The sequence below is a fragment of the Tursiops truncatus genome, chromosome 7 (genome assembly GCF_011762595.2).
Source record: "Tursiops truncatus isolate mTurTru1 chromosome 7, mTurTru1.mat.Y, whole genome shotgun sequence".
Classification (NCBI taxonomy): domain Eukaryota; kingdom Metazoa; phylum Chordata; class Mammalia; order Artiodactyla; family Delphinidae; genus Tursiops; species Tursiops truncatus.
Genome location: NC_047040.1, coordinates 90769187 through 90913365, shown reverse-complemented (window position 1 = coordinate 90913365; position 144179 = coordinate 90769187). Strand labels below are relative to the sequence as shown.

Genomic DNA, 144179 nt, shown 5'->3' with positions numbered 1-144179 from the left:
TTTCCAAGTTATCAATACCTGATGTTACAGAATGACGCATAGTGAAAAGATCCATTCAAAGTACGAGATGATGAGAAAGGAAAATGGAGCTGTAGGAATCAGGCTCCCTGACTTGACTATACTACAAAGCTACAGTCATCAAAGTGCAAGATGAGTTAATGGATTGTAACAGAAGAGAATAAGAAAAGTCCATTGATATGGATTCAGCTTCCACACACAGCTAGCCTTTAAGAAACTACTACTTGTTGAGTTTTGGTGTACCATCAAAAAAAAAGAGTACGTTTTACAATAATCTAGAAAGGCAGAATTCTCCTTACTTTTCCAACTACATGTCTGTCTGAGCACAGAATTTCTTCATATATTTCTGCAAAAACAACATAAAACAGATTGAATGCAGAAGCAGATATGGAAATCCAGCCATCCTCTATGAAGCCAAACATCAACAAGATTTATACTCACAGAGATAGGTCTTCAGATAGTATTGAGTTGATTGGCTTATTAAAATAAACCTGCAAGACCTTTTGTCCAAATTATCTTCTTATGGACAATTATAGAAATTAAAGTGACTTCACCTGCTCATGGGAGTCTCATATTTTCTAAGAACAATTGATCCTACACCCACAGAAATCATGTAGCTGTGGTAAATCAAATATTCCCAGGTATCAGCAACCTAGTCCTAGGGAGGACAAATGAACTTTAAGGCACTACCAGGTTCATTTAGCCTCTCTTGCCTACTTCAGAACCTCAGCATACCTTCTTCTGGTCCTGCACTTCTCCCACCCTACCAGTGTTTCTGAAACCATCAAAGCGTTTTTCACAAATGTATGTGAATCAGTTAGTCCACTGGGAGCCTCTTGCCCTGCTCTGTGTAGCTCAAGCCAGAGCCAATATTCTGTATGCTTTCCCTCAGGCTACTTAAAATGAGAGGGGTTTAATATGTTGATGTCATCAAGTTGCATTTGTCAGCACTGCTGTGAGAAAGCTGAGAGGATGTCCTTTTTCTAGAAGATGGGAATGTAGTGAGCATCCCAACAGGGACCATGAGCTATGAAATAGGAAGAGAACTGCTGCCTATAAAGGCCATGGGGAAAAAAAGAGATGGCGTAAAAGTAGCTTCCAAGGAAAACTGGACGCTGGCGGAGACCAGGGGTGGGGTCTAGCTTAGCACTTGGTGGCAAATGAAGGATGTTAGGGGGGTGATGAGTTAAGGAGCTGAGCTGCCACAAAGGCCATAGCTACGTTAGAAGTCTAGTTTGTGAAAATGTTCTGGTAGCATAAAACTGGTCAAAGAAAAAGGTGACTCCCATGACTTCAAGACGTCCCCAAAGTGTCTATAAAGCCACTCCAGCTACAGGGGAGGATGTGACCCAAAGGCCTAATGCTTCTGTCTTATTCAAGATCTCCAAGGCATGAGCATTCCCTCCCATCCTGCTTTACAACAAAAGATAATAAAACAATAACTGTTTCATGAGTGACTTCTCTCAGCAAGAAGAAGAGACTTGTCTTAACTCAGTGGGGTACACTTAAAGTTGGAAATTTAAGAGGCACATTTGAGGTGGGCAAGAATTTCAGAATTCCTCACAGCTGAGAACAGCCACTAACCCCACTCACTCTGAGGCAACTGCCTGATCTGAAGGTTGAACCATTTTCCTCAATTTGGGAAGGGTAAGCTGGTACAAAGTGAGAGAGTGGCATGGACATATATACACTATCAAATGTAAGATAGTTAGCTAGTGGAAAGCAGCTGCATAGCACAGGGAGATCAGTTCAGTGCTCTGTGACCACCTAGAGGGGTGGGATAGGGAGGGTGGGAGGGAGATGCAAGAGGGAAGAGATATGGGAACATACGTATATGTATAGCTGATTCACTTTGTTATAAAGCAGAAGCTAACACACCATTGTAAAGCAATTATACTCCAATAAAGATGTTAAAAATAAAATAAAAATCACGTTTGGAAGAAAGAAGCCTCTGAAGAATGAGAATCTCAGAAAACACCTCTCAAGCTCCAGAAACACAACACTCATTATGAAGATAAGTATGACTGAAAGGTTTTATAATTAAAATAATTTTTAATCATAAATCATAAATGTTGAAATTTATCTACATGACTGTAGACAAGTATGATTCGATGGCCCTCAGAAATGAGTTTTCAGAGACTGTTACCAAACTTCAGTGATATTGTTTGAATTGAAGGAGGTAGAATGCACCAGAAAGCTTCATAAAAAGTATGCCGAAGTCAGTATTACAGCTACATTTGATATGAAAGCAGGCGTGGGAGCTTTGTCTAAAAATGATGAAGCTCAAGCGTCATCTCTGTAGTGCCTTAGCAATTTATTTGTGGGAAAATTACTTATAGGTATCATTATAATGGTCATCATTAGCCCAGTGATTTCCCAGATAACCTACAAATGAGAAAGGGGCATCATAGCAGCTGAACAGAACGCCAGTGGAGGCATCTGGAGACTCTGTTGCAGACCTCAATGAACAGAATGGAACATCTCGAGATACACTGTACATCTGAGGGTAGACAGAGATGAAGAGAAAACCTGTACCATCTCCCTCATCATCATCTTCAACTCCATTCCAGCCACATCCTCCACAAAGCAGCCCCCTGGGATCTTGCCTGGATAGTAAGGAGGCAGGAGGTAACAGGGTAGAATAGAAAGCAAAGTTAAGTGGATACGATGGTGAGAGAAATGTATTTGTAGATGCTCATCGTGGGGCAATCATGGTGAGGGGTGTGACGGTACCTGGAGTACGAGCAGGAAGCTCAGGTTGAGGGGGCAGGTGCTTGCTAACTTAAATCAAAAGCCCAGATCACATTTCCTCCCACCGGACTTCACAGGCAGGTGTTTCAGGTCACTCCAGATCACCGATAGCAAGTAGATTCTCCTGGTATGCTGTCACCAGGAGACGGTTAATGTAGCCGACATTCTGAGTTGAAATAGATTTCGAGGCTAAATTTGGGTTGTGGGGGGAGAAGGTCTTCATTCGTTTACACTGTCGGTCATGGGCATGACAAGGGAGACTGCAACACGTGTGTGACACGCTGACCACCCCTGCTCCACATGCTTCCAAGTAGCCTGCTAAATGTGTGACTAGCTCTTCCTTCCACATTCTCAGGATCTAAGGTCACCTTGATGCTTGGTGGCATTGCCTGCTGTAAGAGAGAGTGGCATGTGTATGACAATACCTGGCAGAGTGTTTCTATCTTTTCCTGTCTTTCCATTTCTAGAAGACATGAGGAATTCGAGTCTCCATGTTCATTATTCTCACAATCCTCTTCACAGGTCCTGTTCCCAGAATAATTTCTCTAAGACTGACAGAAATGCCTTGTATCTCAGTATTCTCCCAAATGAGTGACATAGACAAAAACTAAACTGTCTGTAAGACAGAGAGGTCTCGGTGGGACTATTTCCCCAGGCCACTTAGATCCCTGTAATAGTTCAAATGAAATGACAGCCAAATAACCTCTGTTTGTTCCCTCCCCTTGACTAGCCACCAGAATGTGAACAGTTTTTTAATAAACCCAAGTTAAAAATTGCCTATTCCCTCTATTTATATTGCGTTTTAATGTCATTGGTTGCTTTCCCCCATTCGTTTCAGGGTGGTGATACAGCTCTGGGGGCCTGGCGATGATGACGTGGACAAAGAAGAAGAGAGAAAGAGAGCACAACACATGAAAAACGCCACCAGCAATACTTTCTCTTACTTATAGTGACAACATCAAGCAAAATATAAAAATATGTTTAGGGAGATGACAGCTTTGTGGCTTCTTGATCACAAACCAGCACTCAGAAGTTCACGTCTGTGAGCAGATAAAAAGGGCTGCATCTTGGTAAACCACAGTGAGGAAAAAGGAGAGAGGGAAATCAGGTGATGGGCAATCTGTCTCAGACAAAACCAGTACAAGGACCAATGGAGCAGTAAGCTAAATAGGAGGGAGATTCTCAGGTTAATGTTCATGGGTACCTTGGACTGGAGGTGGATGAAGACCTCTTCCCATCCACAAATTAGAATGTCAGCAAGGCAAGAAGTCTTTAGACTTGCCTTCCAGTACTACAATTTATATTTGATAAATAAAACACTCAGTCTTCAATTTACCTCACATCAAAATAAGAGAGAAGGGAAAAGGGTGCATGAAAATGTTTGAGGCATTACTTATTCCTGTATTAAGTAGATGCAGTTTGCAACTTACAATGGGCCCATGTTTGAACAATTCAACATTAGTGTGCTCTGTGCTAAGCCCCAGGGATGCAATGATGAAGACACAGACCCTGCTCTCAAGAAACTTGCTGCAGTGGAAACCAGTTTATTTGGAAGTTGGTTTGAAATTTATAATGCCTTCTCCATAGAGATTATGTTCAATATAGCAGTTGGTTTTCAGTTCCCAATTGCTTTGTTCTTGGCATATTATTCCAACAGGGTTATTTCAACTCTTCTTTCACTAGCAGTTTTTTTTTTTTTTCCTATGGTGGGAAACATATTTTGAGCATCAGTCTAGGATGTAAGAAATACTTTTCTGAAAGAATCCATTCAAATACCTGACTTTCCTGGTGCTAAGTCATCTGAAAAGGGAGAAGAGCCCGGGAGAGTTAGAGGGCAGAAGGCTCCCTTCCTGCAGAGATGTTAAAAGTGACCCCTCACTGCTTGCATGAGCACCTGACAATGCCAGCTCGGACTCTGATGACATCTCACCGCCACTGCTATGGACAGTTTCTTTGTTCTGTCCACGCCCTACTGGTTCACCCACCCTGACCAGTTTTGAGAGCACATGGAATTTTACATAGATGTCATTTTCCATGTGGGACCACGCCCCACTCCCTCCAGCCCAGCCTGGTTTCTACACTTGACTCACCTCCCCTTGCTGTCTCAGCTCTTCCTCTCTGGCTGACTCTTACTCAGAACACCCAGTTGCTATGAACCTGCTTTTACTCACCTTAGTTTACCCTGGCTGAGGCATTTTCTTTGATATGTCCTGCCTGACAGTAATTATCCACCAACTACCCTCCTTGACGCCCATATGCACTCCTTGGTAACAAAAGTGAAGAGAAAATACTCCAATGCATAATATGAAGATGAGAAAAGGGAGCTATTTATCAACTCCAGTTAACTTTTATTAGCTCTACAATTAAGAAAGTTACCCGAGTCAGACCACCCACCCTCCCCTACCAACTCAGCCAGCTGATTTGAAATGGGATACTTTGGCTGATACTGGGATCACTGAATCCCCAGCTACCTTTCTGAATGAAGCATTTATCATCAGAGAATTAATTAGTGGGTTCGCAAACCTTGCTCCATTAGAATCATCTTGGAGCTTTCAAAAATCCCAAAGTCCAGGTTGCCTGTCACACCAATTAAATCCAAATTTCAAGGAGTAAGACTCAAGCATCAGTATTTTTAAAGCTTCCCAGATGATTTCAAGATGCAACCAAGTTTGAGGACCAGTGGCTGAGTTAAAGAAGCAGCAGAAACAAAGCAGGTTATGCAAAGGGAATTAGGTGGCCTGTCAGAGGGACTGCATTCAGGATCTCTGTACCTCACTAGCTTTGTCACTACATCTCTCACAACACTCGTTTTTATTAATTATAAATTGGAGTTAATTATAACTTCCCAGACAAGCCCTCAGGATTCTGAGGAAAATTTAGGAGACCATGGATGGGTGGTTTGGGGTGCATTTTGTAGACTATAACATACAATTTGTATGTGAAGTGTTTTTTTTGTTTTTGTTTTGCGGTATGCGGTCCTCTCACTGTTGTGGCCTCTCCCCTTGCAGAGCACAGGCTCCGGACGCACAGGCTCAGCAGCCATGGCTCACGGGCCCAGCCGCTCCACGGCATGTGGGATCTTCCTGGACTGGGGCATGAACCCGTGTCCCCTGCATCGGCAGGCGGACTCTCAACCACTGCGCCACCAGGGAAGCCCGTGAAGTGTTATTAATAGAACATCATATGATGACAGGGCAGATTTTCAGAATCTCTAATCTCTCATCTCATTCAACCACCACTGGCAAACTTGTAAGCTGCACGAATACGGTGACTAGCACATTCTCCTCAACTACATTTTTGGCCACTCTCTCCTCTCTCAGTATTTATGAATTAATTTTTACTGTCTTCATGATGTTCACCAACTGTCCAGGACTGCAGCCATGGCAGCCATCTTGCTCTGCTTTCAGCATTTTCAGTTGGTGAAAGGAAAAAGGTGACTTGGGCATCCAAGGGCTAAGCTTTGAGCCAGGATTTGCTGAATAGAAAAGTATACCATGATTAACTAGGATTTCAAGGAACCAAATACGGTTATTTGGGGGAGATAAGATGTTTCCTTTCACGAGGAAACACCAAAATCACAACGAACTGCTGAAAAACTATCAACTACAAAACACAAGAACCTACCAAAAAAGATACCCTACATCCAAAGACAAAGAAGAAGCCATAACAAGATGGTAGGAGGGGCACAACTGCAATAAAATCAAATCCCATACCCACTAGGTGGGCAACCCACAAACTGAAAAATAGTTATATTGCAGAGGTTCTCCCACAAGAGTGAAAGTTCTGAGTCCCATGTCTGGCTCCCCATCCTGGGATTCTGGCAATGGGAGGAGGAGCCCCCAGAGCATCTGGCTTTGAAGGCCAGCAGGGTTTGATCACAGGACTTCCACAGGACTGGGGGAAACAGAAAATCCACACTTGGAGGCCGCACACAGGGTCTTGTGCATACCAGGACCCAAGGGAAAAAGCAGTGACCTCATGAGAGCCAGGTCCAGACCTACCGGCTGGCATTGGAGGGTCTCCAGTGGTGGGAGAGGGCAACTGTAGCTCATAGCAGGGACAAAAACACTGGTGGTGGTAGTTCTGGGTTCACTGGCATGAGCCCTCCTCAAGGCCACCATTTTCTCACCAAGACCTGGCTTCACCCAACAGCTTGTAGTCTCCAGTGTTGGGATACCTCAGGCCAAACAACCAAAAGGGTGGAAACACAGCCCCACCCATCTGCAGACAGGTTGTCTGAAGTCTTCGTAAGCTCACAGCTGCCTGCTAAACACACCCCTTGACACGGCCCTGCCCACCTGAGAGACAAGACCCAGCGCCACCCACCAGTGGGCAGAAACCAGTCCCTCCCACCAGGAAGCCTGCACAAGCCTCTTAGACCAGCCTCATCCACCAGGAGGCAGACAGCAAAAGAAAGAAGAACTACAATCCTGCAGCCTGCAAAATGGAAACCACAACCACAGAAAGTTAGATAAAGAGGGATGGCAGAGGACTATGTCCCAGACAAAGAAACAAGATAAAACCCCAGAAGAAGAACTAAGTGAGGTGGAGATAGGCAATCTACCTGAAAAAGAATTCATAGTATGATAGTAAGGATGATCCAAGATCTCAGGAAAAAAATGGAGGCACAGGTCAAGAAGATACAGGAAATGTTTAACCAAGAGCCAGAGGATCTAAAGAACAAACAAACAGAGATGAACAATACAATAACTGAAATGAAAAATACACTAGAAGCAATCAACAGCAGAATAACTGAGGCAGAAGAACACATAAGTTAGCTAGAAGACAGAATGGTGGAAATCACTTCTGCGGAACAGAATAAAGAAAAAAGAATGAAAAGAAATGAAGAGTCTAAGAGGCCACTGGGACAACATTAAACACACCAACATTCACATTATAGGCGTCCCAGAAGGAGAAGAGAGAGAGAAAGGACCTGAGAAAATATTTGAAGAGATTATAGCTGAAAACTTCCCTCACATGGGAAAGGAAACAGTCATCCAAGTCCAGGAAGTGCAGAGAGTCCCAGGCAGGATAAACTCAAGGAGGAACATGCCGAGACACATAGTAATCAAAATGACAAAATTAAAGACAGAAAAAATATTAAAAGCAACAAGAAAAAAAGCAACCAATAACATACAAGGGAATTCCCATAAGGTTATCAGCTAATTCTTTAGCAGAAACTCTGCAGGCCAGAAGGGAGTGGCACGATATAGTTAAAGTGATGAAAGGGAAGAAGCTACAACCAAGAATACTCTACCCAGCAATGCCCTCATTCAGATTTGACAGAGAAATCAAAGGCTTTACAGATTAGCAAAAACTAAGAGAATTCAGCAACACCAAACCAGCTTTGAAACAAATGCTAAAGGAAATTCTCTAGGTGGAAAAGAAAAGGCCAAAACTAGATTCAAGAAAACTACAAAAGGAAAAGCTCACCAGTAAAGGCAAACATACAGTGAAGGTAGGAGATCATCCACACACAAATATAATATCAAAACCAGCAATCATGTGAACAGGAGAGTACAAATGCAGGATATTGGGAATGCATTTGAAATTAAAAGCCCAGAAACTTAAAACAATCTTGTTCATATATAGTTTGCTATATCAAAACCTCATGGTAACTACAAACCAAAAATCTACAATAGATACACAGGCAAAAAAGAAAAAGCAATCCAAACACAACACTAAAGTTAGTCATCAAGTCACAAGAGAAGAGAACAAAAGAGGAAGGGAAGAAAAAAAGACTTACAAAAACAAAGCCAAAACAATTAACAAGATGGAAATAAGAACATACATATCCATAATTACCTTAAATGTAAACGAATTAAATGCTCCAACCAAAAGACACAAACTAGCTGAATAGATACAAAGAAAAGACCCAAATATATGCTGTCTACAAGAGACCCACTTCAGACCTAGGGATACATACAAACTGAAAGTGAGGGGGTGGAAAAAGGTATTCCATGCAAATGGAAATCAAAACAAAGCTGGGGTAGCAATACTCATATCAGACAAAATAGACATTAAAATTAAGACTGTTACAAGAGACAAAGAAAGACACTACATAATATCAAGGGTCAATCCAAGAAGATATAACAATTGTAAATATATATGCACCCAACATAGGAGCACCTCAATATACAAGGCAAATATTAACCATAAAAGGAGAAATAGACAGTAACGCAATAGTGGGGGACTTGAACACCCCACTTTCGTCAATGGACAGATGATCCAGACCAAAAATCAAAAGGGAAACACAGGCCTTAAATGACACATTGGGCCACAGGCACATAACTGACATTTATAGAGCATTCCATCCAAAAGTAGCAGAATACACATTCTTCTCAAGTGCACGTGGAACATTCTCCAGGACTGATCACATGCTGGGCCACAAAGCAAGCCTCAGTTAAATTTAAGAAAATTTAAATCATATCAAGCATCTTTTCTGACCACAACGCTATGAGATTAGAAATCAACTATAAGGAAACAAAATGATAAAAAACACAAAAATGTGGAGGTTAAACAGCATGTTACTAAACAACCAATGGATCACTGAAGAAATCAAAAGATACCTAGAAATAAATGAAAACAAAAGCATGACAATCCAAAATCTATGGGATGCAGCAAAAGCAGTTCTAAGAGGGAAGATTATAGCAATACACTCCTACCTCAAGAAACAAGAAAAATCCCAAATAAACAACCTAACCTTACACCTAAAGCAACTAGAGAAAGAATGAACAAAACACAAAGTTAGTAGAAGGAAAGAAATCATAAAGATCAGCTCAGAAATAAATGAAATAGAGACAAAGAAAACAATAGAAAACATCAATGAAACTAAAATCTGGTTCTCTGAAAAGATAAACAAGATTGATAAACCTTTAGCCAGACTCATCAAGAAAAAAGGGAGAGGGCTCAAATCAGTGAAATTAAAAATAAAAAAGGAGAAGTTACAAAGGACACCACAGAAAAACAAAGGATCATGAAAGACTACTACAAGCAACTATCTGCCAATGAAATGGACAACCAGGTAGAAATGGACAAATTCTTAGAAAGGTAAAATCTCCCAGGACTAAACCAGGAAGAAATAGAAAATATGAACAGACCAATCACAAGTAATGAAATTGAAACTGTGATTAAAAAACTCCCAACAAACAAAAGTCCAGGACCAGATGGGTTCACAGGAGAATTCTATCAAACATTTAGAGAAGAGTTAACACCTATCCTTCTGAAACTCTTCCAAAAAATTGCAGAGGAAGGAACACTCCCAAACTCATTCTATGAGGCCACCATCACCCTGATACCAAAACCAGAGAAAGGAAAGAAAGGAAGAAAGAAAAGAAAGAAAGAAAAGAAAAAAGAAAGAAGGAAGGAAGGAAAGAAAGAAAGAGAAAGAGAAATAAAGGAAGGAAGGAAGGAAGGAAGGAAGGAAGGAAGGAAGGAAGGAAGGAAGGAAGGAAGGAAGGAAGGAAGGAAGGAAGGAAAAAGAAAGAAAGAAAAGAAAGAAAGAAAAGCAAGAAAGAAAGAAAAAAGAAAGAAAGGAAAAGAAAAAAGAAAGAAGGAAGGAAGGAAAGAAAGAAAGAGAAAGAGAAATAAAGGAAGGAAGGAAGGAAGGAAGGAAAGTACAGGTCAATATCACTGATGAATATACATGCAAAAATCCTCAACAAAGTACCAGCAAACCAAATGCAGGAATTATACACCATGATTAAGTGGGAGTTACCCCACAGATGCAAGGATTTTTCAATATTTGCAAATCAGTGTGATATACCACATTAACAAATTGAAGAATAAAAACCATATGATCATCTCAACAGATGTAGAAAAAGCTCTTGACAAAATTTAAAACCCATTTATGATTAAAAAAACTCCAGAAAGTGGGAAAAAAGGGAACATACCTCAAAATAATAAAGGCCATATATGACAAACCTACAGCTAACATCATACTCAATGGTGAAAAGCTGAAACCATTTCTTCTAAGATCAGGAACAAGACAAGGATGTCCACTCTCACCACTTTTATTCAACACAGTTTTGTAAGTCCTAGCCATGCAATCAGAGAAAAAAAAGAAATAAAAAGAATACAAATTGGAAAAGAAGAAGTAAAACTGTCACTGTCTGCAGATGACATGATACTATACATAGAAAGTCCTAAAGGTGCTACCAGAAAACTACTAGAGTTCATCAACGAATTTGGTAAAGTTGCAGAATACAAAATTAATACACAGAAATTTGTTGCCTAGTATACGCTAACAATGAAAGAGCAGAAAGAGAAATTAAAGAAACAATCCCATTTACGGCTACATCAAAAAGAATAAAATACCTAGGAATAAACCTACCTAAGGAGACAAAAGACCTGTACTCCAAAAACTATAAGAAGCTCATGAAAGAAATAGAAGATGACACAAACAGATGGAAAGATAAACCATGTTCTTGGATTGGAAGAATCAATATTGTCAAAATGACTACACCATCCAAGGCAATCTACAGATTGAATGCAACCCCTATCAAATTACAAATGGTATTTTTCACAGAACTAGAACAAAAAATTTTTAAATTTGTATGGAGACACAAAAGACCCCGAATAGCCAAAGCAATCTTGAGAAAGAAGAACGGAGCAGGAGGAACCAGGCTCCCTGACTTCAGACTATACTACAAAGCACAATAATCAAAATAGTATGGTACTGGCACAAAAACAGAAATATACATCAATGGAACAGGATAGAAAGCCCAGAGATAAACCCACACACCTCTGGTTACCTATTCTATGACAAAGGAGGCAAGAATACAAATGGAGAAAAGACAGTCTCTTTAATAATTGGTGCTGGGAAAACGGGACAGCTACACGTAAATGAATGAAATTAGAACACTCCCTAACGCCATACACAAAAATAAACTCAAAATAGATTAAAGACCTAAGTGTTAGACTGGATACTTTAAAACTCTCAGAGGAAAACACAGGCAGAACACTCTCTGACATAAATTGCAGCACTATCTTTTTCAATCCATCTCCCAGAGTAATGGAAGTAAAAAAAAAAAATAAACAAATGGGACCTAATGAAACTCAAAACCTTTTGCACAGCAAAGGAAACCATAAACAAAAACAAAAGACAACTCACAGAATGGGAGAAAATACTTGCAAATGATTCAAGTGACAAGGGGTTAATCTCCAAAATTTACAAATAGGTCATGCAGCTCAATATATATATATATATATATATATATATATATATATATATATATATACAATCAAAAAATGGGCAGAAAACCTAAATAGACATTTCTCCAAAGAAGACATGGCCAAGAGGCAAATGAACAGTTGCTCAACGTTGCTAATTATTAGAGAAACACAAATCAAAACTCACACCAGTCAGAATCGCCATCATCAAAAAGTCTACAAACAATAAATGCTGGAGAGGGTGTGGAGAAAAGGGAACCCTCTTGCACTGTTGATGGAAATGTAAATTGGTACAGCTGCTATGGAGAACAGTATGGAGATTCTTTAAAAAACTAAAAATAGAGCTACCATATAATTCAGCAATCCCACTCCTGGGCCTATATCTGGAGAAAAACATGGTTTGAAAGGATAGGTGCAGCCCAATGTTCACTGCAGCACTGTTTACAGTAGCCAAGACATGGAAGCAACCTAAATGTCCATCAACAGATGAATGCATAGAGAAGATGTGGTACATATATACAATGGAATATTACTCAGCCATTAAAAAGAATGAAATAATGCCATTTGCAGCAACATGGATGGACCTAGAGATTATCATACTAAGTAAGTCAGACAGAGAAAGACAAACATCATATGATATCACTTATATGAAGAATCTAAAGGAAGGGTACAAATCAACTTATTTACAAGACAGAAACAGACTTGCAGACTTAGAAAACAAACTTATGGTTACTAAAGGGGAAAGGTGAGGGGAGGGAGGGATAAATTGGGAGATTGAGATTGACATATACACACTACTATACTTAAAATAGATAACCAACAAGGACCTACTGCATAGCACAGGGAACTCTGCTCAGTATTCTGTAATAACCTAAATGGAAAAAGAATTTGAAAAAGAATAGAAAAATGTACAACTGAATCACTTTGCTGTATACCTGAAACTAACACAACACTGTAAATCAACTGTACTCCAGTATAAAATAAAAAATTTTTTTAAAACAAATACTATTATTTTTCTGGGACTACTCTGTTATTTCTAGTATAGTACTTTCTTATTTTCTGACTGAAGCCTAACCTTTATGCTACCTTATCACCCCCTTTCTCTGTCTTAGATTCTTTGAAATTGCCTTAATACCTTGAATCAAGTCTTCCATGCTTGAATTCCTCTGTTTAGCCCTTTCACCCAGAACCTAATGACTACATTTCTACCTCTGGGGCCCTAGCTTCTATTTCTGACAACTATTTTGCTGGCATGTTGGTTTTGGACACACACTACTTGTAAAGCATGATCAGCACAGGGATTATATTCATTAGCACCAGCTTGATCCTCTTCCTCTACCATATCTACATTATTTCTGCTCTGATATTGCTCAACCATTATCAACTCTTATTTTTGCTCCTTCACCTAATAAAATATTTAATGGTCTGGTACTGGAGGATAATAATGGTGTGCATTTTTTACAATAAACTCCTGCATATATACTTTAAATCAAAGGAATGACTGTCTAAAAGTGAAAAATCAGGCACGATGGGAACCAAGTCAAAACTACAAACTACACGAGGAAATGGCTCCTCACCTGAATCCTCTGTCCTCTCTTTCCAATTCTTATTTCCTGGACTTGTTTCCCCTCAGCTCTTCTCTCAATGTATGAGACAAACTGAGGACACACATGAGCAACATTTACTTCCTTGGAAATATTATAATAACACTAAAGCTACCTAAATAAGAACTGAAATCAAATATACAATATTTAGTTATAATCTTAATGAAAACCTTAAGAGACCTATAAGAAAACTAGAAATCTTCACTGTAGAGCCCGAAACAATTCTTGAAATAAATGGAAAAGAACAGAGTCTTAATGCTGGGACATAACCCTGAAATTGTAAAAATATAAAATAAAATTCTACTAAATTAATTTGTAGGCTTGGTATAATTCCAACAAAATATGTAAGTTTGAGTTTTCATAACTTAAAGAGTCTAAATTTTACACAGAATGGTGTCAGTGCAAAATTCAACCAATAGATCAGAACAGAACAAAGTGAACACTGACTGACATATATTATAGGGACTGATAACATCAATGAACAATGCTTGGTTACACACGGGCATGGGGAACAAGTAAAATCCCCATTTAGGTACCCCCAAATTCCAGGTGGATTAGGAGTTAAAGTAAATAATGAAATTCTATCAGAACCAGGAAAAAAAAAGAATATCAATAATTATCTGACCTAAAATTAATGAAAAACTTTCTAAGCATATAAGTGATGAAAGAGCTTCCCAGGTGGTGCAGTGGTTAAGAATCCACCTGCCACTGCAGGGGACATGGTTTGATCCCTGGTGTCGGAAGATCCCACAGGCCGGGGAGCAACTAAGCCCGTGCACCACGACTACTGAGCCTGTGCTCTAGAGCCTGCAAGCCACAACTACTGAGCCCATGTACCACAACTACTGAAGCCTAGAGCCCGTGCTCTGCAACAAGAGAAGCCACAGCAATGTGAAGTCCGCACACTGCAAAACGAAGAATAGCCCCCGTTTGCCGCAACTAGAGAAAGCCCACGCACAGCAACGAAGACCCAACGCAGCCAAAATTAAATAAATACATTTATTTTTTTTTAAAAAGTGCTGAAAGAAATCATAGCCAGAAGAACTGTCAATAAATCTGACTACCTGAAAATGAAAAGTTCTGTGTCATATATAAATTTAAGACAAAGGACACATTGGGAAAAATATTTTAAACATTCATGATAAATGACAGGAGCCATCAATCTATAATATGCTGATACAAATTGATTAAATGAAAAAAATCCTTAAATTCAATAGAAAAATGGTCAAAATAACAGCAAGCAATTCTGAGAAAAAGAAATACAAATGTCCAGTATATATACAAAAATGCTCAGCTTCACCAATAACGCAATAAATATGCATTAAACAGTAGAAAACCCATGAGTGCTGGAAGTAAAAAAAAATTCTCATTCAATACTTGGAAGATGTTAAGTGTGAAAACTGGTACAATCTCTAATGGAAAACAAACTGCCATTATGCTCACAGTGCCACAAAAATTCCTTTCTTTGGCTCTATTAATCCTATGTCTGAAGTCCCATCCTGAAACTATAATCAGATATAGATTTACTATGGCATATCACAGTGTAAGTTTAATATAAATAAAAAACTCTCAAAGTCCAGCAATCAGGAGATTTACAGTTATTATACATCCGCACGAAGCATCATATAGTGTCACTAAATCATGTTTGCAAAGAATATTTGATAACATGCAAAAGTGCTCATAAAGTGTCAAAGGGAAATCAAACACGATACAAAGTGGGATAACAAGGTATCGTAATAGTTATACAATAGTTTAATGTTAAACTATTATATTATGAAACTACTAAAATATATAGCTATTATATAATAGCATAAACCATAGTTTGTGTACTCAGGGCACTTCCATGTACATCACCCATTTGGTTCTTATTTGGTTGGAAGGAAGGGGAAGCATTACTTGCTTTCTTGGGTTGATGAAGATATAGATTCAAAGCTGAGGTTTTATCATCGTAGCCTGTGTTCTTACAATACTTAAAGTAATTATAGGATATTTCAATTTTCTGAAACTGTGCTTGAGTTCCTCATACCATTAAATAAGAGGTAGTATATTTTTTGAGTAGCTAATATGAGCCAGGCTTTTCCCTGGGCACAGAGATACACTGGTGAACAATAATGAGAGGTTTGCTTCTCTTGTAATGTAAAACCAAGTAAAGGAATAGGAAGACCAAAAACCACATACACATATAAGTATCATTCCAGACCTCAAAGTCATAAGAAGAAAATAAACAGAGTGTCTTGATGGAAAATCAGGGTTTGTGGAGTGATGGGAGCAGGGGTTTTATTCGAGTGTTCAGGGAAGACTTCCAGGAGGAGGTAACAACTTAAGCAGAGACCTGAATGACGAAAATTAGCCATGGAAAGATCGGCGGAAAGGAAGTTCCTGGCAAAGGGAACAGCACATAGGAGGGCCCTGAGGCAGGAAAGAGCTTAATGAGAAACCCAGTGTATTGATATGGGTTCTCCAGAGAAACAAACCAATAGGATGGATACACACACACACACACATATATCTGGATATATATTATACTTTATAAGGAACTGGCTCATGTACTTATGGGAGCTGAGAAGTCCCAAGATGTGCAGTTGGCAAGCTGGAAACCCAGGAGAGTCAGATATTAATCTCATCCAGGAACACCCTCACAGATACACCCAGAATAATGTTTGACCAAATGCCTGGGCACCCTGTGGCCCAGTCAAGTTGATGATGCATGAAATTAACCATCAGACCCAGTGAGGCTGCAGTATGATGAGCAAGGGGGAGATGGTGTGAGATAAGTTTGAAAAAGAATGCTTGGGTCAGATGATTCTGGGCTGTATAGGAACAGCATAGAATAGACCATAAATAACATGGAAACCGTGTCCCTCCACTGGAAGGCATTCAGAGGAAGCAGAACTAAAACTGACTGACTGCTTAGAATATGTAGGATTTATTAGCAAGGTGGGGAAGGGCATAGTATCAACTAGAACAATAAGATCATGGTGTAAAGCAGATTTACATTATGATTGTCTGATATGAAAGGCCTGTCATTCCTTCAGTTATTCCATTCATTGGAGAGGAAGTGGGGCTGAACTAACTTTTGCCAATAGTGCTTGTATTTTAATTAACATTTTAAGAAAGTTTAGATATAATCAATGTTAAGCTCATTTTTAGAATCCTTGTTTTTCCTTTATTATACTACCTTATGTTTTCTGGTATGAAGAACTCAGGAACAGTTCCAGATAATGGACACACCATCTAAATGAAAAGTATCAAAAATTGTTCACACTTTGTGTAGGTTATTAAAATTAACAATCAAAAGTTTAACAATAAAAGGCAAATGGGCAATACTGTCCAATCGTATCAGTCATGTGAGGCTGTGATGAATGCAACTGATCATAAGTGTAAGAAAAATAAAATATTTATTGTGAAAGAGTAAACGCACATCTTAAACCTCAGCACTGCAACATAAATGAACAAAAAAATCTGTTAGATTTCAATACTTGGTCAATTTAATTTTATTGCAGCTCAACTCATCTCTTCCCCGTGAGCAGATTGGAACATAAACAGATATTTGTGACATTTTATAACTATTCATAGTTCAGTGTAAAGAAAACATCTGAAAATGCTTTTTATTTATTTATTTTGAGATAGGTAAAGCTGAATAACCTGCAGAAGAAAAAAGACAGGCTCTCTGTTGTGCCTTTCTTGGGTTTTGCTTTTTTGCTTTCTCTTAATGTCTCTTTATATAAGGCTGGAGGGAGAAAAAACTTTGGGAAGTCTGGAATCAGTTATTTCCTATTCAACTCACATATGTCCCACATTCAACCATCACAGCTCTTTCTACCTCTTTTCCCCTTAACATCTGGATTGACCACCTTGCAGAAATCCAGTGCTGGACCAGCTCAGTAGTTGCTTTCTCTGCATCTCTCCCAGTCTGCTATTTAAAGATGCCCCAAGTAACACAAATTCAGCATCTTCAACCTCTGATACGCTTCCAGTGCTGTACATAAACCTGAATTTCCCTCATCGGCCTCTTGCCTTTCCCATGCCTTCACTATTCCCCTCAAGACACCTGCTCAACATTCTGCCTCACACTTAGTAAACACCTTTCAACGCTACTCTGCCTTTGTCACAGAAAACAGGTGTCTTCCTAACGGTTTCCTTAATATTCTAAAAATTTCCCCTTACCTAGTCTGGTCTTGTCACTAAATTATCCCCACAGCCTCCCATTCCTGCCACACCCCAAACCCCAGTGTAGAAGGGGTTCTGGTCTCATGTGAACTGCTCTCCCCACCTTGGCCCTTGCACCTGTTACCTGCCTGCCTAGCTAGGTCTAAGCAGATGTGCTTTCCTGGTTATCTCCTTTTTCTCTTTTTCTTCAACCACTTCCCTGAACATATTTAAATCTCCTTTACTTAAGAAAAACTAGACACCACCAACAAAAACCCAAATATATACCTTCCCTCAACATTATCCAACTAAATCTCTCTTCTTCACAGCCACACTTCTTAGAAGAGAAACCCATGTTGATTATCTCCATTGCCTCTCTTTGCAGACTTCAGGCTTGTTCTACGTACTGTTGTCTGGAATTTTCCTCAAAATTTCATGAAAATTGCTCCTGCCAGGGTCATCAATGCTATCTCATTGAACAGGTCCCAATTCATTTTTAAATAAAATAAAAAAAAAACCATTTTGCAGCCATGGATCCTATTGCTCGTGTTCTCTTTGCTGACACATTTTCCCCCTTGAGTTTTACATAATACTGTTCCATGGCTTGCCTCCTACCCCAGGAGATCCTTCTCTACACCTTTATAGGCTCATATTCCTCCTTAACTCTTTAAATGTCCATATATCTCAGATGTCTGCCTTTAGCCCCCTTCTCTTTACATTTTACAATCTCTCTGGGTGACTCTCTGCTTTCATGTAGCACTTGGCCTGTTCCTTCCAATTACTATTCACAGTCCTGCTGCCCTCTTCAGTTCTAGACCCTTACAACTAGGGTGATCATGGGATTTCATGCCCTGATCTGGGCTATTTTGAGAGTGAAAAGGAGCACTAACTAAAACTTCACCATGATAGCAGGCAGAGACTGGGATTCACCTTGGCAGACCAAAGTACATGGTCATGCTACTAAAAATCAACTGACATTCTTAAAAAATGACACAGAGATATATCATAGGACCCAACAATGCCACTCCCAGGTATACACCCAAGAGAATTAAAAACATACCTTCACATAAAAATTTACAGCAGCATTTTTCATAATAGTCCAAGAGTGGAAACAACCCACTTTGATGTGCATCAACTGATGAGTGAATAAACAAAATGTGGTATCCTGCAACTTTATCATAAAGTTGTAGGATACAAAATTAATACACAAAAATCTCTTGCATTTCTGTACACTAACAACCAAAGATCAGAAGAGAAATTAAGGAAACAATCCCATTTACCATTGCATCAAAAAGAGTAAAATACCTAGGAATAAACCTACCTACAGAGACAAAAGACCTATACCCTGAAAACTGTAAGACACTGATGAAAAAAATCAAAGATGACACAAACAAGTGGAAAGATATACCATGCTCTTGGATTGGAGGAATCAATATCATCAAAATAACTATACTACCCAACGTAATCTACAGATTCAACATAATCCCTATCAAATTACCAGTGGCATTTTTCACAGAACTAGAACAAAAAATTTTTAAATTTGTATGGAGACACAAAAGACCCCAAGTAGCCAAAGCAATCCTGAGAAAGAAAAACAGAGCTGGAGGAATCAGGCTCCCCGACTTCAGACTGTACTACAAAGCTACAGTCATCAAAACAGTATGGTATTGGCAAAAAAACAGAAATATAGACCAATGGAATAGGACAGAAAGCCCAGAAATAAATCCACACACCTATGGTCAATTAGTCTATGACAAAGAAGGCAAGAATATACAATGGAGAAAAGACAGCCTCTTCAATAAGTGGTGCTGGGAAAACTGGACACCTACATGTAAAAGAATGAAATTAGAACACCCCCTAACACCATACACAAAAATAAACTCAAAATGGATTAAAGACCTATATGTAAGACCAGATACTATAAACCTCTTAGAGGAAAACATAGGCAGAATGCTCTTTGACATAAATTGCAGCAATATCTTTTTTAATCTGTCTCCTAAGTAATGGAAATAAAAACAAAACCCAACAAACGGGACCTAATTAAACTCAAAAACTTTTGCATAGTAAAGGAAACCATAAACAAAATGAAAACACAACTCACAGAAATGGGAGAAAATATTTGCAAACAATGCTACCAACAAGGGAGTAATCTCCAAAATATACAAACAGTTCATGCAGCTAAATATCAAAAACAAAAAAACCCAGTCAAAAAATGCGCAGAAGACCTAAACAGACATTTCTCCAAAGAAGACATACAGATGACCAATAGGCACATGAAAAGATGCTCAACATTGCTAATTATTAAAGAAATGCAAATCAAAACTACAATGAGATATCACCTCACACCAGTCAGAATGGCCATCATCAGAAAGTCCACAAACAATAAATGCTGCAGAGGGTGTGGAGAAAAGGGAACCCTCCTAAACTCTTGGTAGGAATGTAAATTGGTACAGCCACTATGGAGAACAGTATGGAGGTTCCTTAAAAAACTAAAAATAGAACTACCATATGATCTAGCAATCCCACTCCTGAACATATACCTGAAGAAAACCATAGTTCAAAAAGTTACTTGCACACCAATGTTCATCGTAGCATGGAAGCAACCTACATATCCATCAACAGAGGAATGGATAAAGACGATGTGGTACATATATTCAATGGAATATTACTCAGACATAAAAAAGAATGAAATAATGCCATTTGCAGCAACATGGATAGACCTAGAGATTATCATACTAAGCAAAGTAAGTCAGAAAGAGAAAGACAAATACCATATGATATCAGTTATATGAGGAATCTAAGAAAATGAGACAAATGAACTTATTTACAAAACAGAGACAGACTCATAGACTTTGTGGGGGAAGGGATAAATTAGGAGTTTGGGATTAACATATACACACTACTATATATAAAACAGATAATCAACAAGAACCCACTGTATAGCACAGGGAACTCTATTCAATATTTTGTAATAACCTACATGGGAAAAAAATTTGAATAAGAATGGATACGTGTATATGTTTAACTGAATCACTTTGCTGTATACCTGAAACTAACCCAACATTGTAAATCAACTATACTCCAATATAAAATAAAAATTAAAAAAAATAAAAAGCAATGTCTGAAAAAAATGTCGTATATTCAGACAATGGGATATTATTCAGCCATAAAAAGTAATGAAGTACTGATATATGCTGCAATATGGATGAACCTTGAAAACATTATACCAAGTGAAAGAAGCCATACACAAAGGCTATGTAATATATGATTCTATTTATTTTAAATATCCACAGTAACCGAATTCATAGAGACTGGGAGTCTATTAGTTGTTTTCCAGGGGCTCCAGGTAGGGAGGAATGGGGAGTGACTGCTAATATGTCTGAGATTTCTCTGTGGAACAACGAAAATCTTCTGGAATTGGGTGGTAGCAGTGGTTACACAGCTTTGTGAATATACTAAAAACTACTGAATTGTACACTTTAAAAGGATCAAGTTTATTAAATGGGCATTATATCTTAATAAATTTAAAAGAAAAAACCTTGACAAACAGAACTTTCTACCGTGGTGTCCCACATCCAGGTACCAAACTGAATTCCCATTTCTTATCTCACTGAATGGTACCACTCTCCACAGAGACACCTGAGCCTAAAATCTGGGAATCATCTTTTACTCGTTTCTTCTACCCCTGAATTCAAAGAGCTCTCTTTTACCTTCTTAATCTCTTGTATCTCTTCTCTTTGCTCCATAGACATTGTCTCACTTGGGTGCACATTTTTCAGTTCTTTCTTAACACATTGCTATTCATTCACTCAGCAAGTATTCATCAAATGCCTATGATAGGACAGACTCTGTTCTAGGTACATGTGATGCATAACGGAACAAAACGTACAAAGATCTGGTCTGGAGAAGCCTACATTCTGGCAAGCAGAGTATGACACAAACATAAAAGATAATAAGTAACATATTATTAGATGGTAAATTAAAAGGTAGTGATTGCTACAGAATAAAACAGGGTAAGGAAGATCAAGAATGCTGGAGGGGTAGGGGCGTGCTATTTAAAATAGGGTGCTCAGGACTTCCCTGGTGGCCCAGTTGGTTAAGACTTCGCCTTCCAATGCAGGGGGTATGGGTTCGATCCCTGGTCGGGGAGCTAAGATCCCACATACCTCGCGGCCAAAAAACCAAAGCATAAAACGGAAGCAATATTGTGACAAATTCAATAAAGACTTTAAAAATGGTCCACATCAAAAAAATCTTTTAAAAATTAAATAAAATAGGGTGCGCACGGTGGGCCTTGTAAAAGGGTTCCATTTGGACAAAGATTTAAACGAGGTGAGGGTGTATCTAGAGCAAACCATGGGAATATCTAGAGGAAAAACATTCTCAGAAAGAGAAACAGAATTCTTTAAGAGGAAGAACGTCTGGAGAATTTAAGGACTGATCAGGAAAGAGGTCAAAATGACTGGAAGAGAGTGAGCAAAGGAGAGAAAGCATGTGAGGTTAGAGAGGTGATGGGGAGGACAAGTTATGTAGCACATTTTAGGGATTTTAGGTTCCCTGGCTGTTACTCAGGGTTTTGAGCAAAGAGTGATAAGTTTAAAGAGAACTGTTCTAGTGCTGAATGCAGACTTCTTAAAGGGCAAGAGTAAAAGCAGAGAGACCCATTAGGAGGCTTCTGAAACAGGAGATGATGACTCTGATCAAGTGGTAGCAGTGAAGCTGGCCAGAAGCGATAAGATTCTAGCCACATCATGACCGTAGAGCTATAGGATCTACTTATGTATTGGATGCAGGGTGTGAAAGACACAGAAGCCAGGTGGTCCTCAAGATTTTTGGCCTGAACAACTAGAAACATGGAGATGCTTCCCCCTGAAAAGGAGCAGGCTTTGTAGGGGAGAATCAGTAGTTCCATTTTGGACATGCTGAGTCTGAGTGTCTATCAGTTGTCCTAGTGGAGGTCTTGAGAAGGCAGATGCATATGTGAGCCTAAAGTGTGGAGGAATGAGCTGAGGTTTATACATATTAGTGAGAGGTCAGCATATAGGTGGTAAGAGTATAAAGTAAATAGAAAAGAGGATCGGGACTTCCCTGGTGGCGCAGTGGTTAAGAATCCGTCTGCCAATGCGGGGGACACAGGTTTGAGCCCCGGTCCGAGAAGATCCCACATGCCGTGGAGCAAGTAAGCCCGTGTGCCACAACTACGGAGCCTGCGCTCAAGAGCCTGCAAGCCACAACAACTGAGCCCACGTGTCACAACTACTGGAGCCCTTGCGCCTAGAGCCCGTGCTCCGCAACAAGAGAAGCCACCGCAATGAGAAGCCTGCGCACTGCGACTAAGAGTAGCCCCCGCTCACCGCAATTAGAGAAAGCCCAACAAGAGAAGCCACCGCAATGAGAAGCCTGCGCACCGCGACGAAGAGTACCCCCGCTCACCGCAACTAGAGAAAGCCCGCGCACAGCAACAAAGACCCAACGCTGCCAAAAATAAAATAAATAAATTTATTAAAAAAGAAAAGAGGATCAGGAGTGGTGTTCCAGGGCACCCTAACATAAACAGCTGGGGAGAAGAGGTGGAATCAGCAAAAGATACCAAAAAGTAGTGCCGGTGAAAGAGAAACCAAGAAAATGTGTGCCCTGGAGGAAAGGTTAACAGAGGAGATCTAAGAAGAGGATTTATGCCCCTGTATCAGTACCAGTGCCACTTGGGATGAGGACTGAGAACTGGATTTAGCAAAATAATTTCTGTGGAGTGGTGGGGCTTAAAGCCCAATCATAGTAGGTTTACAGAAAGAAACTGGAAGGAGAGGAATTGGGTCAGTGAGTAGAGACGACTCTTCTGAGTTGTGCTATGAACAGAAGCAGAGAAACATGGCAGTAGTTGGTGGGGAAAGTGGGCAAAAGAATTTTAAGATGGGAAGAATAACAGCATATTGTATGCTGATGGAATGATCCATGGGTGGGGGGAAAAAATGTCTTGGAGAGCAAAAGAATTGCTTCGGGTAGGCCAGAGGGAATGGGATCTGGGAATGGGAGGGACTGGTTTTAGATGGGAGTCCAGGGACTCTGTGTGGTGCCAGGCAGGAGGTGTCAGGATGCACAGACGCCAAAGGCGGGTAGATGTGGTGTTGAGCGTCTACTGGATGGTCTCTTCTGGCGGCTTGCATCTTCTCACTGAGTGGGAAGCAAGGTCCACAATGAAGTATGAGTTTCTGGGAGGAAGTAGCAGTTTGAGGGAAGAGAAGTGATGAAATAGTGTCTAGGGAAGTGGAGGAGTGAATGGACTTAAAGCATGATTGCTGGGCAGCACAAAGGACCCAGAGGAGGTTGCTGGTCATGAATATAAAATGAGATCTATGGGTGAAACTTGGTGTCTCTCTCACTAGCCTATTGCTCCACGTTTGCCTTGTTCACAATTGGAGCCCCGGTGACTAGGACAGCGCCTGGCACGCAGCAGGGATCCCACCCCACTCTGCCAGCCCTCTAGCCTCTCCTCCCTCCCATTCATTCTCCATTTAGCTGTCGGAGAGATTACTCTAAAAACAATGTCATTCCTCTGCTTACATTTTCACACCGTGGCATCCCACAGAACTCAGAGTAAGGTCTTAGCTTTTTACCACAGTGCAGAAGCTCTTCATAGTCTGGTCTCCGCTTAGATTTCAACCTCATCTGTTGTGTTTACTCTCATGGGCCACATGCTAGGGCCAGCCACAACAGATACCTGGCTGTTCCCATAATGGTCCCCTGCTAGCACTTTTGGATTATAGCCTTAAGCTGATTACCTCCTACTAAGGTTTTAGGGACTCAGTTCAGAAATCACCTCCTTCAAGGAGCATTTGCTGAAATCCTAACAGTGCCTCCTCCCAGGCTGTGTTCTATGCCCCTGTGTCCCTCAATCACAGCACTTCCCACACTGTATTGTAATTGTTTCTTCTCTTTGTTCTCAAAGTATTGTATGTAAATCTAGGACAGAGCATGATATTTATCCGTATCCTGAGCTACTACCACAGTGTCTGCCATACAACAGGTGCTCAAAAAGTGTCTGTGGAATGAAAGAAGGAAAAATTAGAGTCAATAATGGTTGCCTATCGTCTATACAGGCAGGGGCCAGTGAATGTTAACATATAATATAGATCAGGAAGCTTCAAGGCAGCCATTGTTATCCTTTTTGGATTATTTGCTTAATTCTTTGACTCTTCGCTACTCCTAAATGTACTTTATGGTATTTGCAAGAAAAATTTTACAAGTAAAACAGCTGTAATTTATTTCAGATTTGATTTGCAGACAGGCCATCAACAGAACACACTCTCTGAACAGCTTTTCAGATCCTAGAGTTAGGCGGCTCTGGGTCACGCTCTCTCTTACCTACCATTACCATGGTGGAAAGGAGGGGAGAGGCACTCACTCTGGAGGCCGTTAGATCAGGCTGGATATGCACTCCCTCTCTTTACCTCTTTGAGTCTCCATTTCCTCACTTGCAATAAGCTTACCTGGAGCAATCCTGTAAGGATGGCATTTTGTAACTGAACAATAAATACCAGGTAGCTATTATCATTGGGACCTGGGACTCTCATTGTTGAGGCAGCTGCCCTGAATCAGGCGTGGTTAGAGCTGAACCAAACCAACCGTTCCACGTGACAAACGACCTCTTCCCCTACGCTCTGAAATCTGCTGCTTCTCCCCCTGAGGGTCTTAGTCTAAACGTCCTCACCTTCTCCGCTTACTCCATCTAGATGAGTTCTCGCTACACCTGCCCCACTCTCCCTCTCCAGCTCCTCTGTCATCATAATTCTCCAGTTCCTTCATGGTACTGACCACCATTTGTAACCCTGGAGTACAAGTCTTATAATTGGCTTGTTCAGAGGCATACCTCCAGTGCCTTGCCCAGAGTGTAGAGCATAACTGATAAGTAATCAATAAATATCTGATGAATGGATAAATCACACTATATTCTGATCATACTGGCCAACCAATGTGTATAGGATCTTTGGGGAGTTAACGTCAGTGAGATGCCTAGAAACTGTGTCTCTGCCTACCTAATGTGAGGAGATCATGCTTGTCATCAAATGGGGTCGGCTCCAGGTGCTAGGGGTCATGGTTTCTGAGACATCATCCCCTCTGTCTCCCCACTGGCAAAGGCTTCACCACTGAAGAATGCTGGCAGTTATGTCAAAGGTGGTTCTGTGCTTGCAGAACAATTTGTAAGCCTTCAAACGTTCTTAGCAATGGATAGACACAGAGAATATCCAGAAAAATAGGTTGTTTCTCAAATGAAGCCTCTGTCAAAGAAAGAAATGTAATGAATATAAAATCTACTGGCCATGCCTTAAGATAAGAATCGCAACTCAGGGGCTTCCCTGGTGGCGCAGTGGTTGAGAATCTGCCCGCTAATGCAGGGGACACGGGTTCGAGCCCTGGTCTGGGAAGATCCCACATGCCGTGGAGCAACTAGGCCCGTGAGCCACAACTACTGAGCCTGCACATCTGGAGCCTGTGCTCCGCAATAAGAGAGGCTGCGACAGTGAGAGGCTCGCTCGCCACAACTAGAGAAAGCCCTCACACAGAAACGAAGACCCAACACAGCCAAAAATAAATAAATAAACAAAAGCGGGTTTAAAAAAAAAAAAAAAGAATCGCAACCCAGCTCCCCACATTTGCTCAGAGCTGAGGGAGCGTGCCAGAATGTGTTAAAACACTGATCATGCCCTGCAGTCACTTACAAGCTGGCTGGAGAAGTCGAGACTGACATCCTTGAAATCTAGTGAGAATACAAGTTGATATAAATCATGGACTAAACTGTGCTTTACAGAGGAGTACTACTAAAGTTATCGTAACTTTATTACAGAATGCCCGAGGAGAGGGAAGATCTGTGAAGGCTGAAAGCTTCCCAAAGGGGACGTGGCTTGAGGAAAGATTTGAAGTGTCGGGAACAAGGGAGCTGTGGCCAAGAGAAGGGGGTCTTATCGAAGAGTAGCACCCCCTGCTGGTGGAAGGCTTGCCCTTCGCATAAAGGGAGTACGGCAATGATGGGAAGGAGGCACTGCAAGTGGGCAGTTACTGCAGTCCCGGGACCCTGAGCCAGCCAGCCACAGTCTGGCTAACTGCACTGTATATTGAACGGCCTACCTGCAAATGTTGTGGCTTTCTAGCTACTTCTCTGCTGCTTCCTGCCTTCCCTGGAACGATGCAAAACTAAACCAACACCACCACAATAACTGCAACAAACGAAACAAAAAACTCTCTACCCCCAGGGCTGGCAGCAGGTGGAAACTGCAGGCTCCTGCCAAAGGAACCATAAGGACAAGCATTTATGAAAATGCATCTGACTAAACGGTTGTTATTTCCCATAAAGGATGAAAGATTGAAAACAAATGACAGCAGGACACACAGCATGCCTCTGTGTGTGTGTGTGTGTGTGTGTGCACCGTGTGGAGTGTTCTTGCATGATGTGTGTGGTGGATGTGACTGAGTGTGCATGTGTACGGCATATGTCCATATTGTGTGTACTACGTGTGTACGTGAGTACAGGGTGTGGTGTGTGTGCTGGTGCGTGCGTGTGTGTGTGTGTGTGTGTGTGTGTGTAGGGCACACGTTTCCTTCCCTCCCTTGGCACCTGCTCAGTCCTCAGTTCCTGGCTCCCTAAAAGCCAGAAGGAGGTTTGGGGTGCAGTCCCCTGCTCCTTTTTCTACTTCCAGGCACACCTGGCATCGCCCTTGCGCCCACTGGCCATCTGCGGGACCCTCCCACCGGCTTCCTCCTCAGTGGCAGGAGGGGGCTCGCTCCCCTGGGAAGGCAGAGGAAGTGACTTTGATGGATCGTATTGCTCGGGGAGGCCCCAGGCTTGCAGATTAGAGTGGGAGACGGCTCCCGCACGCGCCTCCACCCGGGGATTGTTCTGATGAGATAATTTTTCTCATTAACCTTGATAACTCTCTGCTGATAAACGGATCTCTCTGCACTAACATAGAACTTTTCTTTTTCCTTCAAATCCTTCCAGTCTTCTACACTTTCCAGGGAGGAGCACTTGGAGCCTGGTGGTGGCCGGCTGCAACCTAGCTGTTTAGCAGTTTTGCCAGCTTCTGGGTGCCCGGACAGACCTGGAGGGAGCAGCTCACCAGTCCCTGTCTTCCGAATCCTGAATTTTTTAGGCAAAAAGCTCTCAACAGACCTAGACCAAATGATTTAGAGATTTAAAGAACGCCTGAGGGCAGGAGATGGGGCCCACCTGCCCACACTCCCCTTAAACTGCCTTTAGCCCACAGCAAAACCCAGAGAGTTGCTTTAGCTCTTTATAATCACACTCTTATTTCAGACACTCTAGCCTCTGCCCCAGTCGTTCCTGTGCTGGGAAGTAGTATAGCACATTCATAACCATTACTGGGGGTGTCTTCCCCAGAACACTTTCTCTTCTCCCCAGTTAAAAGGAATTTTTGTATCATGTACGTACTTCCCTCACAGTGTTTTGTATGATGAATTGTACCCATGATTCAAGATTTTTCCCTCAGTAGGCTGCAAGCATTTTGAGAACACTGGCTGTTCTTTTCATCTTTGCGTCCTCAGTATTAATACAGTATCTGGCACACAGTAAGCACTTGATAAATGTTTGTTGACTTTTGATATAAATTAGGTAAGATATGAAATTAGGGAGTACTTTGAATGCTTCACGGAGTTCAATGTTAAGGGGAAGTTATTAGCATAGGTTGCATTGTATCCATTTGGGGCCTCATGTTAGACCCTCCTAACACCTCATCTAGACACTGAGTATCTTCCCAGAGCTTCTCATAAGGGAGAGAGAGGTCAGGGCAAGTTGATATATTGAGGCTCTTAGGCCATTATCCTGAATAATTGCAAGACTAGGGCACAAGAATTTAATATAGTGACAAATTACTTTTATGAAAACCCAATGCAACACAATTATGTTGTCTATAAGGTTAAGTACAGCATTTGTTTATAAAATAATTCACAATACACTACAGAAAGTCTTGATATAATCCAGATATGGACCACAAGTGAAATAATGACTATTTTTCAAGTGCGCCGCTGTGAGGTTACACGTAATTCAATTTAGAAATTACAACAAGAGTCTAAGTTCAAGCCCTTTCATGGGTATGATGCGCAGGCAGAAGCTCTTCTTGACTGCCAGTCCCTGATCTGATCCTCAACCACACACATACACATACAACTATCACTTTCCTTTCCTCCCTCAGCCAGGAAGAAGCCATTTTATAGCCTTTGCTCATAAACTGAAACTCAGTTTTGGAAGGATGCCATGTGTTTCTAAGGAAAGTGAAATTATCCTCGTAACTCATTAATGAAGCCAACAAAGATGTTATGTTGGGTCATCAGGGCAGGGGGAGTGGAATTTGAAGAACCCTAGCTGGTTTGCAACCTCAGGGGTTGCCCAGGTGAAATCTGAAAGTGGCCTCCCTGCCCCCCATACAGGGGTAAGAAGAGACAGAAGAAAGGGGCAGACCACTCCAGATAGGTAGGTGGCAGGATTAATATGCCAGGGAACTTACATATGAGGCATGTCTTGGGCAGCTGTGAGACCAGGAGATCTCCATACCTGCCTGCCAGAAATTTAAAAGCTGATATAGAGGCCTTAAGTGGGTTCCGCCATGTATGCCATCCATGGTCTCAACATCCATTGCTCTCTCAAGGCTCCTTCCAAATGTGGGGATGGTGGGCAGAACGTGCCTTCTAAGGACAGGAGAGGGGATGAGGAACCTCTGATTGCCCGGGTCCAGCTCGCAGGTCAACTGGAGGTCACGTCCCCTCCATAACCTCCTCCAGCCACTCTCCAGGCTGTCTCCCCTCTGCAGAACGCAGGGAGGTGTCAGCGGGCAGGTGCTGTGGAGTCGGAGCCAGCGTTGGATGTTTGAGGAAAGACTCAGACTAGATGGAGAGGGGTGCTGGTCCCCCTTTCAGCAGGGGTGGTTCTGAGACTCAGTGGACCAGTTGTTGCTGATGTTTCTGGTCTGAAGAGCCACTGCACTATAGGAACCTGATCCCAGAAAAATGCCAGGTTACCCCAAAATTATTAGAACTGGGACAGGAACCAGGGGGTGTTATTTGAATCATAGAGAAGTTAACGATGTGAAGGATCTTATAGAGCATCTAGTCCATACCTTCATTTTATAAACAAAGAAACAACAGGGATCCAGTGAGGTGGAGTGACATCATTTTAAAAATAGATGGCTCGATGTTATACCCAGAGAGATACATAATTGGTCATAAGGCCAACTGAGACCACCTAAGTGGTTGTCTCAGCTATTAAAGATGACACAAAGATCAAAGTAACATGCACGATGGTGTTAAGAGGTAAACACTTGTTCTTTATCTAAAGATTCTGGTTCCTGAATTCAATGGAAGGAAAACTATGTTCAAGTTGTGCTCCATAAAATGATCTGACTCCAGTGTTCGAGGCCCTCTGCCAGGTCCTCAGAATGGAGCTCCCAGTCCAGTGGCAGACACATATTTTTGACAATATGGTTACAGTTGGCCAAAGACAAGCTCTCAGAAAAGCCTGGCCTCCAACTTGTTATGAGGACATCAGACCTGCAGGTTATGGACGAGTAGCATAAGTGACATGGTTGCAAAGAAGTGAGCTCCAGCCTTTTGCAAATGTAGAGGTGGACCCCAGTCAATGAACCCTGTCAGCTATTGACTCATGCTTCGAGGAAGCAAATTCCAGTCACAGCTAGTGGTTCTCGTTTTCTGCTTTCATCACATGGCTTCAACCTCACTCAACCTCAGTTTCTTGTCTAGCTAATGAGGTGAAGATTTAATAAAACGAGATGATGAGGGACTTCCCGAGTGGTGCAGAGGTTAAGAATCCACTTGCCAATGCAGGGGACACAGGTTCGAGCCCTGGTCTGGGAAGATCCCACATGCTGCAGAGCAACTAAGCCCGTGTGCCACAACTACTGAGCCTGTGCTCTAGAGCCCGTGCTCTGCAACAAGAGAAGCCACTGCAATGAGAAGCCCGCGCACGGCGACGAAGAGTAGCCCCTGCTCACCGCAACTAAAGAAAGCCCACGCGCAGCAACAGACCCAACACAGCCAAAATTAAATAATTAATTTAAAAAAAAAGAGATGATGGAGTACTGTACATCACACAGGGCCTGACATGTGGAAGACAATCAAGTTGTAGCTTATGCCAAAGTGAGAGAAAGAATATTTAGGCTAATTCCAGATACGCTTTAATTTTTTTATGCTTTACCTCCATTCTATAAAATGGGTAACACTATTATCCCCATTTTGCTAATAAAAAACTAAGGTTCAGATATTTGGAGAAGCTTGATTAAGGTCATGCAGTTAGCATGTATAGATTATGAATTCAAACCCAAGACTGTCTAAAACTAAATTTTTCTTAACAATGCATTCTTAATGATACTTTAGCCTGTGGCAAGGAAAAAGTCTTAAAAGGGCTGTTTGTTACCTGATCCAAGGAAGGAGCTGACCTATAGGAGCTGACCTTTTCTTTTGATGCTGTGGTACATTATCACTGCAGTTTTCTTAACATTGTTTCATTATGAAACAGAATTAAACATTGGATCTGTGGCAAATCGCTACAGTCCTCACCCCCTTTTCTCTTACATTATTCTGCTTCTTTCATTTATATTACCTATTTCCTCCCTTTGGCATTTAAACTTTGGCCCTTGAATATATCTTTAATATCTCTCCTTGCAGAAGAGCTCTGATATATCCACACAAAGTCTGTACAGGTGAGTTTATAGCAGCTTTACTTGAGTAGCAAAACAAAACAGAAAAAACAGAAACAACCCATATGTCCCTTAACAAGTGAACGTGTAAAAACATTGTGGTAGATTCATAAGATGGAAATTAGTAGCACTAAAATGAACTACCAATACATGCAAGAATGTGGATGAATCTTTAAAACAATATGATGAGTGAAAGAAGCCTGACACAAAAGAACACAGTGTGTGTGGTTCAATTTGTATAATAGTCTAGAACTGTAGTTTTATAGCCAAACTAATCTATAGAGACAGAGAGCAGATCAACGGCTGCCTGAGGGCAGGATGTGGAGTGGTTGGGAAACTGACCTTAAGAGACACAGGGAGATTTTGGGGGTGATGAAAATGTTCTACATCTTGATTGTAGTGGTGAATGTTATACAAATGTATATGTTTGTCAAAATGCTTTAGACCATATACTTGATTTTTTAAATTGGCTTTGCTTTGGCCAACAAAAGGATGAATAACAGCATGAAGGCTTTGAGAAAGCAAAGTACTGGATAAAGGGATAAGGTCAAATTAGGTCCACTTTGAAAAATGCGCTGAGGGCTTGACGGTTGCAAGATTCCTCGTTTTCCCTGAACATATCAGCTATGGGATAGTTGACAAGACCCAAACCTGAAGAATTCCAATCACAGCATTCTGGATTTGTTTCTCTAAGACAGTACAAGAAAGCAACATAAGAAACGTAAAAATCTCACATCATGGTGGAAAACATTGAAAGTGACTCTCCAAAAAGACTTTAGCATGCCATAATTCTAAGGATTTTATCATGAACTTAGGTCAGTCGTGGCAAAGGACTGGATGCAGAAGTGATAGAAAAACATGAAAGAACGGACTGATTCTGAAAAGTAGCTGGTATAAATGGACAGAAAATCATATTACTCTTCACTTGAAATAAAGAAAGAAAATTCCCAATATTTTTGAATGAAGAGTTGAGATTGGGTTAAGGAATCTAGTCCACTAAACAAGCCAGAACACCACAAAAAACACCCAAACACCACAAAAGAACCCCACTAAAACCAAAATGTAAAATGGGATACTCCACCTGGGAACTTTCATTCGCGATATTTGATCTGGAACTTGACATCTCATCAACATGCAAATAATGGAGGAAACTTGAAGATTAGCTAATGTAGGCAGCTTGTGTATAAATCTGGAATTCACCAAAAATGCTTTATTTTCTTGATAATGCACACAGATCTCTCAGTGTGTTACCTGGCACAGAGTGAGAGCTAAGTAAATCTTTGCTAGAAAGAAGAGGGGGAAAGAGAGGGAAGGGAGGACCGTATTTTAAGTTTTAGCAGGATGTATTTATCTAAAGACAAAAAGAAACGTATTTGATAAAAAGTTCAATAAGTAAAAGACATTGACATTTTTCATTTACTTTACACTCTCTAACTCCCCCCAAGTAACCTACTGATTAGTGAGTTAAAATGTTTATTAAGAGTAACTTCAGAAGTCCATAATTACAAATGGCATAAATTGGGATGGCTGCTTGGAATGGATTTCTATGTCTCTATTCTTCTCTCAGCAAACTCTGGGCGAGGAAGGAGGAAACATACATAGATTCCTCAGTGCACGGCATGCTGTCACATCTAAGCATTTGACTTCAGGAGTAGGAAATGGGCCATGGTTATTGAGTAGCCATGGCAGTTCAGCTGAAGGATGATCAATGAACTTCAGCGCAGACACATAGTTTGAGTGACAGAAGATAATTCTCATTCAAGCTAATGGCGAACTTGAATTAGATTCATGGTGTTAGAAAATGAGAAAAGAGTAAGGCTTCCTAAATGAGAAAAAGAGAATCTCTTTGGTGAGCCCATCCTTTTAGCCGGAGTTCCTTTGATAGTCCATGATATTGAAGTTTGCATTTTCAAAAGATCTTTTTCAGTTTAGATTCTTATCACTGTTCTTTGTTGGTATTATTTAGTATATTTTCTCAGAAAGAGACTAGAAATTGCCTTCTTTCCTCCGGGAGAGAGTAACTGAGCATTGTAAAGGTTTTCTGCCAAGAGCATGGAGCCTCCGATAAGTAATCGCATCCTTCACCCATGATAAATAAGCTATTAAAAATCAAGAAAGAAAAAAGGTAACAGCTGTCATGTCTGAAATGCACAGTGTTGTGGAAACCTCATTTATAAGAGTCTTCCCCATTGTTTAGCCACAATGCTAGGGTCTTCTCTATTTATATTTTTGTTTGGGGATTTTTTTTCTTCCCCAGGCTGAAGTGCTTTGTGCATGAGACTGAAAAGCTGCTAGGACTGGTCCATCTGGCTGACCAAATGGATTGCGCTCACTGAAGCATTGCCAGATGTATATCAGTAGAAAGTTTAATTTCTGGACCGTCTAAGGCCCCAGTTCTTTTCTTAGTTTAATGGAAGCCACGTTTCTATTTTCCAGAAACTCCTTCAATTGGCCTGAGTGTCATCACCTGGTGTTGCCTCCTATAATCCTGGTCCCAGTCTCTAGAGATCACCCGGCTCAAGACTGCAACCTCTCCTCTCCAGCCCAAAGCAATGAAATGAGTTTGACGAAAACGTCTGTGCCAAGCGGAAAATCATTGTGTTACATTTGATGACATGTGTCTGACCTTGAACAACCTTAGGAGCCAGCGTAGTCACTGCAGTTAAGTAATTTAGTCTAACCTGCTTAATTAAGAAATAAAATTTCATGGAATTCCCTAGATTAATTTGCACTTATACTGAAGAGCATCAACATTTATAATCAATTTAAAGAGGAAATAGGCCTAGCGTATTTCATAGTTTGCAGTGAAACCTAATTGGATTCATTTGAGCTGAAATAGGAGCTAGAGAGAGATCTGATATATTTTTAATTCCCCACAACTTAAGGGCAATAAGGGGCATTTAATCTTTGTGAGACACCGAGTTTTAGACTTAAAATTACACAAACTGTGGGTTTTGAAGATAAACTGCTTGATACCCCCATGTTCTTACCTTACAGGGAAGGCATTTGGCAGGGCTAGATTGTAACAGGCACTCAGACAGGGCTGGCCTACATACAAGTCATGAGTAGGAGACGGGCAACAGAGGAGGGGGCCTGGGACCAGCAAGGGCCTTGCCAGCCTCTGTATGTGCTTTACGTGCTTTCTACCCAAACCTTTCACTTTGTTTTTGGCCACGCCATGCGGTTTGCAGGGATCCTAGTTCTCTGACCAGGGATTAAAGCCACGCCCTCGGCAGTGAAAGTGTGGAGTCCTAACCACTGGGCTGACACGGAACTCCCTCACTCCTCATTTTTTAAATGAGAGTGTCAGGATTAGAGTGTTTAGGAAGAGTCCGTCTGAGATCTAGGGAAGGGATTTGAGGAGGAACAGACTCAGAGTTAGAACATTTTTGAGCTCCTGTCTCTATGCTAGTCAGAGATCCTGAGATATCTGGAATTAAGACAGCAGTATTAGAAATAGAAGAGATATATTCTGGGTAATATCAAAAGAACTTGGTCATCTACTCGGAGAAGATAAGGGGGAAGGGAGGGACGAGGGAGTGAGAGAAGACAAGAATGACATATGTTTCTGCCTGGGGTGACAGCTAGGCATCAATACATCCATGCATCCATACACCCAAGTTTGCCTGGGGATGTGCTGGTTAATGCCTGTAGTACCATCCTTTATTCTCCATTGTGTCCTAGTTTGGCAGATAGATTTATATGATCACTCTAGCAGAAGAATGAATGGCAACCACACTGAGAATTCTAGGGAAGAGACTTGTTCAGTGGAGTTTTGGACGTATTATATTTGAGATGCCTTTCGTAAACTGTATTTATTCACTTACCTTCTTCAAACCTGTTTAAATCGCTCTTTTTCAATGAGGTTCACCTGACCACCTAATTTAATTCTTCAACCCGCTCCTTGACCCACCCCTGATCCCTCCTACCCTGGTCTACTTTTTCTTTAATCTAACTACTTAACATCATCCGTCATACTGTATAATTTATTTAGCATTTATTTGTCATTGCCAGTAATCTGCTATGATGGAATCTCCTTGCAGACAAAGACCTTGGTCTCTTCTGTTCGCTGATGTATTCCAACCACCTACAACAGTGTCTGCTATTTAGTAGGTGATCAACAAATATTGCTGAATGAATGAGTGTTCTGAATGAGCTCAACAAATATGTATTGAGTGCCTATTGCTTTTTGAGCTCATGCATCTATCTTAGTCAGAGATGTTCAATAAATTCCAGGATGTTCAATAGAAAGTGAACACACATGATTCCAAACCTCAAGAGAGGGTCTGGACTAGAGTTGTAAAAGGATGCGTCAGTAGTAAGCATATCATGTTTGAGCTATGGCATGATTAATACCCCTTAGTGAAATCATTTTAAGTGAGGTAAGAAGAGGGTTCAGGACAAAGCCTAGAGATTAAGAACAATTAGGGGAAGATGTGGGAAGAAGAATTTGGATGGAAACCAACGTAGGAGTGGCCAATAAAATAAATGCAATAGGCAGAAACAAGAAAGAGTAGTGTCATGGAAAATAAGGGAGATTAAGCAAAAATCTTTTTAAGGAGGGAACTGTCAAAAGCATGAAGTAAACCACATTATTCAAGTAAAGCCAGAATTGCCATCAAGTTTACTAGAAAGATAGTTGTTACGAAATGCTGTGGCCCTAAGATTCATGCATCAAAGGCCTAACCCCTGATGTGGCTGTATTTGGAGAAAGGACCTTTACAGAGGTAACCTAGGTTAAATAAGCTCGTGGCGGTGGGGGGAGCTAATTCAATAGGACTGGTGTCCCCGTAAAAAGAGAGAGAGACACCAAGGTTGCAACCTTACAGAGGAAAAGCCACGGGAGGACACAGAGAGAAGGCAGCCATCCTCAAGCCAAGGAGAGAGGCCTCAGGAGAAGCCAACCCTGCTGACACTTTGATCTTGGACTTCCAGCCTCCAGAACTGTGAGAAATAAATTTCTGTTGTTTGAGCCACACAGCCTGTGGCATTTTGCTATGACAGCCGTACCAGATGAATGCAGTGGTCATTACTGGCACTGGAATAACAACATTTTCAGAAGTAGTAAAGGCTGATACCACAGAGCAGGAGGGTTGAGAGTGAAATGGGGTATGGAGGGTGAGTACAGTCCCATTTGTATAGAATTGTAGCTATGTGGGAGGAGAGAAATAGCCCAGGAGCCAGAGGGGCTCTCTCGAAACCCCAGGACAGCACTACTAAAATGTGGTTACCACAACTTTCCAAGAGACAAGCTGATCATCTTCATACTATAATACAGTACAGAATATAATATGTAAAATTATGCATATTGATGAGAGCATATTTTTTTGTTTTGTAACTGAAGGAAGTCTTGGGAGAGTTTTTAATTTGAAGCAGGCAGGAGAACCTTACAAGAACATTACCAATGAAGTCTGCACTCTTTTGGTGTGATTTTAGGTTCTCTAAATCAGCTGGACCTCCTAACCTAAATTATATTGTGCTGGTGCTATGCCTCTCAAGCTGTAGAAAGCTTAAGCCATCGCTCAGCTTTTTTAATGCACTTCTATGGGGTTTTTTTCCCCCTTAGCGTTTATCATTGACAATTTAAAGTCAGAACTGAGTTTTTCTTTCTAGAGGACACAGTTTACTAATAGAACTTCCCTGAATTAGTACTTTACGCTTTTCAGAGTGAGTCTGCGTTCACTGTGTCCTAATTCCTCTCTCCCTCTTGAGGAATTTGCTCCTGCAGTCACTCCACATCTTCCCTGCTTCACCAATTTCCCATCATAATACCAATGCATTGTTAGTCTCCAAGATTAAAAAATAATAAAACACACCGTTTACTCACATTACTCAAGGGTTCAGTCCTTTGACTTCTTAAGTTCTCTACGAAACCCACTTCTTAGAAGGTCTCGTGGTGATTTCGCGGAGATACACATCATCTCTAAGGTGATGACTCCTAAATCTTTCCCCTGGGCTTCAGTCTGGTAAACCTAGGCATTGACAATTAACATGTCAAAAAAAAGGAAACCTCTCGATTCTCAGCACCGTCTCTAACCCAGCTGTTACCACTAATATTCTACTTAGCAATAAACAGCTTAATTCACTCAGGTGAGCAGGCCAAAACTTAGCACTCAGCCTTGAAACTTCTCTTTCCCAATCCATAACCGAAATTATGTTTGCTTAAGCTTAAAATGAGATACAATTAAAACAAAACAAAACCAACACGGTGAGAGAGTCAACTCTGAAGGCGAATTCTCTCCCATTTTCGCCTTAAACTCCCTCCCTCTCCAAAGGGCTCAAGTTCGTCCCCACAGTTGATGTCGGCTCACCGCTTGGCCGTCTGGAGGCTTCCCGGATGGCCCCAGAGAAGTGCACCAAAGGGGTGAAAAGTCTTCTGTTACAAATTAAAAGGGAGCCAGGCCTCTCAGCTACCCAGGGACGGCTCCCGAGAGGCCGGGGGCTCGGGCCAGGCAGAGCACCCCCGGACGGCTTTTCACGCACCACGGGGTCCGCCCTTGTCCTGCCAAGACCGCCGCAGTACCCCACGCGGCCCACTGTCCTTCCGTGGACATCACTCTGGCTGCGGCCACCGAGGTGCGTCCCCACGCTTCGCAGGAGGGGCTCTGTGGCCAAAGTCTTCCCCGCGTCCAGAGCCGGCCTCAGCGCCGGGCCGGGAGCGGCCCCCCAGCGCGAGCCCTCTGGAAAGGAGTGTGGCCTGGATGGGGGGCGGGGATAGGGCGTGCTCGGGGCGGGGCCGGGTCGGCTCGGACGTTTTGGAGGCTGCCGCCCTTGCTGCCGCCGTCCCCGTTCCCACTGGCCCGCGAATAGGCGCGCCCGTGCGTCATGAACGCCGCTGGCCACGGAGAAGGACTCGGCGAGGCTTTTGATGGCGGCGGGCCGCGGGAGCTGGTCAAGGTGGTGCGCAGGGATGCGGGAGGCGGTGGCCTGGCGGCAGAAGTACTGCGGGCTGAACACTCGGTGGGGCCTCCAGCGCTTCTCCACGTGGTGCGTGAGCGCGATGCGGGACAGCTGGTGAAGGACTCTGCGCTGAGCTCGCAGCGCCCTCTGACCTCGAAGGTATGCCTTTTGGTGGGTGCGTGGCTCCTACGGCTTGTTGTGGCCAGTAGGGTGTAAGCAAAAATTACAGCTGCATCGAGTTGGAGCACGTAATTGCTGTTACAAGACCCTCCTGAGTATACTCTTCCCACTGCCACAGGGACTAGTATGATCCAGACAGTGGTGAATCCATCAGCCTGGGTCCTTCTGTGAGGATAAGCATGGTCAACAGAAAGAGCAGGTAGAATACTACTTCTGAGAACTTTCCAGACTAATTTTGCCCTCCTCAGTAAAGTGAAATGGGGCCTCTCTCCTAAGTACTCTAAGATGAAATACTTGCTCTGTCTTGCAGGTACTCCATCCAGGCAGGGCCTCGTCCTGAGAAGGGGCCTGATCTTCCCATCTGTGTAAAAATGTTGGTTAAAATTGTTTAAGCCACAAGAGAACGTTACTTCAGCAAGTACTTATATGGTTTGCAAAACTTCAGAAAATCTCCAGGGCTTCCCTGGTGGCACAGTGGTTGAGAATTCACCTGCCAATGCACGGGACGCGGGTTTGAGCCCTGGTCGGGGAAGATCCCACCTGCCACGGAGCAACTAAGCCCGTGCGCCACAACTACTGAGCCCATGTGCCACAACTACTGAAGCCCACGTGCCTAGAGCCCGTGCTCTGCAACAAGAGAAGCCACTGCAATGAGAAGCCCGTGCACTGCAACGAAGAGTAGCCCCCGCTCACCGCAACTAGAGAAAGCCTACGCGCAGCAATTAAGACCCAACACAGCCAAAAATAAATAAATAAAATAAATAAATTTATAAAAAAAAAAAAGAAAGAAAATCTCCAGAATCTGGGCCCCAGAATACTACCCCTCCAGTCACTGAATAGAAAATAAAATCTTCATCTAAGAGACACCTCTTCTTTACGAAATCTAATTGTACAAAGTGATATTTAGAGATGATCATATTAAAAGCGTGTACTCTATATTCTAAGTATTTGGACCCTCATACTCCACTTTCTCCATGGACTTTCAAGCAAGCTTTGTTCACAGAGGCTTACTTATGCTTTTTCTTTCCTCAGCAAGTGCTACCATATGAGACCACCCCGATGTACACCCTACCATCCGAATCAGAGTTACTAAATTGCACTTTGTTATCAAAGGTCTCTGTAAGCACTGTCATACGATTCTTCTGCATCTGATGTGACATAGGGGCTGAGAATTTTTACTTTTAGACCATATATGTCCCCATTTCAATGCAGGAAATCTCTTCCCAAGTTTGATAGGAAGAAAAACTTTGTCTCCTTGAGGAACAAAATATATTAAGATCTCACCATATTTTCCTCTGCAGATTGGCACCTGAGAAAGTTTGTGGGTTTTATGTTTAATTCCAGAAGCTGCGCTGATCCTTATTGTTGGAGTATTGCTTTCATCCTCTTAACTCAAACCTCTCTATGCCACCATACATTCAGACCGGGTCAACTGCATCCTCATCCCCAATGTTTATCGGTGGCCACGTGAAAGAGAACAGAGGAGAGAGAGAGTGTGTGCTGGGGCAGGGCAAACAGATGGAAGGAGGCACACCAGGAGCCAATGAAACCACATGGCATCAGACAGATTGTGGCTCAAATCCCATGTCTGCCATCTGATTGTCACAACTTACATTTACATTACATTTACAATTTACATCCTCTGTAAGCTTAGGTTTCCTCATCTGTAAATTGGTAAATGAAAATACCCACTTCAAAGAGTTATTGGGAGGATCAGTAAAAACACTGAAACAATTAGTATGATGTCTGGTTCTCAGTAAAAGCTTAATAAATGGTAGCTCTCATTGTTCTTATTATTGTTATTGAAGAAGAAAGATGAGGGGGAAATTCCAGCAAATAAGTCAACAGACTCAAAATGGAACTATTAGTGAGTTGTCTTTAATGCACTTTCTCTATGATGTGTGCAAAGCCTCAGACCTCCAAGAAAACTATGACATGGTAATGTTTTTCCTCTAAGAATTCTATTTTTTTTTCTCTTTTTGTTTCTTTTCCTTCTTCCAGGATTCATGACTAATTATGGCCACTGCTTTGCTCAAGTGTGTTTATTCGTTCATTGTTTTATTCATCCACCGTTCATTCATTCAAAAAGATATGTACCGTGAATCTGCTTTGTGCCAGATACTGAGCTAGGTGCTAGGAAATAATAGAGGCACAGCCCTGCGTTTATGGAGAGTACAGCCTAGAGAAGGAAGCAGACTAAAGGCTACTACAAAAGGTAATTATGTGCCTCCTTTTGTCACAAGCAACAGTGACCCCATGAGCTATTTCACACAAAGGTCTTAATGAATCCTCCTAGGATTATTCATCCGTAATGAAAAACTCCTAAAAAGGTGAAAGCTCAATCCACGTAAGTGAATCTCTAATGGCAGAAGTTCTCTTGTGGCACCGAGAGTAAAACAGATATTTAACTCAAAAGCCATGCGAAGAACCCCTCAAATCCCAGCACACGGTTAACTCCTATTCTGCCAGAAACCGAGACTTTGATATTCTTTGCACGTGGTAACTGTGAAACAGGGATGTTCTCAACCCCATGCTCCAAAGTGGCACTCTTCCTCCTTTCTTATAAGCTCAAGACAACTAGAGTCTGTTTTATATTTTAAAGATAAGGACTTCTTGACTAGATGAGCAAAGAAAGAACCACAACTGGAGGAGCAATAGACTTTTTTCATTCAAAGCTGAGACATTTAAACATACATAGATGGGAAATGTAATTAAATTATGAAATGGAATGTGATGATTCAAGTTGAGTGGAACTAAGTATAAGCCTGCTGCACATTAGAATCACCTGGGGACCTCTTCAAACATTCCAATGACCATGCTCCAACCTGGACCAAGGAAATAAGCGTGCTTGGGATCTGGACATGGGCATTTGTTTTTCCATTTAAATCTCCCAGGAGATTCTGTTACACAGCCAGGGGTGAGAACTACTGGAGCAGAGGAAGAGAGTCCCAGGGACTGAAGATGAACCCTGAAGCCTTGCCCCGATTTCCATACATGGGAGGAGTAAAAATGGCAACCTGGCTTGAGACTGGTGTGAGAACAAACAGCTGAACTTGAGAATGGCCCCAGATTGGGCTGTGAGGAGAGGGCCTGACCTAAGCTAGTGCCTCCTTGTTGGGAAGGTAGAGGTAGAGGCTGGGGCTGGTTTGGGAGTATAGGAATTCCTCCACCACAAACACCCTTCCTTTAAGTTCTGCTTTAGTTCATGAAGGTTTCTTTGGATAGCTTTTGGGGAACAATGAATATTTTAATTTCAGTGAGTTTTGAAGTAATTCTTTTGGTGATATCTAGAAATAAGGGAAACAGGGGATTCGGAAATTGAAAATAAAAGACAAAGTTTTGGCCAAGAGGTGTTTTTTATGTTTGTTTGTTTTCCTCACGGGTCTCTCCTAAAGGAGAGAAAGCACTAACGTAATTAAATGAGGTACGAAACCTAGGGTTACCATTCAATGCATACAGAGGCCAGGTAGGTAGCACAAGTGGTGGTAAAACTACTTATTGGGCATGGGAAGGCCCAGAGGCTCCCCTTATGTAGGGCCCTTACCTCAGAAGCTCTGTTGGCCAAAGTGCTGACTTCCAAAAAGTACCCTATGAGAAAGTGATAGTAAGTGAAAGATTGTATGTTTCTTTTTCTGTACTTTTTTTTTTTTACCTAATTTAAGTAGCTTGATCATAATATACCATAATGGGTATTCTCTTTGTTGTTTCATCTGTATTGTTTTGTTTCAAAGAATATGAAAATATTTATAAGTCCTTCTATAGTTTCACTTGCATAATGTTAATGTCCCACCCTAATTTCCATAAAGGCTGGTAAATTCCCCAACCCTGAATTCTACCAAAATGAGGTCTCCAGAATCCTAAATCAAGGAATTAGAAAGAGACACGTGTATTGTTAGAAGCCGTTCCAGGTAGTATTTGCAAAAAACCTAATAGTAGTCAAGGCTACTACCCATCCTGGTTCTTTGCATTGCCAAGTTTAAAGACTCTGCTATGTAAGCATAAAAGCAGAGCTCAGTTAAGAGTACGGTCTTTTACTTGGGAGCTGATCTGTTAGACTCTGATATAATATCATTGGGAATGACAGGAAATTGAAGAGAGTTACAGGAAATTGAATTTACCAAAATTCATCTTAAGATGACGATTACTTGTAGTTAAAGAAATATTGTCATGTCTATTTGGGGATGAGAAGGCATGGAGAGCATAACTGAGTGACAACAGACGGTCAGGAGACCACCTTGTAAAGAAGATGCTGGCAGCTCAATGCAAGAATTGATGTTAATGAGTGAGTTTCCAAACTAGACTGTTGTCTTCGACATTCTTTTATCTCTTTCCCCTCCTCACAGCTCTTTATTTCTTCTCTCTATAAACACGGAGTAAATGTTTTTAAAACACGAGCTTAGAAATGTGTCAAATGTTAGTCTTCCTGGGCTGGCGACACTTTCATTTCCATCTCTGCCTTGAATCTTACCTTCTTGAAGCATGTGGGTTGCCCCTGAATGCTCCTTTAGCCCATTCCCAAGATTTTGCCTTCTTTACCTGCTGTGTTGGACAGATTCTAAGGTGGGTTCATCCTGCCATGCTTCCTGTCTCCTGGTTTTTATGCTCTTGTATAATCCCTTCTCTTGTGTGTGGGTGGGACCTGTGACTTACTTCTAACCAATACAATATGGCAAAAGTAAAGGATGTCACCCCCATGATTACATTGTTAATGCAATAACATTCACATGTAATAAGACTATGACTTGGTAGCAGACCTACTCTAGAGACTTGCCTTGCTAAACTGAGCAGCCATGTTGGGAAGTCCACATGGCGAGGAACTGCAGGAAGTGTGTAGGAGCTGAGGGCAGCCTCCAGCCTCTAACCAGTAAGAAGTTGGGGCTCTCAGCCCTACAACCACAAAGAAGTGAATTCTGCCAACCATCAGAGTGAGTTTGGAAGTGAAAGGTTTCCCAATAAAGCCTTCAGCTGAGAACTCAGCCTAGGTAACATTTTGATTGAAGCCTTGTGAGACCCTAAGCAAAGGACCCAGTAAAGAGGTGCCCAAACTAAAACTATGAGATAGTAAACGTGTGTTGTTTTAAGCTCCTAGATTTGTGATCATTTGTTACACAGCAAGAGAAAACTATTACATCTATCCAGAAACACAAATCAGAATGACGATAAAGATGAGTCAAGTTGGGACTAGGTGTAAGTTGTAACACTCCATCTTATCTGTAGCATTTGCTCTGTGGTCGGGGCTTATGGCTTTCAGCAAGTCATTTATAAAAGGTTTGGTCTGTGGGAGTTATCACTAACTTATAAGAGCCCCTCCAAGCTGAAAAACAAGTGGGATTCAGGCAATATGACGGCACCTCTAAAGAGTAAACATACTTTACTTCATTCAAGAAAAATGGGTCAGTGGAATTCATCACCTGTTCACCAGCATGAGAGAGGGTAGCTTCACCCTGTGGATGTTGGTTTGTTACTGTAGTTACTATAGTCAATATGAGACAGCATGAAAATTCAAGTGTTGGAGCCGGACTAGTTCATGTCTTTTGAAGGCAATTTTAAAATAGATTGATCGCCTGAAAAAAACAAGTGAAAAATGCCAGTTAGTCAACTCAAAATAATATCTATCATCTATGCACACTGATTAATCCCATCTAAATTTTGTTACCTACCTTTTAAATAAAGGATCAAGAGAGTCCTTGTATGTGCACACATCTTTGAAATGATGACACTGAGTCTAGCTGCGTGAGTTCCCTTTGTAGGGAATAAGTGGCAGTCCTGGATGACAGATGACATTGCTTAATAGAAATCAAATACGGGGTGTAGAAAAGAGAACTCTTAGAAAACTCACCAAATGCAAGAAGGTGTGATACTTTTACCTAGTATTCTCTATGTAGAGAACTTTAGGAACATTAACTTTTCTTCAGATAGTACTTTCTAGGACAGTCCAGAGTTGAACATAATTCATAGCCAAGGAAAGCTGGAGACATTGTGATTTAGAGTTAAATATCTGCAGTGATGATTACATAGCTAGCAATAATAACTGATGCTTATATATAGTTTTATAAGTGTGTTTGTGTTAATGACCTTTGAAATGTAAGGCTAAGATATTACATTATTTTCATTTGGAGAGAGGGAGAGAAAGAGAAATAGAGAGAGAGAGAGAAGCAGGGGAGGAGAGAGAGAGAAAGAGAGAGAAAGCCAAGATGACAAGATGAAAGTGGAGGCTTTACACTTTCTTCCCTAAGGATTTATCATCATCTTGCCCCATTTTATTAACACCTGTACATATGTGGAGACCGAACTTTTGCCCATCCACCACCCACCCAGGAACACCAAGGAGAAGGAGATTCATCAGCTTTTGTTGAGAAAATCCTGATTCTTTACATCTGTCCTCCTTCCCTAAGTAAAGTATAAGCACTAAGTTTTGAATCTTGGAGCACTAGAATTGATTCTTTGAGGAAGAAACCAGGGCCCCAAAAGGTAACGCATCTTGTCCAATAAGAATGAGTTGGCCAGTGGTAGAAGCTACCTACCATTCCTGAGGTTTCACTCTCTTCTAGCCACATCACACATATCATCTTTAATGCTTCTGAGAAGCTTTATGCATTTAAGGAAACCAAAGCTCAGAGAGTTTAAGGTATTTGCTCATAGCTGCACCATTAATAAATGGAATATGAGGGATTTAAAGCCAGGTCTGTTTAACTCTAAAGCCCATAGTCCTTCCATTAAACTAGGCCACTTCTTGAGAATCCAGGATTATTTTTAAATTCCCAGTTATAGCAACTTTCTTATCAAGGAGTCTGAGCCTAGATTTCTAAGTCAAAGGGAAAGTCAAAATTGGTCTTTATCTTATGAGGATTTATCTAGAGATTGTTTCTCTTACACACATAGCTAGAGCTTGGGCTTGTGAGAAGATAAGACAGCTGCTCTCTTGTGGAGGAGTCTGTGTGTGTGTGTGTGTGCACACGCATGTGCGCCTATACTCACATGTGAACACATGGTCCTACTATAATAGGTGCAGCAAAAGTTGTATGCTCTCTCTGATGTTTCTGCATAGTGATGTATTTTTATTTTTTGGCATTTATATGAAGTTCAGCTTTTCGTTGTCTCTACATGCAGGCTTTCACAAGCAGCGTTAAAGATGCCTGTTGGAAAGTTACAGTGACCACACAATGGCAAGCGTGAGACGTTTCAGTCCTGGCTGGGCTGCTTCATTAGGGCATCAGTCTGTCATGGAGCCTCAGCTTCCTTGCTGTTTCCCCTCAGGAAAGGCAGTGGAAGTTCACAGGCACTGAAGAACCCCATCAAAGACACCAGACTTTGGGTGGAGCCAGAGTATAACGGGGCATGGTTCAATGTGACAAATGGAAGCTTTCCTTGGGATTTCAAGAACAGAAGGTGCAGATAGACGCAATAGTCTCTCGGCCATGCTTTACTGAGCCAGGGCCCTCGGCTGGATGGATGCTCAGTAGCAGGACGTCTGTGCAGTGAGAATACCAGCAAAGGATGCTCGGGCTTTGCTTGGGCAGGTGTCTCCAAAGGGAGGGGAACATGACTCATGACACTTGAGCTAAGTTGACACTGCTGCCATCACCCTTGGAAAGCAATTTGTGGGCAAAGATCTAGGCTGTTTATAAAAAATTACATGAGCAGCAGCTTTAACCTCAGGAGGCTTCATAGGGATAGATAAAAAGGAGGATTACAGAAGCTAAAGCTTTTGTTTAAAGAGAGATTACAAAGCATTTAGTTCGGATCAAGCCGGCCTAAAGCTTAACTGCTAAAATGTGCCCCTTTTCTCTGCTCTGTCATGAGTTTTGCTCTTAAATTTAGTGCTCAAATGTGAAGATGAAGCTCAGACTTTATTTGGAATGACTGCAGATTAGGTTGTTGGTCTCTCTCCTTTCGGTTAATATGAATTCAGGAAACATGAGGATTAGAAGAGATTCTAATCACTTGCCCAACATTAGTTTCTCTAGTAACAAGGGCAAGAGATTTCTAAGTACTTGAATGTGAAAAGGAAATCACGCAGCAGATTTTCATAAAGTTATGGTTTCTGTGTTCGAAATTGTCCCAAGTATCGACTGCCCGAGTTAGGAAAGTAAAAACTATAGGTTTAAAAACAATCTATTTCCTCCTTCTGAGACTGAATTGGATTGACTGCACGGCTGATCCAGTGATTGCAAAAGCCTACACGTTCAGGAGGTGACTTTAAAAAATGAGTTGACTAAAACTCAGACAATTTGTCAACTATTTGTAGAACTGGCCTTTGTTCAGCTAGAGATCATTCCCGATCTTCTCTATGTCAGGGAGCTTTTCTGCTTCAGTGAATCTTTCCCTTCCTTTGGGAATTAAAATCTAAAGAAAAGTGATAGAATTCCAATGGAGTCATATACAAAATTAGCACCTGGTGAGTCTTCAGGAGGTTCAGCTGAAAAATTGAAAGCAGATGGCCCTACAGGAGGGGATTCTGTTGCTTCTGCTTTCAAAGCACCTTGAATGGAAGCCTAAACAGTCAACACACCTGTGTGTCATGCTGATTTCATTACCATACCTTAGTGGCTGAGAAAAAAAAAAAAAGAAAGCTTTCCTAGAAAGTGACTCCAGATGCTCTAGATTCCACAGTAGCAGAAATCCCTAAGTCAATGTTATTTTTTGAGTTTCTTTGGAAAGCATTATCCTTAACAGGCTGGATGAAATGTCCAACATTCCATAAGTGTTTTCACTATGAATGAGATGGGGCTTGGTGATCACTTTTTATTCAAACCATATTTGTTCATGCCATCTACATACTAGGCACTGGTGGTGCATGGAGAATATAAAAGCACAATACCTCTTCCCATGAAGCTCATGAAATGATAAAGGAGTAGTTCTCAAAGGATGGGGGAGGGGGTAGTTCCTGGCCCAATATCTAAGAGCATCTCATAGGCATTTGTTAGAAATGCCATTTCTCGGTCCTGACCCCAGACCTACTGAACCAGGAACTATAGTAGATGGGCACACCAGTATGGCCTTAAAAGGCTCCAGGTCATCGGATGCAGGTGCCACTGAAACGGAGAAACCAGGTATTGAATTAAAATTACAATGTTGGGAATGTAACAAGCAAGAAGAAAAACCTACTGTGGGAACTTAGAAAAAGTAGAGTTAACTTACAGACAGCATATTATGCATGCTAATTTTAAAGGCATGAGGTCACTGGTAGTTGGAAGTAGAACCGATATCTTCCATAGCAGCAAAACTTCCCCATCATGTGCATTTTCTACTCTGTAAGTATAATCCGTGAATCTTATGGTCCTTCAATGCTATATGGCATTTCCTTCCACTCCAGGTTCAAGTCAAAGCTCCAGAATCACTGATAGGGGTGATCCTTCTTACTGGGAAGCGATGAGGTGTTGATCCTGTCCCAGGGCCTGGTGAAAAGCTATCCTGAGAGCTCTATTCCAGATTAGGGAAGTGGAACACGGGTGGAGCCCTCCTCGAGGCCCTTGTGAGAAGCAGAAGCCCTGCTGCACTTACTGTCGCGTTCTGAAGCCCAAGTCCTGGGCTCTCTATGTTACACAGTCTGGGCTTTGCTAATAAATGATTTTAGAAAGATCACATGATATGAGGTGATGGAAGTACTTGCCTTTACGTCTAAAACACTGGTTCTCAGCCATGGCTCTACAAATAAAGATCACTCAGGGAGCTTTAAAAACGTACCTAAGCCAGGGATTGAATTCCAGAGATTCAGCTAATCTGAGGAAGAGCCCAGGCATCATTATTTTTAAGGAGATCTTCAGGCAAATCTCACATGCAGCTGGGTTTGAAAAGCACTCAGCCTTGCAACTCAAATTGTGGCTCATGGACCAGATGCATCACGTCATCAGGAAGTTTGTTAGAACTACAGAATCTCAGGCCCCAACCCAAGCTTGCTGAACCACAATCAGCATTTTAACAAGACCCGCAGCTGATTGCTAAGTGCATTAAAGCGTGAAGTGCTGGTCTGAAGGGTTTGTGATTGATTCCTCTCTTGTGAGGTGTCTGTTCTCCTAATGTGAAATCATAGCACATACATTATCCAGCACAGCCTGAGTGTGATTTGGTATGCCTCAGGTATCTGTAGTTTGTCCTGAAACATGTACTTTTATGTGGATTAATGCCCGAGAAGAGTTCTTTGAGCATACGGAAACATTCACATCAGAAGATGCTTGTTTGGTTTAGGGGGCATATACTGATATGGTCTCATGGCCATTCTGGGGGTGATTTTAAGAGCAAATTGGAAGTTTTCTTTACAGACCTCACACGCAACTTGTAATTCGAGGAACACTATACCTGGTAGTATGCTCTGTTGTATAAGCAACAAGGTACTGTCTAAGGTTAAGTTATTGATTTTAATGACTCTTACAGTCATGTTTATCTTTACAATAACTATGTAAGTAAAGTATTATTATGACCATTTTTGCAGAAGGCAACTGAAGTCCAGAAGGGTTAAATCGCCTAAAGTCACTCAACTAATAAACGGCTAAGTGATAATTCAAACCAAGCCACGGAGACAGCGAAAATGAAGATCTTTTCATTATTCCAATTTGATTTCTTTAATCCTGAAAGCTTTAGTAAAGCATCATTCTTCTCCTTTATACAGCGTCTCGAATGTACAAATCATTCACTTCTCTTAGTATGAATATCTTTTCAAAACTGTCCATCACCTGCCGAAATGCCAAATCATCTGTATTTAGTCCCAACATGGCCTTCATCTAATCAAAGTGCTTATTTTGGGAGCAGGCACTTTTGAATGTTAATAAACTATAGGCAAATTTGATGGGATTTGGCATATTTTGGAATTAGATAAAAAGCACCTGTATGCCATTTCTGGTTCTTTCCTTAGTGCTACCAAATTAATTCAGTGATAGCCTTTGTCAGGCAGCAGAACACTGAACTGTGGGTGCATGCATCTTTTTATAAATTAAAGGTACGATTTTAGAGTCTGCTCACTACTCTGGACTCGATGTATACATGAAGAAAGCAGCAAAATTAAAGTAATAAAGCCTGTCTTAAAAAGGCATTTAGTCACCGTAGTTCTCTTTGGTGGAAATGACCTTGGCTGCATCTTTCATGCACCCTTGCATTCGGTTTAGGATGCATAATTCATACAGCAATCAATTAGCTGACTGTAGAGCCTGCAACAAGAGGGAATATTTCATATAAATCACTGCTTGCTAAATTGCTGGGACAATTAACGAAGTAGGAAATCTGTGGACATCAGTTTGGAGGCAACACAGGTTCATCAAAAGCAAATCAGTTTCCTCCACCTCTTGGAAAGGAATTGCACACAAAGAAAACACCAGATATCATTCAATCACTATTTCTTAGGAAGGGCTTGATGAAGATAATATTATTTGCTGTTTTTATGAATGTGAACAAGTGCCTAACATAAGTGGCTCATTTATTTGGCTCAGGGTACTCAATCAACAATGCCATTCTATGAATTAAAATACAGCAATCAAGTAAGTACTCCTGCAAGTGAAGCATCTATAATCTAGCACAGGGGGCCTCGAAATGAGACTTCTGGTAGGTCGTGTGGGTCCATAAGGTGGCCTGTAGACTCTTTTAAAATGCAGATCATCTCAGCATGCATTAGAGCTTCAAATGCTATTTTCATTCATTATTTCCATGTGTGTCACGTGTACTCTAGAGCACTTCAATTTGCCTGTGTCTCTTACAAGTAAAGCAAGCCTGCTTTTGGCATGTGTGCTAGATAAGGCTATCCTTTTTTGTTTTTTAAATATATATTGTTCAAAATAATTTGAAACGATGCCAAGAGTACAGAAACACCTTTTTTATATCTATTACAGATTTTTGGTTTGCAGTTACCTTGAGGTTTTTGTATAGCAGTCTATATGCATACGTGATTGTTTTAAGTTGCTGATCTCTTAATTTCAAACGCATTTTAAATACCCTGCATCTGTACTCTCCTCCCCTCGTGGTTACTGTTTTTGATATCATATTTTACATCTAATTGTTTGTTTCGTGTATCCCCTAACTGCTTATTGTGGATATAGATGATTTTTACTACTTTTGTCTTTTAACCTACTAGCTTTGTTTGTGGATGATTACCTACTTTTGCTATATGTTTGCCTTTTCTGCTTTTTCATTCTGCAATTTTCTTAATTCTAGTTGTGGTCTTTTCTTTGTTGCCTAGAGAAGTTCCTTTAACATTTCTTGCAAAGAAGGTTTGGTGGTGCTGAATTCTTTTAGCTTTTGCTTGTCTGTAAAGCTTTTGATTTCTCCATTAAATCTGAATGAGAGTCTCGCTGGGTAGAGTATTTTTGGTTGTAGCTTTTTCCCTTTCATCACTTTAGATATGTTGTGCCACTCCCTTCTGGCCTGCAGAGTTTCTGCTGAGAAATCAACTGATAGTCTCATGGGAGTTCCCTTGTACGTTATTTGTTGTTTTCACTTGCTGCTTTTAGTATTTCTTCTTTAATTTTTGTCATTTTGATTACAACGTGTCTTGGTGTGTTCCTCTTTGGGTTGAGCCTGTATGGGACTCTCCCTGCTTCCCAGACTCGGGTGATTATTTCCTTTCTCAGGTTAGGGAGGTTTACAGCTATTGTCTCTTCAAATATTTTTCTCGGGCCCTTTCTCTCTCTTTTTCTGGGACCCTTATAATGCAAGTATTAGTGCACTTGATGTTGTCCCAGAGGTCTCATGCTGTCCTCATTTCTTTTCATTCTTTTTTCTGTTCTGCAGCAGTGATTTCCACTACTCTGTCTTCCTGCTCACTGATCCATTCTTCTGAATCATTTAGTCTACTATTTATTCCTTCCAGAGTATTTTTTATTTCAGTTATTGTATTCTTCATTTCTGTTAGGCTGTTCTTTATATCTTCTCTTTATTCAAAACTTCTAACTTCTCGCTCTGTATCCATTCTCCTCCCACTTTCCTTGATCATCTTTATGACCAGCACTCTGAACTCTTTCTCTGGTAGACTGCTTCTCTCCACTTCACTGAGTTCTTCTGAGGTTTTATCTTGTTCCTTTGGCTGAAACATATTCCTCTGAGGCCTCATTCTGTCTAGATTTCTATCTGTATTTTTAGGTATGTGGTAGGTCAGTTACGTTTCTCCACCTTGGAGGAGTGGCCCTCTGGAGGAGGCATCCTCTGCATCCCAGCAGTGCACTCCCCTTTCGTTCCCCAAGTTACATGCTCTGGGGGTTCCCCCTAAGAGAGCTACGTGGGTCCTTCTGTTGTAGCGGGCTAACTGGTCAGGCTGGTAAGCCCCTGGCCTGGTTGGCTGCCAGGCCCTGACTTGTACGGATGCTTCTGGCTGATGTTTAGTGGGGCCTGGTCACGAGGTGGCTGGTTGCAGAATCCTAGGGGACCCAGGGGCCAGTGCCGGCTCACTGGTGAGCAGAGTCAGGGCCCCGAAGAGTCTGGGGCTGTCGCCCACTCACTAGCTGGTGAAGGCAGATCCTGGGGTTAGTGCAGACTGCTGGTTCCTAGAGTCTGGCTGCAGGGCCCAGGGATCCAGAGCTCACTTCAGCTTGTTGCAGGGGGGATGGGGGCAGGGGCCGGTTCCTGATATAGCTGGGTCTGGGGTCTGGGGTGTCCCACAGGCTGCCTTGGCCTGTTAGTGGGCTGGGCCAGGGCCCAACTGGTCCTAGGCTAGGGTCTGGCCTGCATTGTGGGATTGTAGTTTTCTTGCTTCTGGTGTCTGCTCCCTGGTGGATGAGGCTGGTCTACAGTCTGGCTTCCTGGTGGGAGGGGCCGGTGCCTGTCTACTGGTGAGTGGAGCTGGGTCTTGGCCCTCTGGTGGGCTGGGCTGTGTCTGGGGTAGAGCCCAGAGGTGGTTACGGGGTCTTTAGTCTTTAGGCAGCCTGTCTGCTGATGGGTGGGGCTGTGTCCCTGCCCAGGTAGTTGTTGGGCCTGAGGCGTCCCAGCACTATCATTTGCAGGCTGTTGGGTAGGGCCAGGTCTTGGAGCTAACGATCCAAGATGTCAGAGCAGTGTTCACGTGGCTGAATACTCCCCCATATGTCCAACACCAGTGTCTTCATCCCCAGAGTGAGCTGCAGCCTCCCTCACCCCCTCACCTTCCCAGGAGACCCTCCAAGACCAGCAGGTAGGCCCAGCCCAGGCTCCCATCAAATTACTCCTTTTGCCCTGGGTCCCAGTGCACGTGAGATTTTGTGTGCACCCTTTAAGAGTGAAGTCTCTGTTCTTCCCAGGCCTGTGGGGCTCCTGCAGTTAAGCCCTGCTGGCCTTCAAAGCCACGTGCTCTGGGGGCTCCTCTTCCTGGTGCTGTGCCCCCAGGCTGGAGAGCCTGACGTGGGGCTCAGAACTTGCGCTCCTGTGGGAGAAATTCTGCAATAGAATTTTTCTCCCATTTGTGGGTCAGCCACCTGGAGGGATATGGGATTTGAGGATATCACGAGTCTACCCCTCCTACCTGTCTCATTTTGGTTCCTTCTTTATGTCTTTAGCTGTAGAAGATCTCTTCTGCTATGTTCCAGTCTTTTTCATCAATGGCTGTTCTGCAGATAGTTGTGCTTTTGGTGTGCTCATGAGAGGAGGTGCGCTCTCTTGGCTGCAGTCTCCAGAAACACCTATTTTAATGACTGTGCAGACAAGAGTCACATACATGTTACTTTTATTAAATGATAAATGACATCAAACGTGGTAGCCTTAATACATAGGTCCACGGGTATAATTTGGCTTCACCTCATAATCACCTGAAGAATTTTTTTAAAAATATTTTATGCCTACGGCCCATCTCCTGAAGGTACTGATCCAATTAATCTAGTCTAAGGCCTTGCAACAGCATTTTTTAAAACTCCTGAATTGAGTGGAATGTTCAGGCAAGTTTGGGAACACATTTATTGATAGTATTGTATGTGGCAGTGTGCCTCAAACTTGAAGGTGCATACAAATCACCTGGTGCATCTTATTCACTCTCAGATTTTGATTCCATAGGTCTGGGGTTGGGACTCAGATGTTATACATCTAACAGGCTCATAGGTGATGCCGATTTTACTGGTCCTTGGACCACCATTTGAGTTGCAAGAGGTGGGCAGCGGTTCTCACACCTGGCTGCCCATTGGGATCAACTGGAGATTTTTTAAAATCCTACTGCCTAGGACCCACCCCAAAAATTCTAAACTAATTTTTGTGGTGTGCAGTGTGTGCATCTGTTTTGTTATTGCTGTTGTTGTTTCGTTGCTTTTTTAAAAGCTTTTCAGATGATTCTAATGTATGCAAAGTTTGAGAGTTACTGGTACAGAGGAGTGATTCTCAAGCTTGTTCAAACATTAGACATTGCAAGGGAGTTTTAAAAATATACTAATACTCCAGACCCAGACTAGGCTAATCAAATCAGAACTTCAAGGGAGTGGGACTAGGTATAAAGGTATTTTAAAAGCATGCCTTATGATTTTTATGAAGAGTCAAGTTTGAGAAACCCCAGTATAGACGAGGCTGGGAAGTATGTTAGAGCCCAGGCTTTGAAGAAAAGTCAAAGCAAGGTTCTGTCTCCTTCTATGCCATATTCTGGCATGTTCACAATAGCAATGAAAGTATAAAATAAACAAAAAGAAATAGAGGGTCTTATACAGCCAAACAAGACATGAAAGGAGATTACAATAAATAGAGAAAACTCACAATACTTCTGGATTATTAATTTCCTTGTTTGACCAAATAATCTTTGATTTCAAAGACAGTATAGCATGACTTTTTAAATAATGGAAATACATAACTATGCAACTAATGGAAATAAGCAAGACCAAATAAATTTTTTGAAAAAGGAAAATGTGGGGAATAATCTTTCAGATGTCAAAATATGTCATAAGACCATAATAATTCAAAATATTCCAGGCAATTCCCTGGTGGTTAGGACTGGTGGTTAGTGGTTAGGACTCCGCATTTACACTGCAAGGGCCCGGGTTTGATCCCTGGTTGGGAAACAAACATCCTGCAAGATGTGGCAAGGCCAAAAAAAAAAAAAAAAAAAAAATCCAATTTGGGCAGAAGAAGAGAAAGTGAAAGAGAAAAAGCAAAAACTGGATCTGTAAACTGTATAAAAATTTTCTAAAGGTAAAGATGTCATTATATATCAGTTGGGAAATTATTAGCTGCTTGAAAAACAGAATTGAGACATTTTGAAAATAATAAAATTGGATTCTACCTCATTTCATAGACGAAAATAAGCTCCAGAAGGAGTAAAAGCTTAAGAAAAGAGTTGTTTTAACCTCGATATAAGGAAGCCCTTCTCAAAAAAAATTCAGAAACATATTGAAAAAAATGGACAGATTCGGATGCACACACACACTTTTGTTCCCTGAAAGACAACAAAAACAAGGATTTTAAAAACAAGCAAGGTTCCAAATAGTCAGGAGATTGAATACATACATATATAAATGCACTATCTCCTGAAACCTCAACAGAGTACCATAAAGATATATTTTAACATGTTTAATTTCATAAGGATGAGGAGGGTGACAGAGAAGGGGAACTGGCAATACACGTCTTCAGTCTAGAAATCAGAAGAATGAGTGTGAGAACTGAAGCAGAAAACAAACATGCCAAAACAAAAAACTGGTTGCTAAATTTGAAAGCTAAAAATTAAGGCAATGTTTTAAATGACACGACCTCCAAAGTCTCAGGAATTAGTGGCATCAGGTACTTCCAATTGTGGAAGTGAATGAGCGGGAACTAAAATAAGGAGAACTGTTCCAAAATTCCATAAGAAGCAGAAGCTGATCCCCTCTTCCACTTGGCCTCATCCCTACCCCGGCAGAGGGCTGGAAGTTTGCTTTTGCCTTGAACAGAGGGTCTCTGTGTCACCATGCATTCTAAGGCAGAGTACTGGAAACGGATATTAAAGGGATGAATTTTTACTGAAGGCTGACATCCCCTTAGCTCTCTTCTTTTTTCATCAGCTCCTGGAACGTTGGCAGCCATGACTTTATCCTGTAGGCAGGAGACTGGATGGATCTTCCCTGGGGAATGTGACCAGCACAAGAAAAAAGTCCTAAAGAGATGAATATAAGGGGCTCCTCAATACAGTAGCCAAACCATGGGGAATTCCCTGGCGGTCCAGTGGTTAGGACTTCACACTTCCACTGCAGAGGGCATGGGTTTGATCCCTGGTCGGGAAACTAACATCCTGCCTGCCTGACGGCAGGGCCAAAAAAAAAAAAAAAAGAAAGCAGCCAAACCACATTCTCTTGTAGCGAGTCCCACTCACCCATTTACAACTTCCTACAGCTTTCCCCTAGTCTTACATATAGCAGACAATCAAGGGTTACAAAACAGTGGAGGAAGACTTTGAGAGGAAAAAGAAAGACTGAAATGAAAGAACTGAACAAAAACAAGTTGGAAGCAGTAGACCATGCAAAGAACTGAAAATGTAAACAAACACATACTACTATCAATATTCTCAGAGATGGATACAACATCAAAAGCACAGGCAACGAACGCAAAACTATGTAAGTGGGGCTATATCAAACTTTGCTGTGTGGCAAAGGCAACAATCGAACAGAGAGAAAAGACAGCCTATGGAATGGGAGAAAAATTTTGCAAACCATACATCTGATAAGGGGTTGTTATCCTTATTTATAAGGAACTCCTACAACTCAATAGTAAAAAAAAAAAAAAAAAACAAATAACCCATTTAAAAAATGGGCAAAGGATCTGAATAGACATTTCTCCAAAAAAGGCAAACCAATACGTGGCCTATACGTATTTGAAAGGATGCTCAACATCACTAATCATACGGGAAATGCAAATCAAAACTACAGTGAGATGCAGTGTTCTACAATAAGAATCAGAATGAATGAAAGGTCCACCTTCTTTTGTTTGTTTGTAAAGCAAAAGAGTGACTGTGAAAGTGAGAATGGAGGGGAGAAGCAGCTGGACGCCTCACCTGCAGATGTTCTTGAGGCAGATGGTTCATAGGAGAAAAATACATGTGGATGTTGTGGACCTGGAAACCGACTCTTTTAAAACTACCAGTGTGGGGTCTTCCCTGGGGGCGCAGTGGTTAAGAATCCGCCTGCCAGTGCAGGGGACACGGGTTCGAGCCCTGGTCCGGGAAGATCCCACATGCAATGGAGTAACTAAGCCCGTGTGCCACAACTACTGAGCCTGCGCTCTAGAGCCCACGAGCCACAACTACTGAGCCTGCGTGCCACAACTACTGAAGCCCACGTGCCTAGAGCCCGTGCTCCGCAACAAGAGAAGCCACTGCGGTGAGAAGCCCGCGCACCACAGCGAAGAGTAGCCCCCGCTCGCCACAACTAGAGAAAGCCCGCGTGCAGCAACAAAGACCCAATGCAGCCAAAATTAAAAATAAATAAAATAAATACATTTATTTAAAAAATAAAAATAAAATAAAACTACCATTGTGCATGGTACACCTTCATGCACATCCAAGGTTGCATGAATTTCAATCTGAAGTACTGCTGGCAGGGGGGAAGTTCCTAATTTTGAAAAATAATAATAAAGGCTTTCAGATCCTAGAAATGTAGAAGAGGACTGGAGACTGCAGAGAGCCAGGGGAGATGCAGCTGAGAGTCGGCTGTTTCAAAGCCAACTCAGTGCTTGTGGGCCCTACTGAGAATGTTGGTCTCCGTTCTAAGATCAGTGGGAATTCCTTGAAGTAAATATAGGTAGAACAAGGTCAGATTTACATTTTGAAACATTATGGAAAATGAATTTGCTTTAGAAATGTAGATGCAGGGAGAATAAGATATGTTTCCATCGTTCCAGGCAGAGTAGTACAAGTGGTAACAGAGAAAAGCAGACAGATTTAATGGATACTAGAAGATAAAAATTGATAGAAGTTAGTGATTTGGGGATGGGGGGAAAATGGAGGTAAAGGTATCCAAGAATGACTTCTAGGTTTCTAGTTTGCAGATCTAGAATTTTTTTTCATTATTTTCTCAATAAAAAGGTTTTTCTGAAAAAAAAAAGATATAATGGGAAATTTTAAAATAAACCTTTTAAAAGAGGGAACATAAATCTTCAAAAGTAGACAGTTTAGGGTTTTGTTTTTTTTAGGGGATCTGGAATTTAAAATCATGTTTACAATGTGAACATAGGTAAGATAGCAAAAGGATTTTTTTAAAAGAAGACGACTAATATTTAATAACCTGTAAAATGTGTTTTTAAAAAATGAGATGTTGCACCCCCAGTATCTTGCCTCTGAAATATAACATTGGCCATTTCTCCAAAGTCACCAAAGCCAATACATTTCCATTGCAATCCTCAAAGCAAAACCATTTCTCCTGTGGACAATAGGGCTCCTATCTTAAAAAGTCAGCTCTGAACACCACAGAGAAAGTAATTGAATTCAACACCAGTGTTATTTTTTGCCCTGTGCATTTCCTACCATATGAAAACTGAAAGTAATACTGTATCATCAAATTCTCCACTTTCTCACATAGTTCATCTGGTCAAAGAGAATCAAATACCACATCGCTGAAGCACCATCAATTCTCCTGTGGTTATTTTACAAATAAATTTCTTTTTCTCTACTTTTATATAGCACATAAAATTTTCATATAGTTGAAATGAACTGTGCAGAGAAAAAGGTAAATGCCAGCAGGCATCTAAATATTGTAGCATCTGTTATATTTTACACTCTGTAATCACAAATCTTATAAAGCTTCATTGCATTTGAGGCTAGATTTTTCACAAATTATTGAAGATTGATAGCTATAGTAATTGTTATTACACTTTTATTTTTATTATATTGAATTATACAAACTCTCTTCTATCTTTTTTCTTTGTTGTAATGTCTTTTTCTGAAATACAATTTCCAATGTCTGCTTTATATTTTGTTGTAAAAGTCTAAAGTTTATATGATAGAAATTAACATTTTAAAATTCAGTATCCAAAATCTATAGGGGGTGTGTGTGCACTTATTTGTGTGTGTGCATGCATACACATGTGTGTAGCATTGCTAATAAAGTCTTTGCTAAAGCACTTAGAAAAAATGGGTTGGAACAGAAATAGTGAAATGAATTACTTTGAAAGAATTTTAAAACTGAGATGGAAAGCACCACCAACTCTCTGATTTAGTTTTGCTGTTTGTCATGATACATAAGCAGGGCTACTTTTAAATATTTGAAGGTTTCAAACTTCTGATAATATGCATATATCCATTCTGTGTCACCTGCCCTCTTAAGGCCTGCATTCAGTACAAGGAGCAAACCTCAGGTGCCACATAAAGGCTTAGGCCGCCTTTCCAGACTGATTTCATTTTTCCTTTCTTTTAAGTTGTAGACCCTAAGTGAATATCATCTTTTCCCCTCTTTTAATCAACTTGTCAGATTTCATCTCATTTACCTACTTTCAGGGCTAAGTTATTAAGCACTTACCATGTGCTTGGTACTATGTTAAGTGCTGTTATGGAAATAAACCCTTGTAAAACCCCATCTTCACAAAAGAACCACATCTGGTAGGTAAAATCATCTGCAGTTTATAGACAAGGAAACGAAGGTGCAAAGAGAGTCAAGAATTTTGCCCAACACTATTTAATCAAGTCTCCAACATTATTCTACCACAAGGCCACTGTGTATGGTGAGCCATGGTGTATACTGCACAACTCCAGGAATGCCATTCACAGAGCCTATTATATGAATGGTACCCCTTGGAGCTATCCAGTGCCACAGCCCTGTATCTAGCTCAAAAGTCTAATCTCTCTTTACTGCGCTGTATTTCCATCTCACTAACTCATTCATATTAAAATAACAAGATTAAACAGGAGTTGGGGAAAGAAAAAACAGTGAGAGTTGAGTTTTGCACTACACTTCTTGAAAACACCACTAATATTTCTACAGAATTATTTTAAGTAATTTGATCCTTAAAGCAACAACTCTTTCATATTTCCATTCTTACAGAAAAAGTAATTTATGATCATTTGTAAATAACCTAAGTACAAGCTAAACTATCATTATGGGCTGCCTTTGTAAACATTATACTGTGTAATTTTTTATTATCACTGCATGAACTAACTAGGGAGCCTGAAATGATCTTTTGACACTCAGAATTAATCATATGTTGATGTGCAGGTTGACACTCATTTGAAGGGGAAGTATGTCTCTTTAGCATTTTAATCTACTTATAAACTTCTCCATTTATTCAGAATTGTACATCTCTAATTGATTACACAAATAGTGCACTTTCCAAATAAAAGACATATTAAAATAGTGAACATCTGCAGAGACATGGTTAAATGAACAAAGACAATTCAAAGGCATTTCCTGTCCTAATTTCTTGCAAGTTGACAGACAATGCCTCAAAACTCTCTATCAGATCCAGAATGAACTAATAAACTAATCAGAGCATAACAAGTCTTTGCCAATTGTCTTCATAAGAGAACTATAAGTACGTTTAAGCAGCACTCAGGGGTATTTCTTGTTAAACACGTGAACTTGCTTTGAGAAATATTGTTAAATATTGATAAATTCATGGAATATACTATTTTCACCAGTGATTAGGGCTCCGGGAACAGTGAAATGAAGAGATATATTCATTTCCCCTTGGAACTGCAAACTCTCAGACAATAAAGCCCTCACTGAGTCTGCTCAGAACTTCTTACCCTTAAGTTGTACCACTGAGATTCCCATTTACCTAGTTATTGACAGAAACTCTTTGGGGTCTTTGATCACGTACCGTGTGCTCATGCTTCTGTTAGGCTGTTGTAAGTTCTCTTCTCAGGAAAATCCTTTCCTTCAGTTCATGACTTTGTAGAATGCCAAGTTGCTAAGGTAAATCCAGAAAACTGTAAGAATAGTAAAATTTGTTAACCAAAGTCATTACCTCATGCCTAAGGGAGCACATAAACCATAAAGCTGTAAGGATTAACGACGATTGGTAAACAGAGAATTACGCTCATAAATAAATATCGATAATTAAGAAATATAAGCAGCGTTTTTCAAACTGTTCCACTTGTGACTGTGTAAGCGTTCGTTAAGTTACTTCCACCCCATTTAATATGAGGGTACTTTTTTCTTTTATGGTAATTATTAGCTATACCAACATAATGTCTAAATATGGAAAAGAAAGCCTTCTAGATCATATTAACAATAATTGATACGGTGTACGCAAAATCAGGATAAATTGTGCCTGTTTCTCTAAACAAACAAACAAAAAGTCTTCAAAAGAATTTTTAAAATCTATCAAAATATTCCCCTTTCCCTTTTCTCCTCTTCCTCTTCTGTTTCTTCTTTTTTCATTTTAAATTCAAGTTATAAACCAAAAGAAATAAAAATATTTCTACTTCTCTGTAATCATATAGAACTTGATTTCGTGGCTCTATTCTATTTTTTATTATTCAATACCCAAAATGGTATAAGGTATGAAGACATTTTGCTATTAGTAAATTATTAAATATTACAGTTTTCAAATTTTTCCTTGATGTTTATGCTTCCTTACTTGAGGGAAGAAGAAAAGAAGTAGATTGTATCACGTGAGCATATAAAAAACCCAAGACCTCTTCCTCAACATAAAAATTTTCTTTAACAGCTAGAAAAATCTCTCAGAAGTATATTCAAGCAGTCACATTCAGAGCTGTGTCCACTTCCATCCACAGGTACTTTGTTCAATGTGTCTCTTTAAATTCTCTGAAGTGATTATAATTTTATTATTTCTCAATGTTCTGTCTTTGAATCGTCACAGAGTATTTTCATCTAAACTTTTCTGAGTCCAAGTATTTAGAGAGTACATTCATTTTAAACCTATGGATATCAGTTTTCATGCTGCAAATCATCCAAAGTATGTCCAAGTTAATTCATTTTCCTGTTCCCAACGCAAGGTAGGGCAAAGGCACGCTGCCCATCTCTGTGAAGAAACCTGGCTAAGAGCCAATTTACAGAGTATAGGCTGCAAACAGCTAATACTGCCTTTGTGCTTTGTCTCTTTCCAAAGGATAGAAGAATCTAAAAAAATAACCCACCCTGGAGGCAAGACACACTTTACAGAAGAAAGATATATCTCAGTAATGATAAAAAAAATCACATCAAAAACCTGCAACTTTGTTCTATCTGGTAAAACAACCTCATATTCTTTTCCACAAGCCAGAGGTCGCATTGCTACAAACTCAGGAAGGGTATTTTTAACGGATGTGATAAACCTTCTCCTCACTATTTACACTTCTCTCCCTTATCCCAAGAGACACCTAGGGAAGGTTTGCTTAACCTACACATATACATAAATAAATACGTCCATGTATTTTGCAGGGAGAACAAGGCAATTTGTATGTACATGAAATGTAGACATCAAATCCAGCATGCCCCAAACTAACGTACATTAAAATAACTCATCACATCCCCATCACTGCATCAGCCTCCCATCCTGAACCTTCTCTGGCAAAAGTATCACTGTGTTATCAACCAGTGAGTTAAATGGGGAGCAGGTAACATATTTATTCACCATTCTAATCCCAGCCCTTAGCACAGTGCCCATTGCTCAACATGTAGATGATCTTCAACAAAATACTGAATGGCAGACCCATTTTCTCAATACCTGGAAACATGTGTGACTCATGGTTTGGTGGCAAGACTATTGGCCTTAGTGCCTAAAGGTTTGGTCTCTATTCAAAGTTTGTCACTATGTAGATGTGTGACCTTGGGCAAATCGCTTATTCTCAACGGGCCTACAAATTGGGAGGTGGGAGGGTGGGAGAGGAATGGGCAACTAGATAGTTTATTGGGAGAAACAATTCTTTAAAATGTGAACTCTGGGCTTCCCTGGTGGCACAGTGGTTAAGAATCCACCTGCCAATGCAGGGGACAGGGGTTTGAGCCGTGGTCTGGGAAGATCCCACATGCCGCGGAGCAATTAAGACTGTGTGCCACAACTACTGAGCCCGCGTGCCACAACTACTGAAGCCCACGTGCCTAGAGCCTGTGCTCCAAAACGAGAGACGCCACTGCAATGAGAAGCCCACGCACCACAACAAAGAGTAGTCCCCGCTTGCCACAACTAGAGAAAACCCGTGCACAGCAACAAAGATGCAACGCAGCCAAAAATAAAATTAATTTAGAAAATGTGAAATCTAAGATTTATTCTCTTCCTAAACTCCCTATATCTAGACAATAAAGTTTATATAATTTACCTTCAAGATGTTCTTCGGGTCCATACTTTCTTCCCTGTTCCCACTGCCACTCCCCTTAGAGCTGGCTTTCACCATCTAAGTTTTGCGGGCCTCTCACTGTTTTGGCCTCCCCCGTTGCGGAGCACAGGCTCCGGACGCGCAGGCTCAGCGGCCATGGCTCACGGGCCCAGCCGCTCCGCAGCATGTGGGATCTTCCCGGACCGGGGCACGAACCCGTGTCCCCTGCATCGGCAGGCGGACTCTCAACCACTGCGCCACCAGGGAAGCCCATCACCATCTAAGTTTTGAATTAATAAACTGCAGTAGGAAGAGGGGTAAATTGGGAGTCTGGGATTAACATATACACACTACTATGTATAAAATAGATAACCAACAAGGACCTAATGTATAGCACAGCGACTATATTCAATATCTGGTAATAGCCTATAAGGGAAAAGAATCAGAAAAAGAACAGATATATATATATATAACTAAATCACATTGCTGTACACCTGAAACACAGCTTTGTAATCAACTATACTTCAATTTTTTTAAAATGTGAAAAAAAAATTTAAAAATAAAACCACAGTACCTGTTCTTAACTTCACTTTCTTGACCCTCTTTTCCTTTCTCCACAGTGCAGCAGGACAGTCTTCCTTAGCCCTTATGCACAATGGTTTTCCAACACTAGTGTGCACAAGAACTCGGCAGCTTGTTACAGAAAAACTCCCAAGACACACCTTCACACACTGCTGCGGCATGCCCTAGGACCTCCATTCGGCACCAGGTGGTCTGTAGGCCACATACTGACACACTGCCTCACTGCAGTGATTTCCAAACTCTTTTAATTTTACAACCGGAGAGGTAAAATATGCTTAAGGAGACACCTTCAAAAATATGAATATTTATAATTGAAACATGTCTATATACATATAGATATATTTCACTTTATTATTTTATTATTGAATCATAACTGATTGATCTTTCGTCCTCTTTGGTGCAAGGCCATCACAGGATTCAGGACCCACAACCCATAATCTAGAAGTTCACTTAAAAACTTCAAGGCACAACAGGGAGGCTGTCCTTAAACTGCCTGTGTGTGGAGTGTTCACCACTTCGACTCCTCTGTGCTCCGGGGGAATATTGTTCACACCTTTATCCAGGTGTGGTAAGGTAGTGTTTGTAAATAGTAACCCTTCTTAAAAACAACTTTGTAGTTCTATATTCTTCCTGTTCCTTTCCTCTCTATTCAAGCAGATGTTGGTCTCTGTGCCCACAGCCTCAGCAGAGGAGTGTAATGGGGGGAAAACAGTGTAGCGGCGGGGGGGCAGGGAGCAGTCTTATGGAATTTTCTTTTCAAAGCCCCTGGGGTGGGAGAATCTGGTGCACAACAAATTGTCAGCCAGTGGGAAAGAATAGGGTTTAGTTCTGCCCATAACACTCAGGGAGCCCAGGACAGAGTAGAAATGGAAGCCTCCATACCATACGTAGAAATATACAAACATTATAACTAAAGCTATCAAACTGTTCAACAAACATTTTATTGTCCTGCTTTGAAAATGTACCTTTACAATGACAACTGTGTGTAAAGTCATCTTTTTTTTTTTTTTTTTTGGCCACACTGCACAGTATGAGAGTTCCCCGACCAGGGATCGAACCTGTATCCCCTGCATTGGAAGCTCGCAGTCTTAACCACTGGACCACCAGGGAACTCCCTAAAGTTATCATTTTTAAGTGACTGAATATTTGCAAAATATCAAAGACAATTGCATAGTTTTTGTGCACATCTGGTTGTTCTATTCATGTACCACTGATATTTGGATTAATAATAAAATACGGGTTCATATAACTTATAAACTATTACATATTTTTTCATAAAATTTATTTTACTTGCCTTTAGTTTAGTAAAATCATTAATTATTTTAATCAAGACTTTTCACAAACACTCTGTTCTGTTGACAGTAATTTAAAAGTGAAATGTAATTGTATTCAGTCTATAAAATTTAAATATATTTTCATAAAAATGTAAATTTAAGTAACTGTGGAAAATGAAAAAATAAATTATTTTTATTAAAAAAATGGCCAAAAGACCTGAATAGTCACCTCATCAAAGAAGATATACAGATGGCAAGAAAGCATATGAACAGTTGTTCATCAGCACATGTCATTAGGGAATTGAAAATTGGAGGGGGTGAAATTTTTTTATTGAAGTGTAGTTGATTTACACTGTCATGTTAGTTTCTGTTGTACAGCAAAGTGATTCAGTTATATATATATATTCTTTTTCATATTCTTTTCCATTATGGTTTATCACAGGATACTGAATATAGTTCCCTGTGCTATACAGTAGGACCTTGTTGTGTATCCATTCTATATATAATAGTTTGCATCTGCTAATCCCAAACTCTCAATCCAACCCTTCCCCACCCCCTCCCACTGGGCACCACAAGTCTGTTCTCTGTGTCTGTGAGTCTGTTTGTTTCATAGATATGTTCATTTATGTCACATTTTAGATTCCACATATAAGTGATATCATATGGTATTTGTCTTTCTCTTTCTGACTTACTTCACTTAGTATGATAATCTCTAGGTCCATACATGTAACTGCAAATGGCATTATTTCATTCTTTTTAGGCTGAGTAATATTCCATTGCTTATATATACTACATCTTCTTTATCCATTCATCTGTTGAGGGACATTTAGGTTATTTCCATGTCTTGACTATTGTAAACAGTGCTACTATGAACATATGAGTGAATGTATCTTTTCAAATTATAGTTCTGTCCAGATATATGCCCAGGAGTGGAATTGCTGGATCATATGACAACTCTATTTTTAGTTTTTTGAGGAACCTCCATACTGTTGTCCATTGTGGCTGCACCAATTTACATTCTTACCAAAAGTGTAGGAGGGTTCCCTTTTCTCCACACCCTTTCCAGCATTTGTTATTTATAGAATTTTTATTTTTTTAAATATTTATTTATTTATTTTGGCTGCACCGGGTCTTAGTTGCAGCATGCGGGATCTTTAGTTGAGGCATGCAGCCTTCTTAGTTGTGGCATACAGTCTTCTTAGTTGTTGCATGCAGACTTCTTAGTTGTGGCATGCATATGGGACCTAGTTCCCTGACCAGGGATCAAGCCTGGGCCCCCTGCATTGGGAGCATGGAGTCTTACCCACTGGACTACCAGGGAAGTCCCTATAGATTTTTTAATGATGGGCATTCTGACTGGTGTGAGGTGATCCCTCCTTGTAGTTTTGATTTGCATTTCTCTAATAATTAGCAATGTTGAGCATTTTTCATGTGCCTATTGGCCATCTGTATGTCTTCTTTGGAGAAATGTCTATTTAGGTCTTCTTCCATTTTTTGATTGGGTTGTTTGTTTTTTGAGAGTGAGTTGTATGAGTTATTTGTATATTTTGGAAATTAATCCCTTATTTGTCACATTGTTTTCAAATATTTTCTCCCATTCTGTAGGTTGTCTTTTCACTTTGTTTATGGTTTTCTTTGCTGTGCAAAAGCTTTTGAGTTTAATTAGGTCCCATTTGCTTATCTTTTTATATTCATTACTCTAGCAGGTGGATCCAAAAAGACATTCCTGTGATTTATGTCAAAGAGTGTTCTGCCTATGTTTTCCCCTAAGAGTTTTATAGTATTCTGTCTTACATTTAGGTCTTTAATCCATTTTGAGTTTATTTTTGTATATGGTGTTAGAGAATGTTCTAGTTTCTTTTACATGTAGCTGTCCAGTTTCCCCAGCACCACTTATTGAAGAGACTATCTTTTCTCCATTGTATATTCTTGCCTCCTTTGCTGTCGATTAGTTGACCACAGGTGTGTGGTTTTATTTCTGAGCTTTCTATCATGTTCCATTGATCTATATATTTGTTTTTGTGCCAGTACTATACTGTCTTGATTACTGCAGCTTTGTAGTATAGTCTAAAGTCAGGGAGCCTGATTCCTCCAGCTCTGTTTTTCTCTCTCAATTGCTTTGGCTATTCAGGGTCTTTTGTGTTTCCATACAAATTTAAAATTTTTGTTCTAGTTCTGTGAAAAATGCCATTGATAATTTGATAGGGATTGCATTGAATCTGTAGATTGCCTTGGGTAGTATAGTCATTCTAACAGTATTGATTCTTCCAGTCCAAGAACACAGTATATCTTTCCATCTGTTTGTGTCATCTTCAATTTCTTTCATCAGCGTCTTATAGTTTTTGTAGTACAGGTCTTTTGCCTCCTTAGGTAGGTTTATTCCTAGGTATTTTATTCTTTTTGATATGATGGTAAATGGAATTGTGGGAATTGCAAATTAAAACAACAATGAGATACCACTACACATCTATTAGGATGGTCAAAATCAGAAACACGGAAAGCTGGTGAGGATTAGAGGAATAGGAACTCTCATTCATCGCTCCCTTTGGAAGACAGTTTGGTAGTTTCTTACAAAATCAAGCATACTCTTACCATATAATTCAGCAGTTGTGCTCTTTGGTATTTATCCAATTGAATGGAAAACTTATGTCTACACAAAAACCTGCACAATAGTAATTATAGGTGGTTTATTCATAGTTGCCAAAACCTGAAAGCAACCAAGATGTCCTCCAATAAGTGAATAGATAAATTAACTTTGGCACATTCAGACAAGGGAATATTATTTACCTCTAAGAAAAAATGAGCTATCAAGCCATTACAACACATGGAGGAATCTTAAATGCATATTACAAAGTGAAAGAAGCCATTCTAAAAAGTCTATATATTGTGTGATTCCAAGTATATGACATTCTGGAAAAGACAAAACTATGGAGAGAGTAAGAAGGTCAGTTGTTGCTAGTGGTTAGGAAGGAGAAAGGGATGAATATTTCTTGTTGAGGGAGCAATTTTTCTTTCTTGTTTTTCATGTCTCACTTTTTCTTAAAGATTTTTTTTGATGTGGACCATTTTTAAAGTGTTTATTGCTACAATATTGCTTCTGTTTTATGGGGTGTTTTTTGGTTTTTTTGGCCATTAGGCATGTGGGATCTTAGCTCCCTGACCAGGGATTGAACCCGCACCCCCAGCATTGGAAGGCAAAGTCTTAACCACTGGACCACCAGGGAAGCCCCTTCATGTCTCTTTAAGGACTGAATTAAAGGCAAAGGCAAAGTAATGTTGGCGGTGGTGATGTTAGTTTTAATCACACTTGCTTTACTTCTAAACAGCAGAAACCAACACACATTTCGAGTTCATTTTCCAATGGGGCTTCGGTCAGCCATTCCCGGACAGAAGGAAGGCTCAATATCCTGCATAGAGCATCTCTCTAGCTTCTGGCCTGTTGCAGACCCTGACAACACAAGCAGCGCTGGGCAAGGACCATTTCAAGGAGGAGATGAGGTCCCTAGGTACATTCTGTTAAATAGCTCTTTAAACAAGAGCCTCAACTTCATGTCCTTTTCTCATATGAACTCTGCACAAGCTAAATCCAGGAGCCTCCACCATGAAGAACAACTTCCTCCTCAACTGAGAATTTTCTCATGTGCCTGCTGTCAATAGCGGTTCTCTCCTCTGTGATTCATCTGTCAATATGGTTCTACACACCTTCTGTCTTCCAAAAGTTTATCAAAATCTTTGGTATACTTTGTCACTACCTCCCTTTAGTTTCAGCATTTTTATGAGTGAGTTTCTCATTCTCTCTCTGCCATTTTGAACAGAAATTGTACCGAGAGCTTTCACTATTTTATTTAGCTCAGGAGACACTGTAGTACATCCTAAAGATAAATTCTGTTTTCAGCTTTGTTTTACTACCCACTAAAGTGCCCAACTATATCATCATCCTCTCCAAAAGCCTCACCTTACTTTCAAACTTACTTCAGAAATCTGAGTAAAAATTACAGATTGAGGTATCAATAATGGGGCAAGTCTCAAGGCATGGTATGACTTTATAATTGGATAAGCTGGGGATTAGGGTAAGTCTGTCTGCTTATTTTTAAAATATTTTTAAACTAATGATTTCTTTGGGAGAGGACACTAAATACGTGAGACTATCAACTTTTTCATAGTGTTAAAATGGGTACATCAAAAAGTTGAGCTGCCGTAAATTCAATAAAGACTTTAAAAATGGTCCACATCAAAAAAAAATCTTAAAAATAAAGTTGACCCACAGAGTGTAAACTTTCCACATTAACATTATTATTTAATTCCCACAAAAACTATATCAACAAAATGTCATTTTCTTTACATTAGAAGTGATAACGCTGAGCTGGAGAAGCTAAATGACTTGCCCAAGGTCACACAGCTAATAACTGGCTCAGGCAGGATTTGACTCTGTGCAAGCCCGGCTGCCTAACTTTTCTGCTTCATTACATGGCACCAACTACTCGAATGACCACTGCTGGAACAGAGAGAGGAAGCACAGAAGTAAAACATGCAGGACATAGTAGAAAAATGAAAGTCAGAGTGTGTGGGGGGGTGACGGATAAGAGGTCTGTGAGAGAAACAGTCCACAATTTTTTTTCTCATGTTCCAAAAATAATTGAAACTCTTATTATGAGAAAATTTACTAGAGCCTAAATGTATCACTACACAACAAAGCTGCAGAAGTGCTACAAAACACCTAGCACAGGAAATATCCTCTCGCCAGCAAAATGCAAAATAAACTGGCAACAACATATAAGGGGGTGAGAATATTTATTTTATAAGGATGATAGCAGATACAGCAGTTTCAACACATCTGGGGCAATCGCTTAAGGATGGATCCAAGGAAGCCATATTCTGCAGAATTCCAACTTTTTGGTTCTATTAATCAAAAGAGTGAAATATTACTGAGTGCCTAATATTTGCAACATTATGGGTCAAGCGTCATGGAGAAAGTTGAACCAGAGAATCTACCTTGCGGGAGTTTATTAGCTGAAGAAGGTGTTAGAAAAAATCACTGCATACTTTAATGGTAAGCAATATACAAAAATACACAGCACTGTGTCGTGATCTACAACAGCACTGGATTGATTTGGGTCGCTCTTGGTCATAGTTCACGCTCTCTCTTTCCCACATGAACCCTAAGGTACTGATTTATTGTGGTTTCTTCAATTAATTTTTAAAATATATATAAGATTAATCATATTTTTCAATTCATCATACTTTTATCATCATGTTAAAGATCATTTTTGGTTCTATTTCATATCATTCTTATTTTATTTTCCCTTTTATCACTCCTTCCCCTTTTCCATCCTTCCAACCTTCCATCCAAGTGGTTATTTAGATACATTGTATCCTTGGAAATTGAAGAATGTTTTTCACATGTGCTATTTTCTTTTTTTTAATTGGAGTAAAATTGCTTTACAGTGTTGTGTTAGTTTCTGCTGTACAATGAAGTGAGTCAGCTATATGTATACCTATATCCCCTCCCTCTTGGACCTCCCTCCCCCGCCATATCCCACCCATCTAGGTCATCACAGAGCACCAAGCTGAGCTCCCTGTGCTATACAGCAGGTTCCCACTAGCTAGCTATTTTACACATGGTAGTGTATTTATGTCAAACCTAATCTCCCAATTCGTCCCACCCTCCCCTTCCCCCCCCATGTCCACATGTCCATTCTCTACATCTACGTCTTTATTCCTACCCTGCAAATAGGTCATCTGTACAATTTTTCTGGATTCCACATGTATGTGAAATGTTTTTCTCTTTCTGGCTTACTTCACTCTGTATGACAGACTCTAGGTCCATCCACATCTCTACAAATGACCCAATTTCATTCCTTTTTATGGCTAAGTAATATTCCATTGTATATATGTACCACCTCTTCTTTATCCATTCGTCTATCATTGGACATTTAGGTTGTTTCCATGTCCTGGCTATTGTAAATAGTGCTGCAATGAACATTGGGATACATGTGTCCTTTTGAATTACGGTTTTAGTGGGATCGCTGGGTCATATGGTAGTTCTATTTTTAGTTTTTTAAGGAACCTCCATACTGTTCTCCATAGTGGCTGTATCAATTTATATTCCTACCAACAGTGCAAGAGGGTTCCCTTTTCTCCACATGCTCTCCAGCATTTGTTGTTTGTAGATTTTTTGATGATGGGCCATTCTGACCGGTATGAGGCGATACCTCATTGTAGTTTTGATTTGCATTTCTCTAATAACACGTGCTTTTAATTTGCATAAATACTGTTGTTACATATCACATTTCTTGCCATTTTCTTCTCACTATTTGTGAGATCATTCCATGTAGTCCAGTGTAAATCTAGCTCATGGTTGCTGACTGTTTTCCCACATATGCATAAGCCTCATTTTACTTGGCTATTTTCTCAGGTTGCCTATCATTCCCTGTTAATACAGCAGTGATGCTATGAAACTACTCCACCATGCCTTGTGATTTTCATAAGCTGGGCCATAGGGTCCAGTAACACTTATTTCACTAGGTACTATCAGCTTCTCTCCAGTACTGGAACATTTCACCTTCCCATTAGCTGTCCATGCAGAAAGATGTCTCTACCACCTATCCTCACCTCTACCTGCCTTCTAACTTGGGCTAATTTGGTGATTATAAAGTAGTATTTTATTGTTGTTTTAATTTTCATTTCTGTAATTAGTAGTGGGTTTGAGAATCAATTCACATGTTTATTATACACTTATGTGAACTGTTCTTTCAAATACTATATTCGTCTTCATAGTTGTCACTTATTTTGCTGAATAGCTTGTATTTTTTTAAATGTTTTAAATATTAAAGTTCTCACTGTTGTAAATTCCATATGCTAAAATTTCCTATAATATGTCTAACTGAGCATAAAACTTTTATTTTGATTGTAGCTAAAAATTCTAGTTTTTGTTATTTTGTTTCTCTGTTGCTGTTGTTCTTATTATTTTTATGCCTGTCCTTTTATGGATTTTTAAAAATAGATATCTTTCCCTAAATCAAGATAGAACATGACATTCTCCTACATTCCTTCATCTTCATCTTTCTCCTTTTTTTTTTAATATCCAAACTTGTTAAGTATCTGTTTTACCAAACAAGGACAATTAAAAATTCAACTTCATCACTGACTGTCACCATTGCATAAATAAATAGGTATTTTAACACCAAATTACAAGGAGGTAATTTCACAATAATGAATAGTCACTTACAATTGAATAAACTTAGCACTTTGAAAAACTTCCCACCTGTCTGATTTTTTTTTTTTTTCTCATTTCATAGCACACTAGTTCATGGACCAAGAGTTGGGACCCACTGAATTAGAACATTACCCATTTTATAGCAGAGACGTGGGTGAAGGGAGAAACTGCCCCAAAATTAATGGAAACCTAACAGCTTTGGTCAAGCTCATCTCTGGTGTCCCATTGTACCATCAGGGGTTGGCTCAGAGTAAGCCCCAGACAACCAATGATGTGCTCTCTGACACTGCAAATTAGGTTTGTCTCTTCTAGAGTTTCATATAAATGGAAACACACTCTGTATACTCTGTAGCGTTTGGCTTCTTCTGCACAGGATATTTTAGAGACATCCGTGTTGCTGTGTGTATCAGTAGTTTGTTTTTTATCACTGAGTAGTGTATCACTGAATGAATACACCGTAGCGATCATCAACTCACCCACTGACAAGCATTCAGATTTCTTCCCCTCTGGGGGCTTTAACAGATAAAGCTGCCATGAGCATTTGTGTACGAGTTTTGGTTTTCGTTTTCCTTGGGTAAATACCTCAAAGTAGACTTTCTGGATTACATGGTTAAAGGTATATTTTACCTTTTAAGAATCTGCCAGTTTTGGGTTTCCCTGGTGGCGCAGTGGTTAAGAATCCACCTGCCAATGCAGGGGACACGGGTTCAAGCCCTGGTCCGGAAAGATCCCACATGCCATGGAGCAACTAAGCCCGTGCGCCACAACTACTGAGCCTGTGCTCTAGAGCCCGCGAGCCAGAACTACTGAGCCCACGTGCCACAACTACTGAAGCCCATGTGCCTAGAGCCCGTGCTCTGCAACAAGACAAGCCACCACAATGAGAAGACCACACACCGCAACGAAGAGTAGCCCTCGCTCACCACAACTAGAGAAAGCACGTGTGCAGCAAGAAAGACCCAATGCAGCCAAAAATAAATAAATTAAAAAAAAAAAAAAGAATCTGCCAGTTTTACAAAGTGCTCTTACCATTTTATGTTCTAACCAGTGATGCATCCATGGTCCAGCTGCTGGGCGTTCTTGCCAGCACTTGAGATTTCAAATATTTTTAACTTTAGTTAAAAATAACTAGTTACTTCACTATGGTTTTACCTTGCACTTTCCTAAGGACCAATCATGTGACACGTTTTCACATGCGTATTGGCTATTTGTGTGTCTTTTGGAAAGTTTTTGTTCGGATCTTTTGACCATGTTTTTAACTGAGTTGCTTGTCTTTTTACTGAGTTTTAAGAGTTCTTTATAACCTGGTTACAAATCTTTCTGAGACAGATGCATGGAGAGTATTTTCTTTTCCAATCAGTGGTTTGACTTTTCAAATTCTTAATTGTGTCTTTGGAAGAACAGGCTTTTTATATTTTGATGAAGTCCGATTTATCATTTTTTTCTTTTAGAGCCGAAGTTTTTAAAAATTATAATTGACATCCATATTATATTAGTTTCAGGTGTAAACTGTAGATTCAATATTTTTATACAGCAGAAGTGATTACCACAATAAGTCTACTTACCATCTGTCTCCATACAAACATATTACAGTATTATTGACTATCTTCCTAGGCTGTACAGGACGGTTGCTGCCACAGCAGCCATTTAGAGTATGATATAGAACTCCCTTATATGGCCACTCCTAGCTGCAAGAGAGGTTGGTAGGGTGAATATTTTGCTTTGCCGAATTCTGTAATATATATAGTTTGCTACTGACAAGAGGGAGGAAAGGGATAAATTTAGCCAATCAAAACACGTGCCAAGAGTACTTCCTCCAAATATCTCACTATGATGTGTCTAGATTTGTTTTTTCTTGGTGTCTCAATAAGCCCCTTCAGTAAGCTCTTACATCTCTTGATGATTTAAGGAAAATTCAGGCGTTCTTTCCTTTTAACTACTTTTTCTTCATTCTGGGGCTTTTTTAGAAAGATAGTGACATATTTCACTCCTTGGTATCTCCTCCCTCTCATTTTTTCCAAATCTTTATTTCTTCCCTGTACCTTCCAGGAGAGATACCGAACTTGATATTCCAATTTGCTATATCATCTTTCAGCTGTATTTGATCTAGGATTCAATCCATGCACTGACTTCTTTATTTTAATAATTATAGGTTTTATACCCATTTTCTCCTAATGGTTCCTCTTCACAAAATCTTCATACTCTTTCTCTTTACAATAATCATCAGTTTTTTCTCCCTGAGAAGAGTCTTGTTTGCTCTGGCTTACTAGTTCTGTGCTCTCCTGCATAGATTAATATCTTGTTTTCTTCTTCTCATAGTTTGTACCCTCTTCATTATTGTCCTCAAGAGTTTATAGACAAAGGGGTTACAAGCTAGTTTTGCTTTACATGATGAAGAAGGGCAAAGTCTAGGCCCCAGTTAATGCTCTTCTAGGTGAATTTATGGCGTCAGGCGTGGTGTTGTGCCTGTCAGAGAGCCTCTTTTTTTTTTTGGCCATGCCCCGCAGCATGTAGGATCTTAGTTCCCTGACCGGGGATCGAACCTGTGTCCCCTGCTTTGGAAGTGGGGAGTCTTAACCACTGGACCACAAGGGAAGTCCCAAAGAGAGCCTCTTATGTTACAGTCTTGGGTGAGTCTTCATTTGCCCACTACTTCAGATGACCTTGACCCTTAAGGCACCTCCCAATACCTCTGCCCTGGAACCGCTCATTTTGAAGAGTTCCTACCTGTGTCATATTCACTGGCTCAAAGAATTGATGGGGGGGAGAAGAGGCAGCCCCGAGGCCCATCCAACCCACCACCATCTGCTGTGATGGGCTCCGCATTTAACCTAGGTTCCAGGATTGCTCTGCTGTTCTACGACACCTCTGAGTGCTGTAGGCACTGCCCTTTTCATGCCCTTCCAGAGTGGTAGGGCTGACGATGTTGTACTTGGGATAGTACGGAGAAAGTAGGGGGCCATAACTAGAAAGCTCTCCCACCCCCAACCTACCTCCTATCTGTGGTGTCTGCCTTTCTCCCATTCTAAATTAAGCATTTATTCTTCATCAGGACTGTAATAAGCTGAATTGTGTCCTCTAAAAGATAATGTCCACCCAGGGCATTAGAATATGAACTTATTGGGAAACAGATTCTTTGCAGAGGGCCTTAATTTAATTAGTAAGTTAATATGAAATCATATGGAATAGGATGGGTGACTGGTGTCCACCAAGTGGACACCAATCCTTTGTCCTTTTATAAGGACACCAATCCAATGACTGGTATCCTTATAAAAGAGGAAAGAACAGAGCAACACAGAGTCACAGGAGACACAGGGAAGAAGGCCATGTGAAGACCCAGGCAGAGATTAGAGTGACGCAGCTACAAGCCAAACACATGCCAAGGACAGCTGGGTGCTATCAAGCTAGAAAGAGGTAAGAAAGAATTCTTTCCTAGAGCCTTTCAGTGGGAGCACGGTCCTTCCCATACCAGTTTCCAGAACACTGAGAGAATGAATATCTGTTGTTTTAAGCCACCAAGTTTGTGGAAATTTTTTATGGCAGCCCTAACACAGGTACCCAACCCCTTTTCTTTTGTTAAAGTCTAAAATTCTTCAACTCCTTTAGTATCTCCAGAGTTATATTTGGAGGAGATAACCAGAAACTTGTATTGACTGAATATACTATCTTCCACTCTGGCATAACAGTTAGCGGCAAGCTACTGAATCCTTACTTAGTTTTCTCACGTAACATGAAGCATTGCGGGCTTCTCTGGTGGCGCAGTGGTTGAGAGTCCGCCGGCCGATGCAGGGGACACGGGTTCGTGCCCCGGTCTGGGAAGATCCCACATGCCGCGGAGCGGCTGGGCCCGTGAGCCATGGCCGCTGAGCCTGCGCGTCCGGAGCCTGTGCTCTGCAACGGGAGAGGCCACAACAGTGAGAGGCCCGCGTACCACAAAAACAAAACAAAAACAAAAACAAAAACATGAAGCATTGCAGTTGGTAGTTCAAGGCTGGGACAGAGGTTTCACAACGCTGCTAACGATCTAAATCTCTATCACTCTGTACTGTAATTCTCGGCATGTGGCTTTTGTCACCATGCGTACAGTATGTCTGCTCTACCTCTAGGTAATATCTGAATTTCAAGTAGTAAGAGGTATAAAGTACAAACCACAAAAAGAATATTCGAGGTGAATTCATCCCTGTGGAAAATAATTGCTTTCCCAGACATTCCAACTAGTATACATCCACTTAGAGCACACTGGGGAAAATGTGCCAGGCGGCCACCCCTAGCTACAAGTGAGCCTAGGGAATCATATATTATTAACTTGGCATATTTACTTCCTCTAGTAAAACAGAAAGAGAGAACAGATATTGAAGAAGCAACTAACACTGTCCGCCACAGATGGAAATTTCCACAAAACTTCATTTTGGTGAGAAACCTTCCCTAGCTAAGAGTTAATTTGCAAAAGCAATGCAAATACAAAACCAAATTTCTAGGATCTGCTTATATAACAAACCCTCACCTGGTCTCCTTAATGGGGTGCACAGGAAAGAGCAAAGGATTTAGTGTGTGACTGTCCTGGCTCCAATCCTTATTTCTCTAACTCAACTGGAGATACTGGTTTCTTCTCTTGTCTACAAAAATGGTGCTTAAGCTACCTCTTGACATCGTGATATTTGTATAAGCACCTGCTACACAGAAGGAAACCTACTAGTTTCTTGTTCTTCCACCCAACCAAAACCCTACCCAAATCAAATATTATCTCTTCACGGAAGACTTCCCCTATCGTTCCAATCTTCACTGTCTCCTCCTACCTGAGAAATCTTGGATATTTCAGAACGTATTTTTATGAAATCAAAAAATATTACAACTTGAAAATATCTTAGAAATCTGTTAGGCGTCACATATTTTAGTAACATCCACGGTCACTGAATAAGTCAAGACAGAGTAGGAATGGAACCCAAGTATTAGCTCAGTCCACCACACTATGCATAATTCAGTACTAAATTGCATTCTCTCTTCTCTAAAGACTGCTGCTGTTTTTCATTTGTGTTGTCTCCACAACGAGGGTATGATTCATCCATTTGTTCACTCACTAACTTATCCATCAATTAGTTACTGATCATGTACATAAATCAGGCACTATTCTGGATTCTGGGTATACAAAAACCAAGAACAAATGGAGTAGCTAGCTATCACGTTTTACACATACCCAATTATAGCACTAATTACATACTGAGCACGTAATTATGCAATAAATACTTGTTTGACTGATTGACCTTTAGAACAATTTTATCTAGCACTAATTAAATAAGCAATGATTTATAATTTGGGTTTCAAAGTGGAAAAACAGCCAGTCCTTTCCCCCAGTGTCTAGTACTTTTGTCCCTGAATCATGCTACTTTCTTTTTTTTTCAGGATAAATTTTCTCCCAGGAAACATCTTCAAGATTTAAGCAAATAATATGATTTGTACTTCTCAACCTATTTGCAAGACATGTGCAGACATCTAAATCCCAGAAATGTGTATAAGTTGGGCTAAAGCTTGGGATCCTTGATAAGAAAAACAGAAAAGTGGGCTTCCCTGGTGGCGCAGCGGTTGGGAGTCCGCCTGCCGATGCAGGGGACACGGGTTCGTGTCCCGGTCCGGGAGGATCCCACGTGCCGCGGAGCGGCTGGGCCCGTGGGCCATGGCCGCTGGGCCTGCGCGTCCGGAGCCTGTGCTCCGCGGCGGGAGGGGCCACGGCAGTGAGAGGCCCGCGTACCGCAAAAAAAAAAAAAAAGAAAGAAAAACAGCGAAGTACTTTAAAAAGGGAAGAATATGTAAAAGGGGTTCCATACCTCATATCATATGAGAAATATACTGAAAGTGATTAATATTATTCAGTAAAAATTATTATAACCAAAAATGCTCTTAGGCACACTGACTTTTTATTGTATTTGTTTTAGACAAATTAGCTTGGGTTATATGAATCTCTAGAGAATTGACCTGGTAGAGGCAGTAAGAAGCTTCTCATTGAAAGGATCCCCACTGAACTCCTAATATTTGGGAAACTGAAGTAGCAGGAAAATCCAGTGTTTGTGTCCTGCATAAGTGAAAAGTTTCTGGTAAGAAACCTGCATGCCCTCTAAGATCAAAGTAATCTGATCCTCATTGCCCCATTCCCCTGCTCTCATGCACTTGACAGCAGAACAATCTACCAAATTCTGAGGACCATAAAACCAACTACTTTTTTAACCTGCAGGGAAGAAAAGAGAGACAGAGTGCTATGGCAGAAAGATCCAAGGACTGGAAGCATACAGGCACACGTGTACATCCATTGTGTGGTATCTCCAGAGGCCGTCTAATTCCTGGTTTTCCCATCTGATATTTAATGTCTTCGCCTGTAAAATGTGGTGTGTGGCTCAACATAGAGGCTCAGTAACTGACAGCTACTACTGCTATCACCACCATCATCACAACATCACCATCACCCACCACCAGTGAAGATGAGCTTACAGTGTGGAGCTACTGAGAATCGTGGCTACGTGATTAACAATCATCTTGCACAGCTGAAGAGGTATGCGTCGCTGCAAGAATACGTCCCACTTACTTCAAAATAATTTGGTGTAGCCATCTGGCTAATGTTTAGCTGGTTAACACCCTCCCTCCAAATTCTGCCCTTTGACTTATTTAAGGTAGGTGTCAGCTACCCAAGGACCTGATACAACTTCAATGGCGTTGATATTTCTCTTTTTGTTTCTGTCCTTTCCTCCCCATAGCTCTCCCCTCACTTCCTCCTTCTACCTTGCTTTGCCTCTCTCTAGGTTTGTTTCTTTTTTCCTACAGCATTTAACTGAGGCTGGAAATGTCCACTGAAACACAGCTGAGACAGTAAAACTAGATCCCCTTCTCTGGGGTGATCATCATGATAATGATGACGGTTGTGATAATAAAAGGAATTCACATTTTGAGCACTTAAGATATGCTGGTCACTTTTTTTGAAAGTTTCTTTTTCCTAGTCACGTTTAAGCACATTTCAAACATGATAGAATTTATTCCTCACAACAACCCTATGAGATGGCTACTGATAGTTTCCCTTTTTTACAGATGGGAAAACAAGGCTCAGAGAGGTTAAGGTACTTACTCAAGATAAAAAGTTATCAATTATCAAAACCAAAATTCTCTAGGTCCAGAGTTCACACTCTGGAAGGAAATTTGTGCCTCTTTTTCTGGAGCACATAGTATAGGAGTTCTGGAATGTGTTGGTACGGGTTCCTGACATTACAGCATCCTACAGTGAAATACTGCAGCCCAAGCATCTTACTACTTTCTGAGCAGAAGCTTACTTGAATACAGCAGCAGCTAAACTTACAGTTGTTCACAGGGAAGATTGGAACACAGATAGCTGGCAATGTTTATTTTGTGTTCATATCACTTACCAAGAGGAACCATGCTCAGTTGTCCCAAAAGAAGATGGTGACAACAAGTTCTTACACTCAGCATTTAATGTATAAATCCATAGTCTATGTGAATCCCATTGTCTCAGAAGTGAAGGAAATAAAACCACCAAGGGCCTCATTGACTTCAGAATTATGGGAAGTTCCTGACTATATTACAGGCTATTTATCCAAATAAATTCCCAGTCATTCCACAGTGTGTCAATTCTAAGTGCCTACACACACGCTTCAGTTGCTCCTTGGGGGCCATTTTTCTCTACAGAAATGTTCCTGGAAAATACGATATGTGACAAGGGAGCCCTGCCAAGCTGAGCACGATGGGGTTTGCAGGTGAGCAGTTATTCTTTAGGCATTCAGGAAATTCTGAGCATAGACTCTGAGCTACTTAAAAATGACAGTCAATAATACAAGCCTGGCTGTCGGTGGGGGCCTGGTACGGGTAGAATTCCACAGCAGCCCTGAGGAAACAAGGAATGAGATGTGAGCATCTTCATTTAAACATTAGAGGCACCTCAGACCAAGTGGGTTAAATGGTGATTATTGCTTTGCTAGGAAATGATTTTAACTGAGCAACTGTGTTCTTATTTATTTTTTAAAAATTAATTTATTTATTTTTGGCTGCATTGGGTCTTCGTTGCTGCGCATGGGCTTTCTCTAATTGCGGCAAGTGGGAGCTACTCTTCGTTGTGGTGCGCGGGCTTCTTATTGCGGTGGCTTCTCTTGTTGCGGAGCACGGGCTCTAGGTGTGCAGGCTTCAGTAGTTGTGGCATGCGGGCTCAGTAGTTGTGGCTCACGGGCTCTAGAGCACAGGCTCAGTAGTTGTGGTGCACAGGCTTAGTTGCTCCATTTCATGTGGATCTTCCCGGACCAGGGCTCGAACCCATGTCCCTTGCATTGGCAGGTGGATTCTTAACCACTGCACCACCAGGGAAGTCCCTGGTTTGATTACTAAAAGAAAAAAAAAATCTTGGGCTTCCCTGGTGGCGCAGTGGTTGAGAGTCCGCCTGCCGATGCAGGGGACATGGATTCGTGCCCCGGTCCGGGAAGATCCCACATGCCACGGAGCGGCTAGGCCCGTGAGCCATGGCCGCTGAGCCTGCGCGTCCAGAGCCTGTGCTCCGCAACAGGAGAGGCCACAACAGTGAGAGGCCCGCGTACGGCAAAAAAAAAAAAAAATCTTATTACAAAGCTTACGTGCGTTTATTTTATAAAAGAAATATAAAAAACAAACAAAGAAAAACATGATCTGTCACACCACCAATCAATCAGTGTTACCATTTTGCCGTATGTACTTCCAGATTTGTTTCAATGTATTCATTCAATGTTATTTAAATATTGCCTATAAGCTAAGTATAGATCTAAGCTGGGAATACACATTGTATTTGTAGTTTGTTTGACCTGAGGTCAAAGTATGCTTCTTTTTGCCTTTTAGCTATTTTCCAATTTACTCCATTAAAAATACCCTGATGAATATCTGTGTGATACTATTTGTTCACATTACACTGGGTAAATAATCAAATATAAGTTTTAGGTATCAACAGAATGGGTCAAAAACACGTCAGGCAGGGTTTTAAGGTTTCAGACAGGTTCCTAATTTCCATACAAAAATATTTTCCAAGCTGCATAATTCCTAGGATAAATACGAAAGTGCCTGTTTCACCTCAGTCTTGACAATCTTGGATAACAATAAAAAATTCTTTTGACAAATTTTATGAAAAGATACTATCTGGTTTGGTTATATTTTACCTTTCTTTGCTTATTAATTGAATTAAATAGTTTCCTAAGTATATTCATTATTTGTATTTTTTTTTCTATTTGCTAATGATTTTCTCTATTTTCTCATGTAAATTGTTAGTGGCCACTTCTTAGGAAACTTTTAGTTGTTTCCATCAGAATGCTTCAGATAGGGACTTCCCTGGTGGTCCAATGGTTAAGACTCCATGCTTCCAATGCAGGGGGTGCGGGTTCGATCCCTGGTGGGGGAACTAAGTAAGATTCCCACATGCTGCACGGCGTGGCCAAAAAAAAAAAAAAAAAATGCTTCAGATAAAGAATTGAAAATTATTTCCTTTGAGAAACTAGTACCTGATCGGGGAATTAAAAAATCACTGTAGAGTTTAAGAAACAAACATGCAAACAAAGCAAAGATTACTCATACCCAAGTTAATACTGTAAACGTTCAGGACATACATAAGTTGACATACAGCTGAAGTGCATTGAGTGCTGAGGCAGTTCACTGGGCATGGAGAGGGAGGGACTGGATACACTGGAACATGGTGAGACTGGTAGACAAGCAACCAGGCTCCTTCATGTACCAGGCTCATTAGCATTAAGCAAGCCAGTGAAGGTGTCTGGAACTCCATCTTCTCATTTCTAATACAAAGGTAGACAAGATGGTAACTTTCATCTCTGCAGTTCTATGCAGCTGTATTTAGAAGAGTTGAAAAACATATGGAAGAAAGGGGTGCAGTGTCAGAGTTGGAGAAATTAGAATGATGGTAAATGTTGAGCCCATGGCTTCTACACTTAAATGTCTTGATACTGAATAGTGTTTCCTAACACGTGTTCCATAGGACAGTCTTTCCACAAAATGTTGAAGAAAGTTATGAAACACAAGAGTCCTGTGGTCATGTAAGTCTAGGAAATTATTAGTTAAGCAAAGTTAAATGCACTTCTGCATTGCACGACTTTTCAGATACTTTAAGATGTTTTTGTGCATGTGGAGCCTTAAGAGGGAGACAGAGTTTGTGGCATTTGTCAAGTTTATGACCAAGTTTATATACTTTTTTTGAAGTATAATGTAGGACTAGGATTCAACAGAATATACTTAGGGAAACAGGCATAAAGAAATGTCAGACTGAACAGGATGGGCAGATAGCCCTTTGGCTTATCTAAACTTTCACCTTGGTTAAGCAACAACTAGTCCTACTCATGCAGTCATGTCCCCTTCATGGGCCAAGACACAGTGTCAGTGAGCACATCACCTAACTGTCTTTAATGGCAAACCTCTCTGCTAGGTTCATTCAATGTCATTTAAATATTGCTTATAAGCTAAGTACAGATCTAGGCTGGGAATACACATGAGATTTTTATCCATATATGTAGATATATATATATATTTTTTTAACAAAAATTGGAGTCATAGGGTACATACATTTTAACCTTGTTTTCAGTCAACAATGTGTTATTAACATCTTTCCTTGTAAGTAAATAATCCTACGTATGTAATTTTAATGGCTATTAATCATTACATTGGCCATGCAATGGCCATTTTAGCACAAGATGATAAGAGCTATAATTGAGATATGGAAACGTTGTTATGGGAACCCAAAATAAGAATCATCTAGCCTAGACCACAGATGCTTATGTAAGCCTCACGGAGAAGGCAAGATGGATGAGTAGAAGATCACCAAATAGACAACGTAGGGGGAGGCATTCCACATAGAGAGATAGCATGTCAACCAGAGAGAAATGAGAACGAGATTAGGACATAGCAAAAAGTTGGGTGTTAGCTGAACCGAGTTTTTTGCTGAGGTGTAGTAGGAGATGAGACTGGAGAAAAGCAGGATCAGATCATAAAGGACCAAATGCAGACGATAAAGGTTTGGGCTCTCTTCTGAGATTATGGGAGAATTATTGAAGAGTTTTAAGTGAATGAGTCATAGGAACAGATTTGAGTTTTATTTTTAAAACAACAACTTTGGCAGTGATAAAGGATCTGATTGGAAGTTTGGATGAAGAGCCCCAAAGGCAGAAGCTGTTTTTTCCAAATTTAGTTAAGAAATAATTAGGGCCTGAGCAAGGCAGTGGCATGACCTGCAAATCATTACCAAGACAAAGGCTTCCCTCTAAGTGAACTTTTCCAGAAGGATGATGTTAGTAAGAATAATCGAGCAAAACTTTAATAGATATGTTAATTCCTTAAAGTTGCCATTGATCACAATTAACAAAGTGTGATAACAGTTCATTTTAGTTATATGCGCAACAAATTTTATTTAAGCTAACCATAGCTGAGATTATCGGGGGCAGTATTTTTAACTGTCATATTTTGGGGTATTTTCACAGTACATAAGGTACTAATTTGAGTGCTATATAAACACTGACTACTGTGAAGTTCTTCCAATCAAGATCACTGTCTCTGGTTCTGGAAGAAACTGAGTTAAGAAGAAAGATTAATATGGTGGGAAGAATCTGAGTATTCCTCTAACCCAGGGTCCAGAGTCCACGGAAACCTTAAGGGAAAACAAAACCTGTGCTCACCTCTTATTAGCAGACATGGCTCCTAAGAGGTCTTGGTGGGTGAAAACTCTTTTTCCCTCTAGACATTGGAGCAGATCCACACTCTTTTTGGGTCCAGAGGGTCAAATGTCTGAGCTATGACTAGTTGCCTTTGGCCTATTTCTAAAAAAGGCCCACGGGGAGTCATTGCCGGTGCTGGCTTGGAGTTGGCTCGAAAATCTTCCCTGAATTCTCTGCCTTCACACCTGACTTCCTGACCAAGCTTTCTTCTTAGATTATGCCTGTGGAGAGATTACTTTGATCCTATCTTCCAATAAAGTCATGAAAAAAGAGTCCCAAACAATCTCAGTAATAATAAGCAGTTAATGTAATTTAACTAATTTAGGTATCACTACCACCTATGAAGTGGGTACTATTATTATCCTCATTTTACAGATGAGAAAACTGAGGTCCAAAGAAGCTCATTCAGTTGCTTAAGGCAACACATCTAATAAATAGCAAAACATGGGTGTGAGCCCACGAAGTCTGGTTCCACAGCCTGTGTGCTTAAACGTGCGTCCTCCACCCACTAAGCACTAAGCACCCACTATTGCTGTTCTGCCATGCAGAGAGAGGATGGTCCATTTCAAATGGTCCATAACTATCAGCTCAACATTTCAGTTCAACTGATAATTTAAAAACAGGAATCTGCCGAGATGAATTGTAAAATACTATTTCAGAAGTGGTAACTTTCAACTTCCCAGAATATTCATGGCCCAGATGGTCTCAGGTGCCCAACAAACTATGGAAAGACCTTTTCTGAGAACTCAAGAGCACTGACCTTCTCAGGGATACTGGCTTTCAAGAAAGGGAGCAGTGCTTATCTTTGTAAGGAGATCTTGAATCCAGATACATATTAGATTTTATTCTAAATGGAATAATTGCATAATGTTCTAAGACACACGACTTTTCCATTGATTTAAGCATTAAGACAACAGTTATTTACTGAGCTCCACCGGATAAAAGTCTGTTTGCTTTTATATTTTTTTCTCAAGCGTGTTAAAACCAATAAAGGCACAAAATCAGAACTCAGAAAAGAATTGTGAGTCAGACAAGTATTGGGGGAAGGATCTTTATGGTCAGGGGAAGGAAGAAAGCCTTTAACATACACATACACTCCTCAGGACTTTCTGGTGAGACACAGTATTCTGTCACACATAACACCTAAGATACACACACACACACACACACACACACACACACACACACTTCTAGCAGTACAATAACCCATCTGCCTGTCACCCATGAGGACAACTGAACTCTTCCACTGCAGCTTATTATGGTAGAACAGGTCTAAAAGACAACCCTAAATATAAAAACTTGCACAACATGTGGGTTCAGTGACTATTGAATGTTTACTTCAGGATGTGAATAAGACATGGAATCTGTGAAAAATAAAAGTACTGTGATTACAAGAATGATGGTATATGGGATATAAAAAAAGGCAAAAAGTTTCTTTTGATGAACCATTTCTAGTGTATATACAGCTTTCACAGAGAGGAACTATTTGCTCAAAAAGTGGTAATTTCCATTGTAAATGCATCTGAGATTTCAACTATTTTTAGTGGCATAAAATTTTTACAACCTTTGACTTGGTACCTCCTACTAAACACATCCTTTCAAAAGCATGAAATGTTGAAGGTCTGTCTGTATTATTCAAACCAGCAATTAGAACCAGATGTTACTGCTCTTTATATTTAGACACTACATTTCAATATCTAAAAAAGAAAGAATGCTCATGAAGTACAGAGAGAATAATTTATAAACGCAATTAAAGCATATTGTTTAGATTCCTTCTCACTAATTTACCTGATTGCAAAGTAAAATTAAATGAATTCATATTTAAATGCAGAATTGGGCCAATGAGTAATGAAAATTTTTAAACTGTGTGTATAAGAAGATACTACTGTTGCATCAGATATATTTCTTTATCAATTTTATACCTTTACTATAAAGTCTTCCATCTTCTTTATGATGCATTCGAATTACAGGTAGCATAATGTCTAAATTTATGTTAACTTTAAAGGAAATATATGGACCGGTTAGAAAAGAGCAACTTGAAACTAACTGTATGCTCTATATAGTAGCAAAGCTTTTCATAGGAATCTATAAATATTGCAGATATCACATGCTTTCCCTGAAGTTTGGCATGTTCTTCACTTAGGGAAATAATAGAATGGAAATCATATGTCCCTTTCAACACTACTTGAAAAAGTATGTCATACATATGGAGTATAAACATAGGCAGAGCTAACAAAATAGAACTCATTCTTAAAGTTTGGCTGACCCCAAATTATTGGTGCTTGGAAAGATATAGGATGGCTAAGCAGCCTTTTCCTCAATCATTGAATAATCCAGTAAGTACTTCTTTTAATTCAGTACATTATGGCATTTTCTTGGAGGTGGGCTTTCTTCCTAACCGTGGTCTTTGTTTGGGTAATATTAAATAGATTGGTCTTTTCTGAGTGTATGCCAATGGCTGGCGGCACATGGATAGCCTGCCATACATGCCAGTAGCAGAGGAGCCTGCAATGGGTTAATAGCCTGATGCTGTGACAGATGCAGAGGACTGAGAACTGAAAGCAGTGACCCTCTGGAGAAGTTGATGAACTAGAGAGTGGTGAATGACTATTGAGTCCTGGGGCTGTATACCAAAAGGACACTATTGTATCTAGATGTCACCAGAACACAAGGTTAATAATCCTCTTTAATCTCTAATTGCTTTGCTCATAATTCAAGGGTGAATGAAAGCTGCAGTGTTCTTAAGGTCACTTTTCAGGTTATTATAGTATGTGAACTTAAAGGTAAATAGAAATAGTTCACTCATTCATTCAAAATATCAATTAAGCACCCACTTTTTACCAGGCACTATTTATATGTACCAAACATTTGCATTCACTAGTATTAGCTTATTCTGTGATCTCAAAACTGTGAAAATAATGGTGGCTCAAATAATAATAACAGTTATTATGTATATAGTGCAATCCATGTGCCGGACACTGTTCTAAGCATTTTATATACACTATTTCATTGAATTCTTATAGCAATCTTATGGGTTAAGTGTTATCAGTAGCCCATTTTATAAATGAGGATATAGAGGCACAATTCATTCCTTTAATTTGCTCAAAGTCACATAGCTAGTAAAAAATAGACCCAAAACTCAATCAAACCCAATCTGGTCTCTCAGCCTTTATTCTTTACCATGATGCTAAATTTCCCTCAACTAAATAAGAGTGTAGTCTGTTCCACGTACAATTCCAGGTATGTAGGACCAGCCAAACTGACATGTGAATACACAATTACCAAGTCCAAAGATTCCTTTATCTTGTTGTTCCACTATTTTCTATATACAACTTCTAATCATATTCCAAAATGGCTGCTTTAGCACCAACCACTCCGGTCAGCCAGAAGATGGGAAAAAAAAAAAAAGGAGACAAGCTCTTTTCTTTGAAGGACTCTTCTCAGAAGCTTCACAAGTAACTCTGCATATACCCCACTGGCCAGAACTTAGTCACATGATCATAATGGAGTCTGGGATGTGTAGACTTTATTCTTTATTCCCATGTTCCCTGTTACTTGAGAATCTAAATACTAAGGAAAAAGGAAAGAGCAGCATTCTTTATCAAAATATTTAAAAACCAGCCCTGAAACAACTGTACCTTTCAGAATATTCCTGCTGTTGTCCCTAATGTTTCTTTCTTCCCAAGTCAGTCTTTCTGAATCCAGATGCTTTGGGGCCATTGGTGGACCTGGATTCTGCTGGCTCTCCCTCACGCGATATCTGATAAGCAGACGGAACCTGTCTCTGAGTCATATTGGTAAACTGGAAACTAGCAACAGTCCCCAAGCTGCAGATCACCAGTACTTCCCTCTATCCTTTGGTAAAAAAAACTGATTAAATTAATTTTCATCAGGATAAAGTACTTCCATCAGATTGGGGAAAATGGTTTGTGTGTTGACTAATATATATGGAAACATTTTTATTTCTGGGATATGACATAAGAATAACAGAGCCATTGATTAAGAATTCAGAAAAAATATACCTATAGGATTCATGATAAAAAATATTCAGGGTACCATACAACACATAAAAAAATGCTATTGGCTTGGAATATTATGGAGTTTAAGACTCTTCCCCCTCTAAAAACGTATCCTCATCAGTGGTCTGGAGTGCCTCTTCATTTCAGATCACACCAGGGAGACATTCACTAGTGAACGTAATTTCTCTCTCTCTTTTTTTTTTTTTCTATTTTCTCAAAGTCCCTAAATCATGTTCTCCTTGAAGTTGAAAAGTAATGAGTAGGAGTTATTGATACCACAAAACAGGATGCCAAGTCTCATAATTCCAAGTCACTGGAAATGGTTTAAGGTAATAGCAGGAAGCAGTGTTCCCCCTTCTTTCCAAGAACATTAAGAAAGGAGTTACCCTCAAAGGATCCTGGAAATATGTGGATTAACTTGGAAACAGCAAATACTGACGTGGAGACAACACCAACCTTAGTTACATACACGAAATGGGCCAGTTTGGTTTGGGGTAGTCCTCATTTGATTTTTGGAACCCTTCCACATGCCTGCTGTCTTCTACTTCCTTAATCTCTCACAAGCTCTTTTATGCATTCTCACTCCCGTCAGACAGAAAGCACCAGAAGCCACCAATACCTTATGCCCTAGTTTCACGTATTCACAAAGTCGAGATCCTTGTAAAAGCCGTTTTTAAAGGGAAGAATCCAAATGAGTAGCTGTTCCCCCCCAAAAAAATTTTTAGAGTTCTAGAACTTACAAATGGAAGGCATTTTGAGTGACTATATACTCCTAGTATCATCTTCAAATTTCTTCATGAACCAGGTACTTCACACGTGGCTTCCACGAGCATCACTTGGAAGATTTCTAAACAGTGATTCTCTGGCTCCACCTAAGACCCACCAAATCAAAATCCTTAGCAGTAAAACCCAGGAATCTGTATTTTCAAGAATTTTTCAGCCTTTTAAAACCTATGATCCATTTGAGTGATTCTGCTTTAAAGCCAGATTTGGAAACCACTAACATCAGGTAGCATAAAGCCTGTGAAAAATAAGGTGTCCTTACTTGTACAATGACTAGATTTGATGGAAGATTTTTTAATTTATTTTATTTTTTATTTTATTTACTTATTTATTTTTTTGCCACACCGTGGGGCTTGTGGAATTTTAGTTCCCCGACCAGGGGTTGAACCCGTGCCCTTGGCAGTGAAAGCGCAGAATCCTAATCACTGGACTGCCAGGGAATTCTCTAAATCTGATGGAAGATTTGAATGTTCTCTGAATCTACAGAAGAACATAACACTCAATTTTGTCATACCCAACTCTATGTATTGTCTGTTATTAATTATCCAAAGAACAGGAACACTAAAATGAATAGAATTCCTTTGTTCAATACCATTTAATGATAACTGAGGTTTACAATAATAACCTTAAGGTACTACAAGTACCTCTGGCATTATCAAAGAAAGATTAAACTCATTCAGTACTATTTTATGTTCTAAATGTATTCTAGTTTTGGGAAGTTGGTATTTTACATGTACTGTGGGGACTTTATTACTCATCAGTTGTGTCAACTCAAGCAAGCTACTCAACCTCTCTAAGTCAGATTCCTATCTGAAAAGTGTGAATATACACTTATCTCAGGGTGAAATTTCAGATATAATATTTGCAAGGTGCTTGATACGCAGTTAACATTCAATGCCTGGCAAATATGACTATTTGGGGGAGACATAAATAGAAAACCAGAAGCTGCAGGACACACTGCAGAGACCTGATCTTGGGGTCATCACCTGGACTTTTTTTTTTTTGGCGGTACGTGGGCCTCTCACTGCTGTGGCCTCCCCCGCCGCGGAACACAGGCTCCGGACGCGCAGGCTCAGTGGCCACGGTCCACGGGCCCAGCTGCTCCGCGGCCCGAGGGATCCTCCCGGACCAGGGCACGAACCCATGTCCCCTGCATCGGCAGGCGGACTCTCAACCACTGCACCACCAGGGAAGCCCACCTGGACTTTTTAAAAATACCAAGTCCTCTCCTAGTACCAGAACTCTGAAGCAGGAGATCTAGGATGGGGCCCAAAAAGCTGAATATTTAACATGCATTTCAGGTTTTTCATGAGTATTGCCAGCAAACCCTCACTTGCAGATGCTCAGCCTTCAAGACCCCAGTCCCGGTGGTTAGAAGGCTGCTGTATGTGAGTTTCCATGCTCCTAAACAGTCCCCACTTTGAAGAAAGTCTCTCTACCACTCTCCCAACCCCCAGCAACTAAGCGCTACTTTATTTCCTATGCTTAGCCAGAACACCATGAAAATTTAGCTTGAGAAAGGGCAGTTTGTTCCTTCCATTTTAAACCAATGAGAAATAACATTGGCAGACCTGTTATATTTTGGAACACAACTGTGTGCATCTTAAAGGGTTCTGAGGGACCAAATAATGCAACTGCTTCACAGGATCCTCAAATTCTCCACTTTCCTCCAATAAAGTTTGTAATTCCTACTTGCAAAGACATGTTAGCATATGAATCAGCAGGCACTGCTGACTCTGTAAGATTGAGGAGAAGGGAGGATGGAATAAAAAGACTAAGGAACCATGAAATTTACAAATCTAGTTAACAAGGTTGGAAGCAAAGCGCAATAGTAAATATCATCTCTAAAGTCTCAGGTTACATTTTCTACCCTATGAAAGGGGCAATCAAGACTATGGATAAAGAGCAAAGCTCCTCATCTTGCAAATCAAGAAAGCAAGGGCAGCTGATATAAAAGGACGAGGAAAAACTTCCGTTCTCCATGGAGGAAGCACCTTCCTGAGAAGGAAGCTGCCTGCAGTTCTTCTGCACCTCATATGCAGGGCTGGCCTCCCATATACACAGGATATGATGGGCAATGTGGAGATAATTATGAAGCTTCTAAATGACTACAAATAGCTGTCTAGAGTAAATAATGGGAACTCTTCATTTACCCCCAAACCACAGTCCTCCCAAACTTAGTAAATGATAATACTACCTTCCAGTAGCTCAGTCCAAAAGCCTCAGTCATCCTTGATTCCTATTATTTTCTCACATCTCATATCTGATATATCAGCAAGCCCTCCCTGCAGGCTCTAGCTTGGAAACATAATCAGAACCACATCACTTCACACTCACTCAGCTGCTGCCACACTAGCCAAGCCGCCATCCTTTCTCAGCTGGATTATTGCGAGAGCTGCTTACCTGATCTCTCTGCCAAGATTCTCACCTCCTTACAGTTTATCCTCCACTCAGCACACAAAATCATGGGCTGCTGGAGAAGGTTTCTCTTCCCACTCTACGCTCAGCCTTCAGCCATCCCTGCCTGTACCTCAGAGAGTGTCTCTCTCCACATTGCTCCTCTCTCCCTGTGGTGCACAGAGGCTGATTTTTACCTGGGGACAGAGGCCCAGGAGGCTCACTGTTGTCCTGGTCCAGCCTCAGTCTCAGGTAAGTCCTGTGTCACTGGGTCTTGGTGGTGGGGCTTAGTGATACTATCTCTTACCTATAGCAGCTAAACTCTGCCCTGTGTCTCAGGCTGTCCTTCTGCAGAACAATGTTTCCTGCCCTCCCCCAGTAGAAGGAGGTCTCAAATGTCCTTGGCCCAGCAAAGTTTTCTGTCCTTCCCCCAGGGACAGGCTTTTCTTTTACATTCCTCCAAGCAGCAGTGGGTCTTCTCCTATCCAGGATAGCAAGGTTTGCTGCCTTTCCCCCAGTGGCCTCAGGCTTTTGTTCCATGGGAGACAAAGGTCTCATCCAGGATTCAACCCTTTCCTGGGAGTCTTTCCCAGATCTCTCATCTTTCTTCCAATCTTTCTCTAGAGCACCCCATGGAGAGTCACGGAGAAGAGCCTACAAGTGAGGGCCAGCACCCCTGTGTCTGTAGCTCAGAGGGGTCTATTTAGCAATTCCTTAAAATTTTAGCTGAATGCTTCTTACTCACTTGTATGGCAGCCCTAATTCTGCCCACACTTTGCCACAGGTAAGCCAATGCTCACTTTCCAGCTTCTTGGAGACACCTGTATTTTCTTAGATTTCAGACTAATTAGCTACCCTGTGAACTCACCACTCTGATGGCATTAACAAATTTAAGATCTTGTAGTCTGTCTGGCTTTTTCTTGTTGTTAAGCTGGGAGATACTCTTTATGCCTCATAACTAGATTTTTGCAATTGTCTTACTAATTAGTTTCCTTGTCGTCTTCCTCTCTCCCATCTCAGTCTATTTTTTCCAATGCCTGTTTCATTATGCCCTCCTCCAAAATAGTCAATGGTTCTGTATTTCATAACCAGTCAATTCTTATGCTATAAGCTGACAATTCAGAGAAGCATACTTTTTAGGGCTAGGAAGGACCTTCAGAGCTGTTTAGAGTCTAATTCCAATTACCTTTACAACCTTCTCTCTTTTCACCCTTCAACTCAAACCCCTTCTCCTTTAGGCACAATTCCTCAATGTCTCAACCCACAAACATTCATTGGATACCTGATTATTACGCATTACATCAGGTACTTTGTATTCAGAAATAAAATACAGACCTTTCTCTCGTGAAGCTACATACAGCTGAACGCACATTTTGCTCATTTACTTTCATCTTTGCTCATTCTGTGCCATCCTGCAACGGCCTTCCATATCCATGCCTCTGTCCTCCATACAAACATTTGACCAGGCATCACGATCTCCATGATGTCTTCTTTAACCATTGCAGACTTCTCCTTTTTTCCTTCCTTGTGTTTTACAGTACTTCATTTGTATCTCTCCAAATCTCTAATTAAATTATAAGTATCATAAAAGAATAGATCCATAAAAGAATAGATACAAAGTTAGCAAAACTTTGTATCATACCATAGTAGTATCTGGCATTTGAGGTGCCTGATACTTACTTACTAAATGAGGTTATATACCATAGTCATTAGAAACATGAGCTTGAGTCAGACAGACTTGAGTTTAAATTCTGACTTTGTCATCGTGTGATGTGAGGCAAGCTTTGTAACCACAACCTTATTTTCCTCATTTGCACAATGAAGAATACAGCATTGCTGTAAGGGTAAATGAGATGTTGTATATAACACACCTTATATGTCGTAAGGATACAGTAAATAGGAAACTACCATATTAGTCCTAAATTACAGTGCAGTAAGCACTCATATGCAGTCATAGGCTGGATTTATCCTGGTACAAAGGATAGCTCACCCAAAGGAGTCTGAACTTACAACCATCATGGCTTCATTAGCAATTGGTTTAAAAAATATTGCTGAGCCTCTGTCTGTCTCTTGGTAAGAGGGAATAGGACGAAGGCAGTCAAAAGATATAAATTCTCAGTTATAAGATAAATAAGTACTTAGGGATGTAATGTACAATCAATAAATATCATTAACATTGTTATATGTTATATATGAAAGTTAGTAAGAGAATAAATCCTAAGAGTTCTCATCACAAGAAAATAATTTGTTTCTATTTCTTTAATTTTGTATCTATGTGAGATGATGAATGTTCACTAAAATTATTTTGATAATCATTTCATGATGTATGTAACTCAAATCATTATGTTGTACATCTTAAACTTATACAGTGCTATATGTCAATTATATTTTAATAAAACTGGAAGAATAAATAAATAACTTCCATCTTCAAAAACTCAGGTCCAGAATGAACCAAAAGTAAACATTTTGATCAGAAACCTGAAACAGAAATCTTAAGTCCATTTAGATGAGAGGAGAGGGGGAACTTAATTGCAAAAGATGTAGGGTTTTTTCTTTTTTAAGATAGATTTTAGAGCTGCATGTGACATATCAGTAGATTGCCACTAAACGTAACAAAGTTCAACATTGATATTAATTGGAAGAGGACTGAACCCCTAAATTGATGGCCTTCTTCTCTCTCTTCAAGAATATTCTAAACTATAAGAAGAAAAGAAACAAAGCCCAGATGGGTTCACTGATGAATTTTACCAAACATTCAAGGAAAAATTATACCAATTCTCTGCCATCTCCTCCAGAAGATAGAAGGAGAGGACATACTTCTTAAGTCATTCTGTAAAGCCAACACTGTCCTAACACCAAAACCTTACAAAGATATTACAAGAAAGGAAACTACAGATCAATCTCTCTCATGAACATACATGCAAAAATCCTCGACAAAGTATTAGCAAATTGAATCCAACATATATAAAAATAATTTTACACTATGATCAAATGAAATTTATTCCAGGTATGCCAGCCTGGTTCAACATTCAAAAATCAAATAATATAATTCATCGCATCTACAAGTTAAAGCAGAAAAATCACATGATCTTGTCAATAGATGCAGAGAAACCATTTGGCAAAATCTAACATCTATTCATGATAAAAACTCTCAGCAGGGCTTCCCTGGTGGCGCAGTGGTTGAGAGTCCGCCTGCCGATGCAGGGGATGCGGGTTCGTGTCCCGGTCCGGGAAGATCCCACATGCCGCGGAGCGGCTGGGCCCGTGAGCCATGGCCGCTGAGCCTGTGCGTCCGGAGCCTGTGCTCCACAACGGGAGAGGCCACAACAGTGAGAGGCGCGCGTACCGCAACAACAACAACAACAACAACAACAAACCTCTCAGCAAACTATAAAAAGAGGGGAACTTCCCTGACCTGATAAAGAATATCTACAAAAAACTAACAGCTAACATCTCATTGTACATGATAAGAAATTAGATGCTTTCCTACTAAGGTCAGATCAAGGCAAGGCTGTCCCCACACCACTCCTATTCAACATTGTATTGGAAATCCAAGCTGAAGCAGTAAGACAAGAAAGGGAAATAAAAGGTATACAGATTTGGAAGAAGGAAATAAAATTGGCTTTGTTTGCAGATGACATGATTATCTATGTAGAAAATTTCAAAGAACAACAACAACCGAAAACTCTCCAGAAACTAATAAGCAATTCTAGCAAGGTTGCAGGATGCCAAGCTAATATGCAAATTAATTGCTTTCCTATATACCAGCAATGAACAATTGAAATTTGAAATTAAAATTACAATATCATTTACATTAGAGAGAAAAAAAAAATACTTGGGTATAAATTTAACAAAATATATATACAAGATCTAGATGAGGAAAACTACCAAACTCTAATAAAATAAATCAAAGAAGAACTTTAAAAATGGAGATATATTCTATGTTCATGGAAAGGAAGTTTCAATATTGTTAGGATATCAGTTCTTCCCAAATTGATATAAGCGTTCAACGTAACCTCAATAAAAATCCCAGACGGTTATTTTGGGATTGATTGACAAACTGATTCTAAAGTGGTTTTTTTCTTTTTTGGCCTCACTGTGTGGCTTGTGGGATCTCAGTTTCCTGACCAGGGAAACTGGGCCCTGGCAGTGAAAGCCTGGAATCCTAACCCATAGGCCACTAGGGCGCTCCCTGATTCTAAAGTTTACATTGAGAGACAAAAGACCCAGAATAGTCAACAAAATATTGAAGGAAAAGAACGAAGCTGAGGCACTATACTACCCAACTTCAAAATTTACTGTAAAGCTACGGTAATCAAAGACAGTGGGGTACTGGTAAAAGGATAAATAAACAGATCAATGGAACAGCATAAACAGCCCAAAAATAGACCACGCAAATATAGTCAACTGATCTTTGACAAAGGATCAAAAGCAATTCAATGGAGAAAGGACAGTCTTTTCAATAAATACTGGTGGAACAACTCGACATCCACATACCAAAAAAGAAAAAAACGGATATAGACACAGACGTTACACCATTCACCCTTCACAAAAATTAACTCAAAATGGGTCACAGCCTTAAATGTAAATCACAAAACTATAAAACTCCCAGAAAATAACATAAAAGAAAATCTACATGACCTTAGGTTTGGCAAAGACTTTTTAGATAGTACACAAAAGTCTTAATCCATGAAAGAAAAAATTGTCAAGTTGTACATCATTAAAATTAAAAACTTCCATTTTGTGAAAGACACTGTTAAGAGAATGAGAAGACACAACACAGACTGGGAAAAAAAATTTGCAGAAGACATATTTGATAAAGAAATGTTATTCAAAATATACAATAAACTCAAAACTCAACAGTAAGAAAATGAACAACCCAGTTTAATAATGGGCAAAAGTTCTGAACAGTCACCTCAACCAAGATGAAGTACAGATGACAAATAAACATATGAAAAAATGTTCAACATCATAGTTCATTAAGGAATTGCACATTAAAATAACAATAGCTAAAATCCAAGCCGCAGACAACACCAAATGCTAGTGAGGATATGAAGTAACAGGAACTCTCATTCATTGTTGGTGGGAGTGCAAAATGATACAGCCACTTTGGAAGAAAGTTTGGCGGTTCCTTACCAAACCAAACCTGTTCTTAACACACAGTCCAGCAATTGTGCTCCTTGGTATCTACCCAAATTGAGTTGAAAAATTATATCCACAAAAACCTGAACAGGAACGTTTATAGCAGCTTTATTCATAATTGTCAGAACTTGGAAGCACCCAAAGTGTCCCTCAGTAGGTGAATGGATAAAGAAACTGTGGTACACTCAGACAATGGACTGTTATTCAGCACTAAAAAGAAATGAGCTATCAAGGCATGAAAAGACATGACAGAACCTAAAATGTATACTACTGAGTGAAAGAACGCAATCTGAAAGTACTACATACTGTATGATTTCAATTATAAGACATTCTAGAAAAGGCAAAACTATGGAAAGAGTAAAAAGTTGAGTAATTGCCAGGGGGTAGGGGTAGGGAAGGATGAATAGGTGGGGAACAGGGAATTTTTAGGGAAGTGAAACTACTCTGTAGGATACTAAAATAGTAGGTATATGTATTACACACTTGTCAACATCCGTACAATGAACAACAGCAAGAATGAACCCTAATGTAAACTATGGGCATTGTTTGATAATGTTGTATACGTGCTGTTTCATGGATGGTAATAAATGCACCACACTGATCTGGAATATTGGTGGTGGGGATGATGGGGGGGTGTTGGAACTCTCTCTACTTTTCCCTCAATTTTTTGTGAACCTAGAATCGCTCTAAAAAATAAATCTTGGAGACTTCCCTGGTGGTACAGTGGTTAAGACTATGTGCTCCCAATGCAGGGTGCCGGGGTTCGATCCCTGGTCAGGGAACTAGATCCCACACGCATTATGCAACTAAGAATTCGCATGCCACAACTAAGGAGCCCACTGCTGCAACTAAGATCCAGTGCAATCAGATAAATAAATAAATAAATATTTTAAATAAATAAATAAATCTTACTAATTAAAAAAAAAAAGTCAAATCAATCAATCAAAGAGAACCAGAGAGTCCACATCAGGAGATCTGTGGTTCCTTCTGTAAAGTCAAGTGGAGAGTTAAAGAGAGAAAATTTCTAAGAAATCCAGTAGTCAGAAGCATGAGAAGCACCAAATAGGCCAGACACAGTGATATAGATAAGGCCAAACAGATAGCACGGTCATTCATGTAGAAAGCTCTGTAGCATTGCTGCCTACTACAAGAATGACAGGGAAACCATATGACTCAGCTATTCCACTTCTGGGTATTTGAAAAAGAAATCTGAAAAACACAAAACACTAATTCGTAAAGATATATACACCCCTATGTTCATTTCAGTTTTATTGATAATAGCCAAGATATGGAAACAACCTAAGTGTCCATTGATGGACGAAAGGATAAGGAAGATGTGGTACACACAACGGAGTACTACTCAGCCATAAAAGAGAATGAAATCCTGCCATTTGTGACAACGTGGATGGACCTTAAAGGTAGTATGCTAAATGAAATAAGTCAAATGGAGAAAGACAAATATTATATTATATCACTCATAGGTGGAATCTAAAACAAACAAAACAAAGAAACAAACAAAATAAAACAATAACAAACTCATAGATAGAGGGAACAGACTAGTGGTTACCAGAGGGGATAGGGGTTGGGGGTGGTGAAATGGGTGAAGGAGTCAGTTGTATGGTGATGGATGGAAACTACACTTGTGATGGTGATCATTTCATAGTGTATACAGATGTCAAATTATGATGCTATACACTTGAAACTTATATAATACAAAAATTAAGAAATAAAAATAAGTGTAAATAGTTACCCTTGCGGGGGGGGAGAAAAAGAATGACAGGTAAGACCTCTGACTTCTAGGAAGAAAACCAGACTGAGTGGAATTTAAGTAGCAATTTAAAATAAGTATATGGAAATGAGGGTGTTTATCTAGGCCAAGTTGTAGTACTCAATTAAAAATCCCTTTCTAAGCATGTGAATATAGGTAATTAGTGGTCAATATGTATCTAGTTTTTTAATAGTTATAAATATATGACTTTAAAAAAAATACTGTAATTTGAAAGCTTTACTCTCTGTTTATCTCCTGGACTTTTGCTAACCTAACAAGGGTCATTCAGAAGAATCTTACTAAAGTTTCAGGCAGGCATTTTGTTTGAGATGCTCTAACTAATTTCTTGGAGCTAGCCCTATCATATTTAAGTTAAGTGCTTTTTATCCTATCTATCATTTATTCACCAGAGAAGCACTGAGGACCTAGTTTCCAAGCTCTGTGACCCGCAAGCTAATCTTCTGCCTGTCCTGCTAACAGCCAACTCACTCTATCTTGCTGTCAAATGATAGCTTAATTTTATATATGTATCATGAGATTGGGGGTGGCTATCTGCAAGAAGATTAGACCAGCTGTCTGATCTTGACTCCAACTCCTGCTTCACATGAAATATAAGATAGGTTCTGATGCTAGCAATATGAGTCTCAGTTAAGTCTATTCACATGGCATATGTGTGTGTGCGTGTATACACATGAGTTTTTATGTATTTTCTACAATGTGCAGACACATAGGCCATTCTCCCATGATCAGCATCACAAGCCTGAGAAGATGAAAGAGACCAGCCTCATCCTGGTAGGATAAGGTGAGATGGTGAAAGCTGAGAGTGAATTAGGAGGCTTGGGCCCAAAGGACTGGCTTAGAGCTCTAATGGGATGGCAAGGCCTTGGGGGAGATGGCGGATTGACTGGGAAGACAAAAGACTGTGGAAACTTACTGTATATTGGAAAGAGAATTTGAGGACATCACAACATCAGGTTTTATCCAAATTCTGTGAGATCACACATCCCAGTGAAATCTCTCAACATCATTAATAGGAGGCAACAAAATCTAAGGACCAACATCGGCAGTAAGATGTTGCAGGTTGAAGGGCTGATACCACCGGGGAACCAGAGATGATTAGAAAAGAATAATGGCAGAATCCTCACACAAGGATGGAGTGATTGCTAGGAAGTACTTGCAGGACCATGCGTGGGGGAGGTCAGAAATTGGTGGAAACTCTTTAAGGAAACTGGAGGTCTTGGTCTGCTATTTAACATTAGCTGTGACTTAGAAGAGGTGCTAGGAAAGCATCTCTGAAAGCAAGGCTTAGGAGACTTCCTTTGCAAGTCAAAGTTTGTATTTACACAAGAGAACAAGCAATTCAAACACAGGAAAGGCTATCGATGTCTCACTAGGTGGTGCCTCTTGCTTTCTGTACCTACACTTTGTCTAAAGTCTGGGAGAGTCAGAACAAAAAGTCTAACAATGTAAAAGACAGTAGTTGGACAATTAGCAAAATTTGAATAAGATCCATAGATTAGATAATAATATTGTATCAAAGTTAATTTTCCAATTTTGATAATTGCACTATGGGTATGTAAGAGAATGTTCTTGTTCTTAAGGAATGTGCACTGAAATATTTAGGATAAAGAGGCATCATATTTTGCAAATTTCAAATGGCCCAGAAAAAGTTACATAGAAATATAGGTATATGTAAAGAAATATGAAGAGATGGGGAAGAGAGAGAGAGAGAGAGAGAAGGAATGATAAAACAAATGCAACAAAATACTAAAAATCAGGGTTCCCCTGGTGGCGCAGTGGTTAAGAATCCACCTGCCAACTCAGGGGACACGGGTTCAAGCCCTGGTCCAGGAAGATCCCACATGTGCAGAGCAACTAAGCCCGCATGCCACAACTACCAAGCCTGCACTCTAGAGTCCGCGAGCCACAACAACCAAGCCTGCGCTCTAGAGCCCGCGAGCCACAACTACTGAGCCCACATGCCACAACTGCTGAAGCCCACACGCCTAGAGCCTGTGCTCCGCAACAAGAGAAGCCACCACAGTGAGAAGCCCCTGCTCGCCACAACGAGAAAAATACCCGCGCACAGCAACAAAGACTGAGCACAGCCAAAAATAAATAAATAAAATAAATTTATAAAATAAAGTTAACAATCAAAGCATATGGGTAAACGTTATACAGCAGTTCTCTATATTATTTTAAAATTTTCTCTAAGTTTGAGGTTATTTCAAAATAAAAAGTTATTCTAAAAAGACTGCCAACAACGGAAAGGCTAACACAAACTAGAGCTATTCTTAAATGTAGACAAGGCTTTGTAAGCAATGAGATCTGAGCCATGTTGAAAATGTGGCATGCTCATTGCAAAATACACCTTACTTCTCCACCCAACATATTTAATTTTATGGCAAACATTCCTAGGGATTAAAACACATTTCAGAAATCTGAGAAGAAATGAAGTGTCTTAGTTGAAGGGGTAATGACTTAATCTCTGTTCATTATTCCAGCGGAAGAAAGCAGGATCCTAAGGATTCTTCCTCTCTGGTTTTTGTTGTACTTACCCGACCAATAGCTTTGCCCCCCTATTTCATAAATATAGGTTTCACTTTCATTAGTCATGTAAAATCACATTAAATTCCCTGTGGGAGAACCATAACATTTAATGTGAAAATAATTTCTTTTGATTGATATACCGTGCTTCTAGAATAAAGTTGCAAGAAAGGGTTGTTTGTGCTTCTTACAATCACCAGACAATAATACTAATGGCTTGGTCTATTATCCACAATCATTTTTGTGCTAAGTCCACTAAGGATGTGGTATTGAATTCTCACTTAAGTGATAGTCATTATGCTGAATTTTGGGGAATCGTTTGCTGCATGTTTCACATTTTAATGTATTACATTTATGAAGCTTTTATCCAATGGTAAAACTTTCTTAGATCAAAAAATGTTACACATATTTCACAGGTGTTTGGAGAGGGACCCTTTCATTTGTGCCTCAGCATCTCAGCCTGCACCCAGAAAATATAAGCATCTACCCACCTGATAATTTCTACTCATTCCTGAAGGGAAGATTGATAGATATCTCATTAGTGGAACTGAAAAGCAGTTGGGTATGCTCACCTTTCTCCTATCTCTGGGGTAACTAGCATTCTTCTCTGTTCTTGTTTCAGGGGGCAATCATGAAGGGGTCAGACCAAGACCTATTTTCTAGAAGCAATTCTGAAGGTCCATCTCATTCCCTATCTGGGGACTCAAAAGTATAAAGCAATAGTCCTCAGGGAGTATGTCTGTTTTGGAAAGACCATTCCAGGCTTTCCAACAATAAAAATAATATTTCATTCTCTGTCTTTCTCTTTTGCCTATTTACATAAATTTATTCAAAACTCAAGAGAGGACGCAAAGAGTGCTATTTAAAGACCCCCTAAAATGTCACCAGTCTTATTGCCTGGTTTTTCTGCTTCCAGATTTGTGGACTTTCTTTTGGTAAATTCATATTACACTGAGGTTTAAATACATCTTTGATTCCTACTAGGGATGGATAATTACCAAAGCCTCTATTTACATTTCAAAACAAAATGGTTATTCACTTACTTCATTGCCTGATGGGTTATGTTTCCATTACAAACCATTAGTGACCATTAGGAATTGCAGTTCTTTTCATTTCCTAAGGCTTTGTTTGAACTTCACAAATCACAAGACAAGCTCTGTCAACACCTTCAAAGAGAAGCATCATTCTGACGAAGTCAATAAGCAGAAAAACTGGACCAGGACAGGATGGAGCCTGGCTCTATGGGCTGGACAGAAAGTGGAGCAATCTGGGACTGGTAGAGGTTTCATCAACGAAGTGGGCAGAGCCAGAGGACCTGACCCAGCATTGAGACTGGCCACCTCCAGGAGGCTGCTAGCTGTTGGGAAAGTAAATTTTTTCTCCTTTTGGAATGTATTATGATCAACTGAGACTAAGACTGAGAATGATGTCAATCCAGAGGGTACATGACAAACAAGAAATCAACCCAGCGAGATGAAGTCTGGTAACACTGTGGGACCTCCAAATCAGTCTACAGTCCTTGGTCTTTTAGTTATGAGAGCCATTAAATGTACGATTTTGCCTTAAGGAAGTTTTGGTTGGTTTTCTCCATCTTGTGATTGAATGGATATTAACTAGTACAGAAGGTCTACTTACACTTTTCAGTTTATTTTATGCAAAAGTTAAGTACGATAATGGCATATCATTGAGCTTAAAGCAGGAAAATTTAAAAATGACACTAAGTATTGAAAACAGTGGAAGCAATACAGGGAATTGTTTCCCAGGTGATGAAAGAGCTGAAAGACAAACAGGGAGGGGAGGGTGTGGCAACCTGATGATTAGCAGCAAGGGGCCTAGAGGAGGAAGGTTACTGAAGCCCAACAGCCAGCATTACCTGGAGGAACTTAAAACCATGGGAGAGCTATCCATTGAGAACGAGAGGGGTGGAAGAGACTCAGTCACTGACAGAGCCATGTTGCCTGAGTCAGAGAGATGGGGAGAAGTACCCTGGCCTTTCCCCTTCACCCTTCCTCTGACCTCCTGTCAGTGCCTCTCAGTGGCCAAGCCCAAGTGGGAATCAGCTGACACAAGAGCCTGGGAAGCACAGCCTGCACAGATTGCTCCCCCCTCCCACCCCCGCATCCAGTGACATTAAGTAAAGCATGAATGCATCTGAACACAAACGAGCCCAACACAAACAATATTTACAAATCAGCAAATATCTTATCTCAAAGTGTCAAATGCTTTCTAACCAGAAAAATGGAGTGCACAAGAAGTACTTGTTCACCACTACTATTCTTTTCCTCATTTCTCCTTCTCAAATGATAAGGGATAGAAAAAATGGATATTACACTTTTAAAAGTTCCCGTAAGCAATTCAGATTATGTTTATATCACCCTTCCCCCTTCATCCCCCTTACCTGAAGACACTGCTCGACCTCATGCCAAAATTCAAAATTTGAGCAATGGTGTGCTTAAATGCTGAGATTCTTGATGATTTTCCCTTCTTTCCTACTTTAAAATTAGGAGGGGAAAAAAAAACCCTAACAAATGAAGAAATCCAAGGAAATGGTTTTCTATGCTAGGGACTCCAAGACCATAAAACCAATATTATTTCTTAATTATACCAGAGCTTCATACCAGAGAGTTTATAAAACTGGGAGGAAACAGTGTTTAAAGGAAACACCGCGGCTTTCTGTAGCACTTCAAAACAAACCTCTTTTTAAGTGTGGTTTTAAGATATAAATTGATTTGTATGTTTCAGAAGGGAAAAGAGACACTCCCTGACCTCTCAAGTATGTGACTGGACACCTTGGCGCCATCTATAATGATTTGGCCCCAATCTCACCTGTAATAGGAAAAAGTAGAGAGGCATCAGAACCTGGGTCGGAAACTAGGGGACAATTAGTTCCATCCATTAGTGAAAATTTTATGAGTTCAGTAAAGGAGGAGTTTCTAGCTGAGTGCTTAGGAGGAAAAGGGGAATTTGGTGCAGTAAAGTCATAATATACTACTTATGAGGAACTTTCTCAGGCATCTAAAGGTCATCTGCCTCCCAGTCCCAAAGAAATACAGCCCTGCAGAAATCTCCTTGGCCATTTACCACCTGCCTGGCTAAGCCTTCCCTTGGGGCCTGAAGGACTGACCTATCTGCTGACTCAGGCAGACAGACTATCCTGAGGTCTGTTCTAAATCCTCATATCCAGCCTCACCTGTCCTACACAGGCTATGAGGCTAACATAGTATCCATGGATGTGCCCAGGCTGCAGTCTTCAGATCGAGCCCCTATTCCGGGAGGTGGTATTTGGGCAAGTAATTAAAGAGTGAATAATGGGGCTCTTCAGATGACCGCGAGAGTCACCTCCGTGAGAATTCAGAAACCTAAAGTCCAGCGTGATGAGACACAATCACAGACAGGGGAGGGATTCAGCTATTATGTGGTTCTGACAAAACTTTTCAACACCTTTCCTTTCGACCTGGAAAGTGTTACCTAGGATGCCTAATTCTGATGTCAGCTAGTCCCTTGGGGATATGCAAGTGATTTCAGAATGCACTGGGGACCACCCAGTGGGCAGCTAAAACTATCCCGAATATCTTTATCTCTTTCTTATATTAATGCTATCCACCTATTTATTCATTTATTCCTTTGGCATTGCCTTTCCTTCCTCTCCACATTCACATTAGAACAGGTTTGAACCACAAATGAACAAAATGAAGACATATTTTCCAGTTTAACAAAGTTCTCTCCCCACAGGATTTTATCTTTCATGGGGTGTTTGTTGCTTTTTAATAATGATAAAACCCTCTTGCCAGCTGCAAAGTCATTTATAACCTAATCATTTGTCTTAATTTACTTTATCCCTAATTTTTAAATTAAATTGTTTAATTTATTCTTATTTATTAATCTGTAATTAATTGATAACCTCACCCTGTTCAAAATTGATGAAATTTGCTTTATAAGAACATGCATATTTTATTAAAATAATATAAATTAGTGTGTTAGAAAGAAGAAAGCAAAATAAGTATGACATAAAATGGTGCTGGAATGTAAAGCTGATGCCAAAACACACACACACACACACACACACACACCCCACACAAAGGAATACTAGTCAGTCATAAAAATGATAAAATCTTGCCATTTGCAACATGAATGGATGAATGGACTTTGACGGTATTATGCTAAGTGAAATAAGATTTCAGACAGAGAAAGACAAATTCCATATGATTTCACTCATATGTGGAATATAAAAACAAACAAAAATAAAATAAATGAACAAACCAAACAAAAACAAACATAGATACAGAGAACAGACTGGTGGTTACCAGAGGAGAAGGGGCAGGGAGAGGGTGAAATGGGTAAAGGGGATCAACTGTATGGTGACAGCCGGAAACTAAATTTTTGGTGGTTGAGCATGCTGTAGTGTGTACAGAAACAGAAATATAATGCTGTACACATGAAACTTATATAATGTTACAAACCAATGTTACCTCAATAAAAATAGAAAAGTAAGAATATCAAGGGGGTTTTAGTTTAGGCAAAGTAATGACTAGATGAATTTATAAGTAGGACAACTGGCTTTGTTTAAGATAGAATTCTTCCAAAAGCAAAAATGCAGAGCAGATAAAAAGGAAGCAGAGATTCACTACAGCAACTAATAAATTCAAACCCATATTACATCGTTTCAAGCAGCAACATAAAAGATCTTTAGCAAGTGAGACTGGAAGGAAAATACCACTAGCTAACCTGTATTGACATACTGAGCACTTTGTTCTAGTCATTTTCTATGTGCTCATTTAATCTTCACAACAATCCTCTGGGATCAGCACTATTATTATCTCCATTTTATAGACTAGGAAACCGAGTCACAAAGACTCAGAAAAACTTGTTCAAAGTTATCAGCTAATAAGTCGTTAAACTGAGGCTTGAACTCAGGTATCCTGGCTCCAAAGCCACTATGATATCATTAATATTATTAAAAATATTTTAAAATCACACTTAAGATGAAAAGTAGAGGCATCATTAGGAAATTAGTTAGAAAACAATGATGTCTATCATATCATGTACCATTTGCAAATATGGAAATGAAGGAAGGAATGTTGGAAAGGAAAAGGAAAAGAAGGTAAGAAAAGTATTTGAAATAGAGAAAAAAATGCATAAGCTTATCTACACAGAAAAATCTTTGGTGTGCAGATAATCTCAGTAACTGAAAATCATTTTTAGTAGTTTTTGGAATGCACACACACATACACACACATATCTTTATATCTCGTAGATATATTACATATACATATATGCATGTACTATATATGCAATACATTATGTATACACAGATATGTATGTCATACATATAATACATTGCATTATATGTGTACATACATATATATTTATGCATGTATCAACACATAATAAATGTTTTGATAGTATTCGTTGAATGAATGAATGAAATATATACATATATGCTTTTGAAAGCTACACAAGCACTGTTCAAAAAAGCCTTCAATAGAAAGCCTGGGTTTGAGGGATGAAGGCTTTTACTTTCACTTTATATTTCTTGGTATTGTTTGCATTTTTTCCCAGTATTCATATATTGCTTATTTTTCCATGTCAACCATAATTATCCAGAAAACAGTATTATAGGACATACTTGCTTTACATTCTTACATTAAAATATTAATAAATATTAAGAAACACATTATCTATTGACTACTTTTTCTATAATGTTAGAAATCAAAGGAAAAACACACATGCCTTGAAGTTTACTTGAACCAACCCAGAGCAATACAATAGATGTTATCCAAAGAATGGGGTTTGGGGATTTGTTTTTTGTCTGTTTGTTCTGTTTTTGTTTGTTTTCGGTCAAAAGGCTCATCCCATGAATGTCCAGTTCCCCAGGTAAAATAGGTGAAAAACCTGAGGGGAGAGCATCACCACAGTCAGGTGATAAACATGACTGCCTATATTTCTTACTTTTAAACTTCAGTTGTTATCTTCTACTAATCTCTCATTTTTCCTGTAGATCTCTGGCTCAACAATCATGTAGCCATAATTTAACTAAGTATTAAAACTAAAATCCTCTTAGAAATAATCTTCCTCCCTACTCTTCTTTTTGCCTTTAAGTAATTATTGTACTAGTGGGCAGGTGGTACAAAGGCTATGAAGTATTTTAATAGATTTTTTGGTTTCATGATTAACTGATAGAAACCTGAAGTGTTACCACTCTTAAATGTAATCAAGTAAAGATTATAGTTTTGATTAGCCATTGAATAGGTCCAGAATCATAATCAGATACTTGCCTATTTTGTCAACCTCTGATTTAGAGTCTTTATTGCAATTGAATGGCCTTAATCTACTAACAAATAAGATATCTTATTTAAGCAGACAAAGAAGAAAATGGTTTTGCTATGAAAAATTTCCTTCTCTCTTACTCAAAGAGATGGGCTAAAATCTTCCTAATGGTCTATTAAAAGACTATAAGGATTTGATATGGAAGGTAAGATGACTTTCAGTATTCTGATGTAAGGTAGAATCTTTAGTTTATCATCTCTTTTTCTCAAATCAATCAAAAATATTTATTGGACTTTTACGATATAAAGCATCAGAGAAAGAAGAATCATAATCCCTATCGAGAAATGTTCACCTTATTAGACAAGTAAGATAAAACTAGGTAAGAAATAGTAGAAAATTAAACTTTCTACTGAAGTATAAAATTGTGCCATATAGACAATAGATCTTCATTTTCTTTCTTTCTATTTTTGTCACTCAAGTTTTGTTTTTAATAGTTCCTCTACCTTCTAATATGGGATATCTTTAGGCTCATTTTTCCACCTGCTTCTCTACACATTTCTTCTCTCATCCTTTCTCATGGCTATGAAACCATATACAAATTCTGGTGCTTCCTGAATGTATATGTCCAGTACAGACCTCAGACACGGTAGCCTGCTGCCTATTCTATACATCTGCTCAAATATCTCAAATGTTCCTAAAATTCAGCAGCTCCAAAATTGAACTCTTGATCATCCTTCTCCCACACCAAATCTGTTCCATCGCTAGTCTTTCAAACCTCAACTGGTAAAGCCATAAATCTGAGAATCATCCTTAATATTTTATCACTTGTCCTTAACTCCTATATCTAGTCCGCTATAAAATCCAATCAATTCAACTTCCAAAACATTACCTGAATCCACCTACATCTCTCTTTTCACTCTAATTGCTTACCTGGTCTCCCTGCTTTTGCCCTTTTTTGCCCTCCTCCCTCCATCCATCCTCCACAGAGCAGCCAAAATGATCAATTTAAAGTGAAAATTACGTGATATTCTTTTTCTTAAAAGCCTTCAAAGACTTGATACTGTATTTAAGATAAAGTATGAGTACAATTTGAATCATATCCCTTGCCACCTTTACATCTCAAATAAAGTCATTGTTTTTGCACAAATCATTATAATTTGTTAATATATTTTATATGAGTGGCCTCCATTTCTGCTTTGGTTTTATTGGTTTGCTGTTTATCCACCCTTACTAGACTTTAAGCTGCATATATCAGGGACCATGTCTCCTTATGCACATGATCTCATTCAATACTCAGAACATCCCTATTTTATTTATTATTCCCTATTTTACAGATGAGAAAAATATGACTTAAGAGAAGATGAGTCTTTCCTGAGGACACATACCTGATATGATGAAAAACTAGATATAAACCAAGGTCTCTTGGAAGCAGAGAGCTATATTGTTATTTACGATACTGTATCATTCCCTCCACAAACATTCCCCACTGGAGATGTCCAAAATCACAGCCATACAAGGGAACTTCCCCTTGAAAATTATTAATGAGCTAAAATCAACATGAAAGGAAGTCTCAAAAATGTCAACTAATTTCTTAATTGCATGATTTTGAGGAAGGTAGGGTAAGAAACTGGTGGCCTGATTTTTCAGTGGGTGCACAGGATATTTTTATGTATAGAAACCTCAAGTGGTAAGAGCCTTCATGAAAAACCCAAATCCCAGTTCCTCTATTTCAGTTTCTTAATATGTAAATGGTTTTAGGATTTAAGCGTTAAATGAGGTAAAGTATATGAAACACTTAGCATAGTCTTGTATTCAAATATTACTTATTATTATACTAATTAGTCTTTTTTTTTTTCCATCACAGCTGCACAACCAGGTAGCGAGAGAAGAGGCACTAGAGAGTGTGTTCTCTGTTTTCAGTCTGAGGGTGCTTAGTCCAGGAGAAGTGAATATGGAGTGGCTGCAGTCCTGCAAAATGGAATCCCCTAAGGCTTAGGATCCGGAATGCACTCCAGTTCCCTGTACTTGATGACGAGTCCTCTAAAACTGATGGAAACGTTTACAGATGAGTTGAGTTCATGGTTCTTTCAACCCCTGACTTTATCATTCCGTTGTAATTATCAAGATCCTTTCCCCTTTACTTTGTACACTTGAATCTCTGCTTTAGTATCCTTCAAGGACTGGCTCCTGCCTTGGTCTTACCAGCTCACCTCACAGACTATAGTTTTGATACCTGCATCCTTAGTTCCCCTTCTTGGAGCCAGCTCTCCCCTTCTCTACCTGCCTGGACCAAGACATACCATGTAAGGGAATACTGGATTCCCTGTTGCTGTGCTCTGCGGACCTGATGAGAAACCTCTCATGAGTGGTAGTGATCTTGCCAATGACAACAAGTTGTCAGTAATCAAGTTTTGGGGCACCCTGTTTTGCTGCTAATACTCCTTCTCCCTCCTCTCTATCCACAAAATAGGCCGGTAGGTTCTGATGTCCACCATTCTACCAAGTGTGGATGTAGTAATGAAATCATATGCAATCCCTTTATTCCAGAATGTAATGTAATTCATTTCTTTGCTAACTAACCCTTGTCAAAAGGTTAAAACTCTAAAGACCCAAGACAAACACAATGTACACTTACAGAAGATAAGAAATACAGAAGATACACAAATAGATAAGATAAGAAATAATTGGGAGTGGGGAGAATTTCTAACATCCCTTCAGAATACAGATAAATATATTCAAAAGTAGTTGATTAACAGCATAGTTTTTTAAAACCACAGGGAAACTGTCATTTCCTTAGAACTCATATTAAAATTTAACTAATTATAAATTATAAGCATTCCACAAAACATACTTGTGGAAACAGTTTCAAAATGCTCATACATATTACTGACCTTGGGGAAAACCAAGGAAGGAAATCACCTAGGAGTCCTCCCAATTTTCCTGTCAGTCTTATTCTCTCATTTCTGGTGACCCTGGTCACGTTCATGAATGCTATCCCTTTTTTTGTGATGCATAATCACCACGCAGCAGGGATACTTCTCCAGTCCATTGTCTGTATCCATCATGTCTCATCGCCCCTGTCACAGACCTTTCCTTCCCTGGCCACACCACTTCCTGCTGCCTGCTGTTTCCTAGTCCCTTGCTCTAACTCCTGTGGAATTCTCTTTCTACCTCTAGTGTCACAGGGCACAGACAGAATCCAGGGCTTAGACTCTGCTCACCCATGAAGTTCTATCAAGCCTTTCCCAATAGACTCACGTGCATTCATTTTATAGTTGGATGCTGCCAGGCTAGCAAATTGCCGCTTTCTTTGTAACTATTTGTGAAATCAAATGAATAAAGGACAAGTAAGGTTTATGAGAAAAAGGGGGCTGAATCCATGAGTCCATGACTCCTCTCCATTGACATTCAAAGATATTAAAATAAGTCAGTGAGCTGATAAGGGTCTGGCCAAGGCAGATTCTAACTAAGAGTAACAGGATGCCTGGGACGGAGCTTACCACAGAACAGCAGTCCCCAACCTTTTTGGCACCAGGAACCGGTTTCGTGGAAGACAATTCTTCCACGGACGGACGGGGGCAGGGGTGGGGGAGTGGAGATATGGTTTCGGGATGATTCAAGCACATCACATTTATTGTGCACTTTATTTCTATTATTATTACATTGTAATATATAATGAAATAATTATACAACTCACCATAATGCAGAATCAGTGGGAGCCCTGAGCTTGTTTTCACTTGCTACTTGCTGATAGGGTTTTGATATGAGTCTGCAAGCAATTGATTATGGTTTCTGGTCAGGCAAACCTCTCTGCTAATGATAATCTGCATTTGCAGCCGCTCCCCAGCACTAGCATCACTGCCTCAGCTTCACCTCAGATCATCAGGCATTAGATTCTCATAAGGAGCATGCAACCTAGATCCCTCACATGCACAGTTCACAGTAGGGTTCACGCTCCTATGAGAATCTAATGCCTCCGCTGATCTGACAGGAGGCGGAGCTCAGGAGGTAATGCAAGCGATGGGGAGCGGCTGTAAATACAGATGAAGCTTTGCTCGCTCACCTGCCACTCACCTCCTGCTGTGCAGCCTGGCAGAGGTGGGGGGGGGGTGGCGGTTGGGGACCCCTGCCATAGAAGATAGAAGGAGTTTGGAAGCATGAATATGTCTGTCTATCAAAGCTATGGGTGAGGTGAGAGTACTAATTCCGCCCACATACACCACTGAAAACTAAATTACTACTAGCACAATTAATTTTGGTAATATGAGTGTATTTCATGGGCCACGGCAGAGTGAGAGGCTCTGAATTGAAAGAGATTTTACCACTCATGAAGATATTGTTGTTGCAATAAATCAACTGGCACCCATGAAAGGAAGGAATACAGAGCCATCAAGGTGGATTTCTGGATCCCCTGATGGTGGTAATGGAGGACCAGAAAGGATGGTCATCATGGTGTTCATCCTCAAGAACATCAGTTTCTGCTCCCCTAGCAGGAAGAGCATGAGAGATGGTAAGAAATGGTTCATGAATATTTTTATACTACCCGAGGGCCCTCAGAGATATTTAGGGAGAGAAACTCCTGGAAATATTAGGAAGCTTTACAGTAAAGTGGACAGGAAACTCAAATTCTTATAATTTGGGATAATGGCTAACTGTGCTTTTTTGTCTTTTATTTACAAAATGCTAAAATTTCCTTATACCCTTACTCTTTTCTATGAATGCTTGAACTTCAGTGAAATCCTGATCTCCCCAATATCATTGTTTGGGTGTAGAAGAGATAGTAATATATCTTTAATAGTAATTTAAGTTTTTACTGGATACATGGTTTCTCTGAATAAATATTACATTTCTCAGTCTTCCTTACAGGAGTGTAAGGTCATGTGACTAACTTCTGATCAATAAGATATGATTACATATAATTTTGGTATAGGAATCTACCACAACTTTGCAGGAACCTACCTTAAGAGTCAGCTGACATATACCCTTTGTTTCTTTTTCCTTCCTTCCCCCAACCTCCTGCCAGGAACATCATACCACTACCTTGGACCATAAGGATGAGGGCAACACCCTAAGGACAGTAGGGCAGTGAGGCAAGGATGTTGGGTTCTTGATGATTCATGGATCAGAGCCACCATACCAACCCTGGAAAATACAAGATGGCATTTTTACTCTCATGTCCAGTACTTAGACAGAGAGGGTTAGAAAAGCTGGGGGATTTACAGTCATCTCTCTCTTTGCAGCCTTTCTATGGAAGCTAGCTTAGCCAAACTGTCTCCTGGTTTCCCTTCTATCCTTGCTGATTGTTCTTTCTCAGTCATCTTAAATGGATTCCTTTTCTTAGGCCTGTGACCACTCCCCAAAGTCCTGCCCTCTGCTCACTGTCTTCTTCCTGTATACTCTCTCCCCACGTAACCTCCCAAGGCTGCTGAGTGACCAAGTGCTGCCTCAAATGATATAAAAAACTTTTGCAGTATTCCTCCAAGAATGTCGTTCTCCACACATCGAAATCCCCCAGCTTTTACTTGGGCTTTCCTGCCTCTTGAATAACCTCCTTTCGATCATATGTGACAGTGTGTGCCTAGTGTCAACACAGTCAGCCCACAATAAATACTAGTTTCAAAACAGAAACAAAGTTCATATGTCATTTTTTTCTGAGATCATGTGAAATATCCCCAGGAAGAACTAACCATTGTCTCTTCCCTGCTTCCACAGCAGTTAATCTTATACTTGTATTTATTGTAACACACACCACATTGTACTGTATTAGAGTTAGTGGCTTGACTGTTCAGCCCATGCCCCTCTGTCAAAGGTTGCAAAGGGTCATCCTAGGGGTCAAAAATCATGCCACTGACTCATTTGTTTGGCCAGCGCAATACTGGTAAACAAATGAATTTGAAGGATTTGGCAGGCATCTTTCACTTTCTCAAACCCCAACTCTCTCTAGGGTCTTATTCCTGCTTTATACATATCACAGATCAGTTCCTGCCCCATCCTTCCCTGGAAGATGAGACACCAAGTCTTAGTAATCTCATTTCCTAGCACATCACACCACACTGGGTTCACCATAGGCATTCGGTATGTACTAAAGGGAAGTGAGGGACAACCTTCCTTGCTGTTTAGGCCCTACCTAGAGCCTAGGCTCAAAAAAAGACTTAGAGATTGTTCTTAAAATACTTGCATGTTCACAGGAGATCTCAACACTGTAAACCCTTCAACGCTTCCTCCAAAGTAAGTCTTTAAGGGTAGAGCTCTTTTAAGGTACACCATACTAGATACTGAAATAGTTCAAGTGCTTTCCTGAGTTCTACATTGCATCCTGGGAATGAGCAGAAGGTCAGGAAACAGGGAACAGGATGTGATTCTGTCCAGTTTGACAAAGGAGTAAGGATCCCTACTGCCTCCCCAGCAAGCTAGGACCACCCCCAGTCAAATCATCACCTATATCCTCCTCTTCTTCTTTAAACCAGTCACAGTGGCCCTGAGAGGTCTCTCAAAACACAGAATTGCATTTGCTCGCTTTTTTAACATTAACATAGAAGATGAGCTTCCTTCCAACCTACATTTGAAAGTGGAGAGTTTTACCTAACCCAAATAAACTCGGTGCATCTCATTATAGAAAAAAAAAGAGAGAGAGAAAGAAAAACACACCACCTAGGAATATGAATACATTTTTATCATTGCTTCAAGATTCAGGGCGTGAATTTTTTAATACTTAATATCCTAAGTTGTTTTCTTCATTTCCACAGAAATAACTCTGCAAGTTCAGATTTTATTTTTTTAAACTTCTCTTTTTCCCAAATCAGTGGGAAAAAATTACCATATCTTTCAGCTATATAAAATAGTTTTACAGTTTAGCGCTTGAGAAACAACCCCCATCAATCACTAGCCGTAACTGAGGCACTTCTTGTACCAAACAACTTAAGCTGAAATTGAAACATCACTGATTGGCAAAACAATTTTGCCTTTCTAGTTTCTGGCCTGTCCTCTCATCAGTAGGTGTTAAGTCTAAGGGAAAGTCCATCTTATGGCCCTATTTACAATATTTCTAGTATCCTGGGGGTGGGTGGAGGAAAATCCTATCTCATTACTAAAAGGTATGATGCAACTACATATGTTTGCCTGCAAATAATTACTGCCTGAAGAAAATTCCTTAAGGACATTATTATCTTTCTAACACCTTATTAGAAGAAATATTTAGTGATCTGATTAAATACAGGTTGAATTTGCCAAGTAATAAAACCACATTTTGGAAGGAAATAAAATTGTTTATTCTTTGCAAATTGCATTATATTAATATCTAAACCAGTTATCGTCTATTCTCTCCCCATTCCCCCAAAAGAGAAAAGTCTTGCTTTTCTCTTGCATGTTATTTTCTGCCAAAATGTTTCATTTCTGTCCAGTAGTTAGGGGAAAAGTTATCTTTGTGGGAAAACATGCTGGGACAGCATTCTAGAACTATATTATGAACAGATAACCAGTCTACAGTGTAATAAAAATTAACTCTACATGAAGAAATTTAATTTTCAATCTAAGTTATAGTGTGTATATTATGTATTTATTAACACACATTTTAGATCTCCCCATATGATGAAAGGAATCATATTAAGGCACTTTTCTAAAGCCATTGAACAATTTCCTTCTACTTCTCCTGATGGGAGAGCAACCAATTTCATAGCCAACAACACTGGAGAAATACCAGGACAGAGAAAGAAGAGGGTTAAGTAGCAGAGCCTCAATCTGTTTATTCTTTCATTCAACACATATTTGTTACTCATCTCCTCTGCGCCAGGCAGTGTGCTAGCCACTGACACATTGTGATGTAGAAAACTTACAGTCTAAGCAATAGTTTGTGATTCAAGGAAGCTAAGTGGTAACTTAAGAAGACCGTTCCCCCCAACTCCACCTAGACCTGAAAAGATTCTCCAACATGTGAAATAAGTTCCACTTCCTCTCTCTCTCTGTGATTTCTTCAATATAATATACTTACCAGTTCTTTTCCAACAAAAAAGTGAACCAGGTATATAGACTACAGTGAACCATGATCCAAGTGCGGAGCTTCTTGTAAGCAGTAGTTTTTCCTTAGATTTTGTAATAAATTATAGGGGTGGTGTTAAAAATTGAATAGTTTACAAATGTGAGCCCTCATTAGTATATATTAAATATTATTATTTATTAGAATAGTAATAGTTTATTAGTTTTTAAAAATTAATCATCAAATCTAATTGATGATTAGTCTAATTAACACAGAGGGATTTCAGAGGGAGGATGTCCTAAAATCTCTTTATTTATTTATTTTTATTAAGGAAAAAGCATAATTCAAAGTTGTTACATGACCCTTAGGCGCAGCTCAATTACTGAGCAAGGAGGGAGTTTTGTATAACAGCATTTTCATCATGTGGGCACTAGGATCATTTGGGGCTCAGAAAATAAAGTGCTTCTCAGGGTAATCAAATTGTAAGGTGAGAAACCTAAGGGTTCCTAGAGTGGTTGTCTGTTAGTTTGGGAGAAGCTCCACAGGTAACTCTAACAGTCCTTCCCTCTTCCACACTGATGAGTTGAGATCTGCTACACTGGGCCCTAAGCTTCTTAAGGACAGGGTGATGTCTAATTCATCTCTGCATGCTACCGTTCATAAGAGTACCTGACACAGAGTACTATGTACTCAATGTTTGTGGCCCCCCAGAATTCACATGTGGAAGCCCTATTCCCCAGAGTTGCTGTATTTGGAGTAAAGAAGTAACTAAAGTTAAATGAGATAAGGGTGGGGACCTGACCCAACAGGGTTAGTGTCCTTATAAGAAGAGACACCTTGTTCTCTCTCTGTGCATGCACCAAGGAAAGGCCATAGGAGGACATAGTGAGAAGATAGCTGTATGCAAGCCAGGAAGAAAGCTCTCACCAGAAACTGAACTGGTCAGCACCTTGATCTTGGACTTCCCAGCTTCCAGACTATGAGAACGGACATTTCTGTTATTTAAGTCACCCAGTCTATGGTATGTTGTTATAGCAGCCTGAGTGAACTCATACACAAAACAACCACTCTGATTAGTTGTCAGATGAACAAATAATTTCTTCAAAAAATTCCAGGCTTTCTGGTTCAAACATTTTTTGAACACTTGCTGTGGCAGGAACTGTGGCAGTCAAAGTGTTATGAAATGAAAAGAGAAGTGCAGTTATCTGTTTTTGCATCTATGGAATGGGAACAATGGTAATACTTTCTTAGCGGTATGAGGAATAAATGAGATAGATACCTTAGCTCAGGGCTAAGGAACTATTCCATCATTTGTTATCATTATGTCTCAGGGTGTGGTACCACAGATGAAACTGTAGATTTTTCTTCTCTTTCTGTTGACAAAGGGCCCAGGAATGTTGCTCATCCCACCTGCCATTTTCATGGGTGTAGTCCTTATATTACCTTGGGCACAGGGTTGAAACTTGGGTGAGGCAATAAGAGACATTTACCCAAAATTTAAGGAGGCACCCACTCTCAGGGTCGTGTAAATACAACCCTGTACTTGAAAGACACAGAGAATGAGCACCTCCTTAAATTTTGTACTCTAGTTTCCTTCTTACCTCCCAGGTCTGTCGGGGAATCTTCTTCATGAGGATGAGTCACCTTAGAACTACTAAGAGTAACCTTCCTTAGGAGTGTGGGAAATGATCCCCATATTGTGAGGAAAGAGGCATAATAAGACTGTTTGGATTTTGAACATTTAAGAGAAAACTGTTTTTCTGAGTTGAATAGTATCTCCCCAGATTCATGTCCACTAAGAGCCTGTAAATGTGACCTTATTTGGAAATAAGGTCTTTGCAGATGTAATCAAGTTAAGATGAGGTCATAATGGATTAAGATATGCCCTAAATTCCATAGGACTAGTATCTTTATAAGAAGAGGGAAATTTGGACACAAAGACACAGACACACAGGGCAGAAAGCAATGTGAAGATGGTGGCAGAGACTAGAATAAAGCATCTATAAGCCAAGAAAGGCCAAGGATAGCCAGCAACAACCAGAACCTCCCAGAGGCAAGGAAGCATTCTTCTCTGGAGCCTTAACCGGGAGCACAGCGCTGCCAACACCTTGGTTTCAGACTTCCATCTTTCACAACTGTGAGAGAATACATTTCTCTTTTTTAAGCCACTCATTTTGTGCTCATTTGTTATAGCAGCACTGGGAAACTAATATACTGCTCAAGTGTTAGGTATGAATCTCTGGGAAAGAAGAAAAAAGGGTAGCCTGGATCTGTGGGGTGTAGGACAAGAATCAGTCAGGACCCAGTGTTTCTGGGGCCTCCTGTTTCCCTGGGAGGGAACTATCCATGTGAACTGAAAGGCTGAGCACGAAGATCTGAAACCCTGGGAGCCAAGAATGGGGCAGCTGTGACTGAGCTTAGCACTGGTGCTGGTGGTGTCATCTTCTTCAAAGACACATGGAAGTCCCTGGAGGAATCTCGCCATCATTGTCAGGAGAGTAGAAGAGCATCTTCTGACATATCTGGAGGGCCAGTGCTCATCAGGGACAAGTACAAGCAAGGGTCAGTGGAAACAGCAGTTGTCTTTCCGTGTAAGTATGGAAGCTCGACTGGCCATCTTCTCTTCTTTGGGTTACCTATATATACTCTCAGAAGTCCTGGGCAGTTTGAATATGGGTAGGCTTAAGACAAGGTGAAGCATGAGAAGGAGGACACCTCTGGCAAAGAGGTGACACACACACTGAAGGACAAATAGGAGTCAGTCAAGAGGTGAATGAATGGGGGAGATTTTAAGTAGAGGGGCTAGCAAAACTGAGGGTCTTGACTTGATAGAAAGATGGCACACTGAACACCTGAAAGAACTGAGAAAGATTAAACGTAGGAGTTCCAAGGCATGAGATGAAGACGTACATGTCTCTATGTGGTAAGCCAAGGAAGCGGTGGAGTTGGTGGGGATGGAGGAAAAATATTAGCTCCTAAAACCAGGGCCACAATGGAGGTAACTGAAACTCCGAACACATTTCCAAATGTAAATGATTGCTGGTTTCATCAGTACAATTATATCACGCTACAATCGCATTGTAAGCTCCATAGATGTTGGAGGGCTAGCCTAGGAATTATGCCCATATTCTTACTAATGCTTTGTATAGATTATTATCCTCCTGAATTCCAAACAACCAACTTACAAAGAAGCCCAATTCAGTTCTAAAAGGCAAACTAGCTATACTAGTGATTTGCCACACCCTGAAATGGCCTTGAAACTTGGGAGCAGATACAATTCAGCATAAATTGTCCTCTGCTACCAATATGTTCTGAATGGCTGATAAGCAAATTCAACACTTTTCTTTAATGTTTGCAGGCTCCTTTTTTTAAAATTGAGATAGCCAGAAATGCCATAATAGATCTGGATAAAATTGAGCCGGAGAACAGAACCGAAGCACAGTTAGAAACACCCCTCTCCCCTCATACCTCCCACTGAGCTGTTAGTAGAGCCAGGAGGGAACTACACAGAGAATCTGTTCTACTCCTCTGATCGAAACCTGGCCATCCTTGAGCAAACTCCAGAGACAGCTGTATTTTCATAGGAAAACCCACCTTTTTGGTTTTAGTGCAAGGGAAACTGCAAGTCTGTACTCCTAGACTAACCTAAAATGCAATGGAGATTAAATAAGGGTGACAGCAGCTTCCTTGAATTCTCTTCCGGTCCATGAATTAAATCCTCTTAGAGATGAGACTCTCATCACCACAGAGCCCGGGGAAAGGACATGACTGATTGAGTTCATATTATAATGCCTTGTACCTCTCCTGCCTTGGGGAAGGAAACATAAAATAAAGATGCCTGTACCATAAAATACTCAAATATGTTCTTCAGAATTCAAGGACTTAAATTATTCATTGACTGGAGCATTTCTTTTTTTTTTGAATGAGAATAAAAGAGGAAAAAAAATACCCTAATCTTTCTGTCACTAAATAAAATATCAGTCCTAATGTTCCAATTCACCCTCGAAACACAGCGTAATACCACATTATAACCAATTTTGTAAAAAGTGAAAGTGTATGCAAAAGAAGATAAACAAAAGGAAAAGAAAGCAACCGGGTACAAGAAAATAGCTCACAGCAAATGACATTTGGAATGAAAGAAAACCCACACGATTTTGTTCTCTACTTAAATAGACAGAGAGCAGAAATGCACTGGAGACATTTGATAATCAATAAAACATTACCCCGAGGGCGCTATATACAACTATAATCTTTAAAACAAAACTCAAGGAAATGGAACATTTAAATCAGAAGGACTTTTAAAAAACAACATGGCAAAAAAAGAAAAAGAGGCTTAATGTCCTTTTCTATCAGGGAATTCTTAACTTAAGGGTTATTTTTCACAGCCAGTTTTTAACCAAGGAACATGAGGAGAGATAAAAAATATCTTAAGCCTTTCCTGTCACTGTAGCCTTCATAATCACCACAATTCAACATGACACCATGACTTGTAACAAATTCTCCCCGGCATCCATTTAAGTGGACACTAATTGGAAAGTTCAGTGAACAGAAAAAGGCTGTGAACACTATATATTTCAACATGCTGTACCCAATCCTGACCTTAAATGACAAGGAGGAAAAAAAATGCCTCAACGCAGCCTCTGTACCTCAGCTCTGTATTGTGAAACCACGATGCGAGTTAGCTCTGGGAAAATCCCCAGGCTTGTGATAAGACTGAAAGCAAACCTGGAAACTCCAGGAGAATCAATCTGCTCCAGACACATGGTTCTATAAGGGAGCATCTGGGTGCCCAGAACTGAAGGCAGGAACTCCACAAGCAAGGAGGTAATGGCAAGGTGTCATTGAAAACGAGGGCTCTTGTTAGATGAACAAGGATTTCAACTTTGGATCCACTGTATCCTAGATGTATAACACCTTGGTCAGAGAGCTCCACCTCTTAGATATGTCATCTGTAAAATGGGGATAGTAATAATGCTATCATGAGCCATTGTGAGGAACAACTCAGATGATATAAATATAGCACAGTACCGGTTGTCACATTGTAATTGTTGCCCTATTAATAGCTAGCATGTACTGAGGGCTTACAACCTACTATTAAAAAACTTTTGTCTCTCCTACCACATGTAAAACCGGTAAGTAGTGGGAAGCAGCCACATGGCACAGGGAGATCAGCTTGGTGCTTTGTGACCACCTAGAGGGGTGGGGTAGGGAGGGTGGGAGGGAGACGCAAGAGGGAGGGGATATGGGGATATATGTATATGTATAGCTGATTCAGTTTGTTATACAGCAGAAACTAACACACCATTGTAAAGCAATTATACTCCAATAAAGATGTTAAAAAACACACAAACACTTTTGTCTCTCAAAATAACGCTGTGAGCTAGTTATTATGATTCTCCTCATTTTACAGAGAAAAAGACTGAGGCACGGAAAGGATAAGTAACTTGCCTAAGGTCACACAGGTGTAGTGGTAAAATGGCACTTAACCCTGGCACTCTGGTTCCAGTCTACACATACTGTTTCTAATTTAGTTTTAGTGAATGAATGAATGAATGGTAGTTATTTTTTATTCTTGAAGGTTTGATAATCTTATTGAACAGTGATAGGCAGAAACACTGTAATCATAAAATAAGATCCTATAAAATCAATAGCTATCTTTAAACCTCCAGAGAACCAAGCCCTACAAAACAAGAAATGGAGACAGAAAGGGTTTAAGAAGCTTACAGAAGATCTGCTTACAGAAGATCCCAGGCAACCTGGGGTTCAGGGGAGCTGCCCCCATCCTGACTTTTGGTAGCCTCAACGCTCTGCTAATCCTTCTCCTTCCTGGCTGGCATAGGGGAATTCACCTTTATTTTACACTCTGGATCCCAAGATTCCCAACTGACTGGTTTTCTGTGTCTAGATCTACACTTAGCACTAAACTTATCCTTGGGAGTTGCAGTCCCATGATCCTAGAGACGCTGAATGGTTATGCCTCAGAAAGGTTAAGCCTGGTGATTGGGGACCAAGGGTAAGGAAACTTAATACATCGCATTTGCGTAATCTTTTTAACTTACAGTTCTTCATCCATGCAAAAATCCTTCACAAATGAGAGGACTCAGGTCCCAATATATATAACTTGCACAAGGTCACAGAGTAGAAATAAGAACCGGGATCCCAGGTCTTTCTTGCCGTGCTCAGCATCTTCTTTGTCCTAGTCCCTTATAGCTACATGACATGGAAATCCATCCCCAAGTTGGAATTATGCCTTAAGGTTAGTTCTGAGAATTCCAAGAATTTTAGAAGGCTATTGATAAGATACTATTTGGTGGTCTGTCCCATTAGTACCCTGATTGCTAGATCTTCTGACCCAGCAAAGAGAACTCTAGGAGATTATGAAATCTATTGTTTGATTGCCCTTCACCTTTTGTGAGCCCTGCCTTCTGTTAACAAATTCTACCTCAGCGCCATTGGATTCAGCCTATGATCCAGACTTGATCAATTACAAAATCCATTTCCCTCAACACAGTGATTAACTCAGAGATGGGCACATCTCTGATTAGCTACCCAAGGGAAGCTAATCAGAATCCTTTCCTGGATTTGCTGCACAGGTACTAAGAGAAAGAAGTTCTCTATCAAGTGAGATTTCTAAAATAAGAAGATGTGAACCTGAGGTCTTCAATCTTCCAGGTTTTCAGCAGGTTCCTAGCTGATAGCAGGGGAAATCCAAGTGCTTGAGACCTCTGTGGGTGCAGCTCTTCCTTCAATTTTTTTTTTAATTTTTGGCTGTCTGGGGCTTCATTTCTGCATGCGGGCTTTCTCTAGTTGGGGCTGGTCTTCGTTGCAATGAACGGGCTTCTCATTGCAGTGGCTTCTCTTGTTGCGGAAGACAGGCTTTAAGCGCGCAGGCTTCAGTAGTTGCAGCACGTGGGCTCAGTAGTTGTGGTGCATGGTCTTAGTTGCTCTGCGGCACGTGGGATCTTCCTGGACCAGGGCTTGAACCTGTGTCCCCTGCATTGGCGGGCGGATTATTATCCACTGTGCCACTGGGGAAGTCCTCCTTCAATTTTTTGAGCCCTCCCCAGTAGTGTTTTTGGTCAAATGAGCTAATGTATTTCTTTCTTGCCTAAGCTAGTTTGCCACTGACACATCCTTAAAATCTTCTCCATTTAAGGCTTTCATGAAACCTAAGCCCATTGGAACTTTTGTTGACTTATTTATCTAGTCATCATTTGTGTCCACCACCATTCCCTGCACTGCAATGTAAGCTCTACAGAGAAAGTGGACATCTGGTGTGTCTTATTCACTGCTCTACCTGCAGCATCTAGAAGAGACTCCTGCACATAGGAGGCACTCAGTAAAAAGTGGGTAATGTGTGAGTGGATGGAAGAATGAATGGGTGAATAAGGCAGAGCCAAAAGTCCAAGACCCCGAAGCTCTCTCCGGAGAGGCGTTCCATGAACACCCACCAGCTCTGAAGCTGATGAGACAGGAGAAAGCTCACTGGGGGGTCCATGCACAATGAGACTCTTTAGAGACTCACAGAGGCAAACCTCCTGTCGCTCTGGTGGGAGGACAGTGAGCAAGGTTTTCTCCAGCCACTAGGAGACCTCAGGCAGACACCTATTGACTAGGCAAGGGGTCTTCATTAATGGGCCTTCTTCCTCAGAGAACCAGAAGATAATCAGAAGTTTTTTTGAGGTCTGTGCAACGTGTTTAAATGACAATACATTGAGGTATTGGGATCTCCTAGCTCTTCAACACCATGAAATTCAGCTCAGCCCCTTCTTGAGCATGCACCACGTACAAACTATAGTCCTCCCTGGGTACCTGTGGGGGACTGGTTCCAAGAATGTTCAAGTCCCATGTATAAAATGCTGTAGTATTTGAATAACCTATGTACATCCCCCCCATACTTTAGATCATCTCTAAGTTACTTATTATACCTAATACGATATAAATGCTCTGTAAATAATTTACTGCAAGTAAATGCTGTGTAAATAGTTGCTGGGCGAAAGCAAATTCACGTTTTGCTTTTAGGAACTTTCTGGAAAATTTTTTTTTAGTATTTTCAATCTGCAGTTGGCTAAACGTATGGATATGGAGTCCACAGATACAAAGGGCTGAATGTATAGAGTTAGGAATTGTAGGGAATACTAAGTAGAAGATGTCTTCACCCTCTGTGATGGAGCCTTAGAGAGATAAGGCACTAAAGAAAGACCTCACATACTAAGCAGTAAATGATAATGGGTTGTGGTTTTCCTAGGGAGAAAAGAAGGGAAAGGTGGAAGAATAACACCCAAAGATTTTATTTCCAAAGCTATTTTTGTATCATTAATATTCTCAAGACAAAGTCATCTTAATTCATTTGAGATTTTATGTGTCTATTGTTTGATTTGTTAGGTGTTCCAAGACATTCTTTTTGAGGAGAGGCATGGGAAAAGAATAAAACTCAAACAAATGACAATAGGATACTGGTACTTTTAAAGGGGTGTTATAAAAGAGAACAAGACTGTTTCAAGTTTGAATGTTAAAAGCCTAGATTTCATACAAGTGTTTGTTGAAATTGGCCACATACAACGACTTACAGGGCTCTTCCACGAGACGTGAAATCATGACAGATGTAATCCCATCACAGCTACCCTGTTCTCAAGGTGTTTGCCTCCCAGAGAAGGGAGAATCAAAACTAACCTTTGTTGTATGCATATGTTGCCTGCCACTGTGTAAATGTGTTACCTTATTTGACCGCCACAGCAGACGATGAGAAAAGTGGTGGTATTACAACCATTTTACAGAGAAGCTAGTCAACCTGCCAAAGTTCACACAGTTAGAAAGGGACAGAGCCAGGCTTTGAAAGAAGTCAGTCTCCAGTACCCTTGCTCTTACCCACGAGGTCCTTTCCATATGAGGATGCCTAGAGAGGGATGGTTGGCAACAATGTGACAAACAAAAGCAATAGCCAAAGAAAGCATAAAATATATTTCTTACCAAACTTAACAGTCCATGTTAGTTGAAGAACAGGTGTAAACTGAAGGAGGCCGGGCTGCTGAGGCTCACTACCTTGCCTTGTATACGAACCCCGTATCAGCACATGGTGAACAATCCTCCCCTCCCCCAAAACCTACACTTGAGCCATGCAGACTTTACTGATGGTTTTCTGAGAAGGTAGAGAGAGCTAGATGGCAAGACAGCAGAAGTCTCCAAAACCTACTCCTCTCTTTCCCAGAGAAAAGAAAAAAATTCTCTCCAGAATAAGCATATCTCCTCTCTATCTTCCCACCAACTACCCTGAGCCCTGGTTTCCTGCCACACATGCCTCTTAATATCCCCTCACTGAAATAAAATCCTGCTGGCTGGCTGAGGAGTATCAGTGAGGAAAAATAAATAACAAAGCCAAACCAACCTGGGGAATGAGAGCCTTCAATCGCTCTTCCAAAAGCAAGTGATGAGATGGAATACATTTAAGCATATACTATGTACCAGGCATTGTTCTTGGATCCAGGGATACAACCATGAACAAGACAGCCTAGAGCTTACATTCTAGAGAGAAGATCCAGACATTAAACATCAAGCACATATGTCAGTCTGATGCTATGATAACAACGATGCGGACTGGTGGGAGAAAGCTGCTTTATAGTTAATGGGAGGCAAAGGCTTCTCCGAGGAAAATACTTTTGATCTGAATAATAACAGAAAGGGAATAGCCACGCAAAGATGTGCATTCTAGATGGAGAAATTACCAAATGTAAAAGCCATGAATCAATCTTAAGAGGGTCAGGAAAGCTGGGGCAAAATGAGTGAGGAGGAGAGAGAGATGAGGACAGAGAGGTGTGCAGGGTTCAGAGTAAGAAGTCTGGATTTCATTCTCCATAGAGTGGGAATCCCCTGTAGGAACTGAGAGGGAGTGACAAACATTTTGTAAAGGGTAATCTGACTGCTGGCTGGGGAATGACTGTGGAGGGTCATGGAGGAAGGGTGACTGGAAGCTCCCCTCCCCTCCACACCAGGCTGTTTGGTGTTGGCTTTCATTTTGCTTATAGCATTTTGCTGCTTACTAGATGAGGTGCCTATTGTAGAAGCTCAGGTACCATGGGGCTTACATTAGAGTGATCAAATTCTAGGTGAAAGTGGATGCATTTGTGAAAGTAAGGCAACCAAACCTGCTGTCAGGAGTTGAAAAAGTGGTGTAAGATGAATCTCAGGTTTTGAAATGGATCAGTATTAGAGAAGGATAAATTGGTTTGTGGGGAGGGGACTGAGGGATGAGAAATCGAGAGTTGAGACAAAATTTTTTTTAACTTTATTTTAGCCTAAGGAATTTTAACTTTATTTGCTCATCAGTGAAGAAGCCAGCAAAGGATATTTATTTGTTCACTTTGCTTTTAATAAACTTTGTATTGAAGTATGATTAACATGAAGGGCTGGTTTCATGGGAATGCCCCTCATTCAGAAGGGCCATGCCTAGTTTATTGCTCTACAGTTAAATTCTTAATAATTTTAGCTTTGAACTTGTGTTTTGTCAGTAAGTCCAACAGAACAATGGAGCATGTGTGTAAGCAGAGAAGACTGACAAAATATGTGTGTCTAGTGTTCCTTACCACCCCATTTGCATACAGTGTTCGTGATGCCCTAAGAGCAAGGAATTCCACTGGGCTCACCATGCATAGGAGTTCAGGGAGATGCAAAGTGAGTACAAACAATGTATAGTATGGAAGCCAACGGTTTCCAAAATGTGTCGGTAGAATGTATGCATATCAAGGAGTAAAACAAAATGTATTTATTACTCTACTATTGATGGACATGGAGGTGGTCTTCCAGTTTGGAACTGTTATGAATAGTGCTGCTATAAATAATTTTGTACACATCTTGAAATGCACTCATTACCCATTTCTGCTGGGTATTTATGTACAAGTGGAATTGCTGGATCAGAGGGTATGCATACACTCAGCTTTAGTTGATAACTACCAAATAGTCTTTCAAAGCAATTATATAAATTCTGCATTTCTGCCAGGGATTATAAAAGTTCTACCTGTTCCACATCCCTCCCAGCACTGGTATTGTACACATTTAAAAATGTTAGCCATTCTGGTGGATATGCAGTGGTATTTCACTGAGGTTTTAGTTTGCAGTTCCTAGTGTCTAATAAGATTTAGCACCTTTTCATATGTTTATTGGCCATGTATAGATCCTCTTTTGTTAAGTACCTGTTAAAGTCTTTTGTGCATTTCTCTATTAGGCTACTTGCTTTTGTCTTATTATTTCGTAGGAGTTTGTTATGTATTCTATACTACTCCTTTGTCAGCTGTACTGCCAACATCTTCTACTCTGTGGCAAGCATTTTCACTTCTTTATGTTTCTTAATTTTAATGCAGTCTGATTAGTACTTCCCTTTTTAGCTAATGATTTTGTGTGTGTGTCCCTTTGGTTATTTTAGCTTCCAAGTTTAGCTCCATGCCCCATTGTTTTTTACATATATGAGAGAGGGGTCAACATTCATTTTTTTCTATATGAATATACAATTAACCCAGCACCACTTATTGAAAAGACCATCCTTTCCCACTGCACTCTAGCATTATCTTTCTCATTAATCAAGGAGCTATATATGTGTGAGTTCATTTCTGGAATCTCTGTTATGTCTACAGTTATTGAAAGAGTTCTTTCATCATACCAGACTTCACTGCTTTGCAGTTTTTTTCATCTATTCCAAGTCCATTTGTCTCTTCTTGCTCAAGTACCATACTGTCTGAATTACGTTTGATATCTTATAGTATAAATCGCTTCTAATCCATACTGATATCTAGTATTATATGTACTCAACTTGGTTTTCATCTCTCTGATTGGCTTACAATTCCAGGTCCTAATGTAAGGTTTTTGGTAAGGAGATGAAATGCTCATTGTGGTATGTTGGAATCCTGTGGTATCATAGATATCTTGACATGGTGTGAAGCATGGATTGGTAAGGACCAGAAAAAGGAAGTGAAAACCAATTTAGATGAATGATGACAAGGGTCTACTACTTAATATTAGAAATAAAAATGAAAAGACAGATTTAAAGATGTAACAAAAGTAGAGTCAGGAGGACTCATGTCTAATTGGACATAGGAAGAAAAGGCAAAGAAGTCCAAGATTACTGCAAGGATTGAGGCTTAGATAACTGAAAGGTTGGTGAGGATATTCACTGAAATAGGAAAGAGAGGATCAAAAGCTGGGTTGAGGAATGAGGGGAAGATGAGTTCAACATAAAACAAGTGGAATCTATAGGATTTAAATGACCATAGCTGCCAGTGTCCAGTGGGCAGCAGGTAATAGTGGATTGGAGGTGAAAAGAGATCAGGGCTAGAGATGGAGAACTGGGATTATGTCTACACTAATGTGTCAGAGATTATCTGTGCTCTCAAAGGGAGAGTGATGGAGAGGGGATGGGGGAAGAGGGATAGTAGAAGACCAAGATAGGAAAGGAGACCAAAAGTAGAAAGAGACAGACGAGGAATGAACAGAGAAAAGAAAGAGGAAGAAGGGAAAGCACGAGGAGGGAGGAAAAGAAAGAAAAAGATTTTTGATTTCAGTTAATAGAGAGGGCTAACCGTATCTTTATTCTAAGGTCAAATCCATGTATTGTTCAAGCATTCCAGTAGAAAATTATCTTGGTGGGACATTCCTGTGCAGAGTCTTTGAGACTCTATCTCCCTTCCAGATGTGCTCTTCTGTGCCCACTGCTGTCTCCTTCCCAGGAGAAGACCTATGGGCTGATGGGAAATATTTTGGGGCCCCTAGATTTCCTGTCAATGCGTGTGCATTTGAAGTGACAGTAGGTGGGTGAGTACTAATTCCTTATATTATTAGAATGCTTTTCTAAAGAGGAATTAATGCAGAAACCAATCAACTTGGGGATCAAGGAAAAGCGTATTGCATATTATAATAAAATCATGAAAATAATACCTTGCTTCCTAACTGCATTCAAGAATTTTTATTACGTTGCTTTTATCACAGTTACTCAAATTTTGGAAAGTTGATGATTCACAAATAAAGATAATTAAATGTTCCTGATGGCCTGTAGACAAGGTTAATTTACACCCTGGAAGCCAGATGAGGTGTTAACTATATTCAGGTTGCACTTCAGTGGTTTGAAAGGTAATTGTTTTACGTTCCCAGAGCTTAAAAGGGACTTCCATGGGCTTCCCTGGTGGCGCAGTGGTTGAGAGTCCGCCTGCCGATGCAGGGGACACGGGTTCGTGCCCCAGTCCGGGAAGATCCCACATGCCGCGGAGCGGCTAGGCCCGTGAGCCATGGTCACTGAGCCTGCGCGTCCGGAGCCTGTGCTCCGCAGCGGGAGAGGCCACGGCAGTGAGAGGCCCGCGTACCGCAAAAAAAAAAAAAAAAAAAAAAAAAAGGGACTTCCAAAAATAGAGTAGACTATCAAACACAGAGAGACCATATAACACTTGAATTGTTGTTTTCTTAAAATTCCCTTCCATTCTGTGATTTATCTAACACTAGTCAAAGTACTTCATATCAAATATTTATTAGTGAAAGGCAACATTTTGGAGAAAGTTTTACCATCATGGAATAGAGTTTTGTACCATTTTTTTTGCTTAAACGAAATACAGAAAAAGTAAAAAATGAAAAAAAAAAAAGAAAGTTCTTCCATCTTGGTCAACCCTATAAATTCGAAGATCTAAACCATATTCAGCGATCATGTCCATTCCTCTTTCATCTATCTGACCCTTTGGGGAAAACAAGCTGAATGTGAAAAGTGGAAGATTCTTCTTGAGTACATACGTTACTAAAAAAGGCTGTTCTTACTTGGACATGGAGAAACAAATTTAAGCCAGCAAAGAAGTCTCAGAGCAGCATTTTTCTCCCCTCCCACTTTAAAGGATAACTTTGTTAAAAATATCAATAAATGAACAAACCAAATTAACTTTCAGTCACATGCACAAAAGTCCACTTGTCCAGAGGCACTGTATCATGATTGGTAACTTGACTACTCGAGCAATTATCTCATGACACTGTTATTATGGTACTCATTAGCCAAAGCATTTCTAGATAGTTTTCAGGGCCAAAAAAGAAACTGGAGTGCAGCAATCACAATTATAATGCAAAAACAAGACAAAATAATTTGGCCAAATGAATAAGCCCAGAATTATTTTTGAACTGAATTGTCAATAATTCCCTGGCCATAAGAGAGATTTTCACTCCTAAGACCTCAAATATCATATGTTATCATCTTGCCTTCTCAAAATAATAAAAGTTGTAAAGATCAGGTACACATCATCTTTGCTTGTCTTTCACAAAAAGTAACTTAAACATGTGTGTGAGAGAAACTTGGTGTGTTTGTACTTACTCCATTTTTCTATATTTAGTTATCTTGATTAATAAAAGTCAAATATAGTCAAATAAATATGTCCAACTTCAGAAGTGAATCTGTTAAAAAAAAAAAAAAGCATTAACTTTTAATAAAGATGCCTGAACACAATCTAAGAGACACTTTGGGAAAAAGTCTCTCAAAATGTTGATTTTTCTAACCAGGAAATGGATCCTGAAAAAAAATCACAGCCCAATTAGTGTCACTCATGACTTTATAAAGTCTTCCTTTTATGTTTTGAGGAATGCAAGAGCTTCAGTGAGATGAAAATTATAATTCAGAGGTTGAATTCAGCTGTGTACTTGAACATTGTGTAAATTCACTGAGCTGAGGCCCACATTTGTTTACTTGAGGACTTTTCAATAAAGTCTTATAATGTGCTTGCAGTTCCAAAGAGCTGCTAAAATCACAAATTCTAAAGCTATGAATATTTTTTGTGTGAAATGGTACACTGAAATTAACACTACACTTTTTGAATAAAAACACCAAGGTGGTAGATAGAAATGTCTCCAATTTTCTTGGCTCAGAAAACACAGCTGAAGCTGTGTCTATCAGGATGCTGGGTAGCAATTTCTTAAGGTAGCACTGGAGTAACCTCCAAAGACAAGAAAAGCCACCCGGTGTCAGGCATGCTGTAAAGTCTTCTGCTTCACTCATCATTGTGACTTGCGAAGCACCTGGCAGGATTCCCAACATCACCTTTTTTTTTTTTTTTTTTTTTTTTTTTGCAGTACGCGGGCCTCTCACTGCTGTGGCCTCTCCCATTGCGGAGCACAGGCTCCGGACGCGCAGGCTCAGCGGCCACGGCTCACGGGCCCAGCCGCTCCGCGGCATGTGGGATCCTCCCGGACCGGGGCACGAACCGTGTCCCCTGCATCGGCAGGCGGACTCTCAACCACTGCGCCACCAGGGAAGCCCCCCCAACATCACCTTTTAAATTTTCCCCAGTCTCCCCAAGATCACAAAACCATATTTTATTTTCGAATGGAATGTATCCCTCTTGAATTGTTTCCAATCCCCATTAATCTATTAGAGAGCAGATATGAAAATGGAAGACCTTTGTTATTTGATGATGCTAATAAAATGGCCACTGTGTATTACACACATCGTGTGTCAAACACAGCAATAACCCTTTACCTATGTTATTTCACTGAATCCTCACACAGCCTTTGAGATAGATTCTATATTTCATCATCTCAAGGAGGCCATCAGCACATTACGATTTTTTAAAATATACAAATAAAAATTAGGGGAAATGCTGCCAAATAAACTATGATGTAATGTTTTCTTGTCACTTGGAATTTGTCTTTTATACTTGTTGAAAGCACTCTTGTATCATACTACCAAAAACTGCTTTACAATTTTTTCCCAGTATTCCAAGGGATTTGGAATTTCTCCTGTGTGCAGTTCAGTTGCATGACTTGGTGTGTGATAAGTAATCCTTTTGCTGCACCTCAGCAACATTATAATAAATACAGTTTCAGCTACATGTGGGTACCTTCCTCTTTTGGATATCATAAAGCACTTCATTTTTTCTTTGGAAGAAAACCTGGCAAGATGGTCATTCCTTTAATGATGAATATTTGCTTCACAAATATCAAATTTAAGCCCCCTGCTCTGTTTTCGTGTATACAGTAACTTTTTGTCTTAAAGCCAAGTGCATTGTGTAATCTTTCTGAAAACAACTTAAATGGCAAATTAACTCAGCATGTGCAATAACACCAGTGCCCATAACTCCGGTAAAGAGATGACAACGTGAACAGCAATGACCAAGTACGTGTCTGTGCTCAGGCAATGCCAGCTATGTCTCAGCTGCCATGAGGCCAATGGTGACCATAAAATACTGTTCTTTGTATGAGTCATCTCAATTTCTGAGATGTGAAAATGTACAGTATTGTGTTTCTTGGAATCTATAAAATATAGTGTGTTCAAAACAGTATATAATTGTTAAGAGGCCAAGCCAGAATGTTACCCAGGAAATATGACTCTGGACCACATTCTCTTAATTGCTACATTACACTAGTTACAGGAAAATTAAGGAAATAAATCCATGCCCTTAACTTTGCCACAACGAACTAAAGTTGGAACTCAATATAATTTTCACCTTAGGTCTGTGGATTTAATTTCAAACTTTTGCTGCTGCTTCTTGTATTTTTATTAAATAGTAATACCAGCCTTAGTACTCTGTATAAAGAGGTGATGGTTTCTGACTGGAGAGTTTATGATCTAAATTAGGACAAAACTGGGAAAATGAGATGACAGAAGATCGTGAGAAGCTGGTGTTGGTTTCAGTTTGCTTCATTTTCATGGTGGCAATTTTCTTCATGCTTCCTCGATTCACACTTCCTGTCTCATTTTCTCCCAATAATTTTCAAAGAGTGTCAAGCAGCTAGTATGTTCCCTTTGTTGAAAGTGAAGAATCTGAGTGTACCTGTATTCACACAGCTAGTAAGAAGAGGAGACGGTTCTAGCACTCAGATTATCCCTGTATTCAGAGCCATCTATGTTCAAAAAAATTATAATCTCGTTGCTATGTTTAACAAGTGGCTGAATACAACGATCCTGATGACACAAAAACTCTCCTGCAAGAGAATTTGACAATACACCAGATTTCAAACATTTACCTTGAATTTAGTGAAAATGCACCAAAGTGGAATAATAAACAGCATGTGCTCTAGAGCCAGCCTGCCCTGGTCCATATTCTGGCTCTACCACTAAGGAGCTTTGCAAGCTTGGTCAAGTTACTTAACCTCTCTGTGCATCAGCTTCCTTATTCTGTATAAGGCGGGGATCATATTAGCAACAAAAATTCTGGATGTGAAGAAAATGAAGACTAAAACTCTATCAATAAATAAGGTTATATATAGACTAGAAAGAATGGTCTTTAAAATAGACAGAAATTTAGAAAGAATGAGTAAAGAAATTTGGGGGGAAAGAGGAGGCACTCTCTATTGTTATATTAAACTTGAACTGACTACCAAAGTTCACCTTTGGTTTTTATATACGTTATTATTCATCTTTGTAGTGACCCTCAAAGGGTTACCAATTCCCAACCCAAGTCTTTTGCTTACTGAATACTACTTCTGTTTAAATTTCCAGAAACATATCTACATATCATTTCCATAGTCCCAGTTCTATTTGTTTATGTGCCGGGGCAAGAATATCTGATAAACACACGCTGTCTTCCCGAAGTCACGCTGACTTCTTGGTATTTGTGAGCACGCTCAGGAGACTTACTATGTGAACGAACCCGTTGAATCCCTGCTTTCACTTACTGCCCTTATAGTAACAGAGGTAGTTACCAGCTCTTTTCAGAACTGTTAAAAACGATGATAGTATATGGAAAATAATTTCTCATTCATGTCAGTGTCAGAGTGCTCCAAAAGGGTAATGGTGAAGAAATATAGTACAGCTGTAGTGAAATATCTTAATTCAGCAAGAAGTCTGTTTTCCCAATAGGAAAATCTAGGCTTAATATGTATCACATAGGCATATAACTACTACTACTGCTCAACACACTCTTCACATTAATGCAGGGTGGAAGGGTGGGGAATAACCTCAAACATCATAAAATAATAAAGCTTTTGTTTATGGTGGACTGTGGTAACTCTAGCTTGCCTTTCATATTTCCCTTCTTTGGGCTTTCAATCACAAACCTTCCCTCCACACACCCATCTCCCTCCGTGCATACTCGTAAGTGTGAGCACCTGACCTGTGCTCCTACAATCGGAAGACTCCATCCTGGAGGCCACAGTGGATCAAGAATAGGCACGTGACCCAGTCCGGGCCAATCAGAGTCCTCCTTGGCAACTTCGTACTGAAACTGAAAGGAAGGTTTGGTTTTCTTTCTGTTACAGTGTTGGAAGGATACAAGCTACAGTTACATGTGGCCATATTTCCCAGCCTTCAGCAGGAAACCTACCTGGTGCGGAAGAGAATAAGGTGCAAAGAGAAGCAAAATCAAGGAGAGAAGAGAGCATGTCACATCTCCAAAGGGAACCATTACCCCTCACTTGCCCTTCTTCCTGAAGGAGTGCCACTCCCCTGCAATACCATGTGAACAGTGCCCTCTAGAGTTGTGCCACAAAGTAGTCTAAGAGAAAAAAAAAAAAAAAAAATCCCGGTCACTCTGAGTACCTTGTTCCAGTCTCTAAGGACCAGGTTCCTACAGCTTGCCCTTCAGTCCATGAAATACCCAGTATCCTGTCCAGTTTCATCAGCTAATTAACTCCACTTAACTTCTTAGCTAGTTTGAGTTGAGTTTCCATCACTTGCAACTGGAAGGATCCTGAATAATACAAACTTTCTATAACTGTGCAGAATGCTTTCATACAGATAATTTCATTTTGCCCAGAGAAAGTGCCTATTTTACGGATGAGGGGACAAAGGTTAAAGATTTGCCTGCCTCTATAGTGGAGCAGAATTTTTTTAATAGAAAAAGGGGAGGGAAAGAATGAGAATTATATCTAGGTCTTTTTGAAGTGGGCTTATTAGCAAGTTTTCCTTCTGGGTATACTATGGCACATTTATTTGTCTCCAAATTCAGTCTTGAATTTGGGAGGCGAGCATTCCTGGATCCTCACCCACTCACTGCTGATTTCACCTATGTGCTCTTTGTTCCTTCTACCTGCACTCGGGGTCAAGTGCCTGAAGAGAAGCTCACAGTTGCACCCCAATCATATTTACCAATGCCTTTTAATAGCTGATACGTATTAAACACTTATTATGCACCAAGCACTATTCTAAGCACTGTATCTGTATTAACTCATTTAATCCTCAGTAAACACTTGTAAGGTAGGTATTGCAATTGTCCCTATTTTATGCATGAAGAAACATGCATAACTCTTGCGTACATTCTATATCACCTGTGCACCTGGGTGCCTGCCCTTTTTAATACCCACTCTCATATCTTGAGTCTGTATTTCCTGCTGCCTGAGCTCTGCAGCCTGTGTGCCTATGGGGCCTGACTGCTCCTCCTTGTTTTACCTACCTTGGCTCCATCTTTGTCTATATGACCTGTGTGACTAAAGGTAAACTAATGCTCATTGAATCTGCCCAGATAATATTTGCAGCACTTGATCCCACAAGCTGACAATAGAAGGATGGGCCAAACACGAGCTGACCCTGAATGAACTAACATTACCAGGTGCCCAGAGGACCCACAAGTAACAAAACCGTCTCTAATATTTACCTCCTTTTTTTTTTTTTACCTGTTGACCTTTTATGATATGAAGTACTGCCTAAGATAAATTATTCTCCTCTTGAGAATTCTGGGGCTAGTTATCTGGTTTTCCTCACTGTGTTTACTAAAAGAATTTGCACTATATTTGCAGAGAGTTCAAACATCAAAGATAAATTTTGATAAAAATATAATTTATTGAAGGGATACCAGGTGTTGAAACTGGAAACTGGAAAAGGCTTTGAGGTTGATAAAAAGGATACAAACTTTAAGTTATAAGACGAATAAGTTCTGAGGATCTATTATATAGCATGGTGACTATAGGTGGCTATAGTTAGTAATACTGTACAGTATACTTGAAATTTTCTAAGAGAATAGATCTTATGCATTCTCACCAAAAAAAAAAAAAGTCACTATGTGAGGTGATGGATGTGCTAATTAACTCAATTGCAGGAATCATTTCACAATGCACACGTATATCAAATCACACTGTACACTTAAATATATTAGTTTTATTTGAAAAGGAAGGAAGGAAGGAAGGGAGGGAGGGAGGGAGGGAGGGAGGGAGGGAAGAAGGAAGGAATAGGGATGGAGGGAGTAGGGATGGAGGGAGGAAGGAAAGGAAACTAGCCTCCAAGACAGAACAGGCAGAATCACAAACCAAGACAGCTCAGTGACTCAACTGACTCCTGGGCCCAAATGCTGGAATGAATGAGTTTCAAATAACCTTTTTCTTGACTCAGTCAGTCAAAAGTTCTAGGTAAGAGCAATCAGCTAGTCTGGCTTTCAGTTAGGACAGGGCAGGACACATGACTGACATACTTAAATTGCCCACAAATACAAAGAAGAAATTCCCCCAAAAGTCACAGGAAAATTAAGAATGGTTGATGGTTGTTAGGCAGCCAAACAACACAGCAAGGTCTATTCTACAGTACTGACTTCAGTACTACATCCTTGATCATGAGTATTCGATGTGTTATTCCCAGTTTCAGTATCTACATTTAATGGCACCTGGAGAGGCGCTTTTATTCAGAACATCGTGAAGATGACAAAAGGATTTACTGAGATCAAATAATTCCATACTCGGTAATGCTACCTAGATATATGTTAAAATACAACGAACTAGAAAGGATACGTAGGAGGTTCTGACAACCTATTTATCTCACATAGAACTTGTGATAAACCTGGAACCGGGAGGCTAAGGGAGTGGTCTGGCCCGAACAGCATCTCTCTCCAGGCTCCATATTTTCTATGCTGGGACATGTACTTCTGCCTTAAGGGTCCCACAACTCTGCTCCTGCACCTATTTAAAGTCACCACCTTCGGGGCTTCCCTGGTGGCACAGTGGTTAAGAATCCGCCTGCCAATGCAAGGGGACACAGGTTTAATCCCCTGGCCCGGGAAGATCTCACATGCTGCGGAGCAACTAAGCTCGTGAGCCACAACTACTGAGCCTGCGCTCTACGGCCCACGAGCTACAACTACTGAGCCCACGAGCCACAACTACTGAGCCCACAAGCCACAACTACTGAACCCACGTGCCACAACTACTGAAGCCTGCACACCTAGAGCCCATGCTCTGCAAAAAGAGAAGCCACTGCAATGAGAAGCCTGCGCACTGCAACGAAGAGTAGCCCCCGCTTGATGTAACTAGAGAAAAGCTGGTGCACAGCACTGAAGACTCAACACAGACAAATAATAATATTATTAATTAATTAATTTTTAAAAAGAAAAAAATTTAAAAAATAAAGTCACCACCTTTATCAGTGGATAGTTGTTAAGGTTTGCCTTCCCTTGAGTATTTTGTTGCACTCAGTTTTATAATACTGCAGCCCTCTGCCTCTCAGACAGGCACTCTCTAAATCTGTGGCTGTGTTTTCTTTGATGACTACCTTCTCTTCAGAGGATCAGTCATCTTTGGGCTGCAAGTATATGACACAATATACCTTTTAAAAGGGGGATCAGCTCCTCTTTGGCATAACAATTGAACACTGATTCTCCTTTGCAAGGAAACATGGACACAATGATAGTTTCTGGACAAGAACATTCAAAATCGTTGATCTTTGCTCACTCCTGTCCTTGCAGTGAGACCTCAGGATTAGGTCACAAATATTTTTAAATATCTAATGGGATACACTTCTTTACTGGAAGTTATTCCACTAACAGAATCAATGAAGTAAATCAAAATCCCACCTTCTTCCTTGATAGTAAACATTTACTATCCTGATGAGAACAGAATTTACTTCTCATAACTAAGTCAAAATTTAAAACTTCACCTTTTCATTCTCAGCAAGTGTTCTTCATAATTAACGATCAAAGAATTACACAAATTCACTCAACAGGTAAATCCATTTAGACATCTGGGGTTATATTTTACTATTAACTCAAACTGACATGCATCAGGATTAATCAAATAACATCCCATATAAACTCTATTAAGGTTTTTTATCAGTGAGAATAGGATAGGATTGGGCTACGCCATTCATTCCCAAATCACAGAAGTTCATCTCTCACTTTCACAAAGATGGCTGCCGATCTCCAGGGCAGCTGCCCTCCATGTAAAACTCGACTTTTTATCTCCAAGAATTAAAGCTTTCTGAAGCCATTGTGCTACACATATTTGTCCCTTCCTGAACTTTAGACTTTCTCTCTGTCTGAAAACTATCCTTAGCCCTTAGACATGCAGCTGCCTCCCCTCATTAGTTCTCCCGTCCTCTTGTATGCTCTTCCCTCACATGCTCACGTGTCATTTCCTCCTCCACATTTTGGAAACTCCCAACTAAGGTGTCATCAACTGCTTAGTTACCCTGACTACTGCCATCTTCTTCTCTGCCAGTTCTCCTTTGTCACCTATCCAATCTATTTAAAACCCTTCTGCCGAGATATGCTATTCACACAGCTAAGCCCAAGACAGCTGTGTCTTCCTACCAATATCTCTATGTCTCCCACCCTTCCCTCTCTGACTTCAGATTTCTGGCTACTTTCAATCAATCAATCAACAAAAATTTACTAATTTGCTTGCAGTATTCTATAAACTGTACTAGAAAGTCTATTCAAGAGAAAAGGATAACACATAGTATCTATCATCAAGTATATTCTAATGTACTAGGAATTTTTAATTTGATAATACAAATAAAAACTGAAATGTAATATATTATATTTTTAGTCACAACTCTCTGGTGGTATATGACCATCAGAGGGAGTTCCATTGAGGGAGACAGCTGTTTGGACTTGAGAATTTAGAAAGCATCTAGTCCAGTGGTTTCCAGTCATGACTGATCATTAGAATCATCTAGGGAAGGTTACAAAAAAATACCTCAGATTACTGATTCAACATCTCCAAGGTTGAAGGGACTGGGATCTGCAATTTATATATATACATATAGGTGCTGTATGTGCATACATGTACACAGGTATGTGTATATATACAGGTTTATATATATATATATATATATATATATATATATATATATATATATACACAGGTAGGTATATATGTATAATGTGTGTATGTGTGTATATACAAGTATTCATACATTATGGGTAAAAATAAACACCTCTCCAAGGGATTTTTATATTGCTCATGTTTATGATCCAAGTCGACTTCATTCTTATATCTTGTTAATCAAATTCAAAAAAAACCCCAAAAAACAAAAACAAAAATGAATTGCAGAAAAGCTTAAGTGCCTTAGCCAAATCACACAACTAGTTACTGACAAAACTAGGAGCTAAGAGCAGCTTTATTGATTCACTGCCCTCAGACTCCTCCAATGTTATATATACTCCAAGAAGATGGTGGGAAGATTTGGAACTTCAATTGAACCTTGAATTATGGCTAGGTTTCATAAACATGTGAAAAAGATAGGATATTCAAGAGAAGTTTCTTCCCACCTCTGCTCCTATCTAACTAGTTTACATTCAATGCATGTTTTACATATTTATTGAGAGGCTAACATATATAAGGCATCAACCTGGACACAATCAGAGAAAGTTTACCTTTGAGAGGATACTGCCTTTCAAAGTCTTTATTAGCACAGGAACCCCCTGAGGAGCATTTTCAACATTCAAGTTCCTTTTGTCTACCTCAGACTACTGAATCACAATTTCTAGAGATGGGACACAGAAATGTGTATTATTAATGTGCTTCTCAGCTGATTTTTATGCACAGTAAATTCTGAGAAACATGGTAGTGGGGAATAAAGACAAGAAAACAGCACAGATGATGATTAAAATCAAGATAAGGATTTTCAGCTCAGAGACGTAAAGAGAGCGGAAGTGTGTTGCTTCAACTTTGTAGCAAGGACAAAGCTGTACAAACCGCCAATTGATGACTTTTCTTGAACCCATTGAAGAACTGAGGTTGCAGGGCCACCAAACAACCTTAAGTCTGGGGAGACACGGGTGCTTTTGGGGAGAAATAGGACCAAGTATTTGCTTACCTGAGGCAGACAACACTAGATACCGTCTTAGCCAGAAAGAAGAGGCAGCTAATTTTTTTAACAAATTGCTAGAGGATAAGGGTGAGCTAGCATGAGAATGCCAAGTCCCTAAGGATCTCAGCTACAAGGGGCCTTCATACCCTCTTGCAGGATTTGACTCCATGAACCCCACCAGGCACTCACAGGGAAGATCAGGGAGAATCCTGAGAAAATTTTCCTTAGGAGGTTGGCTATGCGAGGAAACACTAGCTGCTGCCAGAATCCTGGCTCTACCCATCACCTCCATCTCCCTACAAAACGAAAGCCTAATCTGCAGGACGAAGAGCATGAAAACCATAATGTTAGGGCCCTGGTGAAAACCCACTGCAGCTGGGGGACAGGACAGAAAAATAAAGCAAGAATTATACTACCCCTCAGAGAGGGGCAGAAGCATATGAGAAGGCCATAATCCAGAAACCCAGGGATTACTGAACATTAGCTTATGTGATTATACACATGTATGTTATAACCCATACCCATTTAGAAAATCTTTAATTGTTTGAAGTATGTTAAAAATTGGTAGGGTCTGGAAACGTAAATGAGTACAACCCCTATGGAAAACAGTATGGATATTCCTCAAAAATTAAAAACAGAATTACCATATGATCCAGCAATCCCACTTCTGGGCATATACTGGAGGGAAATGAAAATCACTGTTTCAAAGAGATATCTGTGTACCCGTGTTCACTGCAGCATTATTTACAATAACTGAGACACGGAAACAATATAAGTGTCTGTCGATAGTTGAATGGATAAAGAAGATGTGAGATAGATAGATAAATAGATAGACAGACAGATAGATAGATACACACACAGAGATATAAAATTTAGCCATAAAAAGGAAGGAACTCCTGCTGTTTATGACAAGACAGATGGCCCTTGAGGGCATTATACTAGGTGAAATAAGTCAGACAGTAAAAAACAAATACTGTATGATCTTATTATGCAGAATCTAAAAAGACCAAATTCACAGACACAGAACAGATTGGTGGTTGCCAGAGGTGGCCGGAGGTGGGGGGGAGTGGGACAAATGGGTGAAGATGTTAAGAAAATAAAAGGAAACCCTGAGCAAGAACCTCCCAACTGAGCCCAGGCAGCCAACAGAACTGAGAGAGACAATAAAATGATTGCTTTATGCCAAAAAAAAAAAAAAAAAGGAAAAGAAAGTCCATGTCCTGTCTCAAGTAAAATTGAAATAACCTGTATCTAACACAAAGCTGGGTCATGCCGCGGAACAACTAAGCCCATTGCGCCACAACTACTGAGCTCGTGTGCCACAACTACTGAAGCCCACGCACCTAGAGTCCGTGATCCACAACAAGAGAACCCACCGCAGTGAGAAGCCCGTGCACCGCAATAAAGGGTAGCCCCCGCTTGCTGCAAATAGAGAAAGCCCATGCGCAGCAATGAAGACCCAACGCAGCCAAAAATAAATAAATAAATAAAAGATTATTCACTAAAGCATTAAAAAAAAATAACATAAAGCTGGGTCAGCTGTAGTTTTTCTATTGCCACATCAAATTCTCATAACCTCACATGCTTTAGTTGCATTTGATCCATCTTGAGTTCTTATCCATCCTTGGTAAGAGTAAGTCTGAAAGATCCAGGTGCCTATTTATTGCCGCCAAAATGTATCATAATATCAATTTACTTTACTTCTTTAATATCCCAAAGCTTGCTTTATTCACAAAGTTTAATGAATTCAAAGTTAACTATTTAGGTAACTTTCTTCTGGTCCAGAACTTAGATCTGCATATTGGGTAAACTGCCTAATCTAACCAATTTTTAAAAAATTTTTGAACACAGATATACGTGGTATATTATCCCATTTGAACTATCAGTCTTACTACTAAAATTTCTTGGACCATTTCTTCTCAGTATATGAAATTTTCTGAATGTTATGACCCTGTACTCCCTTCAACTAAGATTTGTCTAATGACCATAAAGAAACTCTTGTTAGGCTTTTTTATTACAGGAAATAGATATATTTCCCCTGGTCAGCTTTCTCGATCTTCTAAGCATAAGTACTTAATAGTTTCCACTAATTGGGAAAATAACTTCTGAAAGAGATTATTGTCCAATACTAAAGCAATATGTTCATTTTATAAGAATTAATTTGCAAGCAGATATTCCTTACTTTTATTTATTTATTTATTATAAATGTATTTATTTTTGGCTGCGTTGGGTCTTCATTGCCGTATGTGGGCTTTCTCTAGTTGCGGTGAGCACGGGCTATTCTTCTTTGCGGTGTGCAAGCTTCTCATTGTGGTGGCTTCTCTTGTTGCGGAGCACGGGCTCTAGGCATGCGGGCTTCAGTAGTTGCGGTGCATGGGCTCAGTAGTTGTGGCTTGTGGGCTTAGTTGCTCCATGGCCTGTGGGATCTTCCTGGACCAGGGCTCGAACCTGTGTCCCCTGCATTGGCAGGTGGATTTTTAACCACTGTGCCACCAGGGAAGTCCCTATTTTTTACTTTTAAAAGACAAATTGTAAAAACCTTATATAGTAAGAATAAAGCAATGGTGAAAAGGTCTACAATTCGCAATCAGAGACCTAGCTTGCAACTTACTCTTTGCGAAACTTTAAACCTCTACTAAGTCTAATTACATCAGTAATGCATGTGGAAGCACCATAACTCTAGAGTACCATGTTAAAATGTTAAATTTTGTATTTTTAGTATACTTACTATTGTCCCTCTTTTATTCATTCAACAAACATTCTATTTTAAGCCTCTTACTTAGAAATTAGACAATATTTTCTTCAAGTGACTTTTCCAAAACTTCTCCTCCCTGCCTGCCTCTTCAGACTGAGTCTGATTCATCTAAGTAGCGCCATAATTTAGCTCATGATCCAAAACATAGCAAGTACTCAATAAATATTTATTAAATGATTTCATTCATTGTCAGCTTCCTCCTCCCCTCTACTTCCAACAACTAATATATTCTAAATTATGTTGTGGTAAAGTTATTCAGTAGCACCCAGATTCACTCCATGAAAACGTGTAGTCTTTAAAAGAACATTTCCACTTTGAATCCGGTTAAACTTGCAAGAATTATTAAGATAATTAATGGACATTCATACTTTGAATTTTACATCTTTATTCAAACTCTATCTTTTAAAAAAAAAATTTAGTCATGAAAGGCCCACCATATGTTTAAAAGCTACTATGATTGTTTAGATAGCGAGAGACCAGTGCTCCCTCTTCTGGTTCTACAGAGAAAGATGATAACAGAAAATCCTTGGCAGAGTCAGGCTCACACCCTGGGCAGGGAGGCTTGCCTACCTGAAGGACCATTTTGGAATTCTGGGGTGTGGGATGCTACATAATGACCGAGTTTGCTATACAATCTTAACTGACCTAAAACCCCGCATTAATACACATGCTTGTCAGATGTGAAAGACATTATGAAAAAAGATCTCTTACCAACCTTATTCAAGGTTAGAAAAGCTATTATTTTAAAAAAAATGAAACCTAGGAGAATAAAACAGTAAAAAATATGTAATAAAATAAAACTTGACAGTTTCTCTTACAGTAATGAGTGTATAAAATAACAGTCAGTTTCTTCCTTGGTGTGAATGGATGTTAATTTTGCAGCCCGAAAACAATATGTGTGTAAAGTATTTTAAAGTTGCAATATAGAAAAATGAGCATTATCTCAGTTGGTCCTCACGATAGATGCTGTAAGTTAATAAGCCATGGAATATTATAACTCTTGTTTCCTCCAGTTTAAATGGAGGTATCTCTACAATGATGCATAGCTTTTTTTACAGGGCCTGCAAAACAAGCCCACGACCACTTCTATGCTTCAGATATTAATAACAGCTAAACTCTAAATGAAGGCTTACTATGGTCAGGCATTGAAACAAGCAGTTTACAAGTTAAGTTGAATCCTCATAATAATCCTACAAACGAGGCACTATTATCACTCCCATTTCACAGATGAAGAAATTAAGCAGGATCACTTCTCAGGGCCAAATTCAAGACGATGCCCCAACATCCAAAGTAAGTCATGTGAAAACTCCCTAAAGCCAACTCAAACAGGTGAGGTCATTAGAGGTCATTAGACAGGTGAGCAATTGCTTGGAAATCATAGCACTCTTCATGGAATGCCACAAAATTGATATATTTAGCTCCATTTTATAAACCAGAAACATTTTCTAGCAGAAAATATTACTATAAAATAATACGGGTACCAACCAATTTATATTTATATTGTATATGTTTAAACATAAAAGTAATATATAAATCAACTCCAGCTTTGGAGAGGGATATTATGTCCCAGAATGCCTTCAACTCTAATACGTTACAGACCCGATGTCTTGCAGAATTACGTATTTCACTCACTGAATTTTACAAAAGTTGAAAATTCTTCTGGATATGTTTCAGTTGTTTTCAAATCAGTGTGGAAGCCTTCCCACACCCTCTCCAAGATAAAAGTTAGCATGAATTAAAATGTGACACCCCACCCCCTCACAATTAGGTACAAGGTTTGTAATTTAGGATTGACATGTCTTCCCTGTAGGTCTTCAAACAGATTTGGTTGAAATCTTGGCTTTTCAAATGACTTGAAACAACATGCAGTAAAAATTTACACAGTAACAGAAATAACATGCAATTGGAATCAAAGATCTTTTGCTGACCCTAATTTTTGGCTACATCCTCTCCTTTGCTTGGCAGTATTTCTCTACAAGACTACTCTGAGTTCCTGTAGGCAATGCAAATTCTTTTAATCTCTAAAATGATATAGGTCTCCGCATTCCCAAAACACACAAAAATTTTCAGGAAAACATTTTGTTAAGTTGAAACCATATAAGATGAACCCAATTACTTTATGATGTGATGAAAGAGCTTGATTGGCTGTCCAATTTGCCATTTTCATGCTCATTGTTTACCCAGCTGCATGAGCCACTGAGCAAACAATCAGCAGCAGTTGCCAAGGTTTTACCATAATAACAAATTATGAGGCAAAAACTTAGAATTCAGAAAATTCTACTCACAAACCTAACTATTTTCTGAGTATTTGGGAACATACCAACCTAGTGGAATTTTGTAGCAAAACCCCATTGTTTTATGGGCGTGTGGGAGACTAGTTTGAGAAGCACATTTCTTTGGATTCAGACTTTGCTCCTCTTCTATCATCTAACTTCTCTTCCATGGATGCCCCAATAGGAAATCCACAGTAATTATCGTACAGGAAATTAAACTGTGTGGAATTGCTTTTAATTGAATTTTATATTTGAAAGAAATTGAATTAAATCAAGCACCAGTGGACTAGCTCACAGGTAACAGAACGTGGGAGAAAAGGCACTGGCCGCCATGCAGCTGAGTAAGAAAAAAATCAACTGACCCTTTAAAGAACCAGTAAAGGGCTAAGTGTGGGTAGTATGACAGGATAGAAGCACCCTGGCAGCCCCAGACACAAGAGGTGTTAATACTTACTCCAGGTTCTTTCCCATAAATTCCAGCAGGTGCTCAGGACAAATATGAGGGCACAGTGGACACCCTGAGAGAGTCGTCCTGGGGGGTGCAGGCCAGCAGGAGAGAAACAGCTGCTGCTATAGGGAAAGCATGAACCCCAGGCACCTGGCCCAGATCATCCTCTCACAAAGAGCAAAAGCCTGAAGCTGCTGTGAGAAGGGCAGAGGTGAAGACCCATTGCTGACAGAAGAATGTAGAAGAAAAAATCCTCTACCCCTGGAGGAGAGCCAGCCCCAGAATCCTATATTAATGCCATTAGAGGTGTGCTGTCTCTGTTGGGAAGGGCCAGGAAACTCTCTTTCGCACCAGGACAGCAGAGAAACTACATTGTCCTCCTCTACCTCCCCTAACTGCCACCAACAACATACAACAATCAGAACAGCCAGCAATATCACTCCTAGGTATGTGTCTAAGAGAAATGAAAGCTTACGTCCTC

General features: G+C 40.1%; 1 protein-coding gene and 2 long non-coding RNA genes across 3 annotated transcripts in view; 1 reads left to right on the top strand and 2 right to left on the bottom strand.

Moving 5' to 3' along the window:
• Positions 1 to 2147, top strand: part of LOC109548369 (uncharacterized) — a 4387-nt gene extending 2240 nt beyond the window's left edge. Inside the window, exon 3 of the long non-coding RNA XR_002174447.3 lies at positions 1 to 2147. This exon is cut by the window's left edge and continues 500 nt beyond it. This is a non-coding gene — a long non-coding RNA (uncharacterized lncRNA).
• A 30347-nt stretch (positions 2148 to 32494) lies between these two features.
• On the bottom strand, positions 32495 to 41311 carry LOC117313008 (uncharacterized). Its single transcript, XM_073806961.1, has 5 exons — positions 41280 to 41311; positions 38789 to 38855; positions 37898 to 38500; positions 37242 to 37386; positions 32495 to 33513 (listed from the first exon to the last, which is right to left on the bottom strand). The coding sequence occupies exons 1-4, from the start codon at positions 41309 to 41311 to the stop codon at positions 37255 to 37257; spliced, it is 834 nt and encodes a 277-aa protein (XP_073663062.1). The 3' UTR covers positions 32495 to 33513; positions 37242 to 37254.
• A 781-nt stretch (positions 41312 to 42092) lies between these two features.
• On the bottom strand, positions 42093 to 79926 carry LOC109548370 (uncharacterized). Its single transcript, XR_012333136.1, has 5 exons — positions 75361 to 79926; positions 60137 to 60245; positions 52911 to 53079; positions 43906 to 44058; positions 42093 to 42854 (listed from the first exon to the last, which is right to left on the bottom strand). It is a non-coding gene; the product is annotated as an uncharacterized lncRNA (long non-coding RNA).
• Between the last annotated feature and the right edge of the window lie 64253 nt (positions 79927 to 144179).

Coding starts and splice junctions, on each gene's coding strand:
- LOC117313008 (XM_073806961.1), bottom strand. CDS start 41,311: ATGGTCATTGGAATGTTTGAAGAGGTCCCCAG. Junction 38,856..41,279: donor ATGTTTGAAGAGGTCCCCAG/GTGATTCTAATG, acceptor ATTTTTACACAG/ATGGGAAGATCAGGCCCCTT. Junction 37,387..37,897: donor GGACAAGGGCGGACCCCGTG/GTGCGTGAAAAG, acceptor GTCAATGCCTAG/GTTTACCAGACTGAAGCCCA.